This window comes from Cyclospora cayetanensis, unplaced genomic scaffold (assembly GCF_002999335.1).
Source record: "Cyclospora cayetanensis isolate NF1_C8 unplaced genomic scaffold, CcayRef3 CcayRef3_contig_5, whole genome shotgun sequence".
Classification (NCBI taxonomy): Eukaryota; Apicomplexa; class Conoidasida; order Eucoccidiorida; family Eimeriidae; genus Cyclospora; species Cyclospora cayetanensis.
In genome coordinates, this window is record NW_020312480.1 from 36,252 (window position 1) to 160,588 (window position 124,337).

Sequence of the window (124,337 nt, forward strand, 5' to 3'; positions counted from 1 at the left end):
TGCATGTGTGTGTATGTGTATGTGCATGTCTGTGTGTGTATGTGCATGTATGTGCATGTGTGTGTGTGTGTGTGTGTATGTGTGTGTATATGTATATGCGTATGTTTGTATGTGTATGTGTATGTGCGTATAATGTGTGTATAATGTGTGTATGCGTATGTGTGTGTATATATGTGTGCATGTGTCTGTATGTGAAAGTGTGTGTGTATGCGTGTGTGTGTGTATGCGTATGTGTGCATGTGTGTGTATGTGTATGTGTATGTGAAAATGTGCATGTATGTATGTGTATGTGTGTGTGTGTATGTGTATGTGTGTATATGTATATGGTATGTGTGTGTATGTATGTGTGTATGTGTGCCTGTTGGCCTTGGATGCCTGTCTTGCAGTATACGACTTCAAGAGCGATGATGAGGCTCCTGATCCTCGAATTGGAGACCTGCGGGTTCTTCATTACAAGGGGAATATCGCGAAGCTGCTGTTGCGCAGCGGACAGGTGGCGATCAGTGATGCTTCGCAGCGTTAGGCCCCCCCTTCCCCCCTGGTTCGTCAGAAAGCCTTCCATAGTGCAAAGACTACTGCGCGTGTGTTTGTGCTGTGCCTTTAGGGGGGCTTTCTACCAGGGATTGGCGATGAGGTGCTCGGTAGGGTGCTCTAATGCCTCTGCGGCTGGTGCTGTTTTTGTACTGCCACTATTGTTGCTGTCGCCATTGCTCTGCTGCTGTCGCACCTGCATAGCGCACTCCACTTTGCAGATGCTTTTGTTTCGCTGCCGCGTGCTCCTCAGTTCGATGGCGAAGGGTTGCAGCTGTGCCTGCGCTGCCTGAGACGCCCTCCAGCAGCAGCAGGATTCAACAGCGGATCAGCAGCAGCTGTTTGGTCGTGCCTCCCTTTACCACTGCTGAGCTTCAGGACTTGGTGGGAGAAGCAAGCGCATGCACTTCAATCCTCGCGCCTCTCGGAGCTGCAGGTGCAGAGCGACACAACTGCAAGCCCCACCCGCTTCCGGCGTAACGGACTCCTGTGTCTGTCCGCACTGCGCATGCAGGCTCCCTGAGCTGCAGGGTAGCGCACTTCTTGCTGAGCTTTCTTTGACAGCTTTCTACTGGTGACATGAGCTCGTTGGCAGCTCGATGCATCGGTGATGGACTCCTCTGTTTGCTAACGTCCTGTGCTGTCTCACACTTCCCATTCCTTTCTTTTCGAACCGTTGCGCATGCTGCTGCCCCTGCGCGAAGCCCACGAACTGCGCGTGTGGGGCTTCTGGCAACGCGCTGTATTTTTACAGATGTACTCGCCGCGGAGAGTAGTTGCTGCGGCTGCAATCGTCTTGTTGTGTGCTACTTGCTCCTCCTGCTGCTGCTGCAGTGCTCCCTGCGTTTGTCGAAGCCGCGTTAAGGTGCATGGTAGGGGGCGAGTCGGCCTTGGTTTGCTGCCAGCAAAAGCATCTCTTTTCCAAAGACTACGAGCACTGCCCGCAAGGCCTCGTGGCTGCTGCGGCTGCTGCGTCTGGCCTCTCTACCAGCAGCAGCAGCAGCAGTGGTAGTAGTAGCCTCATTGCCACGAGCAGCAGCAGAGCCTACGCCGCCTTGCACAAGTCGTCGCTGCATGCAACGCGAAGGGCTGCGCGCCGCATCAACACGCAGCTGGGCAGGCAGCAGGCGGAACGCCGTCAGCAACAGCAGCAGCAGCGGGAAGAAGAAGAAGAGATTCGCGAGGAAGAGGAACGACAAAAACAGCAGAAGCGACTGCCGAAGGGGCTATTCCAGAGCCACACGCCCTGTGCTGCTGCTTCTGCCGCGGATTGTTGCAGCTGCTGCTGGATACCTTCCGCAGTCGCTGCCGAAGCGGCGGGAAGAGATTCCGCATTCTCATCATCGTCATCCTCAGCAGCAGCAGCAGCAGGACAGGGCACCACTCAGAATCTCTGCTTTGTTGTTGAGCTGGTTGCTGTGGGGCGGCTTCAGCGACCTGATGAAGCGGGGATGATTACAGTGTCTCCTGTGACGTCTGCTGGAAAAAGGCACTTCCCAAAGGAGGGGGATCGGCTGTTTTTGCAGCTTGCTGCTCTCTGTCCGTCCCGTTGCTGCCAGCTGCAGCAGCTTGGCAGTCTCCTCAGCGGCTGCTCAAGGCCCGTAGCGGACGAACTGCTGCAGCAGCTGCTTCTGCAGCACCGGCAGCACTCGCAAGCAGCAGCAGAAGGAAGAGAGGCCCCTCCTTCGTCTCCCCCTGCTGCCGCGCCGTCCTCCAGCAGCCTGCACACCTTTGAGCTGCCTCTGAGAGCAGCTCTTCTTCCTTTCGCTGGCTTGCTGCAGACTCTGAAGCACATGCGGCAAGGGGACGCTGTGCTGGTGAGGCTTACGGGCAGCGCAGCAGCGCCTGTGTCGCAGGGAGACGAGCAGCAGAGCAACCCGCGTAGAAGCACCAATCGGGGTAGCGGGTCTGCTGGCAAGGAGGATCACCCTCGCCACGTTCCGCTCCAGTGCCTCTGCAGCAGCTGCAGCATGATGCGCTCAGCCGCTGGCAGTTGCGCCAGAACCTTGGGAGAAGCGGCCTTGGCGGCAGTCGAAGCAGAAGGCGTATCTGAAACAAGCCGAAGCAGCAGCTGCGCATTTAAGGACCTGAGCAAACCGTGCAGCAACGCTGTTTGCCTCTTCGTTCGCCTTTGCGGCTGGCAGCGCCTGGAAGAAGTCAGAGTTCCCTGTAAGATCCAAGGCCCTCAAAGTCGTGGCTGCAGTTGCTAATCTTGTTTCGAGTGCTGCGCATTTCCTTGCTGCTGTCGCAGCAGGTCTTCTCGAAACAGCAGCAAGTGCTGTTGCTGCTGCTATGCTCCTTGCATGTTCGCAGCGCCTATACACCCAAATGCGGTTGCGGGAATCTTGCGATATTCCATAATTCCGTTCCAGCCGCAACAGCAGCAGCCAGGAGTCGGCGCAACAGCAGCAGCTGTAGCAGCAGCAGCCTCTCATCCCCTTTTCGCAGACGAGGAAAGCATCCTGCTTGTCCGCCTGCGCGTTGAGGCAGAAGTATCCCTACCACCCCACGCTGCAGCTGCAGCAGCTGCAGCAGCTGCTGCAGCCAGCTCAGAAGCTTTTGCGGATGACGCTGATACGAGCCGTCGAGAGGTCTTAGAAGCCTTGCGTCTGCTGCAACAGCAGAAACGCGTGCCGTTGCTGCCTTTGCTTTTCAATGTGGCGGATCCAAGGTGTCTCGCAGGAGCAGGTGACCTGACGTTCCGGAACGTGGAGGAGAAGGATCAACTCCAGCAGCAGCAGCAGTCGGAGAAGGGGCAGCAGCAGCAGTCGGAGAACGTGTGGCTGCTTCTGTCTCCTTCCGCAGTGACATCAGTTCCATTGTGGCTGCGCTCAATTCTGCTGAAGCTTTCTCTTGGTCAAACAGCGGAAGTGATGCTGCCTCCTGAGTTGCTTCTGCTGCGGCAGCCGCCTGCGCAGCAGCTGCACCAGGACCGCATGCTGAGGCTGCAGCAACGCCTACAGCAGAAGCAGCTTAAGGTCCCCTCGCCGTTTTCAGAGCATGCTGAGCATGAACAGGGCGGTTATGGGGACTTTGAGCAGCAGCAGGAGCAGCAGCAACAGCAGGAGCAGCAGCAGCAGGCAGTACAAAAGGATGTGGCACTGGTTCTAAATGTGCCGAGGACGTCGTGGGTAAGGCCTGCCCTCCATGCACTGCCCTTGCGATCTGTATTTTGTGTTCGTATTCATCGTTTTGGTGGGTGGCCTACGTTGGTGCGAATGGATATCTGTGTGTGTGTATGTGGCGTAGGAAGGGGTATGGTTGCTGCACATGCCAGATGCAGCCGAGACTGCTTGCGAGTTTACAGCAGGAGATCCTTGCCACGGCGGAGTCGGCGAGAGAGCGGCTGACTCTGCTGCTCTGACGGAGTTGCAGGGGGGGCCAGATGCCTTCTCAGCCGAACTGCAGCTGAAGCGAGTCATTAAGGGCCTGCAGTGTATCGAGAGGGGGGAATCTTCGGCCTTGCAGCCTCATCGGTTGTCTTACGCGCCAGAGAGACTGCACCAACTTTTGCTGCTGCTGCAGAGCTCTGAGCACGGGCAGCAGGAAGGAGGTGTCTCTGAAGAGGCGTCGTTTAGGCCTGGAGGCCTCCAGCTGGACTGCCGAGCACTTGTCTCATTTGTGGGGATCCTCGGAAGGGTAAGTGGAGCTGTTTGAAGCGCATTCGCAGAGGAAAGACGTACCTTGGCACGCCAGCAGCCTCTGCTACAGCCACTGCTGCAGCAGCTGATGCGGCAACTGATGCGCGTGTCTGGACACTGCCGTTCTAGGATTCAGACTTTGGTGCTGTGGTGCGTTGATGCTGCGGCTGCAGAAAGCCGACCATTGGGCTCTCTCGGGAGATGAAAAGGCGGCACTGGGCATCGCTCTGAAAGAAGAAGGGAATGTTCTCTTCAAAGTAGTCCTACATATATATCCAATTGCAGCAGCGACAAGAGGGAGGGGGAGCACGACGTATCAGTTGGGGGAGCTCGTTGCGTAAAAGAAATAGACTGCGGCAGCAGGAAGGCCCTCTTTTTTCGTAGCTATCCCCGCCTTTGCATGGCGTGTGCTTAGTCTGAGCAAGATGGCCTCTCTCTTGCTTTCCTACTTGCTTCTTTTTTGGGAACGTGTAAAATAGTGCCTGCCTTCTGCTTCTGCTGTGGGTGGCTGCTGCGGTGCAGCACGGCTGGACCGCTGCTGCCTTGTCATTCTACAAGAAAGGATTGGACATTTGCCGGATGTCTGCTGCGTGTTCCTTGCTACAAAAGCAGCAAAAGCCGCAGCTTCTGCCCCCCTTCGGAGGGTCGTCTGCACTTTCGGCGCAAGGCGCCCCGGGTAGTGCAGCCGAACTGTGTCTTCCTGCAGCGCAGGCCTTGTGCTGCGGCTTGTCGTTGAACGCTGCTTCCTGCTGCCTAAGACTGAAGCAGTTTAGGGATGCTGCAGCGCATTGCGACGTCGCGCTCTCTTGTGCAGCGCAAGACGTGAGCAGCAGCATCAGTTGCAGCAGCTCAGGTGAGGGGTTGCAGGAAGCTGCTTGTGCCGAGCAGCGGCAGCGTGTGCAGCAGAAGTTTGACCGCTTTCTCACGCAGCGGACGGCCTGGCACCGGAAAGCCCTCGCGTTGCAGGGTGTAGGCGAGGCAGAAGGAGCCTTGGAGGCAGCGCGAGCGGCTGCAAAGCTTGCTCCTAAGGATAGAAACATTCGGGTTAGCGGCTAGTGCTTCCGCTGCGCTTGTGCTTGCAGCTGCTTCTGCCGTTCGCTGATGTGGCTTCTTGCCATGGCTTGCTAGGAAACGCTGCTGCTCTAGATACGTGGTCGTTGCAGAGGTCGTTGTCTGTGGTGGCCTTGCAGGCGTTGCTACTGGAATTGCAGCGCGAATCGCAAAAACAGCAACAAGGGGCTGCCGCTCTGCGGGGCTTCTTGCTTTAGCGTTTAGTTGCTGCAACTGCATCCCTATATGGCGATGCTGCTGTCACCACCCTTTCCTGAAAGGCTGTCGGCCTTTTGCTCCTAGTTCCGTGAAAAGTTCTCACAGCCCGTCTACTCGACGCGAAGAAGGTGCCAGCGCTCGTGCAGCGGCTCCTGAGATGGAAGTGTCTGCGGCAGCCGCAGAAACTTGCCTCGCACCGATCGGAACCTGCGTATTTACGCAAGCCAGAGGATTGGGAAGTCTATCCGGAGTAGTGGAAAGGCCAACGTTGGCAGCTGGGGGGATCCCTCGCTGAGGCGGTTTCACGCACTGCCTCCGTTTTACAGGATGTAGCGCCAGTGCCACCACGGCAGTAACAACAGCGCCTGTCTGACTCGATGTTGCTCTAAAATGCAAGCGCTTCTGTAGTGCTTCCCTCTTACAAAGCACAAGTCGCGAGGAGTCGGTGCGGCGCTTATTGTGCCGCTTAAACCTGCCCGAACCGTTACAACTGCTTTACGCCGGCGGATTGCTTGGCACCTGCCACAAAAGCGTAGCCTTAGAGGGGTTGGTACTGCCTTTCCCGCGCAGTCAGTAAGTAGACCGGGAGTTAGGGGGGGTCGATGGGGGTGTCTAGACAGCCAACCAAAGGTAGAGGTGGTAACGGAGAAACGGCTAGTTGGCGTAGCACCAGGCCACAGCAGCAAGCTGGGGGCGCTACGCAACGTTCGTTTATTGTCGGTTATCCAGCCATCATCAGAAGCCGCCAGTCTATCCACTTGACCGTTCGATGGCTCGGGTAGGTAGACTCTCCCATCAGCTGCCTATCGGCTCAGTCATTCTTTGGAATGTTTTTGCTCACGTGCGATACTCGGTGGTCCTATACTACTGGCAGTTGCCTGGTGAGCAGGCCGACTGTAGACTGTTTCGGTGCCTAGAACGCACCAGGCGCACCAGCGGGGTGGCCAGGTAGGTGGCTAACTCCCTTCGTTGTAGGTTAGTAGTGCCACAGAGAACGAATTCACCTTCATTGTAGGCTCGCCTCTGCTGCAGAGGGGACTGACGGCGTAGGCCTCGCTACGGCTTGGCAGCTAGCAGCTAGCAGCCAAGGGCCCCTTTGGGGGTGTTAAAAACGGTCACCTCAAATTAATCAACGGCGAGGACGACAAAGACACACATTGGCGCGCCAGACGCTTGCCCCACCTCATCGAGATATCCCTCACAGTGGATGGACCTGCCGGCCGACGGCTAGCGACAACTGACTCGGCGGCTTGCTCGGACTTAGCAGCCAGCCAGCTAGGCGGCAGTGCATGCATCAGCGAGGGGAACCCTTTACGCGCAGAGGGGCGTTTAAGCTGCTGCCCATGACGCTGGCTCTATTACCCCATGCGTTCAGCCTCCTGCCTAGGCAAGGGACTTTAGAATGTCTTCCATGCCGGCATCCACCGGCGTTTCTTTAGAGACCGAGTCGCAGATGGTAAGGCTCGTGGGAAGGTCGAAGAGACGCGCAACATAGAGCAGTAAGTGGAAGTCACAGAATCGGCTCCAGTTAGCGTCAGAACCCCCAGCAGCACCCGCAGCCGAGCGGCTCATCGAGGGGTGGTTAAAGTATGCCTGAAACAGCCCAAAGCGGTCTATGCGAGGCAAGAGATGTATTTCACGCCAGAGGCTGCCGCGGGGAGTGCAGCTTCAAGTCAACTGGAAGGCCTGGAGAGACAGCCAGCCGCCTCAGCCAGCGGAAGGCGCGAAAGGGAACACAGCGGGGCAGACAGACACAGGGGGATCACCAAAGCCAGACAGCGCCGTTCAACAACAGCTGTGCCACAACAGCTGTGCAACACCACAGCGGCAGAATACAGAGTCCACTGACTTGAATGTCTTGCGGAGTTTGGGCTATAATCCGATTTTCTCTAGGGAAATGCGTGTGCTGGAAGAAAGAGCGAACCTGAACGTGCCACAGGCGAACGGCAGACAGAGCCCATGAGGCACGCACGCGCAAGCAAGCAAGCCTCCACCGCCATGCATGTAGTGCCACGCCTCATCGAGCAAGCCCCCTCCCCCCCTCAAGGGAAGGCGCCTCTGCGAGGAGGGATAGACACTGCTGACGTAAATTCATCATGCTAGGGGCCAACCGAGACAGCCAATCACGCAAAAAACGAAAAAACACACCCGTTTAGGCGCAGATTCATTAACCCTGACAATACACCAGCTTGCGTCGAATCGGTCCTTTTCCACACCCGATTCCAGCACCTGCGGCCGCAATTCTCCCTTAGGAGAGACGGAGGGCAGCACGAGGAGACAGCGCAAAAACGGCATGTGACACCCTGGCAGCAGCAGCAGCAGCAGTAGCAGCAGCAGTAGCAGCCTGTGCAGAGAGATACTCGATAGAGCGACAGCTACACACCGCGTTGGTGCGCAAGGGCGCCACGGCTGTTCACCTCCGCCAATTTGTAGCAGCAGCAGAAGCAGCAGCACAAACACAAACGGCAGTACAAACAGCAGCACAAGCAGCAGCACAAACACAAACGGCAGTACAAACAGCAGCACAAGCACAAACGGCAGCACAAACACAAACAGCAGTACAAACAGCAGCACAAGCACAAACGGCAGCACAAGAACAAACAACAGCACAAACGGCAGCACAAGAACAAACAGCAGCAAAAGCACAAACAGCAGTAGCAAAAGCAACCGCACAAACAGCAGCACAAGCACCCCCAACACAACCTGCCTTGCGGGGTTTGCTAAGGACGATGTGTGTCTCATCGGTTTGCTCGTCGGCGATCATGCCGTCTCGAACAAGAGCCATAATCTGTGATCAGCCAGAGTCCGAGAGGAGCAATGCGTCGTAAGCAACTGATGGAGGGGCGAAATTTCCACACACGGAGCGATGGAAAGCGCGTTGGAAGGGAGGGCAGCACCCGTATGTGCGATTTTCTTGGCGTTAGTGTGCACAGGGAAGCGTAAGCTGACACCCACCAAATCGGATACCATAAAGGCGTTAGGAACGATTTCCTGCTGCTTCTGTTCCTGCTGCTTCTGTTCCTGCTGCTCGAGCTCTTGAGGCTCAGCAGTGTGCTGCAGCGCCACGGTGCATGCGACAAACTTAGGAACCGGATACCCCGAGAAATGACTCGACTGAAGGTGAGCGAGCTGTAGCCTGCGGCAGCAGCTCGCACAAGAGCACGCGGAGACTGAAGGTCTCTCTTGTTCTAGACAGCCTGGTGTATCGGTAACACAGTGCAGTGCCGTCCCTCCAGACTTCAAAGCAGGCAAGGAGGGAAAGCCTTCGCGAAAGCTCCAGAGACGCCTAGGCCGATCTGCACGCTGCGCTTTCGGGTGTGAGCGGCTTTTGCGTGGGCAGGAGGACAGTTTTGGGGGGAATTGGGGGGTTGGAAGCGGCTTCAGCGCACAGCAAGCTTCTTTTTGCTGCTTGGATAAATCCTTTGCAACTCACTTTGCGAGGAACAAAACCTCCTTTGGAGTAAGGAGCTGCTTCCTTGGTTTATGCGTGAAGACAAAGCCAATCAGCTCGAGTCCAAGACGAGCAGCGACTGCAGCAGCCAACTCCATTTCTGAAGCGTGGCCTTCTAGCAAACGAAATTCGTCCTCCGTTCCTTCCTGAGCGCAGAGGCAGAGGCCAAAAAATCCACGCTACGGGCAGGAAGAGACGCGCGTTCACACAAGGAGACTGAGTGCGAGCGATCGGCACTTAACAGAAGAGATGCAGACGCGGGAAGGACAAGCAGAAGAAGACGGTTTCGACGTAGCAGCGTGGAATCTATAGCGCAAGCCGCCAATCGGCAAATAGAAAAAGAAATCACCGGGAGATACTCTCTGAGACAGAGAGTAAGAGAAGAAGAGAGCAAAAAAACGCAGCGAGAAAGCGCATAAACACACAGCAGGCCTTTCTTTGTACGCAAGTCGCACGCGCAGCCATGACAAAGCAAGCGCTGCCGCTCCCCTTATCGTGCACCCTACTGTAGGACAAGAAACGCTGCGGGTTCCGCATTAAGACGCCTCACGGCAGACAAACGCAGCTAAGGCAGCAACAGCAGCAGCAACAACAGCAGCAGGAGCAGAAGCAGAAGCAGACGCTTTGCATAAAACCACGAAAGGAAAGCGAAGGAGAAGTTGCAGCAGGGTCAGTGGCGGTAGGGCTTTTGTTAGAGTGGGGGAACTTTTTCACCTGAGGAGGTTCATAGACGGCTTCACAGACGGCGCGAATCCCCAAAGGATAATGCCGATCTTCTCGATAATAGCCAAACATGAAGCCGCAGCGTTGCTGTTGCATATTGAGATCATTCTTCCAGTAGGAAACGAACTGCTGCACCTCGGAAACATTCATCAGTTCCAGGTGATCCACGTGTCGGTACACCTGGTGCTTCAGCGTCAGCGTCTGAGGAAGCTGCAGCGCACCAGAAACTCTAGCACGAGCAGCACCAGATGACTTGCGAGCTCATCTGCATGCGCGGAAGGGCACGAGGTCCAGTCCCCTGCATAGAAAAGGCAAGAGACTTCACTAGCCTGGGGAGGACTATGTGTATGCATGCATGCAGGCTTCACTCAGACCTTGTTCATATGGCCAGCCTGCAGCTTTGTGGCTGTGAAGCTGTTGACGAGCGGCAAATCCAGAACGGCGTAGTCCCTCTCCTCTAGGAATTTGTCAAAGGGTTTAAATGCACTGTTGTTGCCGCTGCTGTCGGCATCCTTGCTGCTGCTGCTGCTGCTGCTAAGGTTTGAACTAGAACTGCTGGAACTGGCTGTGGGCAGGCCTGGGCAGAGAGCAGCAGCCCACAGAAACGCACAACTACCGCATGAAGTCGCAAGTCTGCCTCTGCAGTGGAGGCAGCCTTAGTACACAACGCTGCCGTTTTGCGGAAGAACAAGGGTAAAGCCTCAAAGCACCGCTCCGAAAAGCCAGCATACAGGAGTGAGCGGAACTGCATGCTAGGAGGCAAGGCAAGGAAATAAGAGACTGCGAGAATACCACGACCCGAGGGGGCATCCGTGAAGCGTGCAAACTGAGCAGAAAGTGTGTGTCACTCTGTGCTGAGACTGCCCCTGCGACTCCTGCGGGTGAAGTTTCTGTCACTGGTGCAGAGGCAACTACACCGAAATGCTTTTTCGGTGCGTGTGTAGTGTGCAGCTATTAGCCTCTGCCGAGAGGCCCCCAGCCAGCAGTCGGCCACAGGCGCAGTGTGAAGTCTACCTTCCGCCGGCGGAATGTCGAGAGCCACGTCTTTAAGGCTGTGCGATGGCGTGAAGAGGGTTGCAGAATGTCTAACAACAGCGTTGCTGCCTCGTGTGTCAACAAAAAGGAGGCATCCGGAAGAAAGGCCCAAAGACTCTACACAGCACGCGGCCCGCGGCAATAGCTGCACAGGAAAAAGGCGCATTTGCATTGGCGAATAGAAAGCCGTGGCTGAAAGCTGTCAGAAAAGACAGCTCTCCATTTGAGGCTGAACTGATGCAGCAGCCAGACTTGAACCCTGGGGAACAACCACCAGCCACAGGAACGCCTCCATGCGGCGCGAAAGCCCATCAGGAGTGGCAGCAGCAGCACAGCATCAGCAAGAAACAAGTTGCACCTGTTTCTTCGCAGCATCTGTGTAGAGGTCGAGTGTATCTTCAGGAACTTTCAGCTGCTGGGCTACCTGCACATACAACTCGGATGCCGTGATACTGCTGTTGCACGTCACTCTGCTATGCCCAGAAGAGGCACGCAAACGCAGCACCAGGTGTTGCCCTTCCATCTCTGTTGTGTGACTGCTGCTCTTCGCGCTGTCAGGGTGCTTCAGAGGCTTTAGCTGGTGAGGCTTGCTGCACGGAGGTGAGCTGCGCTTCCTGTCGCTACGGCTTTTCAGGGTTGGGTGAGAAGGGCGGTAGCTGTGGCAGGGGCTGCCTTTACTGCTGTTACAGAGGGTGCTGCTGGTACTGATGATTCCGATGGCATACACCAAAACAGCAGCTGGCGCACCCGCTGCTGGCGAGGCGACGCAGAGTCGAAGGTAGCTGGATACACATGGGACAGTCAAACAGACACGATACGCATACTCCACAATCCTTAATTCCTCTTGTTTCTGCTTCTAGTGCTGTTGCTGCTTCCTCCACTGCCGCTGCCGATGCATGCGTGCGGTTGCCCAGCCGCTGCCCAGCGGCTGCCGCTGCGCAGCTGCCTTTGATTTTCTCCCCGTGGCTTCCTACACACACGTCTGAAGTAAGATTCTTCGCGAAAATACAGGAAATGTAGCTCTCCCGAAACACACACTGGGCAAAACGAAGGCGACTGGCGAACCTCTAGCAGCCGCCGCTGCGGCCGCTGCCGATGCCGTAGTGTCTTGATGATGATCGCTCAGCTGTAGGGCAACGTATTTCTGCAGCCGCTCCTTGGTTGGAGCTTTAAAAGGGTTCCAAATGCATCAATTTGATTCTCGGTGTCTCAAGGAAAGCAGCTTCAACAGGAATCTAGGACACAGAAGCGAATTTGGGGATTTACGCATGACAGATCATGAGTGCTGAGAGGCCGCTAAAACGACGCACCAGCCCCAGAGCCTGACGACACTCGTCCTATCGAGCTTAGATGGCACAAAAGAAGTGGATTAAACTGCACAAGAGCAGTAGAGAGATAGCAGTTGTGCTGTAGGCGCAGAGGAGCTCAGGCAAAATTCGCCTGTCGAGAGCAGCTAATGAAGCCTGTTCTTCCTGCACAGACGCACACAGACGGAAAGGTGCCCCGTAGAAACAGCTATTAGGTGGAGTCTGCGTAGCCAGCTCCCGATCCGGGACGAACCCGTGGACACAAATTTTGTACATCGTAGAGGAATGCTGCTGCTACTCTTCTGACAGTCCGTTTGCGAGAGCTGTTGTCCCCTCAAAAAAGTCCGTTTGTGTTAGCTCACTGGGGATGAGCTCGTAGAGTAGCGGTCCAAACATGCTTGAGAGAGACCCGCCCTGCGGCACGGGAGCGACAAATGAGCTGCGCAGGGGACTGGGCAGTTGAAATACACCAAAAGATATATGGAATAACGGATGCTATAAAGCAGACCGACAGGAGAAACGTGGAGAACAGCAAAAACGGCTGAAGAAGTGTGGGCGTTAGCATAAGCACGTGCATGCGAGGCAGTGCCGAGGTGCTCGAGAAGTGAAGTGCAATGGGGGGACCTAAAGGCAGGAAACAGAAGCGGAAGGCCAAACAAAGGGGCAGCCCAGAGATAATCCGCTTTAGAGAGACCAAAACGTTTTCGCTTATCGCTGCGCTAGTGGCAGAGACAGCTAAAGACCCCGACATCTTCAAAAGGCTTCTGCTGCCTTCGCAACAGCAAGGGGGCGAAGACACGGAAGAATCAAGACGCCTCTCCCTAGTGCTGCACCTCCTTGGGCGGCTCGCTGACGAGCTTAAAGTCTGTTGTGCACCCTGCCCTGCTCTTGCGGCTCCTGGGAGATGTCTAGTCCTGCTGTGGCTGTGGCGAGACCTACGCTACGACTGTTGCCCTTGTGCCGCGCTCGCATTCAATGCGCCTGCCTGCCCGCTCAAGCAACTGCTGCAGAAACTGTTGCGCATGCGCATTTTGCTCGGCAATGCATGGGAGCTCAGTTTGTTACTGGCGTTGGTGTTTCGTGTGCATAGGCTTCGAAGTGTAAGGATTACCGATTTCTCTGGGCCCCTGATCTGCTGACATCTCAGCAGCAGTACTGCCCATCGGGCTACCCCGTCTCTGTGCTTCAACATTCACGCTCTTTAGCAGCAAGTCCAGCTACAGCAGATTCCGTTTGTGCCGCTGAGGATAGTCCGCATCAGCCAGACAACGCCCAGGAGGACTCGGGGACCCCCACCCTTTTTTCAGAGCAAAGATCCTCCAACGATGTGACGCTCGCACCTGCACCCTTTTCTAGAGAATTCGACCAGAGCGACGGCACTCAGCAAGACTCAGAGAGCAGCAGCAGCAGCAGCAGCAGCAGGGGCAGTGATTGTTGCCTGTATGTAGACGGTGTGCCTCTGGAGGTTCCTGCCGATCTGCGTGAAAGAAGTGGGGCCTTCCTCGTTTCGTTGGAGAGCAGCATCCGCTCAGTTGTGCATCTCGCCGCTGATGGTATTTCTTCCAACTTCGCGGGGGGGCTTGTTGGGTTCTTAGGGGATTTAAAGGTGAAGCTTCGAGACCTAGATGAACTCTGGTGTACAGAGGAGGAGGCGCTGGCCAAGGCTCTCTTTGGTGCCGTCAACCATCATCTCAGGGGCCTCACGCTGCTTCTCGTAGGCCTACACAGCATACACAATAGATGCGCACCAGGAGAGGCAGGCGAAACGCATGCTTGACGGATAGCAGGATACATGGGCAGCAAGCTTATCTGCCTGCCCAGAAACTCCATAGTGGTACTAGCTTGGCTCCCCTAACGTGTGATTCCCACCTTTTGGAAGCTCGAAACTATAGCGTTGACACTTTCTGGGTGTGTATGCGGCTAAAGGAGGCAGAGGCATCCATCACCGAATGCGAAGCCAACGAGGTGAGGCGACCAGAATACACTGCTTCCTTCTGTGCCTCTCCTCACTCGTTCGGCTTCCTTCTATGTATATTCCTCTGCATCTCCGTGTGCTCGGGCCTTTTTCTCTCTGACTATGTTTCTTACGTCCTTGCTTTCTTTTCACGCATCGCTCGTTGCCACCGCGTTGAATCTGGCAGGCCTGTCAATTCCTCCAGGCGTTCTCCCTTTGCAGTCCCTCTTTCTCTGCTCCCACTGTGGTTCGTGGCCCTCCGTCCGTGTGGAAAGCTAGCCGTGTAAATGGGGGTTTCGCGCGTGCCTCGCTCTGTGTCTGCTCTGTCGACACGTAGACTTCTTCTTTGAAGCAGCTTGCTGTCCTCAGAATTTCGCGGCAAAAAGAAGGGCCGAGGAACTTTTCATGACGCGCCTTGTGGTAGTCGCAGATGTTGGGTTTTAATATGCTGCTACCGCTGCTGCTGCAAACACGGGGCGGTGTCTCCTTGCTGGGACTGCTCCGCCGCACCTCGCTGCTGCCACTGTTTTTGGCCTTGAGGCTACCGCCGTTTTCGCTCTGTCACTGCTGGGTGTGTCTGCCAACGTGGAACCATCCAAGCTTCGTATCGCGCATGTCTCTTGAGGATTTACAGGAGCTTCTAGAGGCGCTACGTCCTCAGTGGATAGGCAAAGATATCCCCAAAGTACGACCCTTTTAGCCGCTGCTCTTTCCCCTGAGGCTTTTTTTCTGGGAGTGCGGCTTGTAGCCCGGTGCTTAGCCTGCTCTGGTACAACACGACACCCCAAGCCACACAGAGAGACCGCGCTTCGGCTTCAGGATGCCATCGAATTGGCGGAAAGTGTCATCTTCTACGAGTTGCGGATGCCCAAGGAGCACATGGAACTATGCTGCCACGTCATTAGAGCTTACCTCCGTGGTGGGAAGCTGCATTTCCCACTCAGTCTACTCTCTAGCGGCAGCCCTTTACTCACGCCTACGACAAGCATTCTTGAAGTATCTGCAGCCCTCTGCGTCGTGTGTAAACGCAGCGCGTACACTCTTGAGGGAGGTCCCTAACATGAGGCTCCGAATTAACCTAACACAAAAGTGCGCGGCTCTCTTTCTCTCCTATTTGTTGCGTTTGCTGCTGCTACCTCTTGCTCTTCCTCCGCTCGCGCTTCGTATTGCTACTCCAATATGATGATGCAACGTTTTAAGGGCGCGTGCGTGCGTGCGTGCACTGGGATGCAGCAAGCAGCTTATGGTCGCCTTAGAGCATTTAGTGCAGGTAATTGGCAAATCACCTGATGCGTCTGGATGCCCGCTGCGAGAATAACTTTTTTGCTGGCACTTTTGTTGTGTCGTCCTACTTCCATGCACTACGCACAAACTCCTTGAAACAGCGATGGCTCCTGCTGCACGGACACCTGAGGGACATATTTTACGTGACGATCTGTTGCAGCGGATCTGCGTCGCATGCCACTGCTTCGAGGTCGTCCAGCAGTTCCCCCAGGCAAGGAAGAAAGACTAGGTCTCTAAGCATAAACCGAAAGGAGGGACCTAAAGGGCCTCCTTGGCACTAAACAAGCCATAGGACGCCTTTGTGTCGTTGAAACGCACTCCAAGTGCTCTTATTGCGTCCACTGCACTGTTTGTCTGACAGCTTTCCCACATACAAACACCGTTGTCCTTGCGTGTAGCAACACACACACAAACGTGTACTCTAGCACATGCAGCAGTGATGCCCCCGTATGGATACAGGAAACCGTGCTAAGGATACATCTATGTCTGAGCCCGCTTACACCGATGCTCATCTTTGCATTTACATACAGCTATTAGCACCAGCATGAAGAGGAATCTTCACCATCTGCCCAAATGCAAGGACGTCCACTCACAAATACCTTGTGCAAGATACTTGCGTCTGTGCAAAATTCTGGGTCAATACTTCTTTTGGGGCAGTTGTCCTCGTGTGCAAGCGTTTGCATGTGCCCTTTTGTGCCGAAAGCTTTCGTGTGGAGAGCCGTGAGAACAGATTTCCCGTGTATTCCTCCTTTTTGAGTTGCCATGCGGCTTCACCAAAGCGCGCAGACGGAAGCTGGTAGAGCATAAGCAGTGCATGCCTCGTTGGTGTTTTGCAGCTGCCCGAAGGTCCTGCCTTCTGGCTAGAGAGGAACGGACTGCGAGTGCAGCCGCAGCCTGATCGATTCTCCCTCCTGCAGGTACCTGTGTCACCATGAGTATTGCTTCTGTCTTTGCGGTGGCTGCGAGTTACAGGGAAGCAGCAGCACCGCTTGAACCGCTATCTGAGAGCACTCTGCGTTGGTGCCCCCATTTAGTCAGCTTCCCTCACAGTCCCTGCCTGCCGTGTTCCCCTGTGGTTGTTTGTGCAGGAAACACGAGAGGCCCGCACGGCTAGGGAGGAGAGCTGAAGTACATCGTTACCGCGTTGCATTTTTACTCGTTGCAGGAAAAACCAACTGGTTCCCCTGCTGCTCTAGCAGGGCCAGGAGGGGGTTGGCAACAGCTGCAGCAGCAACTTTAACGGCACTTCAGCTGCGTAGCTGTTTGAACGGCTACTGTGAAAGTGCTCTATCCCGTGCTGGAATCACCCCTTGACGGGCATTCGGCGACAGCACATGAGCACAAGCACTAATCACGTGCAGCTGCACCCGCTGCATTAGCAGTCGATATATACATGCGACATGTGGAGAAGGCACATCTTTTAGCTCTTACCGCGCCCTTCCTCTAAACACGCCCTAAACACTTCTAAGCTTTTAACAGCAACGCCTGCTGCTTAAGAGGCTGCCCCAGATACGTCCAAGAAGGCACAGCATGAGATAGACATATGGGTCGACAGCGAAAGAGAAAACGCAACAGAAAGCTCTGCATTTGCTAGGGATCGCTTCGGACTACTCCGTCTCTTCTCAGTCTGGCAATGCTGCAGAAATAATCCTGCAACCCTAGAAGTTACCTCTACGTTGCTATACTGCTGGCGGGATACTGCTGCTGCGTCTCCTGCTGCTGCTGCTGCTGCTGCAAATATTCAACAACAGCAGCAGCCTGCGGCAACAGGAAACGCCATACATCCGCACACGTTAAAATGCCTCTCAGCCGGCCCCTGCAGCAGCAATGAGGAGACACACGCACGCACTCCAGCAGCAGGAAACGCACGTGCAGAGAACCACAGCAAAAAAAAGAATCGAAACACAATTGGACGGCGGGCTAGATCAACGACAGATGCAAGGCGCGTCTGACACGGGGACAGGGGGAACGACCAAAGGGATGTGCAGGACCAGCGAGAAGGGGCAGGAGAAGAAAGATCCTTGTTTAACGTGGTAAAAAGCAACAAATGAACGACGAGGGTGGAAGGTGGCAGCGCATGAATGCGAGACTTAAAAACAGGAGAACGAGCACAGCCACAGGATATGCATGAAGTGTGCGTGGATCGAGAAAGAAGAAGGGAGGAACCCAGAAGACGCAGGGACCGACTCCTTTGAAAGAAATAGGACCTTCTGCTCGTCAGAGAACAACAAAATTAAGATTGCGTCGTGCAACGTCAAGGAAGCAGCTGCTGCGTCTTCGACCTGCCACAGCCACACACGCATACACGCAATCAGCATAGCAGGGGGGACGGCACGAACCGTGTAGAGCCGACATGCCTTCCCTCTAGACCCCGATATACAGGCACACACGACTGCAGACACAACGCTCAGTGATGCCCAAGGCACTGTCCTCTTCACCCGAAGGACCCTACAAGAAATGGCGAGCAGCTGTACCCCCTGCAAAGACCCCTAAGCCTCGTCTTTATTGGTTCCCCTTGCATGCCTTCCCACGTGACTTATGCCCGAAGAGCAAGGCACGAATAAGGACACGAGAGAGAGAAAAAATAAAGCCTATGTGGGAATAGGCAGCACATAAAGAGGCGCAGAGAGGCACCGCGCGCTTTCCTTTGTCTCTTTGAAGGGCTCTATTGTATATACGATACACGTAAAAAACCCGTGCATACACATATATATAGGACCCATATATTTATGTATACAATCAGCTACGTCTTTACAAAGCATAGGCACAACTCACCACCCCGTAATAGACTGGTTGCCTTGCACCACTTGTAACTGGGCGCCTTAGAGCTGCAGCTGCAACTGCCCCTCTCCTGCTGCTGCCGCTGGAGGAAGGCAGCAGCTGGATGTCATTGCTTGCGGCTGTCGCTGCTGCTGCTGCAGCATGTGCTAGCGTACGATGCTGCCGCTGCAGCTGCTGAAACTGACTGAAGTACTTCGACACTGGAAGCGTCAGATCCAAGGGAGACTGCACATATTAGACCAGCACGCGAAAAACGCACGCAAACATGCGCAGCTCTGGACGGGCAATGCATGCATCGAGACGCCTCCGTGTAAGCAGCAGGCAAAAGACGCGACAGAAGCAAGAGGAAAGCTCGGAGCACCCTGCTGTTTCTCCGTGCTGTTGCAGATAGAAAGGCATGTGCTCCACTACCCCATCTTGAGGATCTACATCCCGCCATGCTGCTCTGTGCGAACCCCAGCCAACCCCTAGCCTGCCTTCCGGTGCCCAGTCCTTACTCCGTCGTGTAGCTGCTTCAGCACAACGGCCATAAACTGATCGAGTGAGAAGCAGCCTACATATATCCCTGCGCGCAGACGAGGAAACACACACTCGGCGTGGGATATCCGAAGAGACAGGAATCTTCAGGGATAGCTAGCTAGCTGTCTTCGAAACTGGCAATGCTGTGATCCTAGGGCTTTCGCAGCGGGTGGTTCCTTCTCTGCGCATGCAGCGGCAGCGCCGAGAGGCATCGCGAAAAAGCCACGAGAAGCAAACAACACACGAAACACAAGACGCGCGAAGGCCCTGACACGAGGATCTGCCAATCTCAAAGCCGCATGTGTGTATGTGTATGCATGTGTATGCATGTGTATGCATGTGTATGTATGTGTATGTGTATGTGTATGTATGTGTATGTGTGTGTACGTGTATGTATGTGTGTATGTGTATGTATGTATATGTGTGTAGCCCGACAGCACAACACAACCCCTCCGAGCGACAGTGACGGCCGCAAAGCAAGCAGGCATGCATGCATGCATGCAGCGAGCAAGCAGCCAGGCGAGGGGCCCACAGCAGTGGCGTTTTTCCACACTCATAAATCCACAGCCTTCGTCCCCTCCCTCCTTACCGTGAGCATCGACGAGAGGCACCGAGGAGAAAGGAACTTCCAGGCAGACTGACAAAAAACCCTCCGTGGAGTTGTCCATGCAGTACGTTACAAGCTTCTCGTGCGTGCCGAGCTGCAGCAGCAGCAGCAGCCGTGAAGGGTGACACCAGAGTCACTGCAACAGCTGCCTCCCTGTGGTGTGCGTGTATGTGTGCAGGTTCGAAGGAAACAGCGTCACCCTATCCCGCAGCTCCAATCCCCCCACCCCCCCACAAACACGACGCCCCTGCAAAATCAGACCAGAGCGATAGCGCCAGCATGCACCAGAGACGCACGGAAACGGAACCAGCAGCGCATAAATCCATTCAGGACGAGTCCACACACGAACACCAATAGAGATCCATAGAAACGGTAGCACAGAGCACAAGATGGCAGAGGAAGGCGAAAAAAGATGGCATCAAGTTCTCACAGAGAGAAAAAAACGAACGGGAAGGAGGCTTACACCGGCCCGAAGAACATTTGTCGCAAGGATGGGATGGTTGCCTTGCACCTGAAGGCACCACATAACATTCACACATACATATATATATACATACACATACACACAAATACACACACACATACACACGCACATACATACACACGCACATACATACACACACATACACACTAAGGAAGCACATATTTAAGGTGAGCCAACAGCTGTGGCCTTTTCTCAGTTTTTTTCTCTCTCTCTCTGTGTCTCTATATCTCCATCTATATCTCTATATCTTTCTCTTTCTCTCTTCATATATTGCTCTCGTTGTGCTGTGCTGCGCATTGCCGCCTTCCCTCTTCTTCGCTTTCGCTGCCCCCACCCCTGCTGCTGGCGATATGCTAAAAAAAGCTCTCAGCTGTATCTTTTCGAGCGCGTGCTCACGAAGAGGGTACAAGTTCGCCTGCTGCTGCATGTGTAGGAGCAGCAGCAGCGAAGGCGTAGACATGCTTACCTCCGCCACGAGATGCACTAAGAAGCCGTGTGTCGAGATAAGAGCCAAAGGGGCCCTCCTGCCCTCATTGATGACGCAGAGATAGGGGGCCCTTCATCGTGACAAAAGCGCAAACGAAGCAGCAGCCTCATGAAAAATTCGCGCTAGAAACGCTCTCCTCCACGCAGTTTGGATAGGGGGAAGCAGCAGCAACAATAACAACAACAACGGCAGCAGCGATGGCGGTAAGCGAAACATCTCATTGGCCTCTCTTCTTTGTTTTTTCCCAGTCTGCTGCCAACACTTACCCGCTTTCGAGGAGCTGCAGAAGAGCCGTTGCGCAGTCACAGCTCGGAAGAACGCGTTGAACAGTATCTACCGACGCTCCACACATGTCTGCAGCAGCGAGAAGAAGAAGGAAATACACATACACATACATGTAAACATATAAATCCACATACATCTACATGTAAACATACACTTTACGCAGCAGCTCTCAGCGCCCGGCCTGCGCGTCGTGAAACTGAGGTGGAGAACATCGAAAACAGAAAAATTCAAAGAAACTGCTCATTAGTTTGCCGCAACAGGGAGGGTGTTGTAGGTGTATACATATAAATGTATATATAGAGAGAGATGTATATACGCAGCTGCAGCCTCCCCTCCGCCAACGCGCGAAGCTTTCCTCAGTAGCTTTGAAGCAGCAGTTTGGGTGAAAATCGTTTTCAAAGGGGGACAAACAGAGACTGCCGCAACAGCACCAGTGCCTACTTCGAAAAGCCTCCAGAGAAAGGGCCCATGGAGGAGTGGTATCGAAATCCTTGGACTGTAGACAAGTCCTCTCCGCCCCAGCAACGTCTGCCCTTTGCGCCGTGTTGCTGCTGCTGGTCGTACTGTTGTTGTTGGGGAGGTCGGGGGCAGCAGTTTCTTGGCGACTGCTGGTTGTAGTGCTATCCTGTTGCTGCTGTTGCTCTTGTTGCTGTTGCTCTTGTTGCTGTTGCTCTTGTTGCTGTTGCCCTTGTCGCTGTTGCTCTTGTTGCTGCTGCTCTAGTTGCTGCTGCTGTGCCGCGCTGCTGCTGCTACGCAGCCACCGCTGCCAGTGCAACAGATATCTGACGAAGTGTTGAGAGTCTAAGCGATCTACGAAGCGTCTGTTCGCCTCGGAGTAAATCCAAACCCCCCTGCAGCTGCAGCAGCGCACCTGCCCAGGACCCCCGCAACAAGGGGCCCCCCCCCCCGCCGTCGCTGCTGCCAGTTCCACTACCCCCGCTGCTGATAAGCCTCCCCCGCTGCTGCTGCTGCTGCTGCTCTGGCTGCTGCTGGTGCTGCGGATCGGGGGGCAGCACGTTGCAGCAGAGGAGAGAGCCACACCCGAACTGCGCCAGAGCCGTCAGCGCAGTGTGGACGTGCAGCCGACTTTCCAGGACGATGTGCTTGCAGCACGAAGGCGCCATGTCAGCTACCTGGGAAGTCGAAAGGTACTCCAAAAGCCTCTCTCTGTCTCTGTCTCGACTCCCCCCTCCAGTGTCTGCAGAGGCTGACGCAGCCGCGTCTGCAGGTCCTCCATGATGCACCGTGCCCGCATTACTGCCATCGTGTAGCCTGTCGGTGCCCCCGGAAGCTGCTGCTTCCTGATCTGCGCCGCTGCAGCTGAGCATGCGTGGGCAGGCTTGTGCCGCTGCGGCGGCAGTTACTGCTCCTTCGGCAGCAGAGACTGCTTCTGCAGCTGCCGCAGTCTTTGCCGTGGCAGCAGGAGCAAGAGCAGCAGCAGCAGCAGCGCTTGAGGGCGCTGGAGAAGCGGCCCAAGTTGAAACCAATCCAGAGGCTGCGTTTGTTGGTGTTGGCGCTTCTTCTCGCTTCACAGTCTCGACTGAAGCAGTGAGCAAGAGCGGCCGTCGCCGCTCGCCGTGATCCTCATCAACCATTAGCCTCCTTATCCGTCTTGCGAATCTGCCCACACCTGCAGAGTCGGCTAAGCTGCACTGGAAGGCTGCCGCGCAGTCGCGTGCTGCTCCTTGTAGCTGCCGTTATTCTGCGGTCCGCTGCCCCTTCTGGCGTGGGGGCTGCACGCTGCCGATGGTCTTGGTGCTGTGCTGCTGCTTGCGCCCTGTGCAGGAGCATCCTAGTTTTGCTTAGAAGCGTCTACATCAAGAGCACTACCGGCAAGCAAAGCACAGCGGTGTGAGCAGCAGCAGCACCAGCAGCACCAGCAGCAGCAGCCGGTGCTGCTTTTTCCGCGCGTGTTGTTTGTAATCTTGCTCGAATGCGGCAGAGAACGCAACCGAGACAAACCACATACATTAAAAGTGCCGCTTGTCGCTCTGAGTCTCCATTCGCCGCAAATAGCGGCGGCAGCAGCAGCAGCGCCATCCATGCCATCCAGGGAGGGGGCCCCCTGCCAGCAGCACAGCCAGCTACTCGCTGCAGCGACCGCTGCTGCTGTTGCTCCGCTATGGCTGCTCTTGTTCTGGTAACACCACTAAATGCGCCTCCAAACTACTAGTGCTACGCGTTTTTGATGCTGTTGCAAGTCTTTTTGTCCAGGCGTATCAGGCAGGGGGGCCTTGTAAACGTAGCAACAACAATAGCCACACACCCGCATGCTCATGCTGCACCTCCCACTACTGCCGCACGGCAGCCGACACTTGTCTGTCGGCACAGCCGGCGAGCGCAATGCTTGCTGCCTCCAGTTAAAAAACCCACAATCTAATTCCTGAACTCCACCAAATTGATGCCCTAAGTGATGAGTCTCCACAAAATTTTGACCGTCTCCTCACAGCCGGGGGCCTGTGCGCCGGTGTGCTCAAGTCGTTAGAGGAAGGCGCAGCTTTCGGCCCGTGTCTCTCGCAAACCGTGGCAGAATAAACGATAGAACTTCGGTTGCCGCAGCACGCTACAGGAGAAGACGAGCTACGAGAGGCACACTGCGACTCCTTGAGCCAGTAGTGGGTAGCTACCCGCTGGTCTCTGCAAGCGCGCCCACCGTGGGACGTGGGCAGAGCACGCTTGTAACCTCGCCACCTCTACGCACTGCATAGTTGCAATCCTACTTACTGGAAATCAGTAGAGAAGTGACGCAAAACCATAGTCCTACACAGTCTCGTAGAAGGGTGGACAGGAACCGTAGAGGAGTTACAGCAGGATAGAAGTATCATACAGGCGGTGGCGGAGCGGTAGCCATGCAAAAGGTAGCAGTTCCGAAGCAGAGCACAGAGAGAGAGGGGGGGCCTCATCAAGAAATCTACGATCCTCGGCCTGCTATGGGGCACCTCTACAGATAATGCGTTTGCAGCTGCACAGTATTGCGCATCGCCTAAAGTCTCCCCAAAACAGGAAAGCCTAGCCGAGAACGAAGCCTGAGAAAAAGTTCTTAATCGTCTCTCCCAAATTGCTCCCTTTGCCTTTTCTGCCGTTATGCCACATAGGATTCCAGCATGGGGGGAGAGAGCTCCACCCAACTTGACGCTTACGGTCTTCGATCATTCATTTGCACATGCACCAAGGTATAGCGGGCAAGCACCCAACGCTGAGACTTACCGTATTAAGCAAACCTTATGTTGCGGGAAACTGCGTTTAGGAATAAACAATAGCCAACTCTTACAAATACGTTGTCAAATAGGCAGTTTAGTCGAAACTTCCAAAGTGCAGCGTTGCTCAATTCACACAGTGCTGCTTGGGTTGAAGTTCGTAGTTCTAAGTTCCCTTTATCTGAGCTTTGCTCTCAAGCGAAGGAGGCAGCTTGGGATTTTTTTCAAGGTTTCGGCACCATCTGTGAATTCTTTGTGAACGCCCGGAAATGGGGATGCTTCGATACACTCAACCATCAAGTGTGCACTGAAGGGGCCCACAACAAAGACCAAACTGTTGCCTCCAGCTTATTCTAGTGGGGCACTACAAACTTCACGAGGAAATTGAGGCTTAGTATCAGGCAGCAGTGGCTATGCATGCCACCTTGCATTCCTGCCTCATACTGCGTTGCGGCAGAGGCACCCAGTGCGTATCTCGGTACCGCACAGCATCGACACGCATGACCGCAAGACAAGGCACCTGCTAGTTTGCCTCCAACAACTCTCATGGGTGTCTTTTCCCTTCCCCAGCGTGTGCTCTGTATGATCGCGTGCCGATAGCCGCTTGCAGGCCCCCTTTTACTAGATAGGGGGCTGCTGCCTGGTGTTCCCAGGGGGCACAAGGAAGGAGCCTTACATTGGTCTAAGCAGGAAAATGTGCAGCAATCTGCAGGCCTGTTAAGCAGCGCCTTCCTCTGACTACAAATGTTTTTTTTTGGATGTGCAACTGACGTCTGTTCGGTTGTACTCAACACTGACCAAGTTGTTGATCAAAAGGCTCAGCGTCGCGGGAAAACCTTCCCGTGAGCAGGCGATCTACACACGTGGCCTGATTGGTTTCTCTCTGAGTCTTCTCTTACTCTCTCTTTCTCTGAGAGGCCCATAAGGCCTTTCGTCGTTTTATGTCTGGAGTCTGGGCTGGCAGGTGCCCGAGGCAGTCTCTGAGGTCCCTAAAGAGCCAAGCGCCCTGCATTTCTCTGTTCCTGCTCTGAGTGGAACAGATAAACCATTTTCCAGATGTAATCCTGATGTTGAGGGCCCTGAGAATGGAGGTGGCATTCACAAGGATCCCCAAACAGAAATTATACGGCGCACTTGTGTGCAGCCGCTGACAAAGTCTATGTGGACACCCATCCCATCTCATGTCAGCCTCTGCACCCACTTTTGTGCAGGCAGAGCAATGGATCACACGAAGCACACCACGCCCTGCCGGTATTTTTCGGAACAGCAGCATCTGCAAGCCTCTCTCTCTCTCCTCTTTAGCCAGATGGCCCTTTGAGCACCGTGTTGGGTAATTAGTGCTTGAGTCCTTCGTTCCCCACAGGGGCCCTCCAGGCTGTTGAGGTGGAATGATGTCTCGATGGCGGTCGAGCGCCATTGGCTGGATCGAGAGCCAAAGACACCGTGCAGAGATCATGAGGGCAGATGGGGGGTTCAGGCTCCAAGCAGCATGTAGCTGAGCGGGGGTCGACGGAGGCAGAAGCGCTTGGGAGGTTAAAACGCCATGACCGGTAGGACATGCTCAGACTGTTGCAGCTGCACCCGATGATGCTGTCCTTCCTGCTTCCCCTGGCAAATCGCCGCGTCTGCTGTTTTTGCGTGGTGCCGTGGCGTCTGGGTAGCAATATACATGGGCATATATATACTTGCACAAAACGCGTTGCGTGCCTGCGTCTATATACGGGCTTATGAAGGCATATTATGCGGCTAAACTTCCTGCTACGTGGTTAGGACGCAGCGCTGGTGAAGGGACTGAAAAGAGAGGATATATAGGGCGTACGTGCTTAACTTAGATGCACGCAGCAGAGAATGTTGCACTGCAGTTACTTGAGAGAAGGTGAGAAGGGAGCAGGGGCGAGACGGACTGAAGGGCAACCTAGGGAAGATCACCCTCACAGAGGCTCCATTGCCCCATACTCTCTACCCACAGAAAGGCTCCCGCGAGAGCGGCGAGACAGGGAGGAAAACAAAAGACGTTAAGCGTGTGTAAATGTACTGGGCAAGGAAGGTTGTTTGACGGCTTTGAGCTAGCAACTGCATCCGTATGTGCGACCCCGGCCCGACAGTGGCATCAGGAGCAGATGCAGGCAGAGCTACTGCTGATGCAGTTGATGGGCGTGCCACTGCGTGTCTTAGCAGCGTTTGGGGCCGGACACTACGGAATATGATGCGGTCTTGACTGTAACCGCGGATGGATACAGCTTGCATTCGGTATCAAAAGTAAAGAATTCGCATTTGTCTTCTGCTTCGCAAGCGAGTTGACATATAGCATGATTCGGAAGCTTTAACTGCTTGATAAGTGTTCCTACGTAGGCCATCCCAGCACGTTGGCACTTGGGGCATCCAATCTTAGAGCCCGACATCGCATTTTGTTCTTCTCTCCTCCCCGTAAAACCAGTAATGGTCTTCAGCCAGCAGTTGCCATTGCCAGACTTATAGGTGTATGCCCTGCATTGGGGTTCGTGGTAGCAATCCTCTCTACAGGCTGGTTCACCGCCAGGTTTCTGCGCTGTTTTGTAAATATCTCCGCCGTGATAGTCTATATTGAGTTCGAGGCACAGGCCTGAGGTCTTCATGCATCGCTTGGGCCCTGAATCGAAGCTGGCAGAGGTAGCAGGAAGGATTTTAGGGCTCTCGTTGCCTGTCTTGAGATTGCACTGCAGACGGTCCTTATTGAAGGTCCAAAAGTTGCATTTTGGTGTTTTCTGGCATAATGCGAGGCAGCCTTCCGCGTCGCTGGGGTCGTTCGTTGTTATCACAAAGTTGCTGTTGTTCTGCCACATAATATTCCTCAGGATGCAAGAGGTATCTTCCACGCAGTTTGCTGGCCCCGAAATCAGCGTATCCCCCTCTTCGTCCCCTGCCTCCCCTCTCAGAAAACTGCACACCTTTGTTGCTGTGTCGTAAGTGAAGCGGCTGCATTCTTCCATAAAGGCGCAGCGCTGCCTGCACTCTTCTGCATTCTGCGTGTCTAGCGACCACAGCAAAACGCTAGCTGCCACACTGTATCCCTTGCCTTGACGAAAGCAGGAAGAGCAGGTGCCCCATCCTGTCCGTACAGTGTCTGCTTGGGGTTCCAGGTTGGTCAAGCAGGAGTCTTCCTTCAAGAAACACCTATCGTTTCCCCACCACGTGAAAATCACACATTTCGGCTCAGCCCTGCAGGCCTCGCGGCAGGCCTCTAGCTCCAAAGTTTCCTTCGAATACCAGGTCTTTTCTAGTGCGGGCGAGTGGAATCCGATGGTGTCGCACGCGCCAGGGCAGTACTTGGGGCCGCTTGTAATGCCCTCTTCTTCCCGTTCCTCACTAGCATTCTCAAACAGGTCACACTTTCGAGAAGCGGATGCAAAGCTCCAGGCTCCGCAGTTAGTTGTACTTTGACACCTTAGTTGGCACTCTTCGGCTGTGTCGAGGCCTTGTTCGACCGTGAGGAGCTCTTCGCTGGTCCTGTAGCTCTTCCCGGTCAGCATGCATTTCGGAGCGCATTCCCTAGGGCCAGAAATAGCAGTTGTACTTGATGTCTTCGTTGCCTCTGCCAAAGCTAAGTGCAGGCTGCACGTTCCGCTGGCAGTATCGAAGACAAAGGCCTCGCAAGAAGAGCGTTGCTGGCAGAGCATCTGGCAGGCAACAGCGTCCTCTGCTGATGCCGTTTCCAATACGCTCCCGGTGTAGGCCACATGCCTGACTGCACAAGACGGTGCTGGATCAATTGCCAACTTATCAACAGAGCAGTCCCGTCTGCCTGAGATCTTGTTCATTTCCGGGAACTCGATGGCCCCCTTTTTGAACATGTGGCAATCCCAAGTTAAAATGTCAAACGTGAAGTATGAGCAGCTTTCGTCTTCTACACAGAGGGCTTGACAGTGTGACGCAGACCTGGCTTGACTGGAGCCGAGGGACTCACCCTTGTATGCAACATCGTTTTCTGGGCATTTGAGGCATTCTTTGGGAGCTGAGGCGACGTTTACCCTGTGTTGCTTCCCAACATAGGGTGGCCCCTTTCGCAGCACACAAATAGAAGACAGTACGTTATGTGTGATAAAGGTACACTCTGATTCCTGAGAGCATCGCTCGCGGCAAGCCTGCGGCGTCGACGCTGGGAAACGCGCAAGTTCCTCGCCGGAGTAGTCACTGTTGAATTCAATACAGGTAAAGCCTATGGGGAAGGCCGGTTGGCCTTCAGAAATGTGCTCACAAGTTGCGATGTAGACGCTGACAGCAAAGGCACCTGCGGTGACCTGCAGGCAGAAGCGCGACCTCATCGTGATGCACAGAAAGGGGGAATAAAAAAAGAACAGACACGCCAGGGAGAAATAAGAGCGCTTAGAAAATGCAATCGAATATGTCCTAGAAACCTCAAGGACCGAGGTAGGAAAGGAGCAGCAAATCGCGCAGAGTCACTTTCCCGCTACCATCACCAGCTAGTGAGTGTGCGGGTGAGGAGAGAAAAAGGAGGTCTAGATGGCTTTGTCGGGAGCTCTTTCGCACCAAACTTAAGAAATATACTTTAGGATATATTGGCATATTCCATTAAATTTTACGAAAGAGCCAGAATTAAGTGTTTTTCCGCCATATGAATGGCTTGGTCGAGGGAGGCCGGGACGGTACTATCGAGACCCACATTGGCTTGATACAGAACCAGCAAATGGTGCTGTTTAAAAACCGCACCCCTCCACCTTTTGAGTAAAGTCAGTGGGATGGTTCTTGAAATAGAAAAACATCAAACTTTTAGCCAGGGGTTCGCCTGAGACGGAAACGTATTGCCAACAGTGAGAGACAATGCCACCAGCTAGCCAGTATTGCAACGATTGTACTTCCCCTTTCTACCTCCTTTATTCCACGTCGCAGCTCATCTGTGTGATCCTTCTAAGTGATCTACCATCAGAACCTAATATTAAAGCATATGCAACAAAAAGTGATCCAGACAGCAGCAGCCCGGTGGAGCACTCGTAAAAGAGACAGCTTAGGGGCTCTAAACAAGACATCAATGTTGCTGCATGTGTTCGACAGCAGCAAGATGATATCAGTTGGATGATATTACAGATGCATTAACTCAATTCGCGAAGCAAAATAAAACGTCAAGTGACCCTTGAAGAGGAGAAATTATAGCTTTCTCCTGGCAGCGTTTTGTTTCTGGTTTCTTATGTATAGTTACGCAGAATCTCGACTTATGTGGATAGACTCAAACGTTGCAGCATGACACTAAAGCTTCCTAATGCATCTGTTTCGCAGCTTTGGAGACACTAGTCCGACAAAGGCCGGCTGCTCTGTATTGCCCCCAACATTCGCGTTCGTTTTCTTTTCCGGCACTCTCGCGCGCTGACCTCGGTCTCCTAAACTGAGAAGCCATGCATTTCGCAAACGAAAGACTATTCCTAGATCTTCCGAGAAAAGAATCTCCATCCCATGACCCAATCAAGGGCTGACGGAATGAGCTATGCTGTTTCCCCCCAAAAGTTCTAGCATTCCCCTTTTCTCAATTTACAGTGCTCTGGCATGAGCACTGCGGAAGGAAGGACAGTGCGAGTGCAAGTTGAGCTGCACACTCCAGGCATTCGCAAAGGGGCATACAGGCAGCTACCCAAAGCACAGTAACCCACCGTGCATTAATGCGGCGGGGCGCCTTTCCTTCTGCACGACGAATCCAACAACGGTATCGCCAAGCCCTCCACACAAAGCCGAAAACTATAGCGTCATTCATTACACGACTCCACTGGTAACTTTCCACGCATAGCTTCGCCCAACCATCTAAAGTCAGGATGTGAAGGCCTTAGCTGCACTTACATATTTTTCACCACACTGGGAATATGCAGTTGAGATTTGGTGGACAATTGACTATTTGGCTCGGCTGGTTGTAGATAAATATTTCTTATTGCAAAGTAGTGCGGATTGATACAAGAAGATGCACCGTTTTGTGGGTGTGTGGTAGATGCTATGCACACCTTACTGTGAGTGCTCAGAGTGCTTGGAGGGGGCAGCAATGCACACCCTAGCTGGCCCTCTCCCCTCATGTGGGAGCTCTGAGAGGAGCGGGCACGAGAAGAAGGGAGCTATTTTTCAAGCACGCCGTAACTTCGTACTCAATAGCTGTGGGGTTATTGTGTTACCCTACGTAGACCATAGAGAAAGCGCTACACAACTTTTTCCTCTGTCTAGTGCCTATGGCTTGTAGTACACTATATATATATATGTACCTGTTGAAGCGTTCTTCTGTTGGCAGTAAGACTGCAGTTCAGCGGAAAAGGTGTTCTTTTGGACTGGAAGGAAGCATTTGATGACGCTGCGCTGTTCGATTTTTGGAGCGGCTGTTGGGTATTCCTGAGAACTGTATCAGACCAAGGTGCACTTTGCCAGTTTCTACTGCACTGTGTGTGTTCTCTCGCTGTCATTCCCTCCCCTCACGCGCAGCCCTGAGGCCCGGAAGACGAGAAGAACGAAGCTACATGGCCTGTAGGTGGTGCCTGGCGTGGCTGCACCCTCTAGGAGCACTGAGATCATGCGCAACTAGCAGCACATGGCATCTAGCGCATACGCACACATCATTGGCTCTTACTGCATGGTGCAAACTCTCCTCGACGGCCCGAAAGGCATGCGAACAACCGCACTAAATAGTATGTGCTTTACGAATTCTTGGTAGAAATTGCGAGTGCAGTAGGAGCAAGCGGAGTGAACCCGCTTCGCTGACTACAAAGAGAGTTGAAACCCTGGTGTGCGCGCGGTGTGGGGGCTGCGAAGAGGCTATGGCCACTACTGCCCACCGCATCATTAAGGAGCACATAAGACAGCCGGCCTTCAGGCTTCTCAAGGCAATTAACAGAAGGTCCCCGCGTACTTGTGGGGAGCAGCGAGTCGACTTGGGAGAAGGCAGGGCCTGTCTCGGCAATGAGGGCTTTTCTGGCTCCAAAGGGTGACACAGGGAGCAGCGCACAAAATACACGCAGCACTACAGGGGTCCTCGGGTGCGCAAGCAGCGCTTTAGGAGTTTTCCACTACGGCAGTTTCTCTGAGAGGGGAACAGCTGTGCTGCCGGTGCTTCTCTGCCTCAGTGTAGCCGCGTTTGTCTGCGTGGCAGCACCAGGAGCCCAAACACGCTGGCCCCGACGCCTCTCCGCAACAGGCCATTAAAATCGAAAATAGATAATTCGAAGGTGTGGGGAGCTTGCAGGCTCCTGCTGGTTGTGCTCTCGCTATTACACATAACCCCCGGATCCCATACACAGCAGCAGGGAGCCGCACGGGCTGCGGCTGCATGCTGCTCGATGCTGCTGCTGCCGCTGTTGCTGCTGCAGCTCCTGGCCACAATGCGAATGCACGCGACGATATCAGCCCCGCGGTAATTTAAAGGACTCTTATTGGCTGTGAGTTGCTGCAGAGATCCCGATAGTTGCACCGGCAACAACGGCAGCTGCGGCAGCCGCCGCAGCAGTAGCAGCAGCAGCAGCAAAAGATTGCGGGCAGACTTTCTTCTGGCTTTCTAACTGCTTTCCTGAATCGCACTGCCCCTGCGGCAACAACGTCCTCGTCCCTCCTTTATTCCTCGGTGGAGTGTTGCTGCTCTGCGGAGGACTGTGCCCTGGAAGCCCAAGTGCTTCTCTCCCCTTTTTAAGGCTCTGGTCTGAAACCATCGCGAGCAGCAGCAGCAGCAGCCGCAGCCGCAACAACAGCAACACCACGTGCAACAGCAGCGGCACCAAAAGCGTGTGCAACACCAGCAGCTGCTGCAACAGGTGCAGCAGTAGCAGCAGGGGCAGGGGCAGGTGTCTGCTGCTGTTGTTCGCGTGCGTATATATACATACATATATCTACATATCTATCAGTGTACATAGATAATACCCATACATAGATACGCATCTATACGCATCTATACGCATTTATACGCATCTACACGCATGCCCTATAAACATCAATATCTAGGAACTGATATTTACATACACCTTGACGTACACTTCGTTCAGAGGCATCGCACGACCTCTTGTATCTAGGGGCCCGCTTTGGCTCACTACGCCCTTTGCTGGTGCTGTTTCTCCATTGCTACGACGATGTCTGTCCCCCCCTGGCGATCTGGAGCCTTTGGACTTCACCAAGCGTAAGTTGCCCGTTCGGCTGTCGAGAACCTGTCTCAGTAGCTGCTGCTCGAAGCGCTGGCGTATGTAGTACAGATCCTCGTGTTAGCGACGCTCCCGTAGGTAGCGCATGCAGCTGATGAAGATCAAGGGTCTTTTTTCTCGCTGTTCGTCCATGCCGTGCTGCAGCAACGCTGGCTATGGAGCCTCCACACTTGCTGCCGCTGCTGGCACCGCCTCTTGGACGCCGCAGCAGCAGCAACAGCAGCAGATGCTGCTGCAGCAGCAGCACGAGCAGCAGATGCTGTTGCAGCACCAACAGCAGTTGCAGCAACAGCAACAGCAGCAGCGGCTGCAGCAGCAGCAGGAGATGCAGCAACAGCACCACCTGCATCAGCATCAGCATCTGCAGCAAGATCATCCTCCTCCTCATCATCAGCACGACCTTCATCATCCTCACCCCCATCAGCAGCAGCAGCAGCAGCAGCAGCAGCAGCGCGAGGCCCAGCAGTGGCATGCAAGCAACGCCCCTATAGCGTCTGCGCCTTGGCATCAGCAGCAAGCGCAGCAGCAAATGCAAGAGCAGGCAGCTGCTGCCGCTCCGTGGAAGCACCTGCAGCAGGGAGCTCCGTGGCAACAGCAGCAGCAGCAACAGCAGCAGCTGCAGCAGCAGCAACAACAGCTGCAGCAGCAGCAGTCTCACCACCTCCATGAGGCGTATGGCCTTGAATATGCGCAGCCTCAGCAGCAGCGGCAGCAGCCGCCGTCGCACATGCAGCATCAGCAGCAGCTTCAGGAGGAGCGCAAGCGAGTGATGCCCACAAAGGAGGCAAGAGATCCTCGTGGGGGTCGTAGAGCAGCAGGTAGGCACGATGTGAACCCCGAAGCTCCCCAGTTCTCTCGACATGATGGCCACCTCATCCCGCAGCAGCAGCAGCAGAGCGGCAGCATTCCTTGGCTTCGTTCTGCGGATCGGGGGAGCTCTCCCGGAGGCTACGCCTCGTACCCTCAGGGGCCCCCCGCTGCCTATTTGGAAACAGGAGAGGAGCGAGCCAGTGGCCTTCTTGAACAGCGCGTTGAGAGCAGCAGTCAAGGGGCGGAGGCGAGACACCCCGGGAGGGGCCTCTTGACGGCCAGCGGCGAATGGCAAACTTTCAGGGGCCCCTCCTCAGATGCTCGTCGCGGGTATCGCGATCGAGCGAAGGACGAGGAGAGCTGCCCCTCGAGAGTCAGAGTCGGGAGAGGGGCCTCTGAAGGACCCCGTTCGACCAGCGGGTCACTCTATGACGACGGGGAGGGCGGGGGGGCCCCCTACTGGGGCGGCGGCAACGAGGGGCCCGGGGGGGGCCCCTACAGGGGCGGTGGGGGCGAGGGGCTCGGGGGGGGCCCCTATAGGGAGTCGAGGCGGCACGAGCGCGAGAGGTCTCCGTGGAACGAACGGCACGGAGCAGGAGAACAAGGAGGGCCCTTTCGGGAGTACCGAGAGCGGAGGGGCCCCTCGGAAACTCGCAAGGAGAACGCCTGGGGATCTTGGGGGCTAAGCAGTCGGGGTGGCCGCGAAGCTGCATCCCGCGGGTCGTACCGAGGCAGCAGGGGGCCCCCCCCGAGGCGGGAGTCTCACAGCAGCGAGGCGTACGCCGAAGGGGGGGGGGGGGCCCGTACCACGCGGGGGCCCCCTCCGATGCCAGGGGGTCGAGCAGCAGCCACGTGCGTCGTTCCCGGGGAGGCGGCGCTGCTGACGGCAGTCATCTTGCCCGCGAAAGACGCAGGAGCCGCAGCAGTGTTCGCGAGGGGCCGCCTCCTTATCAGAGTCGAGGAGGGGGGGGCCCCCCGTATCGTGAGGAGCGGCACAACGGGCCCTCTAGCAGGGGCGGGGGGGCCTCCCGAGGGGGCCCTCCCTCTCGCGGCGTTGGGGGCCCTCGAGGAGGCGGAGAACGGAGAGCTGCAGATCCAAGGAACGCCCCCTCCGTGCACGCCTACGGGGTGCAACAACCCCCGCACGGTGGGCCTCTTGACGGCCAAGGGGGGAGGCCCGTGAGGGGCCCCCCGGAGGGGCCCCCGCTCGCGGGGCCCGTGCGGGGCGGGTCTCCCAAGTGGGAGGGCCCTCTTCCGCCTTTTGGGGGTGGCCCCTTTCCCGGGGGGCCCCCGTTCTTTGGGAGGGAGGGGGGAGGAGGAGGAGGCATTCCTCATGGGCTGCACCCCCCTCCCTACGCGAGCATGCCTCAGCAGCCGTACAGGGAGGGCCCCCGTGAGGGGGGCCCCCCCCCTCCCTCACGGTCTGCGAGGGACAGAGGCGGCCATTCGCACCGCGACGTTGGAGGTGGCAGGGGGCGGTGGCATGGCTCTCCTCGGGGGGGCCCCCCGCCTCATGAAGAGGTTTGGATGGGCAGCGATAGGCCGTATCTGCAGCAGCACAGCAATTTGAGCGTTCGAAGAAAAGAAGGCGACCAGCACGTGTAGGGCCTGCTCCTCGCTTGCTGGGGGGTGACTGCGGCTGCTTTTGCTGCTGAGCTTGTTGCTCGAGGGTTCAGGATGTCTCTTTGTTTCATAGGCCTCTGCTGTGCTGATCTTCCCTATGCTGTGGGGTGTTCAGAGGTGCTCCCCAGGACGGGAGGAGCATGTGGCTGGTGAGCGACACGGTGTACATACACCCGGAGCAGGAGACGCAGCGGCTCCTGGAGATGTGGCAACAGTTTGCCGCCGCTCTCAGGGAGGCACAGGCGCATCAGCAACGGGAGGCGAAACACAGGCAGGAACACATGCAGCAGCAGCAACAGCAGCACAAGCAACAGCACGAGGCAGAACTGCATCGATCGGAGCTCCCGCAGCATCAACAACAGCCTAACGAAGAGCATCAAGAGCAACAGCAGGAGGACGAAGTAGAGCAGCAGCAGCAGCAAGAGGAGCAGCAGCAGGAGGAGCAGCAGCAAGAGGAGCAGCAGCAAGAGGAGCAGCAGCAGGAGGAGCAGCAGCAAGAGGAATTGCAGCAAGGGGAGCAGCAACAGCAAGAGCAGCAGCAGCAAGAGCAACACCAGCAAGAGCAACACCAGCAAGAGCAGCAAGAGCAGCAAGAGCAGCAAGAGCAGCAAGAGCAGCGAGAGCAGCAACAAGAGGAGCAGCAACCGAAGCAGCTGCCGGAAAGCGCCGAGCAGCAGGAGCAGGAGCAGCAGCCTGCTACTGAAGGTGCTCAAGGTTTAAAGGCAGGAGAGCAAGAACAGGAGCAGCAGCAGGAGGAGCTTCGTTCTTCTGCTGCAACTTTGTCATGCGCCGCCGCAGCAGGAGCAGCAGCAGGAGCAGCAGGAGCAGCAGCAGCAGCAGCAGCAGCAGCAGCAGCAGGAGGAGGATCGGCAGCTTCGAGACTAGCAGCTCTCGAGGAGAAGAAGCGAGCAGCCTTATGGCCTCCCCGTTTGCCTCGTGCGTGGAGGGGCCCTCGTGGACCGAGGGGCCGTCCAGCGGTGCTTTTGACTTCGCTGCCTAATCTGAGGGTGAATTTCTTGAGGCAGCTTCTGCTGCAGCACTTCGCAAAGTGGAGGGCGCCTCCTACCGCCTTGTTTTTGAGTAAGCGGCAGGCTGGTTGTGTTTTCTGCGGTCAAGTTGCTCTGAAGGCGTTTTCGGTTGTGCAGGGGTGTGTTCTCCCGCTTCGCCTTCCAGCCCTTGGGCTTTCTCTTTTCTCTCTGTCTACCTCCGTATGTATGACTCTTTCTATTTCTCCCTCTGTCTGTCTCCGTATGCATGTCTCTGTGTCTTTCTCTCTCTGTCTGTCTCCGTATGCATGTCTCTGTGTCTTTCTCTTTCTCTCTGTCTGTCTGTCTCCGCATGTCTCTTTATCTCTCTCTTTCTCTCTGTCTGTCTGTCTCCGCATGTCTCTTTATCTCTCTCTTTCTCTCTGTCTGTCTGTCTCCGCATGTCTCTTTATCTCTCTCTTTCTCTCTGTCTGTCTGTCTCCGCATGTCTCTTTATCTCTCTCTTTTTCTCTGTCTGTCTGTCTCCGTATGCATGTCTCTTTATCTCTCTCTTTCTCTCTGTCTGTCTCTCTCCGCATGTCTCTTTATCTCTCTCTTTCTCTCTGTCTGTCTGTCTGTCTCCGTATGCATGTCTCTTTATCTCTCTCTTTCTCTCTGTCTGTCTGTCTCCGTATGCATGTCTCTTTATCTCTCTCTTTCTCTCTGTCTGTCTGCCGCAGGCGTATGCCCCTCGAGCGGCCGCTGCGGCGGCTGGGGAGCAGTGCTGCTCGCTTCGCTCGACGCCCTTCGGCAGTTTCTGCGTATCCCCCTGTTTACGTGGACGGTAGAGGATGCGGCGGCTACCCTCTCTGCGCTCCGACAGAAGCGCCAGCTGCAGCTTCTGCTCCCGCAGCAGCAGCGGCAGCAGAAGCTGCAGAAGGGGCCGGAGCAAGAGGCGCTTCCAGCCGGAGGCAGTGGAGGCTTCTCCGCTGTAGCCACAGCAGCAGAAGCAACGGCTGCCTCGTCGACGGCGCATGCAGCGGTGCTGCCTGACGCTAGAAGCGAACGTGGAAAGGGAGAAAGATCCGTTCAGCTGCATTTGCTGCTGTGGCCAGAGGGGCAGCTTCGTCTGGATGCGCGCAGTCTGTAAGGCTCTCCTCACGGTGTTTTCCTGCTCCCTCTCTAGCGCTCGAGAAGCTTGGGGGTGTGAGGGGGGGAAGCACTTTTAGATTTATCTTAGAATTTGCTTGTGTTATGGCCGCGCTTTGCATGAAGTGCGAACGCGCCGACCTTAACTGCTCGTGTTGGAAGGCGGTAGGGGTAGGAGTGGTGGTAGTGGCGCTGCTGCTGCTGTTGCTGGCGCTGCAGGGAACCCCCCGCCATGTTCTCCTGGAACGAGCAGCAGTGTGCAGTTTTCAGCAGAGAATCTCTTGAGGCTTCTCTTGAGACACCACCCTTGCCAGGGCTGGATGCTGCAGCAGGGGGAGCAGCAGCATCAGATGTGCAACAAGGGCTCTTGACAGCCGTTGAGGCATCAGGGCTTATTCTTCCCCCCGCAGACGAAACCTCCACGCCAGTGCTTGCTGCCGCTGCTGCCTCTGCTGCTGCAGCGCGCAGCAGATACAGTATCCTCGTGGGGGAGAAGGTGTGCCTTCACAGCCACGTCACGCCGAGCTTCATCGCCGTTGCCTCTGCTGCTGCTGCCTCTGCCTCTTCTGCTGCCTTTGCCTCTGCTGCCTTTGCCTCTGCTGCTGCTGCCTTTGCCTCTGCCTCTGCTGCCGCTCGCACGGCGAGGGGAGTATTGATTCACTTGCAGTTCTACTTCTTGCGGAGGAAGACTAGGGCTCTACGTGTTTTGGTTTTTGGTGCAGCATCTGTATTTCAGACTGCCCTCGGCAGCGTTGCAGCAGCTGATCGTGCAGGCAGCCACGGGGTTGGTGAGTGGAGAGGAGAGTACAGCAGCAGCGTCAGGCTCGGGAGATCCTGAGACTGCGGAGGAGACTGTGGCGGAATGCGCAGGAGAGAGTGGTCTTGTGGCTGCTGGAGAGGAGACGCATGCTGGTAGCGTCTCTGCCGCTGCTGCGGAGGCTGGAGGAGGAGCTGGCGAGGGACTGGGAAATGAGGTCGACGCAGAGGCTGCCGTCAACTATGAAATTCTGCCTTCCCAAGGGGTCAGAAAGAGGAGACGAGGATGCCTCGCTGCCGTTGTTTCAAAAGATAGCTCCCTGATAGATAGGCGAGGTCCCCTTCCTTGTGCCGCCAGCGCGGCTGCTTGTGCTGGCTGGTGCTCTTGCTGCAGCAGCAGCTGCTGCTGTCATGTGTGGCTCGATCGTTTACGCCATTTTTGCAGGAAGAAACAGAATGGTTTCCATGGGCAGCCTTCTTTTCGAAGGCGGCATGCTCCGCGGGAGCGTCGCCTTCCCCGTCTCTCTGCAAAGCGCTTAGACAGCTTGTTCAGCACCAAACAGGTGGGAGCTTTATGGGTGGACTGTTTGAGAGGATTATTCTTTCCCTTCGGTGCTGTTTTAAGGGTGTCTCCTGAGGGGGCTTCTCCGCGTCTTGCGGTGTACAGTCACTGTGTCTCAAGCTATTTTCGAGCATTCTCGGAGCCGCTCCCATGAGTCTCCGTGATGTGCTCCTGCTGCTGCCTCCGCGTCTGTCGAACTTTTTCTGGTGCAGCGCGTGGCGTCTACCCCTCCGAGTGGCTAGGCTACGAGGGCTTTGCTTTCCCTGAACAATTCAGCTTCCACCCTGCCAGCGGCACTTGGCCGTATCGCTCACCTGCTGCAGCAGCAGCAGCAGAGACAGACCTGGAAGGAAAAGGGGATCTTGTTGCCGCTACACACATACTTCGCGTGCTGCATCTCCCAAACAGTTTGGCAGAGAGGCTCCTGTCTATCCTTGACGCTTTTTTCCTTTCTTTCGCTGTACGGCCCCCCCCCCCGACACATACACATACACATACACATACACATACACATATATATATATATATATATATATATATATATATATATATATATACACTCCCCAAGCCTGCGCTGGCACTGCCTCCTGCTGGAAGCGAAGAAAGACGGCCCTGCTGCTCATTTTTTTGCAGCGCGTCTGCTGGTCGAATTTTTTCGTGCAGCAGCTGCATGTGTTTTTTTTCGTGATGCGACAAAGGGGCATGTGCGTGTGTTTTGTGACGTGATGTTTTTGCTGCAGAAGCAGAAGTATGGACATGCGGGTGCCCTTGCACTGCAGCGTGAAATGTGTGGATGGCAAATCTTTGAATTTCCAGAGACAGCGCGAGCGCGTGGCGATGGTGGGCAGCAGCTGGAATTGTGTTGCGGCACGTTTCTGTAAACGTTTTTTTCGCTTGTTTCGGTGCATATGCTTGTTGCTGCTGCGGCCTTTTGTGTCTTGGATCTTTCTCTGTGGACGGTTTCTGCGTTGTTTTTGCTGCGCCTGCGCAGGCTGGCTGCTGTTGCCGAGCTGTATGAACTCTGCAGCAGTACTTGAGGCTCTCAGCACAGCCGCCGTTGCGGCTGGGGCTTTCCCCTGCGAGAATGGGAACAGCATGATCTCCTCGGATGTCGCAGCATCGACACCACACGAAGATGCTCAAAAAGACGCCTCCTGTTCGGCACACACAGCAGCGCCTAGCGGCTTGCTGCTGCCGCTAACTGCGTCTTGGCGACCTGCGAGCACCGCACTGAGCAGCAGCAATACCAGCAACATCAGCAACAAGAGCAGCAACAGCACTCCCAACACCGCTTCCAACAACACGAGCGACAAGATGGGGGAGGAGGAACCCGAGGATTCTTTGCCTTCTGTCTACTGTGGCCTTTATCCGCTGCGCCTCTCGCACGAGTTTATACAGCGGGATTTGAGTTACATATGCTGCATTGCGAATCACATGGTACTGCAGCTTTTGCACCAAATTGCAAGCCCCGAAGCATGCAGCAGCTGCAGCAGCAGCAAGGGATGCTGCTGCTGCGTGATCAGCAGCGTCCCCCCCGGCTCGGAAGGTCCCCAGTGCGTCTGCGTTTGCAGCAGCAGCAAGAGCAGCAGCAGCTCGGCTTGGGCAGAAGCGTCGGAGAAGGTTAAATTCGCGAAGACGGCAGCCGCGTGGACACGTTTCTTATCGCCAGTGCGACTTCGACCCCCTCTTCCCTTCGCTGTACCCCCACGGGCTGCTCCCAGCGGCAGCACTGAAGCCACAGAAGGACAGGCTGTTCAGCCTCCTCTGTGCTCTCCAGAGCACTTCTTCGGCACCTTCTTCTTCAGCGCAGAGGGCTTCTTTTCGCTCCCTCCCCTCACGCGCTTCTTTTGCGACGCTAGCAGCTCCAGAAACGAAGAGGAGGCGCAGTTCGAGCAAGCGGCAGAAGCAGATACGGCTGCGGCAGCAACGCTGCAAGATCAAGAGACGCTGTGGAGGCCTCTTGGGGGTGAGCTCAAACGGCAGCACCAGCAGAAACTGCTGCAGCAGCAGCAGCAAAAACTGTTTGCAGTTGTCTCCGGGAGCTTTCCAACAAGCAAAGACCTTCACGGTCAGCCCGTAACTCCCGAATTACTGCTGGAGCTACAGCAAGAGCAAAAATTCAGGTTCGTCCTCCTCCCCCCTCTTCTCTTCTCCGCTCCCCGTCTTCCCTCCTTCTGGCACCGACTCTTTCTATCTCTTCTTGCCAGAAGAGCGTGCTCTTCGCAGCAGCAGCTCGCGCTGCCGCGTCTCTTCCTCCTGCTGCCGCTTCGCAGTTGTGTTGGTGGTGGCTGCCCACTGTTCTCCCACAGAATTTGGCTGTACACTGTGCGCCGCTTTCTTCCCGCTGCCTCACCAATCATCTCTGCACTTCGCCGCTGCTGCGGGTGCTGCAGATTCGTTCCCTTGTCTACTTTCCTCTTTACTCCGCATCACCGCCGCAGAGCCCACTTTTACACCTCTGCAGCCCCTGTAACTCGCCGCAGACACGCCCCCACATATGTTGAGCAGCTGCAACAGCTACAACAACAATCAGAGGTGCAGCTGCAACAGCCACTGCTGCAAAAATTGCAGCTGCAGCAACAACCAGAGCTCCAGCAACAACAGCAACAACCAACTCAGCTGCAACAACAACCTGAGCTGCAACAGCAACAGCCACAGGTGCACCAACAACAGCAAACACTGCTGCAGGAGCAACAGCCACTGCCGCTACAGCAACAACAACCTCAGCTGCAACAACAACCTGAGCTGCAACAGCAACAGCCACAGGTGCACCAACAACAGCAAACACTGCTGCAGGAGCAACAGCCACTGCCGCTACAGCAACAACAACTTCAGCTGCAACAACAACCTGAGCTGCATCAGCAACAGCCACAGGTGCATCAACAACCTGAGCTGCAACAGCAACAGCCACAGGTGCACCAACAACAGCAAACACTGCTGCAGGAGCAACAGCCACTGCCGCTACAGCAACAACAACCTGAGCTGCAACAGCAACAGCCACAGGTGCAACAGCAGCAACCCCAGCTACAACAACAACAGCAACCCCAGCTACAACAACAACAACAACCCCAGCTGCAACAACAACCCCAGCTGCAACAACAACAGCCACCACAGCTGCAAGAGCCAGAGGTGCAACAACACCAGCAAGCACTGCTGCTGCAACAACAACCACAGCAAGCACTGCTGCTGCAGCAACAACAGCAGCTGCCGGAAGCCACGCCGCCTTCAGAGTTTAAGGCTGTTTGCACCGAAGATAAGGGTCCAGAGCCTAATGGGTTGCCTTTCTTCGTAGCAACCCTTCCACTGGAGCATTCGCTCCAGCAACAGCAGGCACCAATGCTGCAAGACAACGAAGGTCTCACGGCAGTGCCTGTTGCGAATGTTGAGGCTGTCGAGTTGCAGCGCGAGCAGCAGGTGCAAGCGCAGCATGCCGATCAGGTGCCTCAGCACGAAACGCTCTCGCCACAGCAAAGGGAAACTCTGCAGTCTTTGCAGCAGCTGTTAGGGGAGGCTGCTGCGCCGCCCCTTGACCCCGTGGAGGTGTCTCCTATCAGTGAAGACCAGGACGAGCCGCAGGGGGAATAAAGGGGACGTCAGCGGGATGAGGAATAGATACTCGGGCAGCAACGGCAGCAGCGGCAGCAAACAACAGCTCGCTAGCCGCCTCCTCCGCTGGTGACTAATGGTGCTGCTCGGTGCAGAAGGCGTAAAGTTCCCGTGCTGCGGAAACAAGCCTCTGTCTGTGCTTCGGGAGCTGTAGTAGCGGCAGCAGCAGCGGAAACTGTAAGAGAATGTAAGGATGCTTTTTCTCGACTCGATCGGTGTTTAGCAGTCTGGGCTTAGTGCTGCTCTGTCGCCCCTTTCGGTACGCCGCGTTTCAAAGTGCCGGTTCATGCCTTTGAGGGTCAGAGGCCCTCACTGCAGCACTTATTGCTGCCACGGCAAGATTCTTTTGCTTCTGGCGAGAGGACGGATGAACGGGGCGGAGGGGAAAAGAGATACAGACCGGTTGGCTGCTGTGTGTCGTTTACGGATTTCATGAGCGTCCCCATAAGGGGTCCTATCTTTCTTGATCAGAGGAATTTATTATACTCGCAAGCGCTAGGACATGCTTTGGGCAGCCGAAGACGTTGGTGTTGCTGCTAGTTTCCTGGCCGCTGCTGCTGTTGTGCTGATGTGTGGGTGCGGGTGCTGGTGCTATAGCGGTAGCGTTTTTCTGCTTCCACTGCCGCATAGATCCTGGTTGGCTTGCCGCAGCTCTATGACGGCGGCTGCTGTCCCTCGTGCTGCTGCAAGTGGCGGTAGAGCCTCTAAGGCTCTTTGGGGCCTCTTTAGAAGGGAATCTACCTCGATGTCTAGCACCTTGCGGGGCTGTAAGTGCCTCTTTTGCGCCTCCTCCCTAGCTGCTGCTGCGGCAGCAGAGGGAATTTGCTGCAGGCGTGTCTCACGTCGAGCGGCGGGAGCATGCGGCTTCTGGGAAGGCAGGTAAACACCTGACACGCTCACCGCACTAAACACCACGACGTAATCACGACAGCTGCAGCAGCACCAGTAGCCGCATCAGCCATAGCAGGAGCAACGTGGCGCCGGCCTGCGGGGTCGGAGTGCTGTTGGAGGCAGTCGGGGAAATGACTACGCAGTCTTCTAAATGCACGGGCAACCATGAGACGGGGAGAACGGCGGCAGACGCGGGGGGCAGCGTGTTGCACGAATGGGGAAAGGCGTGGGGGGAGAGGCTCCACAGGCACGGCAAGTGCAGCGTGCATTGACAGGGAGAAATGCGCAAGGGAGGTAGGGGCACGTCACCGCCTACCAGGGATTGACCGGGTCGAGAGGAGATAGTGACGCCGCTCAGCCTGGGCTGCTAGTTCCGCAGCAAGAGATTCAGCTTCTTTTAGCTGCAGCATCAGAGAGAGACTCTCACAGGCGGGTAGCGAGAGAGACAGGGGCAACACCTTTGAGAGAGGCAGTGCAGGAGGAGGCAAGGAACGCGCGGGGAGGAGCCACATTGCGGGTGACGAGGAAGTATGAGGCCAAGAAGACGAGACTGAGAGCGTCTACCTTAGATGGATCTACAGGAGAGGTTCGAAGACAAGGCCATTCGGAAAAGGCAGTTGCAAAGGATAGACACATCACAGATGTAGCAGTTAAGCCGCCGAAGGAAGTTGACATGAAATACTTTGATCTCTCTTAAGGCAAAAAGGCATTAACGTAGTGAGGGGGAGACGGGTTCAGCAAGTCGGATGCGTGAGGGGGTGTCTGCTATTACGTCTTGTTGATGACGCATTTGCTGCTGGTTTTCTAGCAGCGTTTGTTGCATCGCCCGTGCCTGTGAGGAGACAAAAAGAATTGCATTTTGGCTCTAGACCACTGGCAAATTGGCCAGGGAAAGCGGAAGAGGCTTCCTTTGTAGACAGGTAAACGCCCCGTCACAGGAAGCTTGGGGTGTTTGAGCAGCCAGAGGCAGGAAGGCACGCAACACTGAAGAGAAAGGACTGAAAAGCGATGCAAAGGGAGGGAGGCTGCGCGCAAGAGGCTGGGGTGTTGAAAGGAAGCCCAACGTGCCGAGGCAGGGCGGGTAAAGGGAAGTGGGGTGGCCACGAAATGAAGGTCGTGATATCGAATAGGGACGGAAAGCGCTAGAGGACGGCAGAACTGGGGGAAAAGAGACAGCAAACGGACAAAAACACGTGAGAAAATGACTCAAGGGAAGGCGCCTCACCGTATCAGCGAGCCTCTTAAGTAGCTGGTGACGTGCGTGGAGGTCAAAGAGATACTTTCGGCTCAAATAGCCCCTAATGCTGGCGACAGCAGGCACGGGGAGAAAGAGCAACACTTTGTGGCCATATTGACTTCGGGAAGGCAGAGTGGAATACCATGCCACGCTCAAGGCTCAGGCTTCCGCCTGGTAGCTGCTACTGCTGGTGTAGTGGTGCCTCGATTTATGCTGGTCTATCCAGTGGTCTTGTTGTGCTTTTGGTGCTGGCTCTCGTGCGTGATCAAGGCAGGGGTACTTACTGCCGTTGGAGAGTGACTGCCGCACACGAGAGAACAGACAAGCGCTGCTGTATTCGCCTCTCAGCTCGGAGGGCAGCTGCCTCCTTGCGGGCTCTGCTGCCTCTAAAAATCCGCGCAATTGCCACCGAGGCTCTTCTACAAAGAAAACAAAACTAAAGGAGGGAGAGTGGCGGCGGATGAGGCCGAACATTTGGAAGAATGCACATGCAAAGTAAAGAGGCCAGCGGAAGAGTGTAGCTAACGGAGGTGACGCAGTAAAGAGGTTGGCATGCATAATAACCGTGAGGCGGCAGGGGTAGGGATCAAAGCATACACACCATAACAAGGCTGGAATGTCGATCGTCACAGAAATAAAGCTAGAATCAAAAGTAACAGGTAAGGCTCACCTCGTAGCAACATATTTAGTGCGCTGCGCGTAACAGCGGAAAACTGCTTGGATTATTGTGGCTGCCCTTTGTTCGGTGTCAAATGCCTCATCCGCCCTTCTGGGTGACCCGCAGCAGCAGTGACAGCAGAGGCACTGACAGAACGAAGGAAACCTCATGAAAATGGATTCAGTGCAAGTATGGACTTTTCTTCTTCTATATCAAAATTCTGCTCCCACAGCAATGCGATTATATGTAGTCATCTCAAGGCCCTGCCCCCGTCGTCTTGAGAATCGCGTGGCTTTTAGCTTTTTTCAAGCCTTAGATTCGATATTTGACTATTAAAATCTCAACGCATGGATTTTAGGAGACACCTGAGCTCCGTTAGGTAGTCCTGGGCGACTTCCGCCTTCCGCTTGTACACTTCAAGGTACCACATCTCTTGTAGGTGTCTTTGGCCTTACTTTTGCCCAATTTCTCACTCCCCTTTTTTCTTCCTCATAATGACTGACGCTATCATTAGAGGTCTTGTAGTTTTACGTTCTCTTTAACTGCTGCATGCGAGCCACGCTGTCGACGCAGTCGCTGCAGCAGCGATTTTCGGTTTGAGGTGTATGGGCTTTACAAGAGGTGTTCTAAAATGATGATTGCCTTGGCGCATGCATTTTTACATCCTGGGGTGATGTTGGCACAGGATACTGTGTTGGTCTACCTAATTGGGGACCCTGTCTCCCTGGCTTTAGGGCACTTCCAACCTCGAAGTAAAATACCAGCTCTTCACCTTTTACATCTATTTACTGGCCTCAGGAACCAAGGGACAGATGCGCTTTCCCACCTCTGTCGCAAGCAGCCAGAAAATAAGACCGGTGGGGCTCGAAATTTGAATGGCGAGAAGCGGAACCGGAAAGGTTGAGGGATCGAGAGCCTCGCATTCCTGCTAACGAAGAATAACTCTTGCTAGAGTAAGAAACGTTACCCAAAACCATGAATGATAGACCGCAAGGTAGATATTCGCTATATTTAGAGTGGCACTATCATGCACAAGTTCACGAGTTCGTAAATTTTCCACTGTTGAGAGCCATGGGAGATTTAGACGTAAGGGAATCGGGTTCAAGGGGCAGCATGTGCAGCGGTAACGAGGGGATGGTGGTGTGAAGTCATTATTTCGCCAACTTTAATAAATGAAATAATAAAATACAAAAATTGAAGCATGATAGCTCGTGGTCCTTTATTTGGTGGTTATTGACCAAAAGAAGTGGTCATGTTTAGTGTCTGTAGTCCAGAGTGCGGGTCACCTTGAGAGTCAACCCTCCTCTCCATATCCTTTCCCTTTCTTTCATTTACTCCTCCCACCGCTTTGCGTACATAGTGTTAATTGAAGAAAAATAGATTTTGGCGGAATACTAATCTAAAAGCGTCTTTTTTATACCGCCCTCGTCTACTGCCATACAATATCTCTGCAGTTCTCGGCTCGTCGCCTCGGACACTTCGCCCCTCGCGTTTCAAGTACAAGAAACGAACGCCGCTGAATAGTAGCCCAAAGCGAAAACGTTCTCGCTTTAATAAACAAATACCCAGGAAATACCAATAGCAATCACCTGCTTTGTCACGATGCTGGAAACCCGTAGGACGCAAGTAGATAGGAGCTCCGCCTTTTGCGGCTCGGTGCTTTTGCATGTTTGGCTGTGTGCCTTGCTCGGTTCACTTCCTCCAGGATGAGCCTCGCACTGTTCAAAAAAGTGTCCACATATTCCTCACTTGCTTCAACGCGCTCTGTGTAGAAGACTTGAGCAAAGCCACTTTACATTGATGCCTTTGTATCCCTATGTTTTGTTGTGCTCATTTTCTTGCTTGTACTGCTAATTCGGCTGTTCCGCTACTGCTCATTTCTGTGTGTCCATGGTTGCTGCCCCATGACCCCTGTTGCTGATTGCTTTGCAGTACTGTCATATTTGTCAAACTCCAACACCCTCTCATCTTTAGTACTTTACTTAAAATGTGCAACCGCAGTTAACGAGCTTTAAATGCCGGGGGTTTCCCACGACACCTTTTTTGAGCAGTCTGCTGTTGCACCCGCGTTGATTTTATCCGGGTGATTAGGGGAGTGGGCCCTAAGTTATGTGTTGCACGTGCAGCTGAAGTTATTATGTTTGCCGCTGGCTTTCCTGCTGATATTCCTGAAGTTGGTGCTGCATTTTTTGATGCCTTTGCTCCACTAAGCTTGATCTCTTCTTGCAGTTTCTTAAAATGCGCCTCTATTTTTCTTTCAAGCGAGGAAAAGAGTGCATCAGCCTGCCCTTTCCACACTGTTTCCTGCGCCATCAATCAACAGAATTAATTTTCCATTTGCACCATGAAGCCTCCATTGTCCGTAATTTGATGTACCTTTCCTTTTATGAAAGCAGAAAGCCAATTTAGTGATACCTTTTCCTGTCGGAGCTGGTGCCCTGTAATGAAGAAAACATGCAAAAAAGACGTCAGTATAAGAACATACAGGCAAGGGTGCATGGCCTCTTTTTACCTGCAGAGTTGAATTGTTCTCCGATAGCTGCACGTCTTTTTTGAAGTTGGATTCGAAGTTTCTGGAGAATGTTTGATTAAACCGGGAAAACTAATTTGAGATGAAGCCACTTGAAAATACACACTTCGGTTTTTCTTTGCACTTCATGATCAGCAAATGAAAGCTTCCTCTTCCCAAAAGCCTTCACTGTTAGTAGCGCGGCCTACAGAACGATGTGGCACCATGCAATCAACGAGTCACATTTATTAGTCTTTGTACGTCGTGGAGATTTTCGGAAAGGAGAGAGAAATACGCCAGCGATTCTTCTTGAACATTGAGCCTTTAAAAGCCGAAAGTTCAATTCTTTCCACTACAGAAAAGCGAGAACAGCTAGGTATTAAACCCACGAGAACGCAGAATTCAGGTCATGTTGTGGAAGTGACAATTCAGCAACTAAAGAAGAAATTGATCTATCATTTTGGTCCCCTAACTTGGTCGTTTCCGCTTCTTCCGAAGGCTGAGAAGGAAAAGGAACAAGAGGGGAAGAGGCTGATGACCCTGACATTAGCGCTTAGAACTTTTAGCGAGAGTCAAAGACTTATGAAAGAAGAATCGCTATTCAAATAACGAGCAGATAAAATTAGAATCGCGGTCTTATAACGAACTGCTTTGGCGAAACTCGCGAAATTCCACCTTCTACTTGCAATACACTCCACGCAATTTGAATTCAACGCCGTTACGAGGCAATGCTTCATTTGTTTCCCAGCAACATACATGCATAGACATTATTGGAATCTTAAATTGTAGACTTATCTTTGTGAATGTCCTATTCTATCTTCAGCAGCGCAGCCGCTAAACTTGCAGTTCTTTTATCCCCTTTTTGGAACAAGCTAACGGGGAAGCAGCAACCAATCTTTGTTATGAATAACATAAGGTGCACTACTTAGGTTTAAAACAAATGCACAAAATACATATTGAACTGGCCGCTTCATGCCCCATTTGTTTTCTTTGCCAGCGGCGTTAGATGACCGTTACAGCCATCAGACAGCTTTTAGTAAGCTGAAGAGCCCCATTGTGTTGGCAGTTCAAAGCTGAAGCACCAAGAGGATGTCGCAAGGAAAGAAGGAAACAATCAACATGGAATTAGCAACTGTTCCGCGAAGATATGGTGCCACCCAGATTTGGAAGTACGGAGCCAATGTTTTTGTTAATTTGGGACGAACCTTTAAAATCAAGCATTCAGCACTTAAAGCGTTCATGCGGTTTCCTCCTTCGGTCAAAAACATGTTAGAAAAACAATATGATGCAGAGCTTCGCAGAAGCAGAGGCAGCAAATAGAGCATACGTCAGGGCAGAAGAGCGAACGAAGAATGGGAAAACCTTGGAGTGGCACGCGAGAGGGCAGCGGCATGTTACGTGGTGAGGACTTTGAGGACAAAAAAGTAGCATTAGCAAGTAATATGCAACCATGCATTACCACTCCCGCGTGTGGATCTATACTTGCACATGCATTTGTGCACTATCTTCGGGGGTGATGCAGGTGAAGTGCGGCGTTTGTCTTCGTGCGTTGCCTTTGGGGGAGTTCAAAATTCACCTACTCATGGTTCCCTCTCCTTCCCCCTTCTAATACCCGCTCTCTACATTCCAAATATGTTAAGTGGCTGAGGTTAAGACTGCTTACGCGTTGAAAGGCCGTTTTCACCAACTAGTCACCTATTCCACTTATCTGTTGGCTTTCAGTTCCTCCCCTATAGAGGGAGGTAGTAGGGAAATGGATAAGTTTGGGCTGCGAATCGCAAGGGGAAATAATTTGAAAGGGAAAGCCCCTACTCCGGAGACTTTGCAAACCGTGCCGCAAAGCGGACGGCGGAAGGAAGAGACCTACGAAGATTTGTGCGGGTGTCGGCGGCGTATTGCGTTGCAACACTGAAATTAGGAAATCCATCTCCTTGAAGCTATCAACTAATAAGATGGCCGCAAATAAATTGAACTATACCCTGCATATAGACGTTGCGACTGACTGGCCTGGTCTCACGTTCGTCGGGCGACGGACACACGCGTTCTGTCGAAGCCCCAGCGCAGTTTGCATTCAATGCATTCGCACAATAGTTTTCTCGAAATTAGCGGCGAAGCGCTTCTGTTTTTAAGTGTCGTAAAGCTTTTGGGGCAAATAGCATTACTGATCAAGCATGTACAAAATCTTGCTTTGCGTTTCCATGCGACCGTCAGCTACCCGTAGCCACTGGCGGAGGCTCACCCCCGGGAGACAGAGTCATTCTCCCCCTACTTTATACCCCTGAATATCTTCCAGTACCTCGCCTCTGTCTAACCGCTTTGTTTCCAGGGCCGTTGTCTGGAGCCACGCTCTGCGCCCGTTGTGTCTATCGCCTTTTGGCATTCGACACCGCAAGGAGTAAGGACATCGAGAGTCCGACAACTGAACAAACAACCAGATGGACGAACCCTGTTTGGGGTCCTGGAAGACTCAGGCATAAGGATCTCCTTCTCTTTCTGCCGCTCGGCAGTCGAAACGTCACATGGGAGTCACCGGACATTCACAGAGCCACACAGACGAGTTTTACAGGGCTGCATCTGTATGCTGGTGCGATGAGAGCTTCCTTGCCAAGCTTATGCACTCACATTTACAGACAGAAGCACAGTTGCCACCACATATAGAGCCGTGTCTCGCGTTTTGCGGTTAGCCGCTGTGTTCGTGCATCGCTCTACCAAACTGCCGGTTCGAAAGGACATTCTAAGAGGATATTATACTTGCGTGTTTTGCACTGCTATGAAAAGTGCTCTTTTCTTTTGAGCGCCAACAAAATCTAGTGTGGGGCATTCTGCCTGCTTATTTCTCCTTGACTCGTTGCTGTATTCCGTCGAGCCGTGCAGCATCAGCCACCATGGGGTGTATTGACGCCCTGGGCGATGAGCTCGATGCAGTTGCTCAGGGGCTGACATCTCCCCGCACGTTAAGGCTTAGGCGAAGGCTCAGAGACAAAGCGACCGGCGCATCTAGGGGGGCGAAAGAACAGGAAGCACAAACATCTGTGTCTCCCGACTTCGCCCGAAGGGTATCGACAGGGGATTTCAGCAGTCCGTACGGAGCTTTGGAGGATCAGCCGGAGCTAAGAAGTCATCTCGCTGTGGTTGCGGCCTCTCATATGCAGAAGCGTGCGGCGGATGTTGTTGCCTGCGAGCAGCTCGCTGCCCGAAGGGTGCCTCTGAGATCTGCGAACAGTTACAATCACTATGTTATCGCGCGTGCTCGCAGCCGCGGAAAGGCCAGGGGATCCTGGACCTTGGATACGGCTGAGCCGGAGGCGTACGCTCTGCAGCATCGAGAATGGAGCTGCCGCCTTGAAGACGCAGCAGCAGCAGCACCATTTTTGACTGGGGAATGGCATGAAAAGCGTAACCTCGCGCTGCCAAAGCAGCCGCAACAAACCCTGATGCTTCAACGAGGGCTGGAAACGCCTGGAGAAAGCAACCAGGCGGAAGGGAGAAGGCAGCAGCAGGGTGCATCAGAGCAGGTCCCTGAGCGAAGGGCGCAAGAACGGCCGCTTAAGCAGCAGCAGCAGCAGCGCCAACAGCATCCTTCGCTGCTGGGGAGTAAAACGGAGCCGCAGGAACCACGGCTGCAGCCGCTGCAGCGACGGCACTTGGATGAACAGGGAGAAGATATGAAGCTGCTGCAGAAGCAACTGAAAGACCTGCAGGCAGCGAACCAGGAGCAGCAGATTCAGCTTCAGCTGCTCTTTCAGCAAAGGGAAGAGGAAGAGCACCAGCGACGGTTGCACGAGTTGCAGCGCATACTTCATGACCAACGCCGCCAGCAGCAGGAGGAGGCAGAGCAGGAGCAGCGCCAGCAGGAGCAGCAGGAGGCAGAACAACAGCAGCAGCAACATTTGCACAGGTTGAGGGAACGGCAGTCGTGGCTTGGTGCTGCAGAACCTTGTGCGGCTGGCTTCTCAGAGGCGTCCGCGAAGATTCCAATCAGTCCTGCAGCAACGTCTCCAACGCCTGCAGCGGCGGCAGCAGAGCCCACTGCATACCCTGCCAGAACCTCTTGCATCCTCCCGAAGAAGGACATCACGCCGCCTCCTACACGCCGTTCAGCAACCCCCTCAGGCGATCTCCGAGAGCAAGAGGGGATTCCTCAGCGGGAAGAGCAGCAGAAAGACGGATTTAGAGGCTTGGTGATGAGGGTTGACAGTCCAACGGCCCTCACTTCTGCCTATGGCTCTGCATCAGGACTTGCGCGCGTACTTCGAGAGAAAGATTCGGAGGAGCAAGAGCAGCAACAACGTGGCGGGAGGCTCAGACTCAACGCTCGAGGGCAGCTTGCCAGTGGTGACAGAGGCAGCAAACTCGCAACCGAGAACCTTCCGACAGCCTTTCCAGGCTGGGTCTGCTTCCCTCCCACAATTGCGCGGGAAGAGGACATTGCAGCAAAAGCAGGGGTAACCACTAAGAAGGAGGAGGCCTCTCTAAGTGACTTCAGAGTCTCCACAGCCACTGACGAGGCAGACAGCAGCAGCAGCTGTCCATACACGCCTAATGCAGCGCAGTGCTGGGAAGAAAGGCCTGGGCTGCAGCAGGAGCCGCCACGTGGGCTGGAGGAGACGCTACGGCAGCAGGCGCAAGGCAGACCTCTATTTGCGAAGCAGCGACAACAGATCCAGCTGAAACCGCTGGGGCGACAACAGCCCTTGGGCACTCATGCGCGCGCAGTGCAATACTCGAGCCCAACCGTGTTGCCCCTCTCCACAGCAACAGTCCGGCACCTCTCGTCGGAGCCGCTGCGGCGGTTCACACTGTATACACGTCTAAGAGCGGCACCCTCGCGCAGCAGCAGAGCAACCAGCTGCTGCAGACAAGTTTCCGAAGCCTGCTGCACTCTCCAGTCGGAGGTCGCGAAGGCTAAGAAGGAGCACCTCTTCCGAGTCGCAGCCAGCAGAGCAGCTACTGCGGCCTATACTGCAGCTGGACACAATCTCTGGACTGTCAAAGCCCGCGACAACACATATTCACTTAGGGTAATTCCTTGCACTAAAGCAGCAGATGCATTTGTCGTCGCCGCCCCCTCCCCTGCCGCTCCACGGCCAGCACAGCGCGTCAGAGTATGTGGGGACCTCAGGCGGAAGAGTGCCTGCAACTGCTGAGCCTCGCAGTAGGGGTAGCTGCAGCTGTAGCTATGAGGCACAGCAGCCAGGCTGCTGAGATACTACAGTAAATCCTTGCACCCCCCCCAAACAAGGCTTTGTAGGCTGCTGAGATACTGCAGTAAATCCTTGCCTCCCTCCAAACAAGGCTTTGTCAGGAAAGCCGCACCCATATAAGGGCGGAGGGACCCCAAGGGAAAGGGGGGTGGGGAGTTGGTGATGCGCTTCCTTCGCAGCCAAACAAGTTAGCTTGGCCATCTAAGTCGTTTTCTAACTCTCTAGGGCTGGCAGATATAACCCCTAGCGGCGTGAGGCTCCGAGAACCCGCCCTTGCTACACTACTAACGCCGCCAGTCTCTTTTGACACTACGCACTGCGAGCTAGCAGCCAGCTATGTGCGTCCGTCTCCCCCCTTGTCTCTGAAATCGGCTCGCCCCTTTAAGAAAACTACAGACCTCGCTCTCAGTCGGCTCATCCCTGTGCGAAAACCACCGCCTCTAAAATATGTTTCATTATTCTGCTGCCGTTTGCCGTCTGTGGCGCTGCCCCCTCGCCGCGGCGTCTCCGCCCTGATCCTGGGCCTTCTATGCCCCTTTGGATCGTGCTCTTTGCCTGCTTTCTGAAGGAGCTGCTCAGTGGGAACAAAAGAAAGAATGCCAAAGCGCCAATGCTTCGTAACGCTGCTGCTGCACCCCCTCTCGCGGGGCGGCACCAGAAACCGCCGTCTGCTGCATGCTGTGTAGCAGCAGCACCAGCGGCAATACTATCTGGCGTTCCCGATATCTGTGCCACGGAGGCAGTCATTGCAGCGTGCTTCTAAGCAAGCCCTTCGCCGGCGTGTACGCACTAAACGTCTTAATATGCACAGCAGCTACTGCTGGCGCTCCCACAACTGGAGGCCGAAAAACAGCCACGCGTCCCCCAGTGCGGGCATCTGGCTGGAGGTTAAAATGACACGTTGACGAGATCACTCAGCTCAAGGCGCTTTTCTGAAAAGCAAGCATAGAGCACCACTGAGCTCCCTCCCGCGAAATTTGCCGCGGAAAGAGCAGCTTCAGCTCGCTCACGTCACGCCCGACGACAGACACAGGTTTCCTCACTGCTCCTACAAGAAGCGGCGTGACATCCTACCATCACAAAACGGCCCTCTGGCCATCCTGTTGCCTATATATATATATGTATGACACAAGGAGTCGTGCACATGATTAAGTGTTGACAACACCCACAGCGCCAGATCGAACGCGCTGTTGCTGCTGCTGCAATCGCGGATGAAGCACAGTGCCAGACAGCTGCTGCTGCTGTTGCTGCTGCTGCTGCAACCGCCGCAGCAGCTCTGGCGATGGCGTTTCCTGCCCTTCGAGGAACCTCCGAAGCCACGACTCCGCTGCCTCCTTCCCCTTTTGCACCGCAACGTGCAGGTAAACCTGCAGCACACCCCCACACGGCAGCTACAGCAGAGCTCGTGAAGCGAAATACACCAACAGCGGCAACCTCCTCGCATTCTGCCAATGCCGCTCGCAGCATGCGGCACGAAGGCAGCAAACAACGGCAGCAGCAGCAAGCAGCGGCAAGCCTCACCTGTGCAACCGCAGCAGCCTGATCTCCGTAGCTGTTGCAGTGAAAGCACTTTTGTCTTCGCTTGCCTCCTTCCGTATAAAAATCAGCCACCCAGCGCCCTCTATCCTTCTCATACCGCACGATGCTGCTGCGGCCACGCAGCCCCCCAGTGCCACTGCTGCCGTTGCTGTTGCTGCTGTCGAAGGCAGGTGCGCAGTTTGCTGCAAGCTCTAACGGCTGCGGCAGCAAAGGCGCGTCTAACGCACTTGCAGTCGAGGCAGCGCAGTCTGCAGCAGCAGTAGCAGGTGCAGCGGAAACAGCTGCAGCAGAAACAGCGGCAACGGCCCCCGGTTCCTCGCCGCAGCTTGCGCTGTCTGTCACTGAGCAGTCCGACTCGCGTCTCCGCCTGGCTTCTGGAAGTAAGACAGATTCTTCTTCTCTCCGCCTGACTCTGCTGCTGCAGGTGCTTGAAGGCTCACCAGAAACATCGCGCTCTGCTGCCTGCTGCGCCTCAAGCTTCGCTGGTGTCAGCACAGAAGATCCCTTTTCAAAGCCTTCTGCTGCAAGGGCAGCCATAGCGGAGGGCGCTTGTTTCCGCTTAGTGCCACGTGTGTTGTATGCCCCGCCATGGCGTCCAACGCTGCTGCTGCTGCTGCTGCTGCCGACGCAATCCTCGTCGCCTCCAGAACTACTGCAGGTGCTCGCGGGAGACGCAGTGTCTCGCAGTGAACCGCTGCAATGATCTGCTGTCGCTGCTACAGCCGATGCCGCAGACGCCGAGCCACTCGCGTGGCTATCCCTCTGCAGCAGCAGCTGTTGCTGTTGCTGTTGCAGCTGTTGCTGCTGTTGCTGCTGCTGCTGTTGCTGCTGCTGTTGCTGCCGTTCGATTTGCTGCTTCTGGCGCAGCAGCTGCTGCTGCAGGTGGTGCAGTGCCTGCTGCTGCAGCAACTGCTGCTGCAGGTGTCTATGCAGCAGTGCAGTCTGCATTGGGTGCATTTGTGGGGAGGCGGCGTCCTGCTGGTGTTGCTGCAAGGCGGGAGGCAGCGCTGGCGGTTGTTGTAGCAGCAGCAGCTGCTGCTGTTGCTGCTGCTGCAGCAAGGACCCTCCTCCTCCAGCTGCAGCAGGCGATCCTCCGTTCGAATGCTGAGCCTGGGAGGGGGGAAGGGCCACTTGCGTCTTGAAGTCTTTTCGGTTGCTGTTGACTGCCTGCTGCTCCCTGAGAGTGACTTCCCTGAACCACGACTCTGCTGCCTCTCTGCCATGCAGCACCGCGCGTTGCAAAAACATGTGCGCAACAATCGGGGTAGGTACTGAGCAGTATGTCTTGCATGCGAAGGTCTTCTGCTGCCGTTGCTGGTTGCTGCTGCTGCTGCTGCAACCGCCTGCAGCAGCAGCAGCAGCACAGGAAGCAGCAGCCTCAGGCTGTACCTCGCGCTGCTCGCGTTGGGGAGGACCCCACCAGTCCAATACCCACCGGCATCTGCTGCTGCTCCAATAAAGACGACCTTTAGCAGCCTCCAACAAAGCTGCAGGAGGTGCTACTAGCAGCGCATCCAGCAGTGCTGCAGCAGCAGGAGCCGCTGCAGTCGCCGCTGCTGCTGCAGGCGCTGAAGCAGCGCGCCATTTGCGACTCCCAACCCACTCCCCAGCGAGACTGCTGCTCTCAGACAGAGGGTCTTGCTGTGTCTGCATCTGCTGCACCTGCTGTTGCTGTGTCTGCATCTGCTGTTGCTGCTGCGCCTGCTGTTGCTGTGTCTGCTGCATCTGCTGTTGCTGTGTCTGCATCTGCTGCGCCTGCTGTTGCTGTGTCTGCATCTGCTGCACCTGCTGTTGCTGCACCTGCTGTTGCTGCAACTGCTGTTGCTGTGTCTGCATCTGCTGCGTCTGTTGCTGCTGCGCCTGCTGTTGCTGAGTCTGCTGCATCTGTTGCTGCTGCGCCTGCTGCTGCAGCAACAGCTGCAGCTGCTGCTGAAACAGTAGATCCGAGGCGCGCAGAGCAGCAAGAGGCGGAGAGCTGGCGATATTTCCCCCAGCTGGAAAAGGCATTCCTCCACCTTCCGCAGCCAGTGATTTGGACGAGCTGTTTCTTCTCGAGCCGTCCCCCCACAGCTCTTCCTTCAAGACGCGTTGCTGCTGCTGGTAAAGAACCTGCTGCTGCTGCTGCTGCTCCTCCACAGTGGCCTTTTGCTGCTGCAGCTGGGCCAGAACACACTGCTGCTGCTGCAACAGCAGCAGCTGCTGCTGCAGCTGCTCTCTCAGCGTGCAGACCGCCTCTTCACTCCGGCTGCTGCTGCCTGCAGCACCTCCCGTTTCCGTCTGCAGCTGCTCCTGCGAAAGCCCTTTACTGAGCAGCTGCTGAAGCAGCAGCAAATGATGCTGCAACAGCTGCTGCAGGCCTGAGACTGCACCAGCAATGCTGGTCGGTGAGGTTCCACTTAGTGCGGCTTGCTGCATTTGCTGCCCTTGCATTTGCTGCCCTTGCACTTGCTGCATCTGCATTTGCATTTGCTGCTGCAGAGAGGCGGAGGCAGCACTTCCAGCTGCCAAGATCGACTCAGACTCTTGCGCTTGAGAAGCCTCCGTTGCTTCACGACCCCGAGGTGGCATCAGCTGGTGTTGCTGCTCTTGCAGCAGCCGCAGCGTTTCCGTGTGATGTTTCAGCTGTTGCATCAGCTGCCGCTGCAGCACTAGGGCGTGCCTCGGGTGTGGAGGCTGCTGCTGCTGGAAGCGCAAGCCTGCGTCTTCCCCAGCAGCGGGGAGAGGCAGAGAGAGCAGCGACGCTAGAGACGCAGCAGCGGCGCCACTGCCGCTGCAACCGTCGCTGCTGGTGGAGGAAGAAGAGGCAGCATGGTCTGCTGCAGAGACAGCGGATGACACACGTGGGAGAGCAGCAGAGGGGGGCAGCAGGGGAACCACTGGATCCGCTGCCGCTGCTGCTGGTGCACTCAAAGAGGCGTTTTGCGAAGCTGCAGTCTCCTCTGCAGCAGCCGTGAAGGAGGGCTTGTCAGCTCCTGACGCTGCTGCTTCTGCAGAAGCGAGATACGGAGCTACCGCCGACGAAAACGCCTCCCCCCGCGACAAATTGAAAAGACGAGCTTGCGAGTATCCAGCCTTTTCAGAAGCTGCTTCTGAGGAGTTTCTAGCGCCTCTCACGTCTCCTGCTGCAGCGGCAAGCGCCGCTGCTCTGCCAGCGTCCTCAACGCAGTGCTCGCTGCGCCCGTCTGTGTCTGAGGCAGTCGCCAGCGTAGATAGGGAGCTGCTCTCTGGCTCCGCTGGCGCTGAAGCTGCTGCTGGTGATGCAGATGCGTCAAGGCCCCTTCTTGCAGCAGCAGACGTCTCAGCCTCTGCAGATGCCAGAGACGCATGCAGAGCAGCAGAGACGGCGGCGCTGCCCTCAGCCTCTGCTGCAGGCGCTGCGCATGCAGCCCTACTCGGGAGACGGCGAAGACACAACATGCTGCCTTCTCGTGCAGCTACGGCTGCTGGTCTTCTACGCACTGCGTCCTCATGCGGCGGAATGCTCTCTGCTCTAAGAGCGAAGGAGCAAGAGCCCAAGCGATGAATCTCTGGAAGAGCAAAATCGGCCTTGGATGCGACGACAGAGGGAAAGACTTCTAAGGCACTAAACGGCGTGGCAGGTGCTATTGCTGCTTCTGCGAACGACGATGACAATCCTGCAGTCTGAAAGGCTTCTGCAGGCTCAGCCCCTCCGTTTGCGTCGAAGCAGCCGCTGTCAGGAGTGTGCTCCCTCGCAGTTCGAGGAAACTGCTGCTGGCGCTCTTGCTGCTGCTGCTGATGCTGCGCAGAATCCAGACAGTGCTCCTGTGGCATCTGCTGCAGCACGCGTCCTCTTGCTCTTGCTTCAGAAACGAACGAAGAGAGTGAAGCCCAAGAGGCCTAAGAACCTCAGTCAGCAGAAGCAGGGGTGTTTTTGTAGAAGCAGCACCAGCAGCGGAAGCAACGGCACAGCCGCAGCAGCAACTGCAGCAGGAGCTGCAACTCAAGTTCGCGCTGCTGTGTAACACAATACCCTCTCGCTTACTCCCAGTATATTGAAACGAGAGTCAGCAGCTGCGGCTTCTTACGCTGCTGTTGAAGCCGTCACTTGGCCAGTTGCTGTTGCTGCCGCCCTTTGCTGCTGCTGCTGCTCTTTGCTGCTGCTTGCTGCTTGCTGCTGCTGCTTGCTGCTGCGCGGCTGGAGAGAAGGTTCTGCAATATAGGCTCAAGCGTCGCGTATGAATCCAGCAGAGATGAAACAGCGGCAGACAAGGAGACACGAGAAATGAAATTCGACTACTCAGGGGTTCTCCCTGGCTGTGCGGCCTGTGCCGCTACGGCGGTGCTGCTGCTGCTGCTGCTGCTGTGAAGAGAGGTCCTGAGCTACACCCTGCTCTACGCTCCTGATGAAAGGGGAAGAGGCGCTATTTGTTGTTGCTGCTGCAACAGCAACTCGCATTGAGTGAGAGACGTTCTCTTTCGGGAGTTTGCAGCAGTTGACGCTGCAGCGCCAACTGCTGCTGCTGCGTTGCTGCTGCTGCTGCTGCTGCCGCGCTGCTGTTGCTGTTGCTGTTGCTGTTGCTGCTGCTATACGTAGGGCGACGCCTGCGCCCTTGTGAACGTCCTTTTACTGTTTTCTTTTGCTTCATATATAGTGAATTTCAAGTTCTGAAATAACTTGGCTCTGCTGCTTTACCGGAGGCTTGTGCAGCTCTGAATCGATGGCGGCTGGCTTCGGTACTGCTGCTGCCAGCTGCTGCTGCAGCGCCCATTGCCGCCGCCGCCGCCGCTGCCGCTGCAGCAGCAGCAGCAGCAGCAGCAGCATCATTGCAGCAGCTTTACTGGGAGACGCTTGAGCTAAATTGTAGAAGCTGTAGCTCATTATTTCCAAGCCATATAGCTCTTGGTCTTTTATGCAGCAGTCCCTGTTTCTGCAACTGCAGAAACAGGGACTGCTGCTGCTGCTGTTGCTGTTGCTGCTGCTACATCAGCATCGACGACAAAGCATGCGCTCAACAGTCTCTGGTAGGTATACAAATAGAATTTTAACCTTTTTGACTCAGCCTTTAGACTTCTTCCTCGCGACACAGTCATTGCAGCAATAGTGCCCGCAGCAGGACCAAATTCAAGTGTGGTACATGAAGACGAAATCCCATCTAGGCAACACTGCTTGCAGGGAAGGCCGCTGCTCTAAGTTTCAGCCACTGAAAAGTGTCAAGAAGACACGACTTTTTTAGGCAGTATTCGCCTGAGTCCGCCAAACTCACGCTCGTAGTAGCAGCAGGGACCCTCATGGAGCATATGAAAGCCACCAGCGCTCCACTGCGCGGGCCTAGCCACATCACAACTCGGCATGTTTTGCTACACTAGTTATATTTCCCTAGGGCGTAGTAAAGGATTGATCACTAGGTTATTCTTCTTGTCTTCCTTGTTCATTTCCCAAGTAGCGCTAGCTCGATACAAGGGTCGCAACGTTGTATATATGTACATATACATATATATATATATATATATATATATATATATATATATATGTGCGTGCTTGGTGCTATGTGTAATTACCTACCATTGCTCTGAGTGCATTGAGGCTGCAGATACGCACATCATAGCTGTCGCCCTACCCCAATTTCGGGCACTATAAGCTCCACGGGCAGGGAAAGGCGAGAATTCTCTTTAAAACCCCTTATCAGCTTTCTATCAAGTGTGCATTGAGTGTGGAGTACAGTGTCTCCCTAAAGACCTTAGACAGTGGGCTACAATTGCTAGCATCGCGTGATTCGATAAATTCTCTCTCTACTCATTCACTGCCTGGAGGGGGATTCTAAGTTTCCCTGCAATATTTGTATGGGTTCGATCAAGTTACTGGGTATATTACCAATCTGCTTTTACAGGCACCAGTCTGGATGAAAAGCACCAGCTGGTGGTGGCAGTGGGCAGCGACACAATGCCTGTTAGGACTGCACAAGCCGACATACAAGCTGATTTAAGCGGAGTAGCTCAAAAGCTGGTATAAATGCATGATTTGCCACCCAATAAAATGCTATGCATGCGTCGATGAGGCTATGCCGAACATAAAAGGTCTCATGACAGTAAGGATGGGCAAGTACTCAAAGGTGCATCAGCCACTTACAGACCACCTCAAACACTACTCTTCGGACAGAGGAAAACTAGTTATTCTTGTAACATATACATTGGAGAGAAAAACACTTCAAAAGTGGCTCTTCTTATGCAGGGGGAGTGCCTCTCCCTGCATAACGCACCACGGTTCAAGCCTTCACACACGCTCGGGCTTACCGATTCATGCAGAGTTCAACTTAGCAGTTGGCTTTGCGAGGTGTTGAGAAAGCTGACGGAAGGGGATACACAAGAAGGGTGGTGTATCGAGAAATATCGAACTTGGCTCGAAAGAGCCACACCTTAATAAAGGCAGCTGCTTTATCAGTGAATCACCGCAGGTCTACGCGAAGTGTTACGTCAAGTGGTCGGCGTTTGTGCGCCGTTGTCTCCCAGCAAGATACTGGTCCTCATCACAGTCGTGCCTGATATTTTCGTCGCTTCGCCGAAACCGAACAGCCTTATTTAGTGAGGAAAAGAAATTCTTCGTGGTGCGATGCGGCATGGAAAATGCCAGCATTGCTTGTGTGGGCGTCATTTTCCTGTCCAGACACGCCATTACGAATGTACCTTATTAATAGTTTGCAGGAAGTTAATAACCGCGCGTCTCCTGGTACGACCCCACACTAAAGTATATTAAGGGCACTAACCTTACTGTTTCTGACACGCTCTCGCAACTCCCAAACAACCCAAGATTGTGCAGCGCAACTGCTCCTCTCTGTGATGATCACGGTTTCTATGGAAATCGTCCTGGGTTTACGCCTCAGACACCCGTACATCCTCCAGTACTGCCGAAACTTCGAATGGAAAAGGACGAGGCACTACGACGTTGAGGATCGACTGCTGCGATTTAAGTCAGAGCACAGGACTTCGTCGCTTGTGCCATCCATCTTTACTCTGTGACCCCATTTTGCCGCAAGGCACATGACCATGTCCACTCTGAGACACATGACCAGTGCGCCGACCACACACTTGCACTTCTTGCCACTCTACATGCACAAAATCTAGCTGGGCTTTCTTCTTTGTGCTAAGTTGGTTTATTATGCATCAGGACACTTGCTTATTATCACTCTCCCGCATGTCTGGTCTATATTATGAGCTCCGGTCTCTTCAGAGGCTGGACGTCAAGGCCCAGAGTCAGCGGCCACCCTTATCGGCGGAGGCTTTCAAAGACGAGCTTGCTAGGCGAAAGCGTGCGCAAAGCTCAAGTGAGACAAGCAAGGCTTTTTGATATATGGCGTTTGGCCGGTTGTTTTGAGCCTGGAGGATTGGTTTTCAGTGGAGCAGTAGGATTTACGAAGTGCAGTCGATGGTAAGCAAACGACGAATTCCGCGGCGAGGCGGAAAAAACCCCTCTGCACTCCTCTCACAGATCGATTTCCTTTCTTAATCTATAGGTCATTTCCAACAGTTGGAGGTGTCACCGAATTATTAATATTGGCTTCTTAGAATTGCCAGAATCTCCTCAGCTATTCGCGGACTTGTCATGCAGCCAAGTGAAATGTGTAGAGGCAGAGGGTACACAAGGAACCTTAGAAGTGCTGTATTTCACGACTATTGAGCGCCGAGGACATATTTTCCGGACAAAACTCGTAAGTAAATTGTAGTAAATGATGTCCACTGTAGGGATTGGCACGGCGTTGCTGCCTGCAAGAAAATCTGCAGCTATGTTTGGTTAACGGTGCTACTTGCCAAAGATGGTCATTCCCACTTTCCCTTGTAACTGTCCTCCCCAGCGCGTATTTTGCCTGAACGAGCTGTCTCACCTATGAGAAATTTGTAAAGTGGCCGATTATCGATATTTGTAATCTGCTCTCTACACCCAGAGTTTCACGCAGGTACTCTCCGGTATATTCTCCCCAAGTACTGCCGTAAGCCTCTTTTCGGGCTGTGAGGTCGCTACGTACACCGGCTGTGCTGCATGCAGAGACTGCTCTATGAGGCGTGTGCCCACTGCTGAGCAAGTGTGTGATTCGAGCTGTTACAGATTTCACTTATCTACTTTTTTCTGGTAGCAAGATACTCACTGCAGCGCTCTGACGATAGCGAGCGGCTCGCCGCCGCGGTCGTCTTGACTTTGTTTTCCGTCCGTAGTTTTCGGGTGCGTGTGTCTTTCTTTCGCCAAGTTCAGTTTAAGATGCAGTGCATACATATGCTTCCCCTTTTGGGCGTCTTTGTATCATCGGGCCTGAGGAAGAAGGGGCAATCCCAATTGGGTATGGCAAGTATCGGAGCAACTGCATGGCGGCCAATTTATAAGTGTCTTCACTGGTGCATCGCTCTCCACTGTGGATGCTCCGAAGTGCTTCTCAAGCTAACCTGTCAAAGGAGCACCGACATGAGTAAATTCAACAATAAAATTCAGATAATAAGGTGCAAGCCCGCAGAAATTTTCAAACGCCTTTTCAGATGATTTAAGGTCGAGGCTAGGCCTTCGTTGTTTCAAATTTTGCAAGACCTGGCTCACATTTCTGCAAGCCAAACATGTAACTCCATAAAGTAGCGCTGCTCTAGCCAACAGCGAGTACTTACATGCCTTCACACACCGCTGCATGTCCCGCGACCGCTAAAGCGCACGCCGTAGGTGCTCTCTGATCTTTTGAACGTTTCGGATGAATACCTCGACGTCATCTATGCTGACGATCATAAACCCTTGCTCGATAGGCTCATAATACTCCAAATAAACTTGCTGATCGGTCTCAGCTGGGTCGCTAGCAATTCCAAGCGGAATAAACGTATGCTTGAGTTTCGAAAGTGAGTAAGAACAGACCGCTTTTTTGCTCGTGATCAGGGTGAATGGGGATTTGTAAGAAGGCACCTGCTGAATTAATTCTCGATTAGACTGTTAATTTGCGAAAGCTAAGAGGTAGTTGGACAGTGTAAAGATCGAGAACAACTGCTCCGCAACGATCGTGCTCTGGGGCTTGGAGTTTACGAACATGCGCCATTTCCGTTGTTTTCGGGGCCAACACCAGGTTATGCCCAAAGGCATTGGTCAGATTCCTGAACTTGGATTTTATTCCACAGAGTATCGGCGTGCCTATAAGCCCCCTTTTCATGCCCTGGGGGCATTCGTTACGAAGGAACAGAGCTTAAGGCTAACTGAGGGATTAGCTCAGCAGTTGCGGTAGACGACCGCTGGGAGGCCAGCCTGCAGGCAGCTCGTCATTATTTGGCACATCTGTGAACTTTTCCTCTATACCTGCTGATTACTGCTGTTTTCTAGCCAAGTGGTAATGAGTCGTCTAGCTAGTTATCAGCTGCAGAACCAACAAGAGGGTATGCATGCTTAGAACCGTCTGGCAGTACCGCACTGCTGAGCCGCCCGCATAAAGACACTGCCTCACCCTTTGAGGTACCGATTCAACAACCAACCAAAACGAAATGTTGCTGAGACCAGGACTTGCTTCTTCCTAGCGCTTTCTGGCGCACTAACCTCCATAGCTCGCACCTCTTGCCGCATGCGTACCTCCGTTGAATTATCCAGGGCACACATAGGCTTGCGTCGTGGTGCACGGGTCTAGCATAGAAGTCACAAATAATGTTGATAAGACCCGATTCCGATTCAGAATTGCCTTCAGCTACCATAGCCCTGTCATTCCTTGCGTTCTGCCACCCCTGGGCAAGCCTTGATTTTAAAAACTGTGCCTACTAGTGACCAAGTAGATTGCTCTACTGCGCCGTCTTCTCGAATAACATATCCATTTCAAATTTGGCAACAAGGAACCTTGATAGTTCTTGAGCATGAATGTAAGCTTGCAGCAGCACAGACTTGACTCGTGTTGGGTTCCCAACTGCAGTTCAATCCCTTGTATCAACCTCTCACTGCGCCGTATCCTTCGAGGTAGGTTTTCCGATGCCTTAATGCGTCTTCTTTGTTGGCCAGGTAGCCTGGGCTAGCTGGGCCGAGCCCTGTTATTTTGAGCTGTCTGGAGTTTTTGTATGCTCTTGGAGTTCCCTACCATTTGACCCTATTTGCTGCCACAAAAGCGGATGCATTGTTGGGGAACTGTTTGGAGTGCTAAGATCTTCTAGCTTCCCTTTGGGTTTTTGTCCCAGTTTACTATCGACTGTAGGCTAGAGCCGCTTGATATATTGCCGACATCCATAGGTTCTGAATCCCGATTAGGCTCCTCCTTGCCAGCCAAAGCGGTAGGAGTTATGCTCATTTGCTCCTGACCGCTCGTGTAGTCGGACTGAAGGTAACTACCCATGCAGCAGGTGTTGTAACCAAAGTACCATACTTGTCGATACAATAATATATGTACAGACTCCTCAACTTCAGCGTTTTCAAATCACCAAAGGTTACTTTTGAGCTTATCTCTGTACAACCCAATGAGCCAGAGCGTGGGTGTCTACGTGTATTGAGCTAGTGATACTTTGCAAAAAAGGCAATATATGAACCAGCAAACCCTTACGTCAATGCTTCTTAGAGTCTAAGCAAAATATACCCGCAGTAGCAGAAACTGTTCAAGCGTAGCTTATCCCGCTAGGCAAGGTTGCGTGAGTGTGTGCGCTTAATGGTATGTGCGCTTTGTTGTGACTTTTTCGGGGTGCTGGGGGGCTGCAGCCAGGCGCGCCATGGCTGCCTCTCTCCCTTCCTGTTGGGGACTATGGGGGGCACTCGAAGGGAAAGGCAAGAGGCCTGCTGAAGTCACTCAATAGCTTTCAACTGAATATGAGTGGAGTCCGAGGTTCAGTGTCTCCTTGCGGAGACCATAGAGAGAGAATTTCAAAGTGGGAAGCACGTAGTTCAAAAAAAGCAGACACATGAATCGTCTGGGACCTGTCGGACTGTGCGAATGCAGTCCTTGCAGAACCCGTGCAGCAAGACTGCAGCTCAACCTCCGTCAGCCTCTATTGCCGCATACTGACGGCGGCAAGGTTCCCAACGGATGTACCGCCAAGAGCTGCCCATGCTGGTTGTGCGTCCGCTAATAGAGGTGATAAAGGGGCCGTTTGTTCCCTGCGTATTTTCTCACTGCGCCTACAGCTACTGCTGCTGCTGCTGTCGCTGCCCATGACTCAATGCGGCTTGCTCTGCGAGTTGTTTGGCCTTAAGGAATCCGTGGAGCTCAGCACTGAATGAACGCGACGAGGGTCGACCATCCAATTGCAGTAGCGACACCCAAGTGCTCGTGACCCCATCCCACACAACACCTGGCGCGCGTGCACAGGCAAGGAGACAACGTGCGCGTTGGAGGTTTGCGCACACGTATGATGCGCATACTCCACCAATCAAAGCTCATACTTGTAGATAGACAGCGGTAGTGAGAGAAAGACAGGCAGGCAGACAGACACGTAAATCGAGAGAGAAAGACGCAGAGCGAGTCTCTGCGTGGAAAAATAAAAGCCTAGCACAAAAGATACGCAGCAACTTTGCGGGCACGTCAGTCTAACTACGGAAGAGAAGGAACGATTTCAGAAGATCTGCATAAAATATGCGTGTACATGCAAACCATTACGGCGATGGCCCTTGGCGGCCTCTTCTGACCCCTTTATGCCGAAGACAGTAGGAGTGGTGACAACGACAGCGCAGGAGGAATACATACATGTACATACAGAAAGAGAAACGTAGATATGCTTATGCATATATCCACACATGCGTGAAAGGGAAACAGTTTGGGCAGGAAAGTATATGAAGGGAGGAGACGGCAACTGGACAAAGTGAAGCCAAGGACTAAAAGGCGAAGGCGAGCAAGAGAGCCAGAGAGAGCGACGAACAGACATGGCCGGCAACACGGTGCCCTCCTGCCCGCCACTCCTCCTTATTCACCTGGTACGGCGCTTGTATGACGAGTAGCCTGAAGGCGGCCCTCTGCCTGCAGCAAATAGAAAAGCATACCTGCGGCAGGAGCCGTCAGTCGATAACGGCAGAGGCAGCAGGTGCTGCGTGCAGGGCAGCCCCAAAGTTCCCAAGTGGATGGCAGCTTCGCACGCCTGCCTACTAGACGCATTGAAGGAGAAGAGCAAGGCAGCGAGTCTATGGATACTGGTGAATACGGAAAGTCAGTCTGACAGACGAGCTGTTTCGGAAGGCTCGAATAAGCGTTCCCAGGGGCAGCCACGGAGGCGCGATGAGACTTTGAAAGCGTCGGCCGCACACCCCCAAGGCGACAGAAAGAGAAGAAGGACGAACCACATACGATGTGCATGCACAGAAATGTGCAAGCCGCGCGAGACGCAGCTCGGCGAATGCACTTACGTAGAGAGACAGAAACGCATACTGTCCGGAAGGCAGCACGCGGGTGAGAGCTGAAAAAGGAAGGGCAGGATGAGAGGCAAGTGGGCAACAAGGCGCTGCGGCAACGGCGCTCATCCCGTAAGATAGCTGTACTCCCCCTTGTTCCCTGACCTTTTAAAGAAAGAACGAACCTTCATAGCATCTGCGAAGGCCACGGCCTCTTTCTTTGCTGCAAAGACACCCCACTTCTTTATGGGGAAGGGCTTGCTGCTGCGCTTGTTATTCTCGAAGAAGGTCACTTCCCACGCCTCGTTGAGGGCTTCGAAGGAGACAGCAAAACACGGCGAATCAAAGTAGGACGCTGGCAGAGAAACCTTCCGAGGGCGCGCCGCATGCACCGGTCTGAACCTGAGGCAAAAAGGACGCGGCAGCGAGGCAGATGAGGTCAAAAGACGGCCAGGTGAGAAGGGAGAGAGCACACGTGAAGCAGCGGAAAGCGTAAGAGGAGAAGGGTGGGAGAGCAGAGGGCGAGGGCGCGTGGAAGAAGCGAGGAAGCCGGAAGGGCAGGCTGCGTGGATGCGGGAGCGCGGCCACACCCCCTGTTGACGAAAAGGCGGGCAGAAATGGCGGAAGGAAGAGCCAAGGAAACGCGAGAGCGAGGGGGCAGGACCAAAGCATATGGCAGTGAAGGGAGGCATGGGAGAAGGCAGGGGGATCGCAATGGCTTCCAAACAGGCTGCGACGTGAGGACGCGCTATATACCCACGAGGAGAGGGCCTCTACGGGAACGGACAGGGATTATATTGAACAGAGGCAGACTTCGAGGGCTATGCAGAGGAAGGCAAAAAGTGCAGTAAAACATGTGCAGCGAGGCGATTAGCACATGCGCAGCACGAGCAGATGCAAAGCCTTGCCTGTTTGCATTCTGCGCTCTGAAGGCGTTCCCGATTCCCCACTTAAAAACCACATCGATATGCCCCTCAGGCTGTTTATACACTCTGGAGCTGCTGCATGAAAGGTCTGTTGGGGGGGCGGCCTCTATCGGAGTATGCTGGGATACTTCCTTTCCCGTTCTGCTCCTCGCCGTATGGCTGCTGCTGTCGTTGTCGGCGACAATCGCTTTCCTAATGCAGGTGTTGCTGCTGCTGTAGGCTCTACAGTCTGCAACACGTCTCGTAATTGATCTGAACAGTGCTGTGCTACCGCTCGGTGCGGAGACTCCCCTCAGCAAAGAGGGGCCCCAGCAGGCCGTCCTATGGAGTAGCAGCATCGCTAGAAATGCTAAATCCTACGTTTAAGTGTACATTGGACGAGCCATGGATGCCTTTCCACGCGGCAGGTGTCTCCATTCAAATGGCTAACGACACTGGGCATGAAGAGTTATCAGGGTTGGGGAGACCCTTTACTCCAACCATCCATTATAGACCAAAACATTAAGCACTGCACTACAAAAGAAGCTGCTCCTACGGCCTCCCGCCTATTTTTCCGGGGCCCCGTCAGAGGGGCCCCCCTTCCCTCCCGCGTAGGGAAGGGCCCCAGGGGCCCCACCCTCCCGTCACCACCACACCATGACACCACCACCAAACCACCACTGCCTCCATGGACCCTCGAGCCCCCTGTTTCCTCGAGAGTCTGCTGCAGCGGAATCGGAAATAAAGGCAAGCGGTGCATCTGGGAAATCAATCCTACCTGCACTTCTCCAATCACGCACCCTCTCGTGTATGTATGGTGACGGCGGGAGGGGGGGGAGTGGAGGCGAGCGAACGTGCAGGTTTTTTGTCATTCTCTCGTGTGTGTGCGTATGTATGTGCTCGTTCTCTCCCTACCATTACCGTAAACCCTAATTCCTACTCGAATTAAGTCGCAAGCAGTGGCTCAACTTGATTCGTTAGCAATGCCCAAGGGTGCGAGGAGCCTAAGGCTCTCGGGGGCAGTAGCCATGTTTCCTCCAGTCCATGAAGTCGGAGGTGGCCCCTCCCTCCTTTCTTGTGGGTATAAGCAGAGCTCTGATTTAGAGCACGAGAACGCGCCCCCACACCAGCAGTACCAGGAGGAGGCAGGAGAGCAGCAGTTAGTCCTGGAGCGGCTGTTGCAGAAAGAGCGAATGCTGCAGCAGCAACACCAGTTGCTGGTGAAGCAGCAGCAACAGCACTTGCAGCAGCAGAAAAGGAGGCAGCGTGCAGCGGCAACGCAGGCCCCTAGGCACCCCCTGCTCTCCCTCCGCACCGATCGCCGCCAGCAAGAGCTGGAAGAGCGACACGAGACTGAAGACGATCCCCTGCAGCAGCCCCCGATTCTCCCATTGTCTCCGGCTTTCCGATGCAGAGGCGCCAGCCTGCGAGAGGGGGGGCCTCTTGAGAGGGGGGGGGCCCTCTCCCCAGCCACAAAACGTCCCGGCATGCCTCAAGCAGGAGAAGGTCCGGCTGCTGTAGCGCCTTCCTTCCAAGCTGCATTTAATATGCGAGCACCCCTTACCAGCGTGGCGAACACCGATGCAGAACGGGCAGTAGAAGACGAGCTTGCTGGGGTTGAGGCAGCAGTGCCGCAGCACGACTTCACTCTGAGGCTGTACAGCCACCAGGAGAGCTCTGTCTCGCCTTCTCTTGCTTCAGTGCAGCGGCAGCTCCAACGCCCCTCCCGAGACACCACAGCAGCTACCAGTGCGGCAGACGTCGGCGTGGATACGCCACCTCGGGGGGCCCCCAATAGCAGTCCCTGTGTCGTTTCCGCAGTTGTTTCTCCCAGCCCAGCAAGGAGCCAAGGAGGTTCTCAGAGCCTGCAGCAGGTCTGCCGCTCTCTTCCCTTTAGACCGGAAGCGGCGTCGGCTCTCAAAAGCGACTCAACATCCGCCTTGCATCAGCAGCAGTGGGAGGAGCCGCTGCTGCTGCCATCTGACGCTTCGCTGCAGCCAGGAAGAGGCGGGGCAGCGGCTCCTCATGGCAAAAGCAACGACAGCTCCCTCGAGCGGCAGCAGCAGCAGCCGCCGACTGCTTTCAAGGGAGCTGTTGAACGTGGCAGACGGGAGTCTGTGAAGCAAGCACCGAAGTCTCCTAGAATGTTATCCAGCTCTCCTAGTGGAGCAGCCTGGGGCCTCCTCGAGATCTCGGAGGGGCCCCCGGAAGTTGCAGATCTGGCTAGGCAGGGGCCCTTAGATGCTGCATTCGTTTCCGGAGCTGCCACAGCTGCATCTGGTTTTCCCAAGGTGCCCCCAAGTGGCTGTGTAAGGGGGTCGTCGAAGAGTGCGTGCTGCTCGGGGCCCCCTGTAGCAACCACTGAAGCCCTCAAGTGCGTGGAGGCTGCTGCACCCGAGGAGTGGGATGCCGCTGCTGCCGCTGCTGCAGCGCGGCGAGAACTGGCGGAGACGCAGGCGCTCAGGCACTCGGCCTTGTTGCGGATTGAGGGGGCCCACAGGGGCCTCCTGGGGGCCCCTGGCACCTCCGAGCCTGCGGAAAGGGCAATTCTTGCTGCGGCCGATGCGGCCGAAGCAGCAAGAATTGCAGCGGTGCCAGCAGCGGCAGCGGCAGCAGCAGCAGGCTTTAGTTTGTCGGCATGCAAGGCGAATCCGCTGCAGCCGTCAGCTCTGGAGAAGGAGGGCTTCAAGGAAAAGGGCACGAGCGCGTGGAGCTGCAGCGGCTTGGCACTGCTGGACCCCAAACCCCTCCGTCGCTCTGCAGCCTCGCTCAAAAGGGGCTTGACAGCTTCCGCGGAGGAGAGAGCAGACACTGCGGCGTCTGCCGAGTCCTCGTTTGCTGACGTGCGGGGGGCTGGTGTGTCTCTTGAGGCTCCAACCGAGACGGCAGTCCACGCTTTCCCAGCGGCAGAAGGATCCCGTTTCACAACCCCAAAGGCGCCAACAGCTTCGCCGTTGATGCAGCGGGAAGGGCCCCTCCTTAAGGCCGGAGAGTCTTGCATCAGCAGCAGCAACCGACTGTGGCATGCACACACTGGCACGCATGCTGCGGGAGGCTTCCCACAGAGCGGCCGGTGGAGGCTCTGCGTGGACCCTGTTGCAGCGGCCCTGCGGCAATCCGGAGAAACTCAGCAGCAGCAGCAGCAGCAGCAGCAGCAGCAGCAGCAGCAGCAGCAGCAACAGCCCCGAAATCCCTTATTTCGCGGAGCCCAAGAGGCAGTGGGCCTCACGGGCCCCTCCAGCCTTAAGGAACCGGTCCAACCCCCTGTACTCCGCGTCCCCTCCAAGATCACTCCGGGGGGCCCCCCCCAATGGGGCCCCTTGAGCCCCCTTCGGCATTCTGCCCCCAACCCGGCGATTACAGGCATGCGGATGCCTAAGCAGCCTTTGACTCCTAGCTCAGGCAGGGACGGGCACCGCACTCTTCTCCAGCTTCCCCAAGTGCACACACAGAAACAGCACCCTCTTGCAACAACTGCAGAGGGCGGAGAATTTACACCTGTGCCTCCCGAGTGCACGTGGAGCCTCCACGTGCCTTCTGCCTGCCGCTGCAGCCGCCTAGACACCCGCTGCAACAGCGGCCAAGTGCGAATGGCACGAGGTCCTCAGGGATCGCTGCTGCTAGAGCTGCGACGGTGCAGCAAGTGCGGCGGCTTTCCCCTAGCTTCCTTTGACTACGGGCGGGGTACCCCCACCAAGAGCTCTCCGCCTTAGGAGACGTTCCGCTGCATGAATGTGCAACGTTTTCAGGAGGGGCCCGAGGCGTTGGCCTCCCCTTAATCTACACCCCCAACTACCCTTCAACCTCGCCCCCTGCCCCCCCGCTCCTTTTAAACCTAATTCTTCTAGCCAAGCCGCTTCGGCTCTACGCACCCTTAGCAGACAAGTGTCGCCGCGCCCTCCAACTCCTGGGCGTCACTAGATAGCCGCACGAATCGCCACGCTGTTTTACAGCGCTGTGGTTGATGTGAAAAGTCTCAAAGGCCTCTCCACCAAAGGCCTCCGCACTCGAGTGCACTTGGTGGGGCTTGCTTGTTTCGTCTAGTTCGAGATTCCGGATACAGCGCTATACGGCCAACTGCATCTCTCGCCAGGGCCGAGACACGTAAGCGCACAAATGTACCGCTTCGCGGAGACGCGCGTGCGGGTGATGCACTAAAGGCCCACGTGTCTGCATGCACTCGACTAGGGATACTTATACGTGAACTGTTCTCCTTAAATGTGTACATACACGTACCAAAGAATGTACAGACATATATACAACCTCGAGTGCAAGTATTGGGGAGGCACATGGAGGGGCTTCTCTACCTACGCATGCACGTGTAATGGAAGGGGGTCAGGGAGGGAAGGAGGGAGACTTGGAGGCATAAGCATTCATCCAGATAGAGCGAACAGAGAGAGTGTCATGATGGACATGTGCATCTGCCTCAACATAGGCATACACCCGTACGTCTACGGCGAAGCGGCTCGTAGACACGCGCAAGGATAAGGCGAAAGGAAAGGGCAGCGCTTGGACTGGGAAGTGTGCAGGGGGCAAGTGGGTGTGCAGACGCGATAGACGGGCTGTCGTGGCCCCTAACTGTTAAACGAATGTGAGCGCAGCCATAGACAGAGATCACTGGGAACGGCCAGGGAAGGGACGATTGCCGCATAACTGCAGCGCATACCGCACGCACAGACAGCACAAACGCCCAGCAGGTGTTTGCTGCTCTTCGCACAGGCTTTGCTGCTGTTGCAGCGGGGTAGTGAGAGCTCCTGGGGTCGAGGCTGAGATCGTTTATCCTCCCTAGGGGATACGAGGCTTTGAATGGTCTGGGGGAAACGCGGTTTGGTGTTACTGCTCGTGACTGGGGAATCTTGAAGGGAGGTGGGAGCCATGCAGGTCGAGGGCAACCCCGGATAGTCCAAGATGGTGCAAGCCGTAGGAACACCTTTGCAGCAAGCCACACTCGTGCAAACGGATGAAAGCTCTCCGCAGGGCCTGAAAAAGCAGCAATCAGATGCAGTGAGGGAGGTGAGTGCGGATGGAGGGTTTGAAACCGAGGTTTACCCCCAAGCGCCGATGAGACGGAGATGGCGACAGGGAGGAATGCAAGGTAGAGAAACGTAAATGACGGAAAGACGTCCCACACGAAGGTCCTTCCCGTTGTCATTGTGATGGATCAGCAGGAAAGCCTTGGGGTGTGGCCAGTGAAGCGTGGACGTTTGGTTGGGTGTACGGTGGGTGTGAAAATGGGGATCTGCTGTCTCGTGTTAAAAATTTGAAATCTGACAGGCTGGCTAATGTGTCTTCTTCGGGAGTCGTGGAGCTTAAAAAAGGCGGCCACTTCGTGAAGAACTGCGAGGAAGGTCTTGGGGATGAGGGCCTTTCGGTGGAGTCGCGCCATGGCAGTCAGAACTAAGTGCTCGGAGAAGGATAGCGACGCCAGCAGGGAATGCTCCATTGAGGTGGTCTGAGAGGCGCAAGCTCAGTGCCGGAATCGAGGGGGGGCTAGTAAGGGAGCGAAACAAGGCAGATACATGTATATACATGTATATGTACCTCTATATATATATATATATATCTGTAGGGGATGCGCCAAGCAACGGGAGGCAATATGCGTTGAATGAAAATGCAGTGCAGCGGGTTCTGAGCGGCCGCCGCAGCCGAGCGAACACAGATGACAGGAGACACGTGGAAGAAATTACAAAGACGGGATCTGCTGCGGCTGTCTACACTGCGGATGCGAGGCCCCACGTCGTGCTGCTGCCTGCTTACGCGCTGTGTATCGAGAGCCTCGGCGCACAAGTTGAGTCCGTTCTCCTGTTGCTTCGGCTGCTCCTCTACGTCGGAAGCGACGGGGCCCTTAGGAAGGCTGCTGGCGTTGGGGGGGGCCTCCTCGACATGATGCCGCAGAGGGGAATGCAGGGGGGAGAGGGCCTCGGGAACTTCGGGGGCCCCCCATGCACCCCAGGGCCCTTCGGCAGCCACACGAGGCAGCGGCGTTTCAAACAGAAGCAGCGGAGTCACTGCGGCAGCCAAAAACCTACGGGCGTCTCTCCCCACAGCCAAGGCCCTTTCACATCGAGCCTGCAGCAACGCACAGCACAAAGCGTTACAAGAGCAGCGACGTCCCGTGTTAAGGAGTTGTCGCGGAAGGCAGAAGGCCCTTCCCCAGCAGCGTGGGGCCCCTAGTGCAGCACGTGAGTAGGCGTTCGCAGCGCACGTGCACTGCGGCAGTCGCGGCGGATGGCGACGTACCTTGAACTGAGGATCGCTGAGCTCAGCCTCTACCGCTGCTTCGAAAGCCCTCAGAAAGCGCTGCACCACGCGTGCGTCCTCCTCTGGGGCCTCTCCCCTCGGCTGCACGCTGCTTCCTTGGGAGCGCGCAGACGCGCTGTGCGCTTCGAGGAGCTGCTCTGGTGTCACCCTCAGGAGGTCGCGTCGGATGAACTGAAGGAGATCGGGCACGCGCATGGCTGCCTTCAGGCAGAGCTTCTGCATCGTGAACCTGCTGCGGATGCGCTTCTCCATGAAGTCTGCAAGGTCCAAGACGGGTGAGAGACAAATGGTGCAGATGTGAAGGCCTTCGCTGTGCTGCAAGTCGAAGAGATTATACAGCAGCTGCTGCTGCTGCCCAGTGCCTCCCCTCCCCCACTCCGACCCGGAGAGACAGCACACCTCGACGCGATCCAAGACGATCACTACGGCCTTCCCCATCAACGAGCAGCTGTCCACCAGCAAGTCTCGCAACCGCTTCAGCCAGTCTCCGAAGCTGCCCCCATGCTGCTGCGCATGCAGCTGCGGCTGGTGCTGCTGCAGCGCAGCGCACAGACGACGCACTATCGCCTGGAGAATGGCCGCGTCGTTCGGATACAAGGAGCAGTTCACACGCACCACCACAAGCAACTGCTGCTGCTGATTTCGCTGCTGCTGCACAAACCGAAGGGCCGATTCGACAGCTGTGGTAGCGCCTGACCCACGAGGCCCCAAAACCAAGACGCTGCTCTTCTCCTTCAGCTCGAGGCAGCAAGTCAGTTTTGCCGCTAGGGAACCCGCGACTGCCTCGAAGGATGCGCCTTTGCTGCCGCTGTTTTTGCCGTCGTTTTGCGCCCTGATGGTCGCAGCCGCGGAACTCCCTCCCTTCAGAAAAGACTCGACTGCTGGCGACGGTTCGAAGCCGTCACGCTTTCGGGGGGTTGCCTGGGAGCTCCCTAGCGATATGTTGTGCAGCTGCCCCCTGAGAGCAGACCGAAGTCGCTGCCGCAGTGTGTGTTGCAAGAGTGGCAGCAGATAGGCACCGCACGAGAGGCGGTCGTGCAGCACCTGGGGGAACGAGACACGAGGGGCAGACTCTTTGTCTCCTCCCTCTGAAGGTCCATCTGCACAAGGTGGAGGGGCACCTCCTTCAGACACTGCATGCACAGCAGGTCCCGCCGCGAAGCGGCTCTCAGGGGTGTCTTGCGAGGTGCGACGCCTCTTCGAAAAAGACTCCGGTGCTAGAGAGGGGGGGCCCTTCGGCCTTGGTCTGCCGCCTGAGGGGCTTCCCTCCATTGTTCTTCGCCTGGTCGCTGTAGCCAGCTCAGTCCACGTAAGGGAAAATGCGCTTAGCGAGAGGTGCTAAACAGCATGCCTCCGCTTCAAATTTCCTAAAGCTTGCGAAAAGTTCGGACTCCAAATAGTACACACAAACCCTCGAGCCAAGGCTTGCTTGCAGACACACCCAAACAAAAAAGTGCACGCATCGATTTCCCTATTAGACGAGGAAGATAAGCTGGGAAAAAGGAGCCCAAGGAGACAGCATTCAGAGGGCCCCCAGAGAGGCGGGGGGCCCCTGTCTGTGAGGTGGTGGTGTTTGTGTGGGGGGGTCGCGCTGTTTGTGCAGCACCAACAATAGCACCAACAGATGAACAAGTAAAAATAAAACACAGAAACAATAAGCAAATAGTACTTACTCTCTGTGCGGTTTGCTTGAACTTTTCGCAATAGGAGAGGAATAACACGCGACACCTAGGTACAATCGGGACAGGGCCGAGCGTGCTGCTGCCAGAAGAGGAAGAAAAGTATGCGAGTTGAGCCCAAAATCGCGTCAAAAAGCAATTATACCTATTAAATAGCAAAATATACGTGGAGGAGCAGTGCAAGCACTTTAGCGCAGCGGGAATTCAGCGCCGGGGTCTTGACATTAGGACACTACGTTTAATTGACATGACCAGAAGGGGGGTTTAGCGCGTTCTGTATAAAGATTTTCACTTGATACGACTCATGGAGCACTAGAGCCTTATCTGCGAGGGCGAAGGCCTTACTGATTGCGATGCTATGACGAATTTGCTTGAGATTTAACACTGTGTCTAGGCCATTGCAAACCTCTGAACAGAAGGCCGCCAACTGGCACTCAAAAGCGCTACTTCTCTTCCTGTGCTTGCCTCTCAGAGCAGGCAGCCAGAGGGAAAATGGAGAGCTAGTATAGCGGACAAATCTGTGCTTGGGCGCCTGCCACACTGTTATACTTCAGAGGCTGGTGAAGAACTAACTAGTTCGTTTCTGCGTTCTTACATCTAATTTATTGCAGAGTGTTGTTTGCTTGATACCAGAAGATGCGATGTGGTGCGTGCGTGCGTTATATGCTATGTAGGCCTAGCTACTGTTGCTCGGGTAGTTTAGGGGGTCCAGCTACGCGCATCGCAGCTGTCCCTCTCCCCTTTTGCGAAACCATTAAAGAGCACCTGCAGGAAAAGGCCGAGCTTTAGGAGACACACTTAGTAGCTTTTTTCAAAGTGCCTACAAAGTCCGAAGCTAGATACCTCTACGGATACAGATAGAGCGTTACGGTTGGTAGCACCGCATGGTTCAATGCAGCCTTTCCCCGCTCACCCACTGACTGCGAATGCAGCGACAAGTCAGGTTGCTCTAAAGAGCTGCCTGGTGTTGATATCGCTAGTTGGCAGTGTAGTAATTTGATCTTTTTGGCAGTAGTTTATGAGTTGGCGAAAGAAATCGACGGTGCCACACGGCACTTAAGGTAGCAGGATCCGGCCTGCAAGCTTATGAGAATGCAGTACCAGCACAACTGATGTAGAGACGCGTTTTTGAGCAGATCAGATTCATGGATACGTTGAAAGCTATGGAGACAAGAAAAGTGTGGTGGGTGAAAGGATGGGCGAGTTCTTGAAGGTCTCATCAACCGGCTGGAGAAGTATCTTGCTTTGCACCCCTTAGAGGAAGAAAAATTAGGGTTTCTTGCTCTGTGTTCATTAGAAAAAGAAGCGATCAGAGGGTGTCTCATCGCATGTAGAAATAGTCTTCTCTCGCCAGAGATGCCTACAGTTTAGGCCTTTCATCCAAGCCCTGGCTAATCGGTTTATCCCGAGAACAGCTCAGCAGTAAACTTTGTGAGATTTGAGCAAGCTAAAACTGTGGAATCTGTACATATATTGCTGTATCGACAAGTATGATGCTTTGGTCAGAACGCCTGCTGCATCGGTATTCACCTTCAGTCCGACTACACGAGCGGTCTGGAGCAAATGAACACAACTCCTACCGCTTTGGCTGGCAAGGAGGAGCCTAATCGGGATTCAGAACCTATGGATGTCGGAAATATATCAAGCGGCTCTAGCCTTCAGTCGATAGTAAACTGGGACAAAAACTCGAAAGGAAGCTAGAAGATCTCAGCACTCCAAACAGTTCCCCAACAATGCATCCGCTTTTGTGGCAGCAAATAGGGTCAAATGGTAGGGAACTCCAAGAGCATACAAAAACTCCAGACAGCTCAAAATAACAGGGCTCGGCCCAGCTGGCCCAGGCTACCTGGCCAACAAAGAAGACGCATTAAGGCATCGGAAAACCAACCTCGAAGGATACGGCGCAGTGAGAGGTTGATACAAGGGATTGAACTGCAGTTGGGAACCCAACACGAGTCAAGTCTGTGCTGCTGCAAGCTTACATTCATGCTCAAGAACTATCGGGGTTTCTTGTTGCCAAATATGAAATGAATCTGTTATTCGAGAAGACGGCGCAGTAGAGCAATCTGCTTGGTCACTAGTAGGCACAGTTTTTAGAATCAAGGCTTGCTCAGGGGTGGCAGAACGCAAGGAATGACAGGGCCATGGTAGCTGAAGGCTATTCTGAATAGGAATCGGGTCTTATCAACCTTATTTGTGACTTCTATGCTAGACCCGTGCACCACGACGCAAGCCTATGTGTGCCCTGGATAATTCAACGGAGGCGCGCATGCGGCAAGAGCTGCGAGCTACGGAGGTTAGTGTGCCAGAAATCGCTAGGAAGAAGCAACTCCTGGTCTCAGCAACAACATCCATTTCGTTTTGGTTGGTTGTTGAATCGGTACCTCAAAGGGTGAGGCAGTGTCTTTATGCGGACGGTTCAGCAATGCAGTATTGCCAGACGGTTCTAAGCATGCATACCCTTTTATTGGCTCTGCAGCTAATGCATTGCTAAGCATTTCATTGTAAATTAGCTAGACAACAGCAGGAATTGGCAGGTATAAAGGAAGAGGTCGCGGATGTTCCAAAAAGTGACGAGCTGCCTGCAGGCTGGCCTCCCAGTGGTCGTCCACCGCAAATGCTGAGCTAATCCCTCATGTAGTCTCACTTCTGACTCTCTATAGTATCGGAATGGTGCTTGATATTCTTATCGCTCCACCGAAACCGCGAAGCGGTGTTCACTGCGCGGAAAAGCTGTATGCTTGGCGCAAAAACGCTGACAGCATTATTTAAATGGGCGTCCTCTCACTTTCCAGCCAGGCCATCACTCTTTAATGTACCTTCCAAAGAGTTTGCACGACTTCGAGCATCGTAGAGTTGTTTGTCGGCTTGGGTGCCTCTTCTTGCAATGGGATTTCACAGTAGAGTATATTATGGGCATCGCCAGCGTTGTTGCCGCGCGACTCTCCAGTAATTTGCAGTGTGCAGCGCAGTCGCTCCCATCTGTTTATTGACATTGCTTGTCAGAATTGCGAGAGTGCAAGGCTTTTGACACCCATAGAACTACTCCTACTGCCAAATGTTGAAATGGCCAAATTTTGAAATGGCAAATGGTGAAGCACTACCGCGATGAGGATGGCCTGCTGTCATTCAAACGTGGCGGGGTCTTACTGGCTTGTACATTCTGACTTCATGTTGGCGTGCGACTTTGCACAAATCGTTTGATAATATTATAGCGTGCCATGGCTGGATTCACTCTACAGTGCAATAACCGTCACAGTCGCTCTGGTGCCCCGATTCTTTCAGCGGCAGAGTAGACACCAAGATCCCCAGATTGGCGGCACTTTAAGCCTCGCAAATATCCTAAGCTCGACGTTACGCGGAGCCTTCCTGTCCCTGAAAGGATTTAGATTGATCTGACTGAGGACTTTAGTCTTCATATTCCTGAGGCCAAGCGTCAGGAGAGTATCTGCGTCGTTGTCGGTAGACTCAATAAAATGCCCGTTTCATTCTTTGCTCCAGCTCTGCCAAAATGCTCCATTCATGATTATTTTTTGATGCTTTGTGTGTTTCTCAAGAGGAACATTATGTATAGGTATCCAAAGCCCGTTATTGCAAAGTGGTGTGTTTTTATGACCAGACTACCAATTCACCATAATATGACTCATATGAACCACCCTGATGCAGATGGACAGAAATGGCGCACCAACCGAAGCCTTCTATACTCTTTATGGCCCTATGCCCACAAAAAAGCCTAGTTCTTGGCTTAATTTTCTTCCTTGTGCTAAGGGAATGTGTAAAATTGCAATCAAACCGTCAACCCTTTGCTCTTCCGCGCTCTTGGCCCATGCTGAAGAGCCCCCTTTTGGCATAAGCCTGAAACTGGGAGTTCCAAGCCACCTTCCACCCTTGGCAGCCGATGTACTTAGAGCAAAGCTGGCTAGTGCACACGAATGTATGCGCAGAGTTTAAGGAAGGCAAGCACGTAATAATAATGGCAACCGGCAGCTGGTTGTGTCTATTGAGCTAGACGATTTGGTGAACTTAAAGATCTGGTTTTGATGGATGGGCAGGCTTACCGAAGTACACTTGAAGATGACTAAACGAAGCAGTCTGCGGCCAGGTGGCAAGGACTATTTGCCATCCTCTGCTTGAATTAGGCTCTTGTTCATTCTCTCGATTTCTCCAAAAGCAGGGGGTGCCACAGAAGTACAAATACAACTTCCTTTAAGAATTCGAACACTTTCCGAATTATCTAAAGACCGTGCTGCGCAGGTCAGTGACCCGCATGGAGGCGGATGATTCACGAAAAACCTAGAAGTGTTAGATTCTAGGACATTGAGCGCTTTGGAGACACTGGTGTGGCCCAGTAGTGGGTGTTGCTTTGGTAGTTTTGCAGAAGACTATAGCGACGATGTATGGTCAAGGATGCAACTGGCACCTTCCAGTGGACCCCGCAGAGGAGGGGTATCTGTACTGGGATGTGTTGGAGCGCAAGGTATAGGCTATTCTCTACCAAGCTGTCTGGACGAGCAGACAAGCAGCCCCTATTGAGGCGGATTATTCACAAGGAATTGTCGACTTGCTAGAGTGTCCGACTGGTGAGCATCAAATAACACACTAGTGGGGAGCTTTTAGTGTATTGGGGTGGAGAACGCCAGCCTCATGGGAAGACGTATGGGCAGTTGCGGGCTTTGTTGCTTATAGGATATCTTGCAGCTCATTTTGGTTAACTACACTGTTCACCATGAACGGTAATCCTAGCGTTCCTTGCTAGTTATCCTTCCTCAGCGCATTTTCTGCTTGAACTACTAACCTTCGGCTGTAGCTGCTGCTGGAAGGGTGCCCACTATTGTTGTTATTGCTATGCATACACTTAGCTCTGTGCGCAAGCGCTTTCAGGCGTGGAATCTGCGCATTCTTGCGTACTTCTCCTTTGAGATTTTAAAATAAAGTGCGCTGCGTGCATCAGTCTATTTGCAGGTATACAATGCTCTATGCGGCGCGAAGGCACTGATGAACAAGTGTAGATTTTGATTCCTTCAAAGAGTTTCCTTGTCTCTAGTTTGTTGTTGCGGGAAGCTCGCATATTTAAGCAACTCGACGACAGCGAGCCATCGTGCCGCGGCGGTCATGTTCTCTCTGTTGCAGTTTTCTGGTGTATGTGCCATTTCCCCGTCAATTTTTCGCTACCAATTGTTGCACACCCTGCTGTTCTACACTTACACTGTCTTCGTGTTTCTGCTTGCCTAGAGAGTCACGATAGAGCAAAAACTCTTTCCCTCTTCCGCATAAAGTTAGTTTCGACGTATGAGTATGGAAAAGGAAGGAGTGAATGCTGAAACAAGGGAAAGACATCGTCTGAGCTGCAATTAAACACTTTCTACCACACTGGCTATATGCAATCGACAAATAGCTCCAGAGTAACTATTTGATTTGTTTGTGCGTATACCTTAATTACTGCACAGTACTGTTAGCTCAATACAAGGAGACACAATGTTGCGTGCGTGTACGGAATATGGTCCGTGCAATTAGCTCTGGTTGCTCGCAGTAATGAGAAGTGCAGCTAAACGCACCGCATCTCTCCCTCTTCCCTCATTCGAGTATTCTAGAGGGCATATGGAGAAAGATGAGACATTTCATGAGGAAAGCCCTTAATAATTTTTGTTAGGCTTGCTTTAAGTCTGGAGCCAGATGCTTCTCTATGGAAACCTTGAGTGGAGTGTTACAATTGGTAGCACCAACTGGTTTAGTGCAGCTGTTCTCCTTCAAGCGCTGGTTTCGGATGCAGTGAGATGCCACGTTTTCTTAAAGCAGATGTTCGGCTTAAATGAGGTGCGAGTTCATGTGTGGTTTTCCTACACAACAGTCCGGTAAAAGCACCATCGGGAAATGCAAGTTGACACTGCCGGAGTGCCGGTTGGGGTGGCAAAGGCCGGCCTACAAGCATGTGTGAAAGCCCTTGCTTTACCGCTGGCAGAATGGTATTTCCGCGCAACATACAAGGTGTCGATAGGGAGATATTTAGCTCCATAGTTTATATGATTTGATAGTTTTGAGAAAAAGCTGAATAAGAGTCAGTTTCCCCCCTTTTCTGCCCACAACACTCAGTGTAGCATAGCCGAATACTGACGTACTGCTCGTGCCTGCCCACATGTAACATTGCGCACATATAAATGTCTTCTCTTCATTGCTTACCGCGTTGGAACTACCTGCCTTCTTCCTGAAGAATTGAGCTGTAGTTGGCGCGTATGCGCAACAATAGTAAATATATAAGCAGCCACCACACAGCACGAACAAGCAGCGATAGTATCCACAATAAAAGTGGGGCAGCCAATAAAGACCATAGTGCGGCAACCGTAGCTTAAACTTGGAATGCAATTCGCAAAGTTCTGCCTTGCGGAGAGAGGTTAGTTCGCATGTAGGCCGTACCAAAAGTAATTAAATCAGGTGAATAGTGAAATTGGACTACTGTCCAGCATAAGGGGCACTAGTGGAAAGATAATATAATTTGGAAGTGAGAAATGCACCGTGGCCATTGACGGACACAGAGTACGTAATATGAGGCGCAGGGAGAGAAAAAAATTTGACCTGAAGGAACCAGAAAGCTGCAGTTGATAAAATGGGGGAGAGAAAGAGGTCATGGACAGCAGAGACTTGAGAGATGTGGGAAAATGGGAACACACAAAGGAATAAGAGAGAGGGAGAATCTCACAGTGATCAGGAGAAACTGAGGAAAATCAGGCAGTTACAGCTGCGGAAAAAATGGTTGGTTATTAATTGGTCTAAATATATCAAACTACATGTAATCTATCGCGTCTTTCTCACCCTATCTGTGTTTGGTACTGTTTTTTTAATATGGCGTATAGTTTTTATTTTAGTAAGACTGTTCTCTGCATGCGCATGCATACAGTAGGGTTGTGGGGGGGTTGGGGCTTTGGAAAGACACCCATACGGGAGGAGCACACTATATACCATATCTAAAAACGACTGTTTTCTGGTGATTTTTCAATATCAGCCTGGCGGGAAAGTGGTAGGTATTGTCCTGGCTAAGGAAGACTACAAGTCTTACAGCAGGTACAACCCCAGGGAAAGGAACTCCCTAGTATATTGCGAGCTTAATCAGGGGCTCAATGTACTTTCTCTTAATTCTTAACTTAAGGCATTAGCCTGCTGACGCAGCGATGAGGAACACAGGAGGCCAGAATGGGCCTCAAACCTTAGTATAATTCTATCGAGGTCGACAAGCCTTTGCAACTACGGAAGAGCATTGCTTGTTTATGTGTCTTCATGCTATGCAGCAGTCAATAGGAGGCTACAATAAAGGGCCCTTTTGGCCTCGTATCGATATTTATGCATATAATTGTTTCATTTCAGCCCTCTCCTTTCATGCTGCATTCAGCAACACATCTCATCTTCACTTAGCCTCTTTTTGCTATGCACAGTTATTGCTGTCTCCTCCTTTACCTCCTTCGTGCGTTTCAGACTGAAGGAAGATGGCACCCAAGAAGAAGGATGAGGTTGAGGAGAAGATCTTACTAGGCCGGTCAGCTCACTGCTCCCCCAACTCCTTTCCACTTTGCCAGTCGCGTTTGCCACCTGCGCCGCATATATTCAAAAAAATCGGATCGCTTTAGTATGAATCTCGTGGAAGCTTTTGCTTCCTCCGTCCTTTACGCTTTTCGGGTGGCCTAAGGCCTCTCTTGGGCTTTGCACACTGCTTCGTCAGAGGAGCGACAGCTTCACTTCGGGGTGAAGGGGGCCTTACAGCTAAGCGCTCTGGCATTTCATTGGGGTTTGCAACTTAGGCCACGCAACACGTTGAAGATGGGCATGGTTGGTCTTCCAAACGTCGGGAAAAGCACCACGTTCAACTTGCTATGCAAGCAATCGGTACCAGCGGAGAACTACCCCTTCTGCACAATCGACCCTCATGAGGCTCGCATGAACGGTATGCCTCGTAGCTTGTCTGCTATCTTTGTGCGTAGCTTTTCCCTTTGTCGTCTTCTCTACTTCGTGCTTCCCCTGCTTCTTTTGCCGGCCAGCTGTCCCTTTAATTTGGCATATTTTTGGTCTCGCACTCCCGAGTCCCTCCACCTCCTCTAAAGCGATTTTCCCAGTCTTCTCTGCCTGTTTGCATCGAGGTATCGTGAAACTCTTTTTTGATAATGTTTCCTCATCGCTTTCTTTTAGTGGACCTCGCACTGTCTGTGGACCTGTTTCTGTGGGTACTCTCCTCGGCTTCCTCCTAGCCGTCTTCTCTCATCCTCTGTCCTCCTTTGTCTCTGTTTCCTTTCGCCAAAGAAGGTTTGGAGTAACACGTCTGAAGGCCGCTGTTGCAGCTCTCTTACTGCATATGTACACTTTGTATGTTCCGTATGTATGACACCTCTTCCACTCGCAGTCCCCGACGACCGCTTCAGATGGCTCTGCGGTCACTTTAAACCGAAAAGTGAAGTCTCCGCCACACTTTCCATTTTCGATATTGCGGGCCTTGTACCCGGAGCTCACAGAGGACAAGGGCTGGGCAATGCCTTCCTTTCGCACATCCAGGCAGTAGACGGCATTTTCCATGTCGTAAGGGCAAGGGACTAGCGGCTTCAAAGCGTACAGAAAATCAATTCATTTCCTCTCCGTGTCTCACCCGCGTATTCTGTTTCATGCTTTGCGGGTCGTTTCTTTGCAATCCCTCCTGCTGCCTTTGCCTCTCTTTCTCGGCTGTTCTCCAGAACCTGCTATCTCTCGTCGCTAGAGCCCTTTGATCATTTAGGGTGGCTGTGTCTTCCAGCCTTTGTCGTCCTGCCTGCCAGTGGTGTGTTTGTGTGTTTGCCTGTGCTACGCCTTGCCCGCTTAGCATTCTTCGGCGTTCTTTCATCATTCTTGTTTGTCCTCGCCTCTGTTAGCTGCTAAGACGAATGCACATTCTATAAGCCCAGATACTGCATGCTTTCGCTCATGATCTCCTTGCAGGTGAGAGCCTTTGCAGATGAGGATATTGTTCACAGCGAGGGAGAGGTGGACCCGGTAAAGGACTTGACTACGATTTCATCGGAACTTCGTCTTAAGGATTTGGAGAGAGCCCAACGGCTCATAGAAGACCTTCAAAAGACTTCGAGGCAGCAGAAAGCCGCCGATAAGGCCAGGAAGCTGCAGGAGGAGGTTCTGCAAGCCGTTGTTAAGCTCCTGGAAGACGAAAAATGGGTTCAGCAAGGTATGACACACACGCTTGAAATCACGACGTACCTTTCTGTGTACTGCTCAAGATCCCAACGGGCTTCCAGTCGAGCCACAATATCCCATAGCTTCTTGTATGTAGCTTGTCCTTGTTCTGCGGCCTGAACATTACAGAAATAGCTTTTCGGCTGGCTGTCGGGTTATTAGCCTAGAGACTATAAAGCCCCTGCTGCGTGGTGCAATCTGTCCAATGCCGTGCCCTTAGTGCGACACGTAGCCATTTGCCTATTCCTCATAGTAGAGACAATCTAAGGCTAATGCTTATCTGCTTTCAAAGACAGCAGGGCCCGCCTCATAACGTTCGGCTGGCGAAGTTTTGGTCCTCTCCTTAGGGAACTGGAAAGCCGCAGAGGTGGAAGTGTTGAACGAGTACCAGTTTCTGACAGCGAAGACCGTTGTGTATTTGGTGAATATGAGTGAGAAAGACTTCATTCGGCAAAAGAATAAGTGGCTGGCGAAGATCCACAACTGGGTTCAGGAGAACGTACAGGGGCCCATAATTCCATACTCCGCCTTCTTTGAAAATAAACTTGCAGAGCAGCCAGACGACGAGGCCAGAGAGGCCTACATCAAGGTGAGTTTCTGTGTGGCTTATTTTTGCTGTACCGACGCTTGCATCACTACGGCAAGTAGAGCTTCCCTTTCTGCGGCTTCTAAGAGTAGATTGCTGTATATTTGGTCGTGCAGGGAGTTGCATGATCAAATGCATGTATAATTCTTTCAACGCAGCAAGTAGAGGTAGCAATTACAGCATTAATTGGGACGTAGATTCACAGCTAATTGGTTCTCCTGTGTCATCTAGAGCCAGAGTTTTTGTGAGAAAGGAGGATAGAGGCTATTAGATGTGTCTTCTAATGAACAACACACCATCTGCCTGCTTTACAAAGACCTCGACTTTTCACTAGTTGCCTTTGGCTCGTTTGTTTGCATCTCATTTATTTCTTACAGAGCAGTGGAGCCTCAAAGAGCATGTTGGATAAGATTATTCAGACTGGATACCACGCGCTGCATTTAATTCATTTTTTCACATGCGGCGAAGACGAAGTGAAGTGCTGGACTATCCGCGCGGGTGGGCAAGGATTAAGGGGAGCTTATTTTTTTAGAAAGTGACCGCGTTTATCTTGGTGTTTTCTGCATCAAAAGGAACACATCGGTTTCATTGAACTACTTCCAGCACGAGCATTTATTGATGCCGCCGCATCGTCTGTCCCCTGTGCTTCCTGCGTACTATGCCTATTAGACATCCTCCCTATTCTGCATACCTCGCTGTCGTTGTGTCTTGTATCAGTCAATTTTTGCGCTATGCCTGCTGGTTGGTTGCTTGGGCGTACACGGCTGTTTAGTCTAGTGGTATGATTCTCGCTTAGGGTGCGAGAGGTCCCGGGTTCAATTCCCGGAACAGCCCCTTTTTCTGTTGTTCTCTTTCTTTGCTTTGACGCATCTCAACTGCTTGGCGTCCCTTTACCAGTTTAGGCCAGCGGCGTTTCCCCTGTGCGGTTGCCTATCTCTGTGTTACCTCCTTTTTGACGATCATTGTGTGTTGAGATTATCTCATGCGAACACTTTACTGTCCGGCGTCCATATATTTATTGGGCCCTCTGCAAATTTTCCGACCAACTCAATTTTGATGCATTTTTTCCTGTGTGTGTACGCTGGGAATCAGCTCCTCCAAAAACCAAAAGTGTGCATACGTACCGGTGTGGATAGTTGAATATGCCCTCAACAACACGCTTGCTTTTTGCTCAGGCACGAAAGCCCCTCAGGCAGCTGGTGTCATTCACTCGGATTTCGAAAGAGGTTTTATTTGCGCTGAGGTGTACAAGTACAATGACTTGGTGGAGCTGGGCAGCGAGAACGCAGTGAAGGCTGCAGGCAAATACTTGCAAAAAGGGTCAGGCAGCGACGTGCTCACCCTATCTGCATTAAGTTTTATGTCCCTTGTTGTCACTGTGCTGGTGTAGCTAAATATTGGTGATAAGTGTATTTGCCGTTGTATGAATGATATTCTCTTGGTTCGTACACGATCATACGGTGCCGTACTTTCACGGGTAGTGGTCTAGCACATGTGAAGTTTACTCCTTTCCCAGCTGTTTCAAACTGCTGGCTGTGTAATGTACTTTTTCCTTTGATCGAAGTTGCTCTTTCTTCTTTGCCTTACCCAGATCGACGCGTTATAATCAGTTTCTATTGCTTGCACTACAAGGGTCGTCTACTGCATTATCGTCACAGGCTGGGTGCATCTGTTGGCCGAGTTACTCTTTCGTGGATTTTTCGGTGTATTTGTTTGGGTCTCAGGAAGGATTATGTGGTTGAAGACGGCGACATCATATTTTTCAAGTTCAATGTGACTAACAGCGGAAAGAAGTGACATGGAGTAAATAACTGAGACGGTTTCCTACATTTGCTGCTCAGCTGGTTGAGGGAATCTCCACATTCTATTAGAACTGTGCGGTTCAAACGGGCTTTGAAGCAAGTGCATTTAGAGCTGCTGATGTTGCGGCTGTAGCAGGAACAGCAGCATAGCCTTAATTGGTGCCCAAATCAGTCATTTGACTGAAGGATTCCAACAGATATATGAACGCGAATAATCAAAGCAAATGTTGCGTGAGAGAGAGAATATCTTTGTGGTCTTTGAGCTACAGGTTGGATTGCGTGTGCAGCAAGAAACTCTTATTAGGACTGCGGGGTTGTACCTAGGCGCGTACTCGCTGCCATGAAATGTAGACCTATTGCTTCTATTAGGTGGTGCCCAGTATAGCGATCAAGGGGCAACACGAGGCAAATTAGGGAAATGGGATGTCTATGGGGTTGGAACAGCAAACTGTATTACCCACTGAGAGGAGCAATACGACGACTGTTTCTTGTTTGGTCATATGTAGGGAACAAAGTAGTAGTAGCCTAAGAAAATTCAAGACAAAATTTCGAACATGTGCTGGCTTTGAGACAAAGTTATCTAGCGTATTTTTGAATCACTTGTCAAGCAGGCTACCTGCCAAACCAGTTATGCATACGTTAACTTAAACTGCTACTGCAGTTCCTCGAGTCTGAAGACCGTTCTGGGCAATACAGTGTCTCTGAGAAGCGAGAATTTGTGAGGCAATACAAGTAAAATAAATATTTAAGAAGTTTAACGAATGAAGCTGATGTCAGACATTAGTCCCTAGTCCAGTTACCACCTTATCAGGTCGTCAAAAATCAACCATGCGACTCAGCTTCAAAGTTCTAATTTTAGAGTAAGGGCTTAAGCCACTCTACGAAAGTATGTGATGTGCACATCTTTGCTAAGCTACTACATGGGACTGCGTGGACTGTTCTGAAGGTGCAGTTTGGTGCATTTGAGCTGTCCATGCCAACATGCCGGGGACTCTTTGTGCCAGAGAAGGTGACAAGGGGAGTTCTTTTGTGGAACGAGGTGGGAGCCTCACGAGTTTAGATCGTGTTATTGGCTGGGAGGGTTTTGATAAAAACTCATAGAGGAACACTCGAGGAATTTGGAGGAATGAATCAGGAAGGGAGGCAGTGTTAAGGCTTTAGTCCCGAGAATGGACTCCGGAAGGTGACTGACAGCAGGAGGCAGAGCCCGTGGTTCGTCAAACACGGAGGAAGATGAAAAAGCTAATTAGGTCTGTGCTACTCCATAGGACTAACAGACTGTAAGACTCTTAGGCTTTACGTAATGAGACCCTCAGCCTCGAAGACAGTAAAAGTATTTAAAAACTATCATATTCTCACGATTTCTGCTTTCGTTTGTCACCTCGGCATAGAAGGCTTCGGCCTTACTGAGGTAGGGTACGCGGGCGTTATTACTTGTATGTGTTACGCAATCAGGGCAATCGCGCACGGCCACACATATTACCGTTGCGCAGTGTCTCATTGCATCTATCTGGGCGGGATAGAGCTAGGCTCACTTCACGACGAATAGAGGACAGCGGCCAAAGAATAACGGCATTTCTTGTTGAAATAGATTAACCATTGTTAGTTTGATCGCATACACTTGTGTGGAGCTTGTCCACCGCACAGGCCACTCTCTTCGGCGATACTGCGGAACTGATGCGCATGGCATTGGTTGTAGCTTGGAGCTGGTGCCACTTTTCAAGCCACCTTCTCTACCCTAGCTTTTTTCCTGACGTCACTCGTTTGTGGACTCATTCCACCAAGCGTTCTACGGGGCAAAGATTTTTCATCGGAAACGTGGCCTCGGGAGAGCTGAGTGGTTTTTGGTTGATACAGCATCACAAATCCCAAAGCAGAAACTAGAATACCGTAGTATAATTGCCTATATCTCAAATCCGTTAGAAGTGTTGTTTAGATATTGGCAGCTGATGTACTGGTGTTCGAGGACACCTACGCCACAGGGTCACCTCGAGACTCCGATGCCCGGCGATATTGCCTAGATATCCCATGTAAAACCCGAAGCTTCGGGGGTCCTCTATTCAAAAAGTGCAACTTAGTTTTACCCCAAGTTTTGTGAGATGCTTGACAAAAAAGAAGATGGATGAATTTAATGCTTTTCTGCCTCGGGTTAACGCGAGAATGCGCGCGCACACACCGCATGAGCGCAGCTGCGAGTAGCATTTGAAGGGGAACCATGAAATACTTCACGGCATTTGGAGGGGCTGATTAATTTGCACGAGCTTAGTCGTGATGATCCGAGAGAATGTGCAAGATCTTCACTCTTTAATTCGCTGGCTTCGGGTTCTATCTGCAATTTGGCTCCGCACTTGGAAGATGTCTCCGCATGAAATCGTGCCTCTGTTTCCAACACCTCCCTGTTTTTTCCCTCCTCTAGTACCAGATATCGATTGAAATTTCTTCTGTTTGCTAGCTGAGATAAGGTTCTTTTTGAGGAAGGCAGACTTGCGAGCTGGGCCTTCCTTCCTGTATGTGGCTGCGGCCCCAACAGCGACCGTGCATGTGCCGTCTGCGTACTTCTGTCTAATGGTACAGAACAACGAAGATCTGAAAAAAACCGTTCGTCGGGCTCATTTCTCTCTCTATCTGGGTTAGAGAGCTGGGCAGCCATAGCAGCAGTTCTATTGTGTCCCTCTGAGAACCGTACAAGGCCTTTAGGCCTGCTCTGGCTGCTGCAGGGGTCTCGTATCTTATAGCCCGTAGAGCTCTCAATGTTTCATAGAAAATTTTATTGTTGTAAAAAAACAGTCACGTGACCCCTCTTCTTCCCTTTTCCCCTACTCGAATCTCTGAGTGTTTTTGCTTAATATAGCGGACTGCGAGCCGTAGGCCTCCCCTGGGCATTTTCCGCTCTCCCAATTTCCGCCCCCTCATTCCCAATTACTTATTGAAATTTGATCTTTTTTAAGTGTCATGAAACCCGCAGCGGTAGGCTTAAGCTAGAAGCGACGCCGAAGGCCCCCGAATCCAATAAAGAGAGAAACGTCCAAGCGGTGTCACCAGCGCATACAACACCAAGCACCCGAACTCGCGGCAGACGAAAGCTAGCAGGCTGCAGGCATTTAGAAAGGCACAAGATATCTTGTCTTTCGTTTCTATGCCTCATAATTGCCTAGCAACACTGTATGGCGTCTCCTAACAGCAAAATCTGCTTTATACAGGCAGGATAACCGATGCACCTTTCAAGAATATGGTTGCTAGCTAGGATCCATGGTGCAGGTATTATGAAAGGGAGTTGCGCGGAGCGTTATATATCACCATATATCAACTATTATTTGCAGCGAAATTCTTCGAGGTCCCGGCAATGCGACCCCCTCCACAAGTAAGGCCTCTGAAAAAAGAGGAAGCTCTGCGCCTACAAGGGACCCGCGGAAATCCCTTAGGCTGCAAACAGCGATTGCCTGAAGTGCCTCCACTTCGTCTCACTTTGGGGCCAGGCATCGCCACCAGCGATATCCGGAGGAGCCCCGCCAATGGCCTCCCCCAAATCCCCCGGACTTCCAGGGTGCCTCTTCGTGAAGAAGCGTACGAACATGGAGTTGGTTTGGCCCCCCTTTGGTCTCAAGAAGGCATTAACTTGGGGGAGAGGGAAGTGCTGCTGCACCTTTGCACCTACAGAGGGCCCCCCAAGGTTCCCCATGGAGATCCCAAAAGACGCCTTCCAACCTTTTCGCATGGAGTACCCCAGGTTTATCGTGATATAAAGCACTCAGACGAGCCTCAAAACGCAGTTGCAAACGTAAAAGATCTCTCCAGAGCTCCCATCGGGCACGACGGCTCGGCTATTGGTTGCTCAAGGGGTTCCCGGGAGCCGAAGAGCTCACCCTCCCGTCAGCAGCATGCTTCTGGGGGCAATGGGGCCCCTGAGTTAGTCTCTGGGGCTCGCCTCAGGCTAAATCTGGAGTCTCTTTATGCAGCCTCGAATACCTTAAAGGACCGTAATGGTATTGGCCACCCAGGGCCACAGTGCCTTGGTGAGGGAAGGCGTTTGACTGCTAATGAAGCAACCGCTATGAGGGACTATACACTACGCTTGCTGCAATACAGCGAGTGGGAGGCTGAGAAGCACTCTACAAGCCTCGCCAAACAGCAGCGTCGGGGGCATCTGACAGCCCGGGGATCTGCAGTCGGGGCCTCCGGTAGCAGTACAGACCGCAACGATGCACATTTTAAGAGTGAAACGCCGCGTGCAGCACGCAGCCTTGTGAAGAGCCTCGTGCATCAGCTGGAAGCTAGGAAGATTCGCTGTGAAGCAGGGGGAACTGTGCGGCATACAGGTCATTTAGGGGGGCCCATGACACACGTGCCAGTGTTCGCTGGGAAGGAAAAGGAAGAGGATTCTGCAGGAAGCAGTAGTACAGGCCGCCCTTGGGCCCCTTTAGACTCCCCTATACCAGAAGAAAAACAGACAAGTGCCTCGTGCAGCAACACAACGGGGAAAGTAAATACATTACAGCAGTGCAATTCTGTATCAGTCAAGGGGGAGCCGAAAGGGGGGCAAGGTGCCTCAGAGGAGCCATGGCGTTTAGAGGCTCACCAGCTAGACGCTGCACTCCACAGAGGGACTCCTGAAAAGATAGTGGGCTCCTATTTGTTGGGACGGACAATAGGAGAGGGAACATTTGGAAAGGTAAAGGTAGGGACCCATACGTTGACTGGAGAATGTGTGGCGGTTAAAGTTTTGGAGAAGGACAAACTGAGGGCTGCAGAGGATGCGGAGAGAGTTCTGAGGGAGATTCATATCTTAAGGGCTGTCAGGCACCCCCACATAATCCATCTCCTAGAGGTAATACCTCGATTGACCAAAGCGTGCAGTGTAGATCGGAGGCCTTGGGTGGACGGCTGTATCTTGTATGGGGCCGCGTTCTGCGAAGCTGGAAAGACGCATGCAGAACCCCTACCCCGAGATCCCCTCCCTCTCCCACAGTTCCTGCGGGGTTTCCAGTTGTTTGGCTCGTGCAGTGCCCGCTTCCAGAGGCTTGCCGTAACTTCGCTATATCTTGTCACAGATGGTTTGGGGATGTAGCACTGGCACTTGCGCTCTTCGGAGGGATTATGACTCTTGCTACTTTCAATGTAGCTCTGAGCTTGCGCATCTTGTGGTTGTTGCGTTCGCCCTGTCTGCAGATTGTTGAAACAGCTTCCCGCCTTTACCTCGTAATGGAGCTGGCGAGTGGAGGGGAGCTCTTCGACTTCATAGTGCAGCGGCAGCGGGTCGATGAGCCGACAGCCCGCAGGCTCTTCAGGCAAATCCTCTCGGGCGTCGAAGCCTTACACTCCATGTTTATCTGTCATAGGTAACACATCCCCGTACTGCACTACCATCTGGGCATACGCGTACCCCTAAACTTTCCGTGCGCTGTATTTCTCATGAGTTCTTCTGGCTTCTAATGCGCTTCTTGAGGTGTTCCAGTTTGCGCGTCACTTAGAGCTGCCTCAGCGTTGGCATGCCGTCTTATGCCAATCCAGAGTGTGTTGTCCATACGATTCTCAGCAGGTCTCTGAAATATATATCCAGTTTGCTTCGTTACATGCGGTGTGTCTGGACCGGCAGGGACCTGAAGCCTGAGAATCTTTTACTGGACTCCTCGATGAACATCAAAATAGTTGACTTCGGGCTTTCCAACTTGTACCGCCACAAACGAATGCTTGTGACAGCATGTGGCTCCCCATCGTACGCTGCACCTGAAATCGTACAGGGAAAACTCTATTCCCCGCTAGCCGTCGACATCTGGAGTTGTGGGTAAGACGCCAAAGAGTACTTGTCCATGGATAATCTACCGTAGAATTAAGTAAAGTGCAAGTCACATGAGACCGAGTGGCAGGCAGGTTGGCGGCGCTCGGGCTTCCTCTGAGACATCTGATAGTCAGCTTATTGCGATTTGGCTGAAAGCGTTTGTTCGTGTGTCAAGTGTGCCCACAACAGCAGCAAGGATGTCGAGCAGGTCCTGCCTATAACAACAACCCCGCAGCAATCTGCTTCTGATTGTCTGCATGCATATCCTCGAAGAATTTGCTGTGATTGCTACATTTTCTGCTTGCAGAGTTATCCTCTACGCCCTGCTTGTAGGGCGTCTTCCCTTCGAGGAGAGCACCACTGAGGGCCTATACCGGCGCATCATCAGTGGCCACTTTGGATGCCCTAGCCACCTAAGCCCTGAGGCCTGCAGTCTTCTGCGGGGTATTCTGCACACGAGTCCGCTCAAACGCCTCGGTCCACTTCAAATTAAGCAGCATCCCTGGTACTCAGATTTCACCCAACCTTGGGCCACTTAGCAACAGCCAGTGTGCTTCTGGTATATCTATGACCGTTTGGAAACCTGGCTAAGCGTTGATACAGCAGCAGGCCGCGTTATCTAAGGCTGAACAATATGCAGAGGGTGCAGCTGCACTTTCCTAACTAAAGCAGCAAGCAGTCGGAGTGGCCGCACCCTGGTTCAGCCGAGCTTCCGTTCCTGTTTGATTGCAAGCAAGATCCAGCACCTTAGCAAATCCTCTCCGACTGCATATTTCTTTGCAAAATTTATTCACAGGCTAAGTGGTGGAGAAGGATTTGGGCAGATACCCCGAAGCCTTGCGTCCTCTCGTTGGCCATTCGGTCCACCCGTGTGCTGCTTCGCCAGCTGCCGCGCCTGCTCGGAGTGGCTCCAGTCTTCATCAGCCCAGGTAACCAGTGAGATAGCAACTAGAGATGCACCCTGTGAGCGGGAGCTCCAAGGCGCATACGCCTTCCAGGGATTTCGCCTTGGAGTGTTAGAGGCTCCACGTGACCCCGAAGTGCTGAGGCTGGGCCTACGCAAAGACTGCAGCCTGACAAGAAGAGCTTTTTACATCTAAATCCGTGCTTTGCAGCTCAGAAGGGATATCCTGGAACAAATGCCGCGCTGTCAATTCTCGGTGGAGGCTCTTGAATGCCACATTCGCTGCCATCCTGTAGGAGCCCATGCGGCAACGTACGCACCCGCTTACCCTCATTTTGAATTCCATATTCCTGTTGAGGCTGTGTTTAGCATTCTAGAGCATGCACGATCAAACCTGTGAAGACAAGGTCACAGGTAGGCTAAACTACTCGGCAATACGTGTTGCCTGCAGCGTCTATTTTGTTTCCAATGCAGGTACCACTTACTATGTATCAAGAAGAGGCGTGAAGAGGATGCTGCAGCTTCTCAAGCAAAGCAGCAGCAAAAACAGTGCCTCGAATGTCCAAGCCCTCAAAACGAGGCGCTTAGGTCGCCACGGGTCAAATGCCCAAGCGTACAAGGTCCTGACCCTGCTGTGAAAATGCGCAGTGAGGGTGCCTCAGTGGCACTGGCCAAGTTCGCACTGGATTCTTCTTCGCATAAGGCTTGTCAGAAGAGGACCGACGGCGTTGTTACCGCGTCTAGAGAGACTGCAAAACCTGCGAATGCAAAAGAAAGAAGAAACGAGCCGTTCAATTCACAAGAATCGCTACAACGGCAGGTGGATCAAACAAGAGTGCGCCGTCAAATCCAGAGCATTCGGCAACGGCCGGAGCGTCTCATCTACAGCTGTGCACGACCTCGTTCAGCCACAGGTGGCCAAGCAACAGGAGGCAAAATGCTAAATCTTTCCGCTGCCCCAAGAGAGCCAGACCATAGCATGACCGCCGCAGCTTGGCAGAAACAACTTCCTGCTGTGCCCCATGAGCACACAGCTGCCCGCGCACTGACACAAAGAGAGAAACGGCTTCCCTACGCATCGCACTTACGCAGATCCATCCCACTGCCATGTGATAGCCTTGACGCCGTGGAGGACAACTTACTTAATTCCAGTCAGGAAAAAGCACAATTGCAATCCAGTGCACTGCCTACAGATGGAGGGCGCAGCCAGGACCAGATGGAACTGCTTAGAGACTCGATGCATTCAGAGCTTGAAGCCACGCAACGCCTTCAAGAGCAAGAGTGTATCCTTTCAGCTTTGCGAAAGCAACAGGCACCAACTGCCACGCAGAAGGACGTCTCAGTAAGGCAGAACATTTTACAACGGGGGCAAGGAAAGCCTGTGCAAATCAAGGGAGCACAATCGATGCAGCATGATCAAGTACAGCCTAGAGCGGACACTTTGCAGACAACGCAGCAACTGCTGCATAACATACTTGTGCGGCAGCACAAGCAGATGCGCGAGGAGCACATGCAACGCTTTGTAGGACGGCTTCCGAATCAATTACTAAATGCAGATCAGCCTGCGTGCTGGCCTTTGATGACTCGAGGCTCCCTACCAGCTAGCACAGTTCCAAAACCTTCCCTAGAGAAGCAGAAGAGTTCTACGCGGATGCTGATGTCTCTGCTTTCCCCACGCTGCTCGGTTGAGCATGCCATCCTTCGTTCACAAGCAGAGTCACAAGGCGCAAGGGGGTCGTTAACAGCAGCGCCACTTACAGCAGTCCTAAGTCCCTCGAAAGCTGGAATTTGCAGAGACAGCGCGGCTTGCTCAGGGAGAGGAAGCAGTGTCCGAGACCCCACTGGCCTCACTTCCACAACACAGAGGGACTCAACTTCGGGATGTGCAGGTCCGGAAGCTCAAGCCAGGTGCTCCAGAGGTGGCAACCAGAAGCTTCCTCGCAGGGTGCCTGGGGGTTTAATTCCAACAAAGCCATCGACCATGGTGACACAAACTCCAGGACGGCGATTGCACACTGAGGAAAGAATGCAGAACAGAGAGCTGAATAAAACGGCTTCGCGAGCAACCCATATTCCGTCCTTATCATTAAGAGCGACAAATAAGAGCAGCGGAACTAGCAGCGGAACTAGCAGCAACAACTCCGCTGGGATTAGCATCAGACTGAGCCACAATAAAGGCTCAACAGTGATTGGTCCGGATGATTCAAGCAAAACCGCGAAATCACGTGAGTTTTGCAATGACCTTGGCGCACAGACAAAACAAGAGCTCCAGCAGAGTGGGTTGCAGGTACAGGAGCAGCACAACACCTCGCGAGGGAGCAAACTTTCCTTTCCTTCTGGCGCGCCTAAGCCTCAGGCATGTATTGAAGCCTCCCAGGCAACAGTGAAGACTCCTTCCATACCAACCAGCCGGAAGTCCTCTGTAATAGCCTCAAGCTGCCATCATGCAAAGTCTACAATCTCAGACAGCAGAGCTCGGCCCCTTGCACTGTCCCTAAGGACACATCAAAGGCCGCCGGTCGATAGCAACAGAGTAGCTGCAGCAGCAACAGCACGGGGAAATTCACTGTTGCGTCGTTCAGTATGTCCTCCTACTTTTACTGCGAATGGGACCTCCCTTGAGTCACGGCCGATCGGGGGCTCCTTGACTGCACGCAACACCTTCGAGAAAACTGACACAGCAGGTGCGAGGCCTGGAGCTGTTAGTGGTCACGGGGTGCCTTCTGGCAGTGCAATGGGCAGCAATCTGTCACGGCTTGACAGCCTGAGAGAACAAACCCACCCCGTTTCTCTAAGGCTCCTTGCAGTGGCAAAGGCCAAAGTTGGAGCAAGGAGAGCTGCGTCCATTCAAGCACAATTGTCCACAAGGAAACAGCCCTGCCGCAACAACGTTCTACCTGTGCAGTCACATTCAAGGGCATCTACCGCCGCCTCACAGGGGGGTGTCCGTGGCGCTATTCACTCGGCTTCAAAAGGGGCAGCGTCTCCGCCTGTTGTGCAGCCCTCGCAGCAACGATCAGAGACTGCTGACGGCATGATATCCACGGGTCTCAGGACCCCATACAAGCCAGACAATATCTCTACACCAGCAGCTCTAGGTCGGATGTCCACAGCTAAAACGCCCCCTGTGGCGACTCGCATTCCAGTCAGAGATGCTTGGGTCGATATCAATAGCTTGAGTGAGAGAAAAAACTTTGAAGATTCGAGAAGCATCCTACGCCGTATTCCTTCTCGGCCTTCTGTTCAAGGCCAAGCGCCTCACAGTCAACCAGATACAAGGAAGAGGCCCTCTGAAGGGGTTATACAAGCAGCCGGTGTAAATGTCAACAAAGACTTTAGGAGAGGCGGCTCCAACTTTACGTCTTCAAGCGCTGCAGAGGCACCAGGGCCCAGTAGTGATTTACGTGCGGTGCCTTTGATGTGTATGAGATCATCGATGCCACCTCTCCCATTGAATGAAGAACTAAAGCACAAGGCAGGGGCACCTTTTTGCAGTGCTGCAAGTGGCCTAGCCGAGAATATCTTGAGCTATCGTCCCTTGGGGGCATCACCTCCAGGGCTACTGCCGTAGCTGCTGCTGCAGCAGTTGTGGGGCCGCGGTCTGAGGGATATATACGCACCCGTGGAGCTGTGTAGGGGCTCTTTTATTGGCATTGGCCAAAATCTAGTAGCGATTTCGGCTCTAGTGTTTTTTTGGAGCCCACGTGTGTTTGCTTCACGATGGGTGAAAGTCAAGAAAGGGTTTGGTGGACGCATTCCGATTAAGTAAATGAAAGACTTTCTCAGTTCGGTGCCAGCAGAGTAGTCCAATGGAAGCTGCTTCTAGCTTAAGTAAAGCATGCCACATGAGTAACGCATTTGGCAGCAAGCCGGGGAAGCCAAAACAAGATTACTAGATGGGCCTTGCCTTTGCGCTCGGCAGCCTGCAGGGGTAGCCGCCTTTCAAGGAGAAAGGATATACCCTTACTTCAGCTTAAGTTTTTTGCGTGGCTCTCCTAAAACTGCCCTGCTTAATGCCTAACTTGTGTTACCTCTGCGCTTGAAAGTACTGCTACCGGAAACCTTCACACGTAAAAATTGACTATTGCTGCTAGAAATAGGATGGCATAGGGTTATGAATAGCCGAAACTACTGTCGGTTTGGGAATCCTACATCGTTCTTTTGAGCACGTCTAGGAGAAGGACAATAAGAGAGTGTTCTGACGGATTTCTTGAAGATACACAGTGCCAAACGGCGACAGGGGCAGGCCTCACCGTGAAACGAATGAGGGGGCGCTTCAAGAGATATTGCAAGGCCCATCTTTATACTGAGGCTGTAAATATATCGTAAAGGGATAAGTGAAGAAGCAAACTCCTGGCTTTTCGTTTCTGCGTGTCGATATTGTACCAGGTCAAAAGAAGATATCCGAAACCATCAGTAAATCTACTATCTGGCATGTTCTCACCCTAGTTTAGTACTGCTGCAGCCCCACTACTTCTGTATAGCCTCTTCTGTATAGCCTGTATGTCGTGGAAAGTCAATGGCTGCGCATAGGACATATACAATGCTTTGACTCCTTGGTCAGTTGTAGTGCTGCTTGTTTCCTTCTTAGCAGGAACAGGTACGAAAGAGGAAACGCAAGTCGCACGCTTTCGTATCTTGCTTGCGAGCACGGGGATGACCTTTCGAGATGTCTAAATAATCAGCGCTGCTCCTGGAGGGTCAGTGAAGGGGTAGTTCCAGTGCTATATATTTCCGAGAGATACACCCTGTGGCATATTATCGTATTCGTCTGGCTGACTGATGTAGCCTCTCATGTTCCCTCCTTAAATCTATGTTCGGAGCCCCGTAAATTAACTAATACTGCTCCTGGTTTTCAGCTGATCCTTCTCGTTTTACAATTATTGCTCGATGCAACTGTTGCTACACTGCGAATGGCGATCAATGAGCTGAAGCAAAGCTCTTGTAGGCTGGGAACTGCTTCATGCCTATACTGAGTGCTGCAGCGTCAAAGTAGTTATGTTAAGATCACAAGAGTTTTTCCCTGTATACGGATAGTGTAGATCTGTAACAGTACACATCTGACAGGCCCTTATTTGCCCCCATCACAATAGAGAAGTAATTGCAGTGGCGCCGTTGACTGCATCTTCTGTGTGCCACATTTATAGGCTCACAAGGTGCACCCCTTGGGCCTCCACGAGGAAAGTTGCTGAGTAGTAATAATACAAGACGACCTCGCCTGTTCCAGCATACTAGATCGATTCATATTTCAAGGAGAAAACCGGCGGCATCCTTGGTGCCCACACCGGAATATCGGTGTCTCAGCATAGGCTCGTCTGCTATCAGGAGCGTGAGAAGATTGACTCAGCGAGTCATTACAGCGATGAAGCTGCGTATACTGAGGCACGGCAAAATGCTAATTATCCCAATCTGTTGAGGAAGCAGCGTGAATGACAGGAATTGTTTATTTCTCCGTAACTACTTCCAGGGCCACCTAAGGAGAACCAGAGAAAAAGACGACTCGCGGGGACGACAGGAGAGACTAACAGTCCTTGCCAGTTTAAAGCGAGCACACATATCCAGCATTGAAGGCCCTCCACGAGTGACTGAATTCATACGCTCATTAGCCTCTGGCGAAACTAATGTAGCTCTAGTGTTGTCTGCCGCCACGTAGCGCATTTGCTGTTCGTGTTCTGTCTTTTGCTCACAAAGCATGCTTCCTGACCACCAGGCGAGACACCCTAGATAGGGCCTCCTTTGAACGACTCGGATCGTGGGGTTTGACTAATCTTTGACTCATTCTCCATTCAGTTGCTCTACTTTCAGGAGAGCCCCCCAATTTAGAAAACCGATTTCATTCCTACAAAACTATATCATTTGGTTAAATCCACCATGTTGGTCTTCACATCAACGCAAATGTACTAGCGCTGCAGAGTAGAAACTGTGGCTCCGATGTCCTATGGAATCCACTGGGAGATGAAGCAGTGGTAGCGTGAATGCGGGCTTCTGGGGACACGCAACTTGGCGGACTCGTAACTTAGTAATATTCGGCGACTTTCTTTGTGAATTCGTCCAACAAAAGCTGAAACTCCTATACGTGTTTTCGATCGCTGTAGGCACAGCGTTGTAAGCAAGAGCAATACCACAGCCGCCGCTGCCTCCGATCCTATGCACGCCAGTAGACAGTTCTTGGACATTGCAGCTGCCTTACACATAATAATTGCAAGGAAAACAGCGGTATTCACCCCTGAACAGCCACGCTGGATTGCACCAGCAGCATTAGGCAGACTAGTATGTGGAGAGTGTTAAAGGATGCTTCTACTTTTTGTATGGCTACAATGGCTCGACATTCTGCTGTTCGTTTCGACGCCCATTGGGCTAGTGCTAAGGGTAAGAAATTCTAGTGAGATTCGAAGACCGTGAGCGGCCAATCAATTCGCCAGTCAGTGGGGGCTAGAAGAGCAGAACAGAAATCCTGGACAAAAGGAAGTATTAAAGCACCCTTCGTCACATTGCATCTGTCTCGCACATAGAGCTTGTCCACTGCTACAGCTTACAGTGAAGTAGAAGCAGTAGATTAAGCAGCTGAATTCAGAGAACATGCGCAGCAATAGAAGAAGTTTCAAAATCACGAGACCGCGCCATGAATTTAGTCGCTTTGTGTATTCAACGGTATTACGGGCTGCCCAACTAGTCCCAAGCACCACCAATTCAAGAAAACATTATTTCTCCGGTAGAAGACGAGCTAGGGATGCCAGAGGTCCAAGGCATTTACTGCCATCAAATCACAGAGATGGCTTCTTTTTCGTTGGTCGAGAAAACCGCAAGGCACCAAAAATGCATGTTGAAAGCAGAGCTTTGATGAAGTTCCACGACAAAGAGTTCATACTGATAATAAAGCTCATGAGAAGGATGATATATGACTGCTAGGAGAGCTCCGCTCAAAGCAGCAGTGTCTTCCAGTCCCGAAACGCTTTGGCCATTAATTTCCGGGAACAAAGTCGGTGCATCTACAAGAAGGGACTACAGAACCCAAGCGACCTAAAGGCCTGGCGAAATAAATCAATGGCCTTATTGTAGAAGTGTCGCGCAGAAAGAGCTCGAAAAACACTGAAATATCTAGTGACCCCCGGTAAAAAGACCGGTGGTCACGTCTCGCTGGAATTCGGGAGGTGGATCGATGAATGGTTACATGCGTTCAGGTATCTACGACAAATTATTAGCATTCGCTTGGTATTCTAAATAATTTGCTTCAGTAGAAGGAGCTACTTCGTCCGATGCTGGCAGCACTCTCAGCAAGGTCCCTCGGCCAGCTCTCTCTATCCCTTCACACCAAATGGATCCACATGTGTGGCTAACCAAGAAAAAACAGTTATATCCACGTACGCATACAATCTATTTACTTGATTGCAAAGAACTATCGTGAAATAAGGCTGCAGTTTGCAGTGAAACGATTTTGGAAATAGGGCAGGCGACGCAGTGAAACCCAGAATTCACAAACGGGGGAAACATAAAAATAATCAAGATAACAATAAAGACAACGAGAGTAAACAAGACCACACAGCATAAGCTCCAGGTGTACACTTTTTTGGCTGCCTACTTCCGAAGATGCAAAGCGGCTGGTCGCCAGGGCCTTAAGCTTTTGGGAAGTACAAGTGGCGTAGGTGGTGCGACCTAAAAGCAATGTATGGTCAGACTTTCGCAAAATAGTGGCTTTCTGTGAGTACTGACGATACAGGAAGTACAGACACAACAATTGCTGCCTCATGCTTCTTGTGTGTCACTTCTTCAAAATGGACGGAGCACACTCCTTGAAAAATGCAAAAGGCAGGGAACGAATGCAACTATATTGAGAAGGAAATATCTCCCCAACTATTTTATGCTTGTTATGGCCATTCGGCATATCCACTGAACTAGTGGGTCCTGTGGAGCCCTTCAGCCAGTTTGCCCGTCACGCACATAAATTTCAGACACCCCGGAAACGGGACTGGCCTGGGCCAAAGAGACTTATCCATCTTCAAATTTGAGGCACTTGAGCCTAGCCGCTTTGCAACTTCGCAAGTAAGCAGCCATAAAAATGTGCACATGGGCACTATGCTGTGCGGCTTTGTTTTGAGCCCTCGCAGCTCTATCCCCTTTTCCTGCCGTTCATGCGTCGGCCACATATGTCCTTGACCCTCCGCTTTTGGATACATTAGACACAAGTTCTGTATCCATCCTGTTTGTACTCTAAGAGCACAGTTCAGAAATCTTATACTGTACTGGACAAATCAGAGGAGCAGCTTTTTGTGTTCGGTAGACCAGCACACAACTTGAATTCGCACGACGCGTATCACCCCCAACAGGACAGTGCAAGCGTTTCCCGCATAAATAGAGCACACAATCCACCTATGAAATGCAGCATGGCAAGAGCAGCCAGGCGCCAATTGTTTGCTTCTTAGGCTTGCCTGAAAAGAGGCAGACGCAGACACAAAGCCATAGGTCCTGCGGTAACACGATGGCGAAACGGTACATCCTGGACTCCAAAGGTAGCCGTATACCAGCATGTCACTGCTGGTCCAATAAAGGCATTCTTGAAAGGTTCCAAAAACAAAATACTCCTTCCGGCATTTTTGGTATCAGTGGAAGCGGAATCGTCTGCTCCTCAACAACACATTGAAGGTGATAATGCACGAGCGTTGTCACTGTAGCTCTTAAGGAGTCAGATTGGAGCAGGTCTGACTTCATGACCCGGTCACCGCGGATTCCAATATGGACGCCTTAACTCTCCTCTCTGCCTGAGACACCCCTGACCTTTGTCTTGCGATAGAGGAATCTCCCTGCTGCTGCTGGCTACCTGAGGGAAGTGGCAACTGTTCCATCAGGTAATCCACCATATCCTCCATGGAGTACTCTGCATGCGTCTCACCAGCTGTCAATACGATCTCTGCTCCTTGGAATGGAGGCTTAATTGGGCCTACGCCGTAGCCGATGCCTGGCTCCCCAGACATCAAAGCCGCGTCGTCTCTGGCGCTAGAATCAGCGGAATATGACAGTGCTTCTTGTCCTCTAGCAAGTTTATATTGCGCGTCAAAGAAGGGCTCTTTGGATATTGTAGCATAGCTGGCTGTGCTCAGTGTTCTGCCGAAACCGGTGCACCAATTTTCAAGAGGGCACATTGGTGTTTGCACACCACTGAAACAGTCAGCAGTTTCATTAACTAGGAAAGGGCTTGAAAAGGACATTTTCTTGATAATATCAAGCTCGGTTGAGCTGTATTCGACATTCCCGGGGCCACTGCCTCTGATGTTGACCAGCTTTTCCCCAACGTCAGGCGAGGGCAACAAGGTGGCACCTATTCCGGCGGCGGTCACGCTGGTTGTTCTGGATCCACATGTTGCAATACAGTCATAAGCAAGCAAGTAATCAGTATAGGGAGGGTTCTGCTGCATCTTTGCGTTATGCAGCCCATAATTCTTTTATGTCTTAGGGTTGCAGACTCAGTCCAACTTTCTTTTTGCTGCAGGAGAGGGTAGTTGAGCACGAAATGCAAATTGCCTTTTTGAAGGGTATTGTCCGATACTGCGCGGTGCCTTCTGGAGCCTTGATGCGTTCCCCTGTCCAATGATCGTCTATCGAGAACGCGGAAGCCGGATAAATGGAAAGAAATAAAGAATGCTGTAGGCCGTTGCTGCACCCCGTGAGGCAAATGCTAGGGGGGCTGCAGAACGGAGTAAGCCCATGAAATTGTCTGGATGGCTTAGAAATCACGGGACGCTAGCATACGCCTGGGGGAGTGCCCGGCAGCCGACAGAAACCACAACAATCTGCAGTAAAAGATCTCGTTACGTGAGAAAGTATTGCTTATGTTTGGCAGTAAGTGGCTAAACTGCTCACGAAACAGCTGATGGCACCTCCAATACGGTGACATAAATAACTCGCTCATCGTTTCATTGGAGCTTAAGACCCAATTCTGTAAAGACACGCAACTACGCAAATGCAAGACCTGGCTAGAAATCGGAATGAATGAGGGCAACGAGCAGTTATAGTTAAATGGAGCTCCAAAATACTAGGCAATATCTATGTTTTCGTTGCAATGCGAGCCAGAGAAGGACACAACATACCCTTCTAGCTCTGTTTATCCCCTACCGCCTCGTTGGCCATGGTATGTGACGACAATTTGCCGCAAGGTCGGAAGGGCTTCCACGAAGATGATTATTGATTGCGAGAAATGTATAGTGTTAATCACCCATACTAGTGGATTTTCTAGAAGTAGGGGCCTAGTTGTTCATGATTATCATTGTCAATTAGATTCTCAATCGATGTTCGAGACGGCCATGCAATGTAGATCGGATATCTTAATCCTTTCAACAGACTACAGCTGGGTCAAAGGAAATTTCTGAGACACGTAGGTGAATAAGGTACTTTGGAGTCGATGACATTGCTACAACGCGGTGAGCAAAAGTTCTAAAACGCAAACACTGCTCTTACTCTGCAACGGGCCTACGTGTCTTCTAATATTAATCTGTCAAAGCTACCATATTCCCAGTCCTAAAATACAGATACATTGTACAAAAGAGTATCTTTCGTAATTTGTGGCTAGCAATTTTGCAGACGCAGTTGAACTTCACTCTGTGAAACCGGGTTGCCTAGACCTGTTGGCGACTGGAGCCACATTTAGGAAGCGCCATGAACACCGCTCGCGTTAGATACCACAAATACAATTGCCCATGAAGGTGCATAAACCAATATGTTAGTACGTGGAAAAACCTGAACTGATTGAATGACAAGATCTCCTTGTACTACCTTTCAGATCTTTCTCGTTTTTGAGGCCAAGAGGCTCGGCGCTTTAAATGCAAAATAGCAATGCGTCATAGTTCCTGCACTCAAGCGCATGCATATATAAGGATGGTGCTGAGCACATTTTCACGGGAGAGCACCCGGCTTCCCGCAAAACTGGATTTCGCACATCAGTCATCTTCGCGATTGATAGACTGGACTTTAAAGACTTTTGGGTCATAGGTTTTGTTCATACATTTGTGACCGACGAATTGACCACTTTCATACGGTCTGCAAAAGGCCAGAAATCTAGAACACAAGTTTCTTAAGACCTAAACGCATGTATGCCTTTTTTCATCATGTGCTAGGGCGGTATGCTTACCAGCCATTCACGCTTTCCTGAGGGCTTCTTGTCTGCCTGTCGCATGCACTTACCTGTGTCTAACACCCTTCAACATAGTCTAAAATCGATGCTTAATCCGTGACAGGCCTTTGTTCAAAGCACTAACTAAGCGTACACGTACTTATTGCCTTCTGTATTTATTTTTGCTGCGGGTTTGCTACATTAGTAAAAGAGCAGTTCCTCCACTTTCTAGTTGGATGAGTAACAGTTGTCTGTGCCTTTCTGTCATGTTCACCCCTTAAAATTCCTCAGCTTTCCGAATTCGCTTCTAGAAGTTGTCATTCAGCACAATGGTTCTCAAGGAGGATGACAGCCAAGTTCTATAAATGCTTTTTAATGCAGGCGACAATCCGTATATGAATCAGAAATTCAGATAACAGGAATCTGGCTCTACGAACCTTGATTATGCTTGCTTCAGGCTGTATCACCTCGAAATTATGAAAGCACCAAACATTTGAGAGTGGCAAAATCTCTATGGAGTTGTATGTGAAGCCAAGAGTGTGTGGTGTGGCCTCCGCGGTGCCCATTCGGATCCTTTCCGATGTTCGCAGCAAATGGGTATGCAAGCATATGCAGGTGGTATACCTTAAATGTTTCAGCTACTCGCAGAAAGGAGAAAATGCAACACCTCTAGTATGTGACTTGTTAGTTAGTGCTGAGCTAGAAGGTGGAAAGCTTTCATATTCATGGGAATAGGTACTTATGAAAGATGGGTTCGTGAACCTTCCGCAGGTGGTTAAAAAAACAGCTGCACAGCTAGTGATTCTGCTAGATATATTGGGCAAATCTACTTGCGCAGATATACCGGCTCTCATGATGCAAGACTCACTGCAGTCAGGCTGAAGCAAATACTCTACCAAATAAAAAATGTGTTGACAGATGGGCAGACAAAGCAGAGTATGCATGAAATCAGGCAGGGCCTGGTTATCACTGTGCCTTTGTGAGGTTTTCGCGAGGCTTCCATTTACTACGACCAATGGACACGATGAACGCACGTCGAGCACGAGATGTCGTAACTCGCCGTACATTTGAACTTGCCAGCAAACCCCTTTTTATGCCGCCCCGGGATGCAAGAAGCCACCGTACGCTGGCTTCTTCCCCATGCAGTTCCCTCAGCTAAGACATGGCTGCTCCACGAGAAGGGTGTAGGAGCTGTTTTGCAAGATTTTGTATCTTGCCTTGGAGCGCCTGTCTCTCCTGCAGCCGCGTCAGTGACGCTTGTAACCGTCCAGCAACATCTTTTCTGAGAGTAAGCTTGTTTGCTCCTCTGGAGCCATGTTTTGGCGTCGCACCGGCTGAGGATGAGTCAACCTTACACAGAGTAGGGCGCTTGATGTCCAGCTCTGGAACGGAAAACGAAATGTGTTGTGGTCGGGCGCTGCTGGCTCGCCGGCTACTGCGGCGTTGGCACTGATGCCTGTTTACCTGGCGCTGCAACACTTCGCTGCTGTTACTAGTGCTCGTACTAACGGAGCCTCGGGAAAGAGAGCGACAGGAATGCCCTCTTCTTCGCTGGCCCCATCTCCCACGATTGTCACGCCTCCGTTCCTCCATGCTGCTGTTACTGCTGCTGTCTGTCGAGGAATCCGTTTCATAAACGTTGCGTCTGACTGATCTGTTGCTTCGCTTGTGGTGTCTAACCCCACAAGAGGCTTGGCAAGCCTTTGAGCTGCATGACTCACTCGTGGGGGCTGCCGAACGGTCTCTGCGAATAGAGTCCTGATGCGCTGGAGCCTGCGTTTGGCAGCGTCCTCCTTCGCCAGGAGGGGTAGGCTTGGCCTCTTCATGAGCGGGCGCCTCTTTGGCAGGCGACTGCAGGGTCGCCTCTGCTACGGAAACGCGCGGCAGGCTCACCTCCACGTCTAAAATTGCTCGTCGTAGGCCTTGTTCTGCCAAATGATTTCTCTGAGGCTGGGAGCTTGCTGGCCATCCCGTAGCACCTGCCACACAGCCTCCCCTAGCTGAAAAAGTTTTTGCAGGAGCCGCAGGCGCTACTAGCCCTGAAAACGAAGCTGCCCGCAACGGGCAACTTCGCGCGGTATGAAGCGCAGTGGCTGAGCGGCGGCAAGCCACTGAATGTCTCATTCGCGCTGAGACGGCACCTGCGGGGGCCAGCTGTGAACTACTGTCAGTCCGGTGAGCTGAAGACAGATGCGCATGCAGTAACGCTCGAAGTTGCCTGTTTTCCTGCTGCACCGTCTCCAGCCGTACTTCTAGCTCGACGCCTGTGTCCCTCCACATACCACACAGAATACAAACACCAGTGCTCAGTGCTGGAAAATTGGCACCTGCGGATACGTGGGAATCAATTACTCAGCGTTTCCCTCATAGAAATCGAGCCCAGACTAGTAGGCACAAAAAGAGGCTTCCGTAGGCTCGTAGGCAGCAGCTGGATGGGTTCGGATACGAGACTCACAACGGCGTCGCTCAGCCTCTAAGGCCTCCGTTAGGGTAGTCAGCTTCAGTTGTTGGTCCTGGCACCTCTGCCTCTGCTTCTGTTCTAGGAGGCTCCTCTGCACACACAGCGCTCAGCATCTGGCTTTGGAGCTAGTAGCAGATCAAGCAATCCGGTGCTACAAAAACCACTTCCGAAGGACAAAAACATCCAGCAGGATGGGTAGCTACAAGGAAACATCCATACACACCATACTCCAGGATGCACTGTATTGCACACGGGTCGAGCAGCAGAAATCCGTTGGCAGAACAACAATCGCTTATTGGCTGTGCTTAAAGCACCTCGTGGCGCAGCGTGCACTGAGCTTCCATGGCCCTTCGAAGGATGGCAGCGGCCTCGTCAGCAGCCGCCTCTGCTCGCTTGCGTTGCTGTACCGCCACTCTGAGCACATCACACAGCTGCGTTCTTTCTCGGATTTTGATTAACTCGACTCGCTTCATAGAAGCCATAATGCAACATAGCCGTTTATCATTATAGCATGCTCCTCCGCATCATCCAGGATACATCTGTCGAACGACGGCTACGCGCTCGCCCTGGTATTCGCCTTAGCATGGCAACTGATCTACGAGATTTCATACGGATGTGGAAGCTTTCACAAGCCACAGACCTCTCGAGTTTTTCGGCAGCTTCGTTTAGCAAGTGCTGCGCATGCTGACGCAAGGCAGTAAGCGCTCTCGATGCTGCAACGGCAGCCTCTGCTTCCTGAAAACGCAAAGCGCAGTAGACACACACACACACACAGGACATGCGCCGACATCATAAGATAAGCTCCCAAGGAGTAAACCGCGGTCTTGCCATACTACTACCAGATATAAATGAAAACACTATTGCCGATATACAGACGCGGCTGGGCTGGAACGAACTTGCTGTCCGAGGTGAAGAGCTCGCTCATGGATCATCCGGTTTATCTGGAAATAATTAGGAAAACCAGAAAATACACATATAAACGAAATTGGTGCCTCCATACGGCAAGAAGCACATAGGAGCGAAAGACATTAGCGGACAGACGGGGAAGAAGGATGTACGACGTGCGTGGGGGCAACGAGGAGGAGGGAAGAAAAAGACAGGTAGTTCGCAGCAAATACATGCGGCATCAGTTGTATGCATACTTCCTGCAATTCTTGTACCACGAATTTGTGGGCCGCGGAGTCTCCCATACCGCTGCTCTTAAGATGCCCCTCTACAGCTTTCAAGCTGTTTCCGAGTTCTTCTGGCTTATTATCAGCACCGCAAGGAGCAAATGGCGAGGATGCCAGGAAGGAAGGCTGGTGGGCTGGTGCTGCAGTGTTATTCAGGTTCCCCAACAGAGGCGGCTGCACCCTCTCTGTAGGGCAAGGCTCGCGAGAGGCCTTGGTCCTAAGGATTACACGCTGGGTAGAGGCAGCCAAGGTAGCATTCCCAGGAAGACTCGATGGCATTCCACCAACCAAGGAGCCTAGGGATGGCAAATGGCGCATGAAAAGCGGCTTTGAGGTGAGGTGAGACGGCGTTCGCTGCTCGGACGCTGCAAGAAAGGGGGTAAGTGCGGTGTGACCAGGCAAGGTGTTTTTTCTAGGAGGGGTCACATCCACAGGAGCAAACAGAGTAACAAGTCGTCGAGAATGGGCAAGGAGATTCTCAGGGGGTCGCTGTGGAAGCGCTCCACTCTTAGTTGCCGCATCATCAGTCAATGAACTCTGATAGGCCGCAGGGACAGGGGTAGGGGGCCCTTGTTCGGGAAATAGGCGAGCATTAGCAGGTACCACGTTGCGCCACTCTGAGGGGCCAGCATTCGAAATTAAGGAGTGCTGGCTGCTTTGTAGGTCAAATAAAAGCGCATCGCGGTCGTCCTCTGCATCCATTTTTTGGCATAGGCGGGCGTTATGCCCAAAGGCTCGTTCCTAAGTTCCCAGGGCAGTGTACGGCTGGGCCGCTCTGGAAACTGCTCAAGACACCGCAATGGGATATAGCTGTGTCGGTATATATATACAGAAAAAAGAGACCGCAGTTACCATAATAAATGGAACATGAGGTTTCCACTTGGAGCGGCGCGTTCGGCCGCTGGGATGATAGCCAAAGGGAAGGGGGCTACTGGCATGCGACAGCCGGCATCGTCCCACCACCGTAAAAAGCATTGGAGGACCCTGAAAATATGCTAGCAGTTTAGAGGTTCTGCATTATTTCCTCATGGGAGAAGTAGCTGGCTATTCGATTGGGCAGTCGCGAAGTAACAAGACACAAGGAGAGAAATGCATACACGCGAAAAGAGCGCGAGGCAGAGCTAGTGCGGACAAACAAGTTCACAAGACATCTGAAAATCATTGCAGCAAAGGATTTATAGCGGATGGGGCTGAAAAGGTGTTTTCAGTGGGCTTCTGTGCGGGACTTGAGTTCAGCATGCACTGCCACATAGTGGCACGCGCTGCCGACAATGTTCGACGGGATATTGAGAATTGGAGCTCTCAAATGATCCTTGTTGCGTTCTTCCCAAACCTTTGCTAGCGAAACTAATGGATGGCCCTTGCTTTCTTGCTGCATGCTCGGCAATGTTTCACTCTGGACGGCAGTGCTACCTTGATCCATAACGTGTGGAAACCTCTTTGAAGTTAGTCTGTAGTCTTTGTCGGATGAGGAATACTTTTAACGGCAATGTAGCGTCAGCTAGTCGTTTTTGATACTCTGGGGGCTGGAGTGGTAGCATTCGGGAGACAAATCGTATTGCGACAGCAGACAGCTTGGGCAGGGGGCGCATGGGACTTCCACAGAAACCGCTGCAATTGTGTCATAATTCCTCAAAACTCAACAGATCTAATGCACATATTGCTGCAAGGTAGCAGGGACTAAGCTCTAGATTAACAATGCAGCTAAGTCTCCATAAATTTCAATGTCATATGCAACTGCTCTGCAGCCAAGCGCAGCGTGTGTAGTTCGTTGATGTTTTTGAGGGCCACAAAACTACTTCGTGGTGGACAAACGAGTAATACTGCACACTGAACGCACTGTAACAGGCATCAATGGGCTGTAAATACGGAAGAGTCGAAGAAGTCTTCAGCCCCCCCAAAGCATCATTTTTACATTGGAAGTGGAAACGACACATTCAAGTGTTTTTTGTCGAGATGCAGAAAAAAATAAGTGTGCCTTTTCAAAATTCGTGTTGGGGCAGCGCCATGAACCGTCCCAAGTGTACAGGCAGTTGACCACCAGCTGACCAGTGCCTACGAAACCCTCTATGCAACTCCGGCGGAAGCAACCAAGGTGCCATATCAAGCTTCAGGAGGTGATTATGTGTCTGCATGCAGTGTGCGATGCTTTCGAAGAAAGTTGAGAACCGTCGTGGTCTGTACGCAGCAGTCGGCAGGAACAACCAGTGATTACCAAGCTTGCCTGCCCCAAAACAACACTCAAACCTGGCTCACCAGCAAAGATCTCTGTAAAGAGTTGAACGATTTACATTCTGTAAACGCGGTGCGGTATGGATCGCCGGTTTTCTCGTATGCTGCGTTGCGCGTGAACAAGATTTCAACTTTTGGCTCTCTGGCTGTTGCACACCAACGAATAGGCCATTTGGAGCAACTCTCTGCCCTCATATCATCGGCCTGGCTCAAAATGAAAGTGCCTTTTTTGAAATGGAGATGCCGGCTGAAACATATTTTGGGGTGGCTCGCCATTATACAGACTCCTTCCTTCCATCAAGTGTCCCAACGTGTCCTGGCAGCCACAGACAAACCTGGAAGCTCTAAACCTTCCCCGAACGAAAACACTAATTTCGAGACACTATTCCTCCTGCCATCACATGGAGCAGACCCTTTTTCCCGTGTGTCGCACCTACGAGCAAATGCTGCCATGTTGATGAACTATACCCTAGGCGCTGAGGTGCTTAAGATGCTCGCACAGCTTGTTCAAACACTGGTTAGAGAGGAGGCAATGAATATTCAACACCAAAGTGACATGTGGCTTATTGAAGAAACCAAGAAAGCCGTGGACCTGTTGCACAACAACCCTTCTGCCTTTCCAGCCTCTGGATACTCACTGAGGGAGGGCAGCAGAGGAGAGTTGTATGTGCGGGTAAGGGGAAAACGGCGACATTTATTGGCGCTTCCATCGGTTCATGCTTTCGTTACACAGAAAGAATTCCCTTTTTGGATGATGGATGCTGAAGCAGCATTACAGCTGCTCGTGGCAGATGTAATGAACGATGTTATGGGGACGACCTTACCGCAGGCTCCCCCTCAGCCAATTGATCCTGACGCAGGAGAATTGCCAATTAAGTTCGGCTACGACATGAACGACCGCCGCACTGTAAAGCTTTCCTTCGGCGACTCTACAGTGGCAATTAAATGCGGCAAAACTCTCCATACTGGAGGCGCTGTGGGTGTGTCTCATGGGTCTTACATGGTGACGGTAGGTGCATACTCCGACGAGGCAAGCCTCAATTTATTGTGAAGGGCTCCACAGATTGGAGGAAGTGCAAACAGCACAGAAAGCACTATAGCCACTGGGCAGGCAGTCGTGCATAGCTCGATCACTCCCGACACTGTGCAGCACGAAGTCACCGTCGGAACAATGCACGCGATGCAGACGCAGATCAGCCAGACGAACGGGCCAGGGACGATCAATGCTATCATCAGAGACGCAAAATTAAAAGTGGAAACACATCCAGAAGGCAAACGCCACGGCGCTGAGTTCAAATATAAAGACTTCGTTTTGGGAGTAACCCGCGACTTTGACGATCGTGTAAACATTTTGGAACGTAGGGCGAATGCTTTTGTAGTTACCGGCATGCTGATATTTATGTTGCTTTACTCCAGATAAGGGTGATGGCTACCAGTGGAGGCTGGAAACTGACCTCGCAGATGATCAGAACCACGCTTTTTCGGGGAAGATAAAAGGAAACACAATACTTACCGGCGACATGGTTTTCGGTGCTGGTTATGATGCAGAAAACCAACCTACCGCAGAATTGGCCATGTCGGCCAGAGACATTGGTGTTAGGCTCAACGGAAGTAATGGACATAACAGCTACAGGGTGCAGATCGGCCCATTCACCTTTGATGTGATACTTTCCCAAGGGCTGCCCGAGTTTATCCTGCGAGAAGTCAGCGCCTGAGTTGTAGAAGACACTATACCATTTTGTGCCCGTTTAAGGGATGAACCAATGCAACGTTTCGTGTATGTCTTGCCATGTGTCCTCAAGTTAGGAGGTGCCTTTTGCGAGCTGCATCAAAGCATAAGGAATAAAACGATCAAGGCACTGCTCTAGGGAAACCTGCTACCACGATTCGCACACCAGTTTAGGGCAATAGCATTTCTGAAGGCCTATCACAAGTTACGCAATAAGATAAAACGGGTAGATTCGCTAGATTGGCATATGCAAGTGGCACTCTCACTAGCGGAGAAAACACCTCCCACCGCTTCAAATCGGCACGCGAACTGTAGCAGAAACGAGAAAAGAGACCGCACTAAAAGACAAAAAGCCCCACCCCTCAATTTCCTCTGTGCCAGTAAGGCAAGCAGAAGTTTTAATGCAAATTCTTATAGGGGCCTGGGCTTTGTCTATAATTTAACTTCGGTTCGCTGCGAATGCTTTCGCTCACTGGAACTGTAAGGACGAAGGAACGTGACTCGCCTACGCCTAACCAGAGGTAGTGCTACCTCCTCTGTTGCCCTACTGCTCTATAGTTGTGGCTTAAAGAGAATGCCACTGGTGTGCAATAGAAGTACGCCGTTCAGCAAGCCGCAAACAAAGGACTGCGTAAGAATTAATGACACAGTCCTTTGAGTGTATCAACAGCTAGGCATTCGCTCCTTCTGGAGGACTTCAGGCACTCCAGGGCGGCTTTACAAATATTGTATACCATCACTACACAGTACACCTGGTTCAATGGGCTGTGAGCCGAGGCCCAGTCGCGCATGCTAGAGTACCTAGTTCGCCGGTACTGAGTGTGTTGTGCGCAATCAGGGGTTTCAACGTGTCATAGAAAAATTGGGGCAAACGCTGCTGCGCGTCCGCCTGTCAAAGAAATTCTCCGTTTTTTGCCGTCAAATTAGTGCTCTCAAGGCCTATGGACATGCTCAAGCCTTGGGGAGTGCAAGCGGGTTGCGCCTGTAGAATGCCACTGCGGCTCACGGAGCACGCTGCACTCTGTGGTCTTGCTCCAAGTGTCCATACTAAGGCTTCACATGGATTTTGCTATCCGGTAGTTATGCGTGCCGGCCCAGGATCTGGCTTAGTCCCTCGAGAACTGTGGCCACGAGCAAGGTGGCAGCTCTGCAGCTCGCAAGGATGTGTACCACAGTGGTAGTGTTCAGCACAGGTCCTATACAGCCTTTGTCATGGAGAGTAAGAGAGTAGCTTTTACAGTGCTCAACCCGTGTTAGAGAATCTCTAGATAGAAAAAGTATCTCAAAGGAAAAGATGACTCACTGGATGGCAGCACGAAAAACAGCGAAGTTCTCCATTTGGTGCATTGGCGGTTTCTTGTTGCTGCACATGTCCCACGCATTCCCACATGCTACACAAAAGCAAGGACATACACGTTGTTGCATGGCTATTTCAAGCAGTGCGCCAAGAATGTCGTTGAAGTATCTTGTAGAAATATTCTCATTCAGGCCCAGTACTGTTAAAACGTCACGACATGGCAGCCAAATTCTGCATTGGTTTTTCGTGAATTATCAGAGCTCACTGGAGGCCTTGAAAAGCAGTATGGACACACGTAGTGCCATCTTCCGGTCTGCACGTTCTTTATATTGATGACCTATTGAAGGGAAGCATACGTGCAGGCGTAATGGCAGAGGACCCTGGTCGGGGTATTCTAACTTCGTGAGAAAGCACTCCTTTAAGCCTTCAACGAGACTTCCGTGAATAGCAATTAGTGTGCGATCGGCAAAGAGATCTCGCAAAAGCAAATGAAACCAACTGGCTGTTGCTCCTACGGAGCCTACCTTGAAACAACAATAAGGGCACGTGTGCTGAGTGAGAGTCAGAGTGCCCCGCCTAGGCATTCTTAAAACGAGTTCGCACGTAGCTTGGTTAGTGCATGCCTGAAAAGGACACCAAGAGGTCAGCTAACATTGCGAGAATGAGAAAGCAGCGTTGCAGACACGTGCAGTAGCCTCAAGTTACGGGGGATTGAATGAGTACAGGCAAATGGCGCAGGATTAGTAGGACCTACGAGGAATCGTGCTCCCGCAGAGTCTGCACGAGCACCACAGCACGCGATTGACCGGCCACTGAGTGTGTTAGAAAGCATCCTGGAAATAATGCTGGGTAGACCAGCGTAATATGCTCTGCACTCTGACGCACCAGCAGTCGTGTCCGCATGTCCGTCACCGGCAGGTCCTCTTCGGCGCCTGCAAAGAGATGAGCATCTATTGGGGATCCGAAACGCCTACCGTTTAACTGCATGCAACACTACTGCTCTCGCCACCCTCAGAAAACATGGGGTAGTGTCAGAGCACCGAAATTCCACTAGAGATGCAATAAGAAATTGGTAAGCAGAACGCAAGTCACTGTTGAAGGTCTATAGGCTGCATAAGCGCTTGGCTTGAGATCTACCTTGATCCAGAAGCTGGTCCTCTGCCCCCTGTATCCTGCGAAAACAAAAACACTCGTTTAACAGCTAATTTTTACGGGCAGAGTGGGCCTGAAACCAGTGGCAATGAGAGCATCCTCCCTGCGCCACGACTGTTTTATCACTTAGCAGAACTATCAGGGCCAGGAGACGCATCATGACGGCCAAATACTACCAAATGTGTTTTTCGCGGTGCCGTCGAGTGCAGTCCTACCATTAGGTTCATCGATGCACCACACTTTGCGCAGGTGCAAAAGTCACTTTCAATGACACGAGCATCGGCATCCGAAGCAGCCAGGGGCGGAAGTATTTTCTGAATCTGCTCATCAAGTAACGCTATATGCAGGCGCAGCAAATGGAAAACTTCCGCAACCGTCCCCACATGCCTCTGCACAACTTCGTCCTGAAGCCGCATTAGCAGGTACACGTCAACGCCGACCGATAGACCATAATCTAGCGTTTCATCTGCTTCCTTGCAGCAACGGCGGTGCAAGCCACATACTATTCCAACCTACCTTCCGCTCAAGACCTCTGGCGATCTTTGTCATGTCACGTTCCATACTGGCTCGCAGGTCCGGCTGCGGGATCACGCCACGAATCACATATACGACAAGGTTGGTAAAGATGCCAAGCGGTGGGCATTTAGGCGGACACATTCACATACGAGGGTAACTGTGTTGATCAAGGCAGGCGACAGCCCACTTTAGAGAGGTCCGCCTTGCAGAGACGACCAACGACCTTGTATCCCTGCAGCAACATGCGAGAAAGGGTTAAATGAATTCAACGTAGGAATGAATTGCTAGCGAGAACAACGCTTTGTTTCAGGCTCTATTGGGAGGGTTCTGGAAGGTGCAGGACTCGCTACAATGGAGAGATACGACGGCTCGAACGGCGAACGCTTCACTTTGTTCGTCTACAGAAAGAGACCATTACCATTACTAATGCGACGCCAAGATCTGTGGGCTTGAACTGCTGCAGCTCCGTTTTGATGGCATAGTTGCGTTCCTGGCCACCATACAATCATGATGGGAATAAACCTGCCGAGTAGCTTACGTGCATCAAGCCGCATTCATTGTGCCCCATTGCCATGAGCGCTAGGCATGCTTTCAATTTAAGATAAAACAGCCTTACCTGTATGGTGCGAATGTGTTCGTGCATAGTGGCATCTGTGCCGATTCCGTGCTGAGCAGCCGCCACCCGCACAGTCAGAGACAGTTCAAATTACTCATGGCGCATCAACAAATACTTTGTCGCAAAAAATGGCCAACGTGATGCGGTGCCACACCTTGTCCATCTTGTCGATGAGGTCAGCCTCCGACAAGAGGGAGGGAGGTTGCGTACTCCCCTCGTGGAGGGTCACGTCCTTCGGCAGAAATCGTTCGTGCAGTAGGAACCTTGGTAGCCTACGCGATACCCTGCATAATGGAGGCGTCAACAAGCGAGACTTTAGAAGAGTGGCAAGGTAGAACTAGAAAGGGCCCCACAGCTGGCCAACCAGTTCTAATTGTCAGACCCTTTGCGCACGGGTGAAGACGGCACTAAAAACCTCCAGTTCCTCCTCCCATAGAATCGGGTGAAAAAACAGCGATCAGAGAGACATGCCAGGAGTCATAGGGGTAAACACTAAGATAGTTTTTCTGCAAAACGATGAGGCCCGTGGTGGAGAAGGCTTCGCCTGAAGGAACGGCAGCAGTTGCAGCCATACAGCTGCTTGGTCTGTCCTTCAGTAGCCATCCACATGTGCTCACAAAACAGCACCGCCGCTAATAAAAGGCCACACCACAATAGTTAGACAGTGGACGTTTGCTTCGTTGCCTATGGCTCCGCTTGATGCTGAAGCGCTGATGGCGCGTGGCCGACCTGCAATGTCCATCTGAACTTTGGTCTCAAAGCCAATGGCGTCAGAACTGCGCAGTGTAATGCAGCAGCACGCACAACTAAGCTACGTTTTAAAGTCGGTTCGCCACCACATTGTTCTGCAGCTGGAACAGGCAAGAAAGGGAATAAATATGTCTTAGGAGGCATGCCCGCGTGTGTGTAGGGCAGCCCCATGACAGAGTGAGGCCCGTACCTGCAGCAAGCGAGGAAATGACGAGTGATTGCCTCGTAGAGCTGCATGGCGCATCACACTAGAGAGATGCACTTTGCCTTCGCCAGACAGTCAGCATTTCGTATCGTGATACTCATGAGCTCTCTGAGACCGACCTTCCACTCGTCCTCGTTTTCGCAGTCTTCCCTGCATAAAACAGGCGCATGTGGACACCCAACGGGCTAGCTTCCCACAAGCCCCAAGTATGCCTTATTTCAAACGCAGCGTGCAGAGAAAATGTCATGTGCAAGTTGAGTACGCCTCTTGCGCTTACCTGCAGAGTGCCTTCACTGGGTGTATTGGTGGATGAGACTGCCAAGACCCCAACACACACGCATCACGGAGCCACAGAAGGCGTGTTTCCCACACGAACAAGATTTGACGGAATACACTGAGCCGCCATGCCTTTAGCCAGTGCTGTCAGAAAAGCACCACAGACTTCACGGAATAGGCCTTCTCACCAATGAAACCAACACAACATTTAGAATCGTACAACCGGGCACTTCCACGGGGATGTGTATAAGGGCATGCTCGGATGCATGTCAACTGTTCTCGTACTGCAAAAAGCAAATTTGTCGTATATCAGAGGATGAAGAAACCTCCATGCTATACCCACCATATCATCGTGAGGGCCATCGCGGGGCCATTCAAAACCACCTAAAGCCCACATGCGACACCCAGCTAACAGCAGAGACCTTCCTCCTCCTTTGTGGAGATGCGGATGCAACATCGCCACAGCGTGGCAGCCCTTTAGGCTCGAAGTTGGCCACTTAATTTTTTTAATTTTAGAGGGCGTTCCAGCTGCTATTCGAGGAGTCAAGCGCCTTATGTCTGGCCGCGTGAAGCTGTGCAGGGCGAGCTGAGGAGGCATCGGGCCGATGCGGCCCCGCCAGAGCATTCTACAGCATAGCTTTGAGCCAAACTATTTTTCCCTTTGAGCGTGCCCTTTAGCTAGCATGCATGCCTGCCTGATGGGCGCACCTTCAAGCAGTTCGACTGCGAAGGGGCCCCACAGGGGACTGTCCCGCTGGTTTTCAATGAGCCCCAACAAGTCTTGAGACCGCGTGAAGCGTTCGGTCTCTGTTCTGGGGTAGCTGCACATCCGCATGAACAGCTCTCAGACACAGCACCATGGACGTCACGTCACTCCGCGAGCTACAGTCTCAAAGCTTTGCTGCAGCAAGCTAGCCTGCGCAGCTTCTATTACCTGATGTAGCCTCGGTTGTACAACGCTTCTGCCAGTTGCATGCAGCTGAGAAAGTACAACCAAAGGGAGAACATGATGCCACAAAGCAGTACACAACTTGGAAGCCAGTGAGCAGCACCGCGATTCCGTTCTCGAAACTTCGAAAGCAACTGCACCTTTCGCGCCGTACCGGTGAGAGTCAATGCGGAGTTTACGCGAGCAGAGTTTGGTCATTTCTACGGTGCCTGCAGATGCACATTCAGCTTCGGAGGAGACAAGGCTTCCCAAATGCGCTGCTTGAAGGGTCTTTTTGATGAGTTCATCCGGCTACAGCCACGAAAAGCCAGTGCTGTGCGATAATCGAGGAAGTGCGAAGGGCCCGACTCGCCCCAGCAACAGGGCAGCATCCAGCATAGCGGCTAAGGGTGTGGTGTAGTAAATACTCGATTGGCGAACTAAGGGCAGCAAGCAACACATGGGCACCTCATCGACAGTCGTGGAACTTACTTAGGGGCACGGGTCTGGGTCTTGTCACTTCTCGACTTTCAATTGCAGTTATGAGTGCCTCCGGCATCTCATTGCAGAGTTCAAAGCAGGCAATAGCGGAGGCGCTGCAACGATACACAGCGTGCGCATACAAACTAGCACGCGAAGCGCAAATTGCTACCGCTCGTACACCAAACCACGCTGTGGTGCAGTTGCATTTTCTTTAAACACGGGTTTGGTTTGCCCCAAGCAGACACTGTGCAGCTAGGGAACCTAACCGGTCAAAAAGTCGTTGTCGGTCCCACTGGAAATCAACGACAAGCCGGCGTCCGGGGTTTTCATCGTCTTCTCTGAGCAAACACTGCAAAGAACCTGCATGACTGGAATCAAGCTCAAGCCTCCCACCTGTCTAGCTGGATAAATGCTCTGTCCAAAAATACACTTAGCGTCCACATGCGAGTACGCACCTTTCGACTACGGTTTTAATGGCCCAAAACTTTTCGGAGACGAACTGCTCAACCTCAAGGAATCTGCGGGGTGATACATAGCATGCCCTTTAACTCGGACTCTGAGGCTAAGGGAAATTCTACGCTTTGAATACACGGAAGAAGAAATTTGTTTGAGTTCTTGTGTGCACGGCTATTGTACAACGGTGAGATACACCCGCAAGACCAAAGGTTTGTTAGAGCCATTCAAGAAGCACGGTAGTAGCCTACCTCTCCACGACGAAACCAAGAGTTGGGAACTGGCAGGGGCCGTAACTGCAAATACACCAAGGCTGCCAATGCAAAATGCTATTGAACTGTGTGCAGCAAGAGTCGGTGCGCGGCATTCATAGCAAGAGCCACATGCGAAACATTTTGGTCAAAGGAGTTGCATGTATTTGTGGTATATGGGATACTAAGGGAATCAAAACGCACCTAATGAGGCCTCTTTGGAGAGAAAGTTTACTCTGGTATCTCTTAGTGAGGAATCGCGTGAAGGCAGCCCCTGCATATTGACCCATGGGTAATTAAACCGTGGATTTTGCAGCACAGCAGGAAGAGACATTTGAAAGGCACAGCTGAAATACGCTGCAGGCCTTAAGTGGCGTACCAATGCGTAAGTCGATTTCGGAGCGTGCGTCCGCTGCCTGCATGCGGGGAGGCGAACACAGTCACACAATGCAGGTAAGCCATGAGAATAAGGGGCCAGAAATAAGACCCTCCTCGTTGGCGTGTCTTCCCCTCCTCTTTACGGCTGCAGCACTACACAGCCCTTTTTTAGGGCTATTATCCTTGCCGACCACGCTACGGTGAAACTGATGCGAATGCTTCAGATTACATCAAACAGGCACTGAAGAGGGCACTGGTGAGGTGAGCGCCAAGAAGTTTTCTTGCCTTTGAAAGAGCCTCATTTGGCTGTTGAAGCGTAGAGCACGCCCTCACTACGTCCTGCTCTGAGGCAGACAAACACAGCAGCACGGCCAAGATCCATATTGAGACAACAGCACTGCATGGGGAACCCGTAGGTTCAGTCAGGGGAAGGAAGGGCTTACTGGTTACGGCGGAGAAGACTGCGCGGAATGGTTGAATATTGCAATTGGCCTCCTTGCAAATTTGGAGTACCTGCGTGGCACACGAAAATGGCTTTTAGCGGGACGTTGTTCTGGGAGTGAAGCACCACCTGCAGACGCACTAGCCACGCGAATCCCCTCGTAAAGCGCAGATACAACGGGTGCATCAGCAGTCCGCAGTACATCCACATAGGACTGCGTGGTAGCCTAGCCTGCAAGTATATGGCTAGATCTGCTGAGTCCTGGCTTCTGTCAGACCTCAAAGGCTATGTTTTCTCCCTCGCGATCACAGTCCAGCCATAACACAAGCCACTGGCACCTGCACAGCAAGGCAAACACACACACACACGTTTGTAGATATGTGCGCTCTTCCAAGCATCACGACTCCCCTGGAAGCGGCTGCCCACTTGGGGGTCTTGCCACTTGCCACTAGACTGGAAGCGGAGAACGCTAGTTGGGCCTGTACTTCAAAGGCCCTTACTTTTTTGCATACGTCTTCAAATTGCCTACAATGTCCTTCGCAGAGTCGCTGACGCGTTTAGACACAGGCGCTGAGGCGGCACGACGGAAAACACAAGGCTGGCAAGCAAATGCACTGGATACTGCAGGAAAGGAAACACTTGTACCGACAGAGACTGTACCCAACGCCGTTCAGGCAGCTGGCAGCTCGCAGCAACGTCTCGGGAAGGCGTATTTCAACCAGTGCAGCAGGAGCACCACCCACAGGACAGTCCCTGTAGCTGGACCGCAGACAGAGCGAAGAGACGCAGCAGCTGCTGCAGCAGCGCCTGCTGCCACTCGCGCTGCATGCTCTACAGCCGGCAGAAGGATTGGCCTATTTGCATGCTGGGAGGCAACAATACCCGAGAAGAGGGCTTCAGGCGGGACAGCATTCCACGACGAGAACGGCGAAGAGAAGTCGAGGGTCATCAGATGGCTGCAAATGAAACCGCAGAAGCCTCGAAAGTCGCCAGTGCGCCTTGAGAATGAGCCACAATGAACTCTGTCTCTGCCATTATCCACCTTTTAGCGAAAAAGCATTTCCACCCCGTCCCCGGAGTGCTGCTGGCGAGAACGGCAGCAACGCAGCTGGCCAGTGTCGTGGGCGGGGTCTGTCTTGTTCAGTAGCATCTCCAGCAACAAGAAGCCACGTGCACATGCCTCCGTGTGTATTATGCGCATATATTCATGTATGTTTATGCCTCCTCTGCGTAAACAGACGGATGTGCATCCGCACATGGCTTACCCCCTGACTGACGTGAAGATCATTTCGCACTCTCTGCCATGAAGCGTCGACGGAAAAGAAGTGACTGCGTTAAACGTGCTGGAGCTCTGCAGCTGGGACAAATAATAAAAGCAAGTTTGCACAAACGCTTATAGTAACCCGCAGTACAACCAGAGCAGCCTTTCGGGAGCTTCTTTTAAGCCCCCCGTTGCACAGCCATGGATTTCTATCATGGGCATGCCCTCAGCTGCGCAAGCAGTAGACCTTAAGCAACTGGACAAACATTGCAATGAGGATCGCCCCCTCCTGCTAGACAGGCGCTGCGAAATGAACGCGCTTCATGAGCCACCATCCGTGGCCCTAAACACACTCTGTCCAGCGGCTCACCCTGCGCACATTGTCGCCCCCGAGCAGACGAGTGATTTCCTTTGCCACTGATGGCTTTTCAGCAACATTTAAGACCTTAAGGATGTTGGCAGGCATCGCGTCCTAAGCGCAGCACCCACAGAAGAGGGGCTACCCGCTAAGACCATGAACACCACGAAGACTGCTCGAGCGATTAAGGCCCGTACAATGCCAATGGTCTTGAGGCATCCTTCGTGTATGTACCTACACCTCCCCTCCCTCCGTGTGTCGCTGCCTCTCCCGCCGTTGCCAACCCGGAGGAATACGGGCCAGTGCAAACAACGGCCTCTGTGCCAGCTGCAGCTGTATCGGACGGGAGGGAGACGAAGAAGCATTAAACACGGGAGCCACAGGAGGTTTGGGAGACTTTCGGCCGAAATGTATGGAAGGATCTCGCCTGATGACCACACCCCGCCACTGTCCTACCTACGACGCACCTGAAAATTTGGCTAAACAAAAGGGGACCGGAGACGACACATCCCATGAAACACGCAGACAGCCGGGGGTGGTGTTAGGCAATCAGAGCCGTTTTGCCTCATGGGCCTAAGAGCCTTAGGCCCGTAGGGCCTCCTTCGCACAGGATATGCCTCAAGCTTCTGCCTACAACTTGGTACTAGCCTTCTCTTTCGACCTTAAGAGAAGGCCAAACCTGGGGTTACATGAAAGACTGCACCCTAGCAACAGAGATACCCGCAAAGTCTAAAGGGCCATTCTTGCAAAGAGACATTGACAGGTGGCCCCCCTACACTCTCGTTTGTCTTCTGCCGTAGACAGCGGGTTTCTGGGCTCTAAATTGCTGATATCTGCATATTACATAAAATAACAAAGGTGTTCAGGGGGCACGAGCCGCCAGAGGACATTGTTCCAGCACAAGAGGACAGGGGGCCCTCGAGTAGGGGCCCCTCGTTGGTTCCTAGTCGCCATCTCAGAAATGCGGCGCAGATCGCTGGCTTCCTAACAGTAAAATACTTTCTACTACCTTCGCTAGCTCTCATTTGTGCGCCGAAAACAACCTTTTGCTATTTCTCTCCAAAGGAAGCGGCGTAAATCGATACCACAAAATCGTGGTCTTCACTGTCAGGAGACCCTGTGCAGCGTCCAAGACTGTGGGAGTTTACCGTGGCGGCATACCTTGCTATATGGCCTCTGGCGTCCAGCACCACGTCGTTGCTTGTCCTACGCTGCTGCCATTTCCTCTGAAGCAGAAATTACGGGGGCTTCAGAGTGCGGCTGATGATAGAAGCTGTTGCTACAGTGTCGTACGGGAGACCTTCCAAAGTTAAAAAGAAGAAGCCGCTATGTCTGACGATCCTGCTTCAGTCTGCTAAGCTCCAGAAGCTGCACTCCTCACTCCCCTAGTAAATCCTACGCTTATATCCTATTAGGAACGCTCCGTCATGGGTCCACTTGGGAGAAAACTCTTGACTCAATAAAAGCTTGATGAAATTTTCCGAGCGTTCACCTAAAAAACTCTCACCTTCCTACCCGAGCTGTTCGAGTTCCCCGCAGGTAAAGCGAGGGGCAGCTACGGTGCGTGTGGCTGCACCATGTAGGCACTCCGAGCATTCGGAGTTACTTGCACGTGGCATCCGACGCATATACACACAACATAGCGTCTTCTCATATGGAGCCAATAGCGATCTGCAGTATCAGAATATATGAAAGCACAGACCACTTAGTCAATTTCTGGCTAATTCTTAGCTTTAAGTATAACTGGTGCTAGAAGAATTACACGAGTAGCGTAGCCTGACACACGCCTATTGGAAACGCCACAGGATTTTCAGCATTCTTTTTTCGTAGGAGCTTTCAAATTTCTCAGCGTATTCATGGAAAGTTGTCGCGCAGGCAAGTGACCCATGTGGAGGCCGAGGACCCATAGTGTGTCGTAAATGTTCTGGATTTTATGGTCGTTGAGCCCCGGGAACACACCAGGTGGGAGATTTCAGTTGACTGAGACTTGAAATGCTAGCATCTTAGGCTAACCGATAATTGGATCAGGGCTTGTTTACCTATGGGAGAATATACGGCTTTGCTTGGCTCACAACGCACGTGGCCATCGAGGGCAATCCTTGCGTTCCTTGGTAATTGCTTTCTTCTGGGCGACCGCTCTGCCTGAAATGTCTGCCCTCGTGTGTGGATAGTGCTTGAAAAAGTTCGCGCTCCATCACCTGTTAAAGTAACCTCTACATTCAGGTTTATGCGCAGGGACTCCCAAGCATGTTGTCTCTACGTCCTTGCTTTTGCCTCTTCTGGTCAATAATATCGCCTATGTTGCACGCATCGGCTGTTTTCGCATACACGAAATGTTCAAAGAGGCGCGGGGGCACTACCAAACCAATGTGCATTCGGATTTCCTCTCCATTGTTTTCTGTTTGATAGAAGCGGGGGGCTCGCACAATTTAGTGCTCCGACAGTAGCGAACCACCAGGGTGCCGACGTCGTGTTAGTTTGGTTCCTCGTCCTTTTCTGGCCAGTCTGATTCATGCCTCCCGCAAATCTCTTCTGGCGATTGACACACATTTGTTCTGTCATTTGCACTCATTTCGCGTTTGTGCCTGCCTGGGGAGTGGCTGTGGCGAGCAAACTCTTCCGACGTCCTCTCTGTAGGTTGGTCTTGGCGTACAGGTATAGAACAGTGGAGCCTGTGTTCGAAATACATAGAGTAGCGGGCTAAGTCACTTCAACACTTTCTACTGCACTACTTCTGACTTAACCAATGATTAGTATAAAATAGACTTCGATTCGTCTGTTTATGCTTATTACTTACTGCAGAGCACTACTAGCTTGATTCAAGAAGACTCAAGGTTGAGTTCATGCGTGCTGGATATAATGTGCAGTCAAGTGTGAATGCCTGGAGTGCTTAGACGGTGCAGCTACGCGAACCGTTGTTGTCCCTTCCCCCTTATGTAGGGAACGCTGAGGAAGAATAGCGTATACTAGGCTTGTATTGATTCTAGAGCTAAATGACGCCTCATTAAAACCTTAGTTAGAGGCCTACGCACGGTAATCTGTGGTCGCATCTGACCCTTTTGCTACAGCTTCCCAGAAAGAAACCAGGCTAAATAAAAAGTCACCCTGGTGGGAGCAGCCAGATTGCGTGAGCCTCAACAGCAATTCGTGTCAGAAACTTGATAAGCTGCAGGGAAGCCTAGCTCCATAGGGCCTCTTTCTCTACGACTCTTGCGACGATCGTGTTCTGCGATGATAGTGTTCTGCGACAGCCCTCTCATATTTATTTTATCTCATCACGATTCTTCCTTTGATGGTGGTACTTGAGCTTCAAAGAAAGAACAGTGGGGTGCACCTTGCGTTCTAGGGGCTCTCTCTAGCCTTTCTTTCACAGCGTCCAGCATTGGCCCGATAGCCTGTGGTTAGCTGGAGTTAGCAACCGCCCTCTTCATGGCTTCACCGCATATCCCTCGAACTCCTAGGTCTTCTGCCATCAGTCACTTTCGGCAGTGTGAATCTAAAGGTAGTCCAGTGAAAAAGGATGGCATATCGTTCTCTGTAGCACTGGCACGCTTCCTTACACACCTATTCACATTTTGGCGTCCTGGGCAGGTAACCGGCGCAATGAAAGTCTGATATAAAGCCTTACACCCAAAAATGTACCTTATTAAATGCATTCTGTGTAAATTTGCAATTTGCACATAGGATCCGCG

At 52.8% G+C, this 124,337-nt stretch overlaps 17 protein-coding genes, 1 non-coding gene and 1 pseudogene across 18 annotated transcripts; 9 read left to right on the plus strand and 10 right to left on the minus strand.

The window, feature by feature from the left end:
* The first annotated feature begins 2,504 nt into the window (after positions 1 to 2,504).
* On the plus strand, positions 2,505 to 5,440 carry LOC34622007. Its single transcript, XM_026334746.1, is given in 9 exon segments — positions 2,505 to 2,576; positions 2,695 to 2,843; positions 2,942 to 3,451; positions 3,529 to 3,538; positions 3,576 to 3,662; positions 3,781 to 4,170; positions 4,346 to 4,429; positions 4,695 to 5,216; positions 5,363 to 5,440. Coding segments are annotated over 9 exon segments (1,902 nt in total).
* Positions 5,441 to 6,824: 1,384 nt separating this feature from the next.
* LOC34622006 (nuclear protein localization protein 4) lies at positions 6,825 to 11,173 on the minus strand. The gene is made up of 10 exons (XM_026334747.1): positions 11,009 to 11,173; positions 10,630 to 10,795; positions 9,990 to 10,252; positions 9,607 to 9,825; positions 8,875 to 9,038; positions 8,397 to 8,577; positions 8,149 to 8,229; positions 7,590 to 7,688; positions 7,291 to 7,365; positions 6,825 to 7,034 (listed from the first exon to the last, which is right to left on the minus strand). The coding sequence occupies exons 1-10, from the start codon at positions 11,171 to 11,173 to the stop codon at positions 6,825 to 6,827; spliced, it is 1,623 nt and encodes a 540-aa protein (XP_026190532.1).
* A 5,369-nt stretch (positions 11,174 to 16,542) lies between these two features.
* LOC34622004 lies at positions 16,543 to 21,953 on the minus strand (annotated as a pseudogene).
* A 3,773-nt stretch (positions 21,954 to 25,726) lies between these two features.
* LOC34622002 (micronemal protein 4) lies at positions 25,727 to 27,856 on the minus strand. The gene has a single exon (XM_022735185.1). It carries the CDS (start codon positions 27,854 to 27,856, stop codon positions 25,727 to 25,729), a length of 2,130 nt encoding a protein of 709 aa, XP_022589572.1.
* Positions 27,857 to 30,476: 2,620 nt separating this feature from the next.
* On the plus strand, positions 30,477 to 36,250 carry LOC113146674 (chromatin modification-related protein eaf-1-like). The gene is made up of 9 exons (XM_026334748.1): positions 30,477 to 30,711; positions 30,979 to 31,044; positions 31,911 to 31,921; positions 32,298 to 32,379; positions 32,586 to 32,601; positions 34,272 to 34,692; positions 34,894 to 35,215; positions 35,841 to 35,987; positions 36,096 to 36,250. Exons 1-9 carry the CDS (start codon positions 30,477 to 30,479, stop codon positions 36,248 to 36,250), a joined length of 1,455 nt encoding a protein of 484 aa, XP_026190533.1.
* Positions 36,251 to 36,481: 231 nt separating this feature from the next.
* LOC34624459 lies at positions 36,482 to 41,152 on the plus strand. The gene is made up of 8 exons (XM_026334749.1): positions 36,482 to 36,847; positions 37,451 to 37,568; positions 37,780 to 38,027; positions 38,308 to 38,407; positions 38,559 to 39,690; positions 39,961 to 40,066; positions 40,454 to 40,666; positions 40,805 to 41,152. Exons 1-8 carry the CDS (start codon positions 36,482 to 36,484, stop codon positions 41,150 to 41,152), a joined length of 2,631 nt encoding a protein of 876 aa, XP_026190534.1.
* A 612-nt stretch (positions 41,153 to 41,764) lies between these two features.
* Positions 41,765 to 45,927, minus strand: LOC113146675. Its single transcript, XM_026334750.1, has 6 exons — positions 45,802 to 45,927; positions 45,582 to 45,677; positions 42,837 to 42,929; positions 42,374 to 42,465; positions 42,100 to 42,211; positions 41,765 to 42,037 (listed from the first exon to the last, which is right to left on the minus strand). Exons 1-6 carry the CDS (start codon positions 45,925 to 45,927, stop codon positions 41,765 to 41,767), a joined length of 792 nt encoding a protein of 263 aa, XP_026190535.1.
* A 3,426-nt stretch (positions 45,928 to 49,353) lies between these two features.
* Positions 49,354 to 51,615, plus strand: LOC34621822. The gene is made up of 5 exons (XM_026334751.1): positions 49,354 to 49,779; positions 50,104 to 50,322; positions 50,536 to 50,976; positions 51,036 to 51,269; positions 51,358 to 51,615. Exons 1-5 carry the CDS (start codon positions 49,354 to 49,356, stop codon positions 51,613 to 51,615), a joined length of 1,578 nt encoding a protein of 525 aa, XP_026190536.1.
* Positions 51,616 to 53,988: 2,373 nt separating this feature from the next.
* Positions 53,989 to 55,218, minus strand: LOC113146676 (ataxin-8-like; the record flags this gene model as incomplete). Its single annotated transcript, XM_026334752.1, has 2 exons — positions 54,874 to 55,218; positions 53,989 to 54,066 (listed from the first exon to the last, which is right to left on the minus strand). Coding segments are annotated over exons 1-2 (423 nt in total), but the record flags the coding sequence as incomplete, so codon positions are not given.
* A 541-nt stretch (positions 55,219 to 55,759) lies between these two features.
* On the minus strand, positions 55,760 to 57,003 carry LOC34621821 (testis-specific gene A8 protein). The gene is made up of 3 exons (XM_026334753.1): positions 56,650 to 57,003; positions 56,052 to 56,508; positions 55,760 to 55,893 (listed from the first exon to the last, which is right to left on the minus strand). The coding sequence occupies exons 1-3, from the start codon at positions 57,001 to 57,003 to the stop codon at positions 55,760 to 55,762; spliced, it is 945 nt and encodes a 314-aa protein (XP_026190538.1).
* Positions 57,004 to 63,800: 6,797 nt separating this feature from the next.
* Positions 63,801 to 67,250, minus strand: LOC113146677. The gene is made up of 7 exons (XM_026334755.1): positions 67,035 to 67,250; positions 66,382 to 66,755; positions 65,659 to 65,875; positions 65,222 to 65,366; positions 64,309 to 64,443; positions 64,155 to 64,217; positions 63,801 to 63,931 (listed from the first exon to the last, which is right to left on the minus strand). The coding sequence occupies exons 1-7, from the start codon at positions 67,248 to 67,250 to the stop codon at positions 63,801 to 63,803; spliced, it is 1,281 nt and encodes a 426-aa protein (XP_026190540.1).
* A 111-nt stretch (positions 67,251 to 67,361) lies between these two features.
* Positions 67,362 to 70,091, plus strand: LOC34621819 (AF4/FMR2 family member 4). Its single transcript, XM_026334756.1, has 3 exons — positions 67,362 to 68,006; positions 68,276 to 68,353; positions 68,781 to 70,091. Exons 1-3 carry the CDS (start codon positions 67,362 to 67,364, stop codon positions 70,089 to 70,091), a joined length of 2,034 nt encoding a protein of 677 aa, XP_026190541.1.
* Positions 70,092 to 70,354: 263 nt separating this feature from the next.
* Positions 70,355 to 73,911, minus strand: LOC34621818. Its single transcript, XM_026334757.1, has 6 exons — positions 72,619 to 73,911; positions 72,115 to 72,447; positions 71,705 to 71,782; positions 71,226 to 71,358; positions 71,096 to 71,163; positions 70,355 to 70,591 (listed from the first exon to the last, which is right to left on the minus strand). Exons 1-6 carry the CDS (start codon positions 73,909 to 73,911, stop codon positions 70,355 to 70,357), a joined length of 2,142 nt encoding a protein of 713 aa, XP_026190542.1.
* A 7,882-nt stretch (positions 73,912 to 81,793) lies between these two features.
* LOC34621817 (obg-like ATPase 1) lies at positions 81,794 to 85,899 on the plus strand. The gene is made up of 8 exons (XM_022735008.1): positions 81,794 to 81,843; positions 82,106 to 82,248; positions 82,702 to 82,874; positions 83,268 to 83,508; positions 83,864 to 84,105; positions 84,480 to 84,600; positions 85,278 to 85,422; positions 85,827 to 85,899. The coding sequence occupies exons 1-8, from the start codon at positions 81,794 to 81,796 to the stop codon at positions 85,897 to 85,899; spliced, it is 1,188 nt and encodes a 395-aa protein (XP_022593467.1).
* On the plus strand, positions 84,865 to 84,936 carry Trnap-agg. Its single transcript has one exon. It is a non-coding gene; the product is annotated as a tRNA-Pro (tRNA).
* Positions 85,900 to 89,247: 3,348 nt separating the features above from the next.
* LOC34621816 lies at positions 89,248 to 98,872 on the plus strand. The gene is made up of 9 exons (XM_026334758.1): positions 89,248 to 89,265; positions 89,632 to 90,729; positions 91,071 to 91,240; positions 91,498 to 91,686; positions 91,988 to 92,185; positions 92,477 to 92,609; positions 92,796 to 92,896; positions 93,059 to 96,151; positions 98,680 to 98,872. The coding sequence occupies exons 1-9, from the start codon at positions 89,248 to 89,250 to the stop codon at positions 98,870 to 98,872; spliced, it is 5,193 nt and encodes a 1,730-aa protein (XP_026190543.1).
* Positions 98,873 to 104,840: 5,968 nt separating this feature from the next.
* LOC34621814 lies at positions 104,841 to 108,020 on the minus strand. Its single transcript, XM_026334759.1, has 6 exons — positions 107,289 to 108,020; positions 107,043 to 107,087; positions 106,787 to 106,881; positions 106,461 to 106,560; positions 106,141 to 106,237; positions 104,841 to 105,949 (listed from the first exon to the last, which is right to left on the minus strand). The coding sequence occupies exons 1-6, from the start codon at positions 108,018 to 108,020 to the stop codon at positions 104,841 to 104,843; spliced, it is 2,178 nt and encodes a 725-aa protein (XP_026190544.1).
* A 325-nt stretch (positions 108,021 to 108,345) lies between these two features.
* On the plus strand, positions 108,346 to 111,265 carry LOC34621813. Its single transcript, XM_022735004.2, has 4 exons — positions 108,346 to 108,591; positions 109,348 to 110,559; positions 110,614 to 110,908; positions 110,967 to 111,265. The coding sequence occupies exons 1-4, from the start codon at positions 108,346 to 108,348 to the stop codon at positions 111,263 to 111,265; spliced, it is 2,052 nt and encodes a 683-aa protein (XP_022593463.2).
* Positions 111,266 to 112,830: 1,565 nt separating this feature from the next.
* On the minus strand, positions 112,831 to 119,975 carry LOC34621812 (DNA topoisomerase 3-alpha). Its single transcript, XM_026334760.1, has 17 exons — positions 119,909 to 119,975; positions 119,527 to 119,596; positions 119,304 to 119,364; positions 118,563 to 118,622; positions 118,411 to 118,442; positions 117,958 to 118,044; positions 117,769 to 117,840; positions 116,800 to 116,912; positions 116,435 to 116,475; positions 115,590 to 115,671; positions 115,332 to 115,404; positions 115,015 to 115,144; positions 114,663 to 114,734; positions 114,432 to 114,476; positions 114,245 to 114,307; positions 113,944 to 114,132; positions 112,831 to 113,199 (listed from the first exon to the last, which is right to left on the minus strand). The coding sequence occupies exons 1-17, from the start codon at positions 119,973 to 119,975 to the stop codon at positions 112,831 to 112,833; spliced, it is 1,626 nt and encodes a 541-aa protein (XP_026190545.1).
* Between the last annotated feature and the right edge of the window lie 4,362 nt (positions 119,976 to 124,337).

What these genes read in the sequence shown, in the direction of transcription:
- LOC34624459 (XM_026334749.1), top strand. Translation starts at nt 36,482, where the DNA reads ATGTTCTCCTGGAACGAGCAGCAGTGTGCAGTTTTCAGCAGAGAATCT. An exon ending in CTTTTTTCCTTTCTTTCGCT is followed by an intron (nt 38,028 to 38,307) that starts GTACGGCCCCCC and finishes TTTTTGCTGCAG; the next exon opens with AAGCAGAAGTATGGACATGC. An exon ending in GCAGACACGCCCCCACATAT is followed by an intron (nt 40,067 to 40,453) that starts GTTGAGCAGCTG and finishes GTGCATCAACAA; the next exon opens with CCTGAGCTGCAACAGCAACA.
- LOC34621819 (XM_026334756.1), top strand. Translation starts at nt 67,362, where the DNA reads ATGCCCAAGGGTGCGAGGAGCCTAAGGCTCTCGGGGGCAGTAGCCATG. An exon ending in TTGCTGGGGTTGAGGCAGCA is followed by an intron (nt 68,007 to 68,275) that starts GTGCCGCAGCAC and finishes TCTTCCCTTTAG; the next exon opens with ACCGGAAGCGGCGTCGGCTC. An exon ending in TGGGAGGAGCCGCTGCTGCT is followed by an intron (nt 68,354 to 68,780) that starts GCCATCTGACGC and finishes GCACCCGAGGAG; the next exon opens with TGGGATGCCGCTGCTGCCGC.
- LOC34621816 (XM_026334758.1), top strand. An exon ending in GTCGACATCTGGAGTTGTGG is followed by an intron (nt 91,687 to 91,987) that starts GTAAGACGCCAA and finishes TTCTGCTTGCAG; the next exon opens with AGTTATCCTCTACGCCCTGC. An exon ending in CAAATTAAGCAGCATCCCTG is followed by an intron (nt 92,186 to 92,476) that starts GTACTCAGATTT and finishes ATTTATTCACAG; the next exon opens with GCTAAGTGGTGGAGAAGGAT.
- LOC113146677 (XM_026334755.1), bottom strand. Translation starts at nt 67,250, where the DNA reads ATGACAAAAAACCTGCACGTTCGCTCGCCTCCACTCCCCCCCCTCCCG. An exon ending in CCTTCGCAGATGCTATGAAG is followed by an intron (nt 65,367 to 65,658) that starts GTTCGTTCTTTC and finishes ACGCTTTCAAAG; the next exon opens with TCTCATCGCGCCTCCGTGGC. An exon ending in TGGGAACCTTGCCGCCGTCA is followed by an intron (nt 63,932 to 64,154) that starts GTATGCGGCAAT and finishes GAGTGACTTCAG; the next exon opens with CAGGCCTCTTGCCTTTCCCT.
- LOC34621818 (XM_026334757.1), bottom strand. Translation starts at nt 73,911, where the DNA reads ATGGAGGGAAGCCCCTCAGGCGGCAGACCAAGGCCGAAGGGCCCCCCC. An exon ending in CCTCCCTTCAAGATTCCCCA is followed by an intron (nt 71,164 to 71,225) that starts GTCACGAGCAGT and finishes CGTATCCCCTAG; the next exon opens with GGAGGATAAACGATCTCAGC. An exon ending in CTGCAACAGCAGCAAAGCCT is followed by an intron (nt 70,592 to 71,095) that starts GTGCGAAGAGCA and finishes TACACATTTAAG; the next exon opens with GAGAACAGTTCACGTATAAG.
- LOC34622002 (XM_022735185.1), bottom strand. Translation starts at nt 27,856, where the DNA reads ATGAGGTCGCGCTTCTGCCTGCAGGTCACCGCAGGTGCCTTTGCTGTC.
- LOC34621817 (XM_022735008.1), top strand. Translation starts at nt 81,794, where the DNA reads ATGGCACCCAAGAAGAAGGATGAGGTTGAGGAGAAGATCTTACTAGGC. An exon ending in TCATGAGGCTCGCATGAACG is followed by an intron (nt 82,249 to 82,701) that starts GTATGCCTCGTA and finishes TTCCACTCGCAG; the next exon opens with TCCCCGACGACCGCTTCAGA. An exon ending in GTGCTGGACTATCCGCGCGG is followed by an intron (nt 84,601 to 85,277) that starts GTGGGCAAGGAT and finishes CTTTTTGCTCAG; the next exon opens with GCACGAAAGCCCCTCAGGCA.
- LOC113146674 (XM_026334748.1), top strand. Translation starts at nt 30,477, where the DNA reads ATGAGGGCTTTTCTGGCTCCAAAGGGTGACACAGGGAGCAGCGCACAA. An exon ending in CCGACGCCTCTCCGCAACAG is followed by an intron (nt 30,712 to 30,978) that starts GCCATTAAAATC and finishes AGATCCCGATAG; the next exon opens with TTGCACCGGCAACAACGGCA. An exon ending in TCCTACCGCCTTGTTTTTGA is followed by an intron (nt 35,216 to 35,840) that starts GTAAGCGGCAGG and finishes TGTCTGCCGCAG; the next exon opens with GCGTATGCCCCTCGAGCGGC.
- LOC34621822 (XM_026334751.1), top strand. Translation starts at nt 49,354, where the DNA reads ATGGGGTGTATTGACGCCCTGGGCGATGAGCTCGATGCAGTTGCTCAG. An exon ending in TCTCCACAGCCACTGACGAG is followed by an intron (nt 50,977 to 51,035) that starts GCAGACAGCAGC and finishes CTGGGAAGAAAG; the next exon opens with GCCTGGGCTGCAGCAGGAGC. An exon ending in CCGCTGCGGCGGTTCACACT is followed by an intron (nt 51,270 to 51,357) that starts GTATACACGTCT and finishes TGCACTCTCCAG; the next exon opens with TCGGAGGTCGCGAAGGCTAA.
- LOC34621813 (XM_022735004.2), top strand. Translation starts at nt 108,346, where the DNA reads ATGGGAGAAGTAGCTGGCTATTCGATTGGGCAGTCGCGAAGTAACAAG. An exon ending in ATGGGTCTTACATGGTGACG is followed by an intron (nt 110,560 to 110,613) that starts GTAGGTGCATAC and finishes AGGGCTCCACAG; the next exon opens with ATTGGAGGAAGTGCAAACAG. An exon ending in TCGTGTAAACATTTTGGAAC is followed by an intron (nt 110,909 to 110,966) that starts GTAGGGCGAATG and finishes GCTTTACTCCAG; the next exon opens with ATAAGGGTGATGGCTACCAG.
- LOC34621821 (XM_026334753.1), bottom strand. Translation starts at nt 57,003, where the DNA reads ATGCCACAGGAGCACTGTCTGGATTCTGCGCAGCATCAGCAGCAGCAG. An exon ending in TGCGTAGAAGACCAGCAGCC is followed by an intron (nt 56,509 to 56,649) that starts GTAGCTGCACGA and finishes GCAGAGGCTGAG; the next exon opens with ACGTCTGCTGCTGCAAGAAG. An exon ending in CCCCTCTGCTGCTCTCCCAC is followed by an intron (nt 55,894 to 56,051) that starts GTGTGTCATCCG and finishes TTGCGCTTCCAG; the next exon opens with CAGCAGCAGCCTCCACACCC.
- LOC34622006 (XM_026334747.1), bottom strand. Translation starts at nt 11,173, where the DNA reads ATGGAAGGGCAACACCTGGTGCTGCGTTTGCGTGCCTCTTCTGGGCAT. An exon ending in CAGATGCTGCGAAGAAACAG is followed by an intron (nt 10,796 to 11,008) that starts GTGCAACTTGTT and finishes TTTCCTGTGCAG; the next exon opens with CTATTGCCGCGGGCCGCGTG. An exon ending in AAACTCCGCAAGACATTCAA is followed by an intron (nt 7,035 to 7,290) that starts GTCAGTGGACTC and finishes GGGCTGTTTCAG; the next exon opens with GCATACTTTAACCACCCCTC.
- LOC113146675 (XM_026334750.1), bottom strand. Translation starts at nt 45,927, where the DNA reads ATGAGAGGGTGTTGGAGTTTGACAAATATGACAGTACTGCAAAGCAAT. An exon ending in CAGCCGAATTAGCAGTACAA is followed by an intron (nt 45,678 to 45,801) that starts GCAAGAAAATGA and finishes TTTTTTGAACAG; the next exon opens with TGCGAGGCTCATCCTGGAGG. An exon ending in CGGAGCTCCTATCTACTTGC is followed by an intron (nt 42,930 to 45,581) that starts GTCCTACGGGTT and finishes CCAGTGGTCTAG; the next exon opens with AGCCAAAATGCAATTCTTTT.
- LOC34621812 (XM_026334760.1), bottom strand. Translation starts at nt 119,975, where the DNA reads ATGACCCTCGACTTCTCTTCGCCGTTCTCGTCGTGGAATGCTGTCCCG. An exon ending in TTGAAGACGTATGCAAAAAA is followed by an intron (nt 119,365 to 119,526) that starts GTAAGGGCCTTT and finishes CTTGCTGTGCAG; the next exon opens with GTGCCAGTGGCTTGTGTTAT. An exon ending in GTTTACCCCTATGACTCCTG is followed by an intron (nt 115,145 to 115,331) that starts GCATGTCTCTCT and finishes TCCATTATGCAG; the next exon opens with GGTATCGCGTAGGCTACCAA.
- LOC34621814 (XM_026334759.1), bottom strand. Translation starts at nt 108,020, where the DNA reads ATGGATGCAGAGGACGACCGCGATGCGCTTTTATTTGACCTACAAAGC. An exon ending in CTCTTCACCTCGGACAGCAA is followed by an intron (nt 106,882 to 107,042) that starts GTTCGTTCCAGC and finishes TTGCGTTTTCAG; the next exon opens with GAAGCAGAGGCTGCCGTTGC. An exon ending in AGTGCACGCTGCGCCACGAG is followed by an intron (nt 106,238 to 106,460) that starts GTGCTTTAAGCA and finishes CTGTGTGTGCAG; the next exon opens with AGGAGCCTCCTAGAACAGAA.